The 121,896-nt window shown below is 40.5% G+C and overlaps 2 protein-coding genes, 1 long non-coding RNA gene and 1 pseudogene across 27 annotated transcripts; 2 read left to right on the top strand and 2 right to left on the bottom strand.

Annotated features, from left to right (window-relative positions):
• Window positions 1-15,404: 15,404 nt before the first annotated feature.
• Window positions 15,405-46,443, bottom strand: ARMC1 (armadillo repeat containing 1). Of its 2 annotated transcripts, XM_035276664.3 has the most exons (8): window positions 46,264-46,443; window positions 43,889-43,906; window positions 37,363-37,580; window positions 32,490-32,581; window positions 26,799-26,988; window positions 18,331-18,447; window positions 18,172-18,246; window positions 15,405-17,503 (listed from the first exon to the last, which is right to left on the bottom strand). In XM_035276664.3, the coding sequence occupies exons 3-8, from the start codon at window positions 37,543-37,545 to the stop codon at window positions 17,312-17,314; spliced, it is 849 nt and encodes a 282-aa protein (XP_035132555.1). In that variant the 5' UTR covers window positions 37,546-37,580; window positions 43,889-43,906; window positions 46,264-46,443; the 3' UTR covers window positions 15,405-17,311. The 2 variants fall into 2 exon arrangements, with proteins under 2 accessions (XP_035132555.1, XP_017820857.1); XM_017965368.4 differs by lacking the exon at window positions 43,889-43,906.
• Window positions 46,444-58,865: 12,422 nt separating this feature from the next.
• On the top strand, window positions 58,866-118,942 carry MTFR1 (mitochondrial fission regulator 1). Of its 24 annotated transcripts, none has more exons than XM_054246484.2 (10): window positions 58,866-58,925; window positions 72,890-72,983; window positions 73,619-73,685; window positions 75,655-75,800; window positions 88,678-88,776; window positions 100,670-100,785; window positions 113,408-113,643; window positions 115,410-115,653; window positions 116,233-116,401; window positions 117,351-118,942. In XM_054246484.2, the coding sequence occupies exons 4-10, from the start codon at window positions 75,735-75,737 to the stop codon at window positions 117,417-117,419; spliced, it is 999 nt and encodes a 332-aa protein (XP_054102459.2). In that variant the 5' UTR covers window positions 58,866-58,925; window positions 72,890-72,983; window positions 73,619-73,685; window positions 75,655-75,734; the 3' UTR covers window positions 117,420-118,942. The 24 variants fall into 24 exon arrangements, with proteins under 24 accessions (XP_054102459.2, XP_078208660.1, XP_054102460.2 ...); XM_078352534.1 differs by having other exon boundaries at window positions 58,866-58,916; XM_054246485.2 differs by lacking the exon at window positions 72,890-72,983.
• Window positions 82,997-83,574, bottom strand: LOC108588640 (putative ribosome biogenesis protein RLP24 pseudogene; annotated as a pseudogene).
• Window positions 93,956-99,891, top strand: LOC144579703 (uncharacterized). Its single transcript, XR_013527865.1, has 3 exons — window positions 93,956-94,090; window positions 96,177-96,210; window positions 99,806-99,891. It is a non-coding gene; the product is annotated as an uncharacterized LOC144579703 (long non-coding RNA).
• Window positions 118,943-121,896: the final 2,954 nt, after the last annotated feature.

A 121,896-nucleotide genomic window follows, 5' to 3' on the forward strand; every position in this document is an offset into this window, starting at 1 on the left:
TTGGTGAGCAAAGGTGAAGTGGTGAGTGGTGTTCCTACTGTCTCACACACAGCCACACTTACTTGTTTACATATTGTCTGTGACTGCTTTCTCAGTACCACTGCAGAACTGAGTAGTTGCAATAAACTTTACAGCCTGCAAAGCCGCCTTTTTTGGTCTTTACAGAAAAAGTGTGCTGATCCCTGCTCCAGAGCATTATCTTCTAGTCCACAGCCAGACCTGTCCACACAGCCTCCTGGAATGGACAATTACAGATGGTAACTCTATAAGACTGCTGAAATGACTAGGGCTTATTTTGTCAATTTTATAAATGACTTTGTATAAGTCATTTATAGTTGCACGTAATTTTTTAAATGTTTGCACAAAACCCTGCTTTATATTCAGATCACGATTTTAATTCTCTTAAATGAAAAGTTTTTTTTAAGAGGTATCCACACACCTTGGAAGAGAAAGAGCTTTCCTGATTGTCTATGTTAACTGGTAACAAAGGAAAACTGGAAGGATGCAGCATTTATTATAGTGGTTGCATCTCATAGAGTTGTACACACAAGAAAAAAATCTCTTGGAGTCCAAATTATGCTTGGAAATCTAAGTCACCTTTAAAATACAGTATACAACATTTACAGACTATGTTGGAGGCAGATTCTCAATATGTCCAACACAGCCAGTTTTTCTTTCAGTGTTCAAACAGATGGCTCATTCTTTGGGTGAGCACCAGATGAAGTAGTTGGCTTGCATTTGAGGCCATCTTGTATAAAAAATACTTATCTTTAAACACTAGAATCACACTCTGCACAGTGAGAAGCTCACACTGCAGAGCCACAAGAATTTATGACCAATTGAGGGAACAGCAGATTAATGTCTCCCTTTTAACACTTATGCTGGGGAATACTCTTGAGAGAGGCAGGCAGAAGTGACTACCCAGCTTAAAGTCTCAACCTTTACCTCTCTTTCTCTCTGGCCCAGCACATATCATTGTATTCCAAAAGCTCAAATGTACCTCACATGGGACTACACTATGATCATAAAGAAACTAATAACACAATAAAGATCTTAAAATAATTTCTTATATCCAATTCCTGGTACCAATTTCTGTAATTTACATGCTCAGCTTACAAATAAAAGATAAGCCCTAGCAAATTTACAATCAAAAATATTTATTTTTAAGATATGTCAGGACCAGAAGCAGTAGCTCATGCCTGTAATCCCAACACTTTGGGAGCCCAAGGTGGGCATATCACTGGAGCCCAGGAGTTCAAGATGAGCTTGAGTAATGTGGTGAAACTCTGTCACTAGAAAAAATACAAAAATTAACCAGCTACTTGAGAGGCGGAGGTAGGAGGATCACTTGAGCCTGGGAGGCACAGGTTGCAATGAGCCAAGATAGCAACACCGCAAGCCAGTCTAGGCAAACAGAGCCAGGCACCATCTCAAAAAAAAAAAAAAAAAAAAGAGATAAAATTTTAAAAGCAACTTTCAAATCTTTAGGTAAAATTGAAATCATTCCTTATAGAGCACACAGGCACAGAATCTTTGTTTTATATAAGCTTGTATTGAAAATAAACCGATATTCATTACACTTACGTATTTGATAGTTACAAATTATAATGCACATTATAGATACTTGCATCTATGTATGCACATAAACTGGCTATATTTTAATAATGAGATTGCCTCCGTAGAGTAAATGACACAATAAATGTTCAACTATTTTGAATGGTTGCTATTTCCATTTTATGGTCAGTAATATGTCTTCATTGTTTTGAAAATGTAGGCATCTGAAATTAAGTAGTCAACAGTATTCACGTGTAGTAAGTGCTAAGTATATTATACACGAACAAAACCACTTATAAAAGCATCTTACGCATTCCTTTGAAACAGGTGAAAAATAACAGACATAACTTGCTTTAAAAAGTCATAAACAGCTGCTTTTCTGCTGATAACAATTTTGCTTTTAGCATTTCAGATTAATATTTTTCATTTGGAGAATTTACAAATATACATTTAACCAATATTTATAGACTGACATAATTTTGTTTGCATAATAAGTTGTAATTTGTAAGATACCAAGTAACAATGCAAAGGTATTACAACTATCAATGGCTTCTTCACCCTAAAACATTTATATTTATGCCTTTTGATTAGTTTCTAGTTATAAACTTTTTATATTCATTTCGTTAAGTACTTGACTATTCAAACTTAAGCAGCTTGCCTTGAGAAAACTTTGAAATATATTCTTGCCTTTTTACTCTGATGACGGTTTAGGTTCTGGATATCTGGAGAATCTAACCTTTTTCGGATATATGTGTTGCTAAACCACCCATTTAAAAATAACACTAGTTGGGGCTAAAATAGTTCCAAGGTTAAGAAACTTCAAATCTATGGTCCAAGTGCAGTGGTGCTTACACCTCACAACCAGTTACAGATTTCTTTGTTCCTCCCTCACTCCTACTGCTTCACTTGATTAGACTTAAAAAAAAAAAAAAGATTGAAAGAAATTTCAAATCTAGGAAGAATATGTCATCAAATAGCTGATCAGCCATAAGCACAAGGGTAAAATGAGCACACTAAAAGCCACACAAAGCCCAGTAAATAATGAAATATATCCAACTACTAATCAAAGATTTTATACACAAGTTTTTGTTCTAATTCATGATTTGTGTAGTTTCTCTGAAGCCAACTAGCTGGAATGAGCTTCACTAAACTGAGCAAAAACTTAAGGTAACAGATCTCAGAAGATCTTTAAATCTTAGATGTGCACTGTAGGTTAACACAATGTTGAAAAGGATGCAAAAAAAAAATAAACAAAAAATAAAAATCTTAGATGTGCAAGAACTAAGTCATGCTTTTCAACCTGGGTTGCATATTAGCATAACCACAACATGGTTACAAAACACCCAAACCCTTGCCCCATCCTTAGAAACTCTGGTTCAACTGTCTGCAGTAGTAACACAAACCGCTGTGTTTATTAAAAACATGCTGGCCAGGTGTGTTGACTCATGCTTGTAATCCCAGCACTTCTGGAGGCCAAGGCAGAAGGATTGCTTGAGCCCAGGAGTTCAAGACTAGCCTGGGCAATATAGTAAGACCCTATCTCATTATATACTAACACAAAAGTTAGCCAGGCATGGCAGTTTGCACCTAGAGTTCCAGCCACTCAGGAGGCTGAGGCAAGAGGATTGCTTGAGCCCAGGAGGTTGGGGCTACAGTAAGCCATGATCGTGCCACTGCACTCTAGCCTAGGTGACAGAGACAGGCCCTGTTTCAAAACACACACACACACATAAAAATTAGGAAATTCTAATGTATCAGCAGGGCTGAGAGCCACTGAACTAAATGAAAGGAATAAATGAAAAGGTAAGAGTAAGGCCAGGCATGATGGCTCATGCCTGTAATCCCAGCACTTTGGGAGGCTGAGGTGGCGGATCACTTGAGGTCAGGAGTTCAAGGCCAGACTGGCCAATATGGTGAAACCCCATCTCTACTAAAAATGCAAAAATCAGCTGGGTGTGGTAGCATGCATCTGTAATCCCAGCTACTCAGGAGGCTAAGGTGGGAGAAACACTTGAACCCAGGAGGTGGAGGTTACAGTGAGCTGAGATCACACCACTGCACTCCAGCCTGGGCAGCAGAGCGAGATCCTGTCTCTAAAATAAAAAATAAAAAAATTAGCCAGGCATGGTGGCACATGCCTGTAATCCTAGCTATTCAGGAGGCTGAGGCAAGAGAATCACTTAAACCTGGGAGGCAGAGGTTGCAGTGAGCCGAGATTGCACCATGCACTCCAGCCTCAGTGACAGAAGGCGACTCTGTTTCAAAACAAAACAAAACAAAAAGGCTGAAGATCTGTCATGGAAATTACCTCATTCATGCTAATATAAAAAATTAATATTAGTGACTAAATTATTAAGAATGAGCACATTCTCACTGTGCATATTTTTTTTTTTTTTTTGAGATGGAGTTTTGCTCTTGTTGTCCAGGCTGGAGAGCAATGGCACAATCTAGGCTCACTGCAATCTCCGCCTCCCAGATTCAAGTGATTCTCCTGTCTCAGCCTCCCAAGAAGCTGGGATTGCAGGCGTGTGCCACCATGCCCAGCTAATTTTGTATTTTAAAAGACAGGGGTTTCACCATGCTGGTCTCAAACTCCTGACCGCAAGTGATCCACCCACCTCAGCCTCAAAGTGCTGGGATTACAGACATGAGCTACCACGTCCAACTTCATTGTGCTTAATTTTAAAGACCCGTAAGGTAAAACCAATTCAACATTCCTTCTTAATCTCCTAGGAATTTGAGAATAGTGATATAAGAAATTCATTAATTAACTGAAGAGCCCAAGAAGTTTCCTAACAGGTTGATCTAGAAAGCCTTCTTTCAGCTTTCGGGAGGGACCCAGAGGAGTTCATCTGTCAAAGGCCAGACCTTCTACCTATACTCTGGATTCCACTTGCTTCTGAACCTCATTCTACATTAATTAAGCATTTCTTTCTATACCTGATCTATCTCCTGGATCCATCCTACCAGCATTCAAATACTTGTCTCTCCCCCATCTTAAAACATGCATCCCTGGACACCCCTATTGGTATCTTTGCCCACAATCCTATCCTAACAGTGTCTCCTTGCTCAGTGCTCAACAAGACCTTCAGCGCAGCTACTGAGAATCCTGGGAGTCTTGCCTCAAAACAAATCATCACATTCTTCTGTGATACTGCCTTAAAATATAATCTCCCAAACATGTCACCTCTCTCCACGTCCACTGCTACTTACCCAAGTCCAACCAGCATTGCCCCTGTACTGTATGTGTTAGTAAAAGCCTTATAACTCTGTAGCCTCATACCACTTTTCTCCTCTCGAATCCACTCTCCACAGTGTAGCCTGATTAGTCTCATCTTAGGCGAGTACCGAACCATCCTCCATGTTTTCCACATGGGAAGTCCACTTTTTTTTCAAACAGAGCTCACAGGATTGTTGTGAAGATCAAATACTAGACAAAACCACTTAGCAACTGCAAAGCATAATACGTGGTAGCTCTTATTAGTTTAACATCCAAATATTTAATACCAATTGAACTACTGACATTAGAAGAAGAAATACTATAATATTCAGGGACTCAAATAGCCTGCAAAGTCTTGTTCAATCTGCCCTCCGCCAACATTTTAATACCATCTTAGATTTGATCCACCAGCCCCACTCGAAGCCGTCACAATGGGAGGCCCTTTGCCTGGAATACTCTCCCTGCTCCACTTGGCCAATTAATTCCTGCTCATCTTTCAAGTTCTAACCTAAACCATAATGTCTCCAGAAGTCTACCCTGACTCTCCCACTGCACAACCCCACAAACACTAGGTCTTTCAAACCTACTGTGCAACTTCCTGGAACAACACAATTGTGGTAACCTGTTCTAAGACCTTCCTTCCCGTGAGACTATGAGACCTTCCTTCCCGTGAGACTATGAATCCTGTGAAGATCCTGTCTGTAATTCCACCAAGTAGCACCATGAAAAGAACAATATAGGTTTTCAAATATTTGGTAACTGACTTTAATGACATAACTGAAAATAAACAACCACCCTTTAAGTGTTATACTCAAGAAGCCTGACTCCCTTTAGCATGAGTTGGTAATTGCTGGTGTTTCTCTTTTTCTGTGTCTTCCCTGAGTTTCACCAACCAGAAAGGCCATACAATATAGAGCAAAAAAGTACCTTCATTTTTTATTTCTAATAAAACTTTTGTGGAGGTGATAAGAGATCCCTTGGACTATTTTTTTTTTTTTTTTTTTTTTTTGAGACGCAGTTTAGCTCTTGTCACCCAGGCTGGACTGCAATGGCCTGATGGCTCACTGCCACCTCCATCTCCTGGGTTCAGTCGATTCTCCTGCCTCGGCCTCCCAAGTAGCTGGGATTATAGGCACCCACCATACAAATTAGGACACCGAGCTAATTTCTATATTTTTAGTAGAGACGCGGTTTTATCATGTTGGCCAGGCTGGTCTCAAATTCCTAAACTCAAGTGATCCACCTGCCTTGGCCACTCAAAGTGCTGGGATTATAGGCATGAGCCACCATGCCCAGCCCTTGGTCTATCTTATTATAACCTTAGGAAACTTTACAGTGAAGGAAAAATGTTGATTTGCTTTCCCATCTTAGATTATAACTAATACATCAGTACCTCAATTTTTCTTTAACTCATTATCTTACAGTTACTTGTACTTGTTATTTACTATTGAATCACAGGATGAGAAAAAATTCCTGTAGATTTCCATCTCCAAGAGTTTAACTATATATACTACTTCCATTAAAAGTTAAATAAAGGCCGGGCGCAGCGGCTCACGCCTATAATCCCAGCACTTTGGGAGGCCAAGGCGGGTGGATCACGAGGTCAAGAGATCGAGACCATCCTGGTCAACAAGGTGAAACCCCGTCTCTACTAAAAATACAAAAATTAGCTGCGCATGGTGGTGAGCGCCTGTAGTCCCAGCTACTCGGGAGGCTGAGGCAGGAGAATTGCTTGAACCCAGAAGGCGGAGGTTGCAGTGAGCAGAGATCATGCCATTGCACTCCAGTCTGGGTAACAACGGCAAAACTCCGTCTCAAAAAAAAAAAAGTTAAATAAAAGGGCTGGAAGCAGTGGCTCATACCTGTAATCCCAACACTTTGGGAGGCTGAGGCGGTTGGATCATCTGAGCTCAGGAGTTTGAGACCAGCGTGGCCAACATGGCAAAACTCTGTCTCTACTAAAAACATAAAAATTACCTGGGCGTGGTGGCGGGTGCCTGTAATCCCGCTACTTGGGAGGCTGAGGCAGGAGAATAGCTTGAACCTGGGGGGCAGAGGCTGCAGTGAGCCAATATCATGCCACTGCACTCCACCCTGAGTTACAAGAGCAAAACTCTATCTCAAAAAAAAAAAAAGGCTGGGCACAGTGGCTCATGTCTGTAATCCTAGAACTTTGGGAGGCTGAAACAGGTGGATCATCTGTGATCGGAATCGGAAGTTCCAGACCAGCCTGACCAACATGGAGAAACCCCTGTCTCTACTAAAAATACAAAATTAGCCAGGTGTGGTGGCGCATGCCTGTAATCCCAGCTACTCTGGAGGCTGAGGCAGCAGAATTGCTTGAAGCTGGGAGGCGGAGATTGCAGTGAACAGAGACTGCATGATTGCATTCCAGCCTGGGCAACACTCCATCTCAAAAAAATGTTAAATAAAAGATCAGTAGTCCTTATATCAAGCACTATATAAATACCTTCACCCAGAAGCATGTTTATACATTGTTTTCTACCCTTAAGCTAGTTTTCTACTGAATTTAATTAACTTAAACTAGCCTTCCCATCTCAATTGGCTCAGAAACGCTTGGTTTTCTTCCCACTAAGTATGTGTTACTTTCATTCTGGTAAGTGGCATGTGAATTTTTTAAAACAGACCTTAAATTGCCTGAAGGAACTTCACATATTAAGAAGTACAAAAGTAACAGAAAACCTAATGAAGAGTCAAATGACCAAATAAAGGTCTGTTTTCCTCATGTAACCACAAGTCTGGTGGTGGCAGATGACTGAAGCAATTATTCCCCGACATCATCTACACACTCTGTTCATCTTCAGCATAGGGCCATTTTGTCCTCAGATTTAGTGCTTGATAATTACAAGATGGCTGCTGTGCCTTTTAAAAAAAATTTAAGAAGTAAAATCAAAACTAAAAGTGTAAATACCCATAATACCCATATAATCCAAAGTTTATTGTATACATCTTTATTTTTACATACAAATTTTCTTAAAGCAGTATACTTTTTCTCTGAGCTTCTGCACTAAGAGGTGATGACTCATTTTTCCCTTAAAGTTTATTTCCAAAAACCAAGTCCTAGGCCTGGCTCAGTAGCTCACGCCTGTAATCCCAGCACTTTGGGAGGCTGAGGAGGGTGGATCACGAGCTCAGGAGTTCAAGACCAGCCTGATTAACATGGTGAAACCTGCCTCTACTAAAAATACAAAAATTAGCCAGGTGTGGTGGTATGCGCCTATAATCCCAGCTACTCAGGAGGAGAATCGCGTGAACCTGGGAGGCAGAGGTTGCAGTGAGCCACAACTGGACCACTGCACTCCAGCATCGGTGAAAGACCAAGGCTCTGTCTCAAAAAAAAAAAAAAACCAAAGCTAAGTCCTGGCTTCTGGCTCAGCCCTTTCTCAGTCTGCCTTAGGGTTTCATTCACACTTAACTGTCTTAAGGTAGGTAAAGCTGATTTTTCCACATATTTCATTTATTTTTCCATCTTCTTTTATTCCCTACTATCATCTTCAATTAATTCTATGTCATTTTCTTACCTATCAGTTTTCTAATTCATTTATAAAGTAAAATTTCTCCTTTTAACCAATCTTAAAATCTTAAAAAAGTGCATTTTCCATTGCCCAATTTTGCTCCTTCTGCATAATTGGAATATTTCTATTTGCTACAGATCACACACAGAGCATTAATGTTAATGTGTCTTAATGTACTCCATCTGAAATAACTAAACATGAGAAAAATAGTACTTATACAACTTATCAGAATAAACTCCTTACCAGAAGGGAATTGGTTAGAAAAGGACTCCAGACTCGGTAAGGGCCAGAAAGAACCTCAGGATGCAGGCTGGTCCTGAATCCACCAGCCAAGAGAGGCTTGGGGTTAGGCTTCAATTTGGCTTGATAAGGAAGGCGGCAGTGCAAAAGGGAAAGCACAAGCTTTGAAAGTGACCTCTGCTGTCAAAATCTACATCAGGAACCCATTAAGGAATGAAGACACAAATGGCACAAAACCCATGACTAAATATACAGCAGACTGCTTAAGTGCTGAAAAAGTTTGAACAATTTGAACAACTGGGAAATAGATCAGCAAGAACCAAAACAAACATGGACAACTTCATGAAATAGCCAGATTTTAAAGAACAGACGGAACATGAGTTGAGAAGAGAATGAGTAAATTTCCAAGCACACAATGCATTTACTTAAGTCTAAAGATGTCAAATGTCAACGTATATAAAAATAAGAGTGTCAGGTCAATTCATAGGAAAGGAAGGCAAGAATCCTGAAAACATAAGAATTTAGATTTAACTAATTAAATGCTTATGCGCAGAAAAGTAGAAAAAATCAAATAGCTGATGTTGAAAAATGCTGAACAATGTAGAAAAGAATACGAAAAATAATGAAAATCTTAAACGTACAAAAACTAAGTCATACTTCTCAACCTGGGCTCACTCTCATTCATAGCAATTATTTGGGCAACAGACTAAAAGGCCACTAAGGAGGACCTCTGAGATTTAAATACCAGCCCTGCCACTGATTAGTCTTTTAGCGTATTTAAGTCCAGTTACTTTACTTCAGATGAGATTGGGCACATTCCGGGTAATATGGCCATAGACCTAGTTATTTTATTTCTACGCTTTTGTTTACTCTGTAAAATTGAGGAGAAACCAGCTCACTGGACCACAGTGATAATTAAATGAGGTAACAAAAGCAAAGGTCCAATAGAGAGTGTGGGATATAATAAGTGTTCAAATAGTGTTAGAAGTTATTAAGGCTGGGCACAGTGGCTTATAACTATAATCCCGGCACTTTGAGAGTCCAAGGCGGATGGATCACCTGAGGTCAGGAATTTGAGACCAGCCTGGCCAACATGGCAAAACCCATCTCTACTAAAACTAGAAAAATTAGTCAGGTGTGGTGCCATGGGCCTATAAACTCAGGAGGCTAAGGCGAGAGAATCACTTGAAGTGGGGAGGCAGAGGTTGCAGTGAGCCGAGAACACACCACTGTACTCCAGCCTGGAAGACATAGCAAGACTCTGCCTCAAAAAAGGAAAAAAAAAAAGTTATTAAGGACAGGTATGATGGCTCACACCTGTAATGCCAACACTTTGGGAGGCCAAGGTGGGTGGATCACGAGGTCAGGAGTTCAAGACCAGCCTGGCCAACATGGTGAAACCCCGTCTCTACTAAAAATACAAAAATTAGCTGGGTGTGGTGGTGGGCACCTGTAATCACAGCTACTTGGGAGGCTGAGGTAGATAACTGCTTGAACCCGGGAGGCAGATGTTGCAGTGAGCTGAGATCACACCACTGCACTCCACCCTGGGGAACAGAGTAAGAAAGACTCTGTCTCAAAAAATAATAATTAAAAATTTAAAAATATCCAGGCATGGTGGTATGTGCCTGTAGTCTCAGCTACTTGGGAGGCTGAGGCAGAAGGATTGCTTGAGCCTGAGAGGCAGACATTGCTGTGACATATGAATGCACTACTGTACTCCAACCTTGGTGAAATAGCGGGACTCTACCTCAGGGGGAAAAAAAAAATTAAGACAGTGGCAATGATGCAGATGTGCAATTAAGGTTCAAATAAGAGCAGTAGACCATGACACCAAATATCTATCCCTTCAACATAGAAATACTACTGTAATTGTCAAAAGAAACACTTCTACCTCTTTCAGATCTCAGTAAGAAATATACTTAGGGAAAGTAAAGGACCATAACTACAGGTCCCAAACAAGAGTAAGTACCACAGCAGTTAAGAAGGAATCATGGGGTGAATGATCAGAGTTATGCATTTGTATAGGAAGCAGTAGGAAATACTGTTACATGATGTGCAAGTTGCAAATATTTGTATAAAAGAAATGAGAAAATCTCTGTAGTATGTTAAACAGCTTCTATAAATTGGTAAGAAAGACCTATCCCTCCTCACCCACCAAAATGAAAATAGTGTTCACAAGGAGACAAATATCCAAACAGCCAGAAATATATAATACATAAATATTATATATATACACATATATGTGTGTATATATGAGGACACACATGTATGTGTGTGTGTGTGTGTATATAAGCTCACTCTCATTTATAAGAGATATCCTTTGTTTTTTTTAAAGATGGCAAAGGGATTACCATGGGATAACACAGTGAGAAATTGAGGGCAACCACTCTCACATCTAAGAAGGCAAGAACTAGCAAAATTAAAAACACAGCCTTTGGCCCATTTCCACATCTAGGAATCCATCCTACAGCTATACTTACATAGCACTATTTATTTAAGAGCAAAAGATTACAAAGCACTAAATAAATAATGGAACATTGATAAAGTATAGCATAATACTGTGAAGCTGACAGAAGGAAGCTGCTTTGTACATGAATATACAGTAACTTCTAAGATACACTTTAAGTGAAAAAAGTAGGTGCAGGATACCACACTATCACTTTCATGAGGAAAAAATTTTTAAAAGTTAGTAAATTTGTAGACTATCTCTGATGGGCATATAAAATTAGTAAAAATGGCTGTCCTTGGTTAGAGGAACCAATAACTAAGGTTCAAAAGAACATTTCTGCTGAGTGCCTTTATTTATCTTTTTTTTTTTTTTTTTTTTTTGAGATAGAGTTTTGCTCTTGTTGCCCAGGTTAGAATGCAATGGTGCAACCTTGGCTCACCACAACCTTGAACCCCCATAAGTTCAAGCAATTCTCTTGCCTCAGCCTCCCGATAGCTGGCATTACTGGCATGTGCCACCATGCCTGGGTAATTTTGAACTTTTAGTAGAGACAGAGTTTTACCATGTTAGTCAGGCTGGTCTTGAACCTCAGGTAATTTGCCCACCTCAGTCTCCCAAAGTGCTGGAATTACAGGCGTGAGCCACCGCGCCCAGCCCTGGAGGCCTGTTTTTACAAGATGGAGTCTTGCTATGTTGCCCAGGTTGAACTTGAACTCCTGTATTTAAGCAATCCTTCTGCTTCAGCCTTCCAAGTAGCCAAGACTATAGGTACATGCCACCACACCCAGTTCTGAACGCCTATCTTGAAAATGTTACTGATACAAAAAAATTCTAAAAAGATAAACGAGAATAAAATGAAACAAGATGTTCACAGTTACCTAGACTATCTATGTTGTGGGATGACAGGTGGCTTGTGCATTTTTATCCATTTCTGTAATATATTGAGCTTATTTTCATAATAAAATATTTTAAAGAAGAGTATAAAGGAGGAAATTCCTGAAAAGAATACAAAAAAGATCTAGAGGGTAGGATGAATATGGAATATTTATGCTATAATAGGCAAGGCTAAATAAAGTAGACTGTTAGTTACTTACAATGAGATCTACAACCGTGCCTTCCAGTCTGAACTAATGCTTGCAGAACTGTGAAAGACTAGGCTGGCGACTAAACTTTCAGGGCATTTTGGATGCTGCACAAAACAGTCCAAACTTCAGTTCATAGACCTTTGACACTAGAGCTGAAAAGGATGAAAATACTATTAAGATTAAACTGATACATCAGAATGGGGCCATTCTAGGAAGAAGAGTAGCCTCCTTCTGGTCGACAGACATATCTTATGTGGCTCTGGTAGTGTCTGAAAGGTCTTGAAGAGCCACAAAGTCCAGAAGCTATGCATTTTCAAAGCCAACCACCCATATGAGGACAACATGGTTTCCTTCAGACAGGTACTTTCGGTGTGTTTTCCTGTGCTGTTGCCTGACTAGGCTTACTGCTTTCATGTACCTCACTTTTTTGGTCTCCAGACACTGAGTTTCTGACTGCTGAGAGTACCTGAATTAAGTCACCAGACCAGATACAAGCCAAAGTGTCTGTATCTGAGACCAGCCTGGGGAACACAGTGAAACCCTGTCTGTACAAAAAAAAACATTAGCCAGCTGTGGTGGCAAGTGCCTGTAGTCCCAGTCACTAGGAAGGCTGAGATGGGAGGACTGATTGAGCCTGGGAGATTGAGGCTACAGCGTGCCGAGCCTCACAATTTTGCAAGCATTAGTTCAGATTATGGAAGGTACGGTTGTAAATCTCATTGTTAGGACTAGAAGGGTGGTGATGGCAGATCTGAAAAGCCACATCAGGGGAACATATGATGCAGGGTACCTTCTAGCGGTATAGAGACTCAAGTACCAGAATGCCCAGATTTGAGTCCTGGCTTCCCCACTTACTAGGTCCATAACCTGGCACTAATGAGTTACTTAATCTCTGTCTCGTTTTTCCCCCATCTGTAAAACTGTGATTTAAGGGTACCCACCTCATAGTTGTTTAGGGTTCAGTGAATAAATATTTGTAAAGCATTAGCATAGTGCCTGGAAAAGAATTCATTTAAAATTTATTGCATGCCTACTATGAGCTCAGTTCTAATAAAAATTAAAATTCAGACTTTACATTTGATAGGTACTGACTGCAAAGGAAAAAAGAGCAATCAAAATTGAAAGTACAGTGGAGGTTTTGAAATTATCTACAGAAAGGTAATTAAAATCCTGACAATAGATAAATTATTCAAGGGAGAAAATTTAGATAAAAATCAAAGAGCAGATGACTAAGTCTCAAAAACAACAACAACAAAAAAAAAAAATCACCTCTCTGATTGGATGTGGGAAAACAGGAAGATGAGAAGTCAGATAAATCATGACTAGAACAGTGTATCACTTGAAGGCCAGGCGCAGAAGCACCTGTAATCCCAACACTTGGGGAGGCCAAGGAGGATGAATCACTTGAGGTCAGGAGTTTGAGCCCGGCCAACATGATGAAACCCTGTCTCTACTGAAAATACAAAAATTAGCTGGGTGTGGTGGCAGGTGCCTGTAATCCCAGCTACTGGGAACGCTAAGGAATGAGAGTTGCTTGAAACCTAGAGGCGGAAATTGCAGTGAGCCAAGATCAAACCACTGCACTTCAGCCTGGGCAATGAAGCAAGCCTGTCTTCAAAAAAAAAAAATAGTGGTATCACTTCAGAAACTTCCAGTAACAATAAATCCACTGCATACTGGTAAATTTTTAGGTTTCATTTTTGTTTTTGTTTTGTTTTGAGACCGAGTTTTGCTGTCACCCAGCCTGGAGTGCAGTGCCATGATCTCAGCTCACTACAACCTCCACCTCCCAGGCTCAAGCAATTCTCCTGTCTCAGCCTCCTGAGTAGCTGGGACTACAGGTACCTGCCACCACACCCAAGTAATTTTTGTATTTTTAGTAGAGACGGGGTTTCACTGTATTGGCCAGGCTGGTCTCGAACTCCCAACCTTGTGATCTGCCCGTCTCGGCCTCCCAAAGTGCTGAGATTACAGGCATAAGCCACTGTGCCTGGCTAATTTTTAGTTTTTAAACCACTCATCATGTCACTAGATCCAATAATGGCCCCATGAGGCAGAGAAATCATCTCCATTTTACAACTGAAAAAAGTTTAGATATTAAAATATTGCCTAAGATCACACAGCTCATAAGTTATAAAACAGAAAATCAAAACCACTATTTTATATATATCATATTCTCCTGTAAAAATTCTGTAAGAATCAGGATAATCCTAACTACATTCAATGGAGCAAGTATTATGCCCAATCCCATTTTTAAAAAACCAAAGGACAAAATAAAGACATCTTTTTTTGGCGGTGGTGGGGGACAGAGTCTTGCTGGACCAGGCTGGAGTGCAGTGGCACAATCTCAGCTCATTGCAGCTTCAATCAATCCTCCCACCTCAGCCTCCCTAGTAGCTGGAACTATAGGCACTTACCACTACACCTAGCTAATTCTTTTTTTTTTTTTTTTGTACAGACGGGGTTTCACCATGTTCCTCAGACTGGTCTCAAACTCCCTGGTTCAAGCAATCCTCCCACCTTGCCTCCCAATATGCTGGGAATATAGGTATGAGCCACTGTGCCTGGCCAAAATTTGTTAATCAGTAAGTCAGAAATAAGCATAACCAGAAAAAATACATGACATTTTCCCTTTTGCCCTACAAATATAGTTGTTTTACTGATTTTTTAAAAAATCTTTGCTCATTCCCCCTAAAAAATATCTGAGCATTTACTATGTTAGGTACAGCTACAATGTTAATGTGAAGACTCACATCATTATTGTACCTCATAAATGTGCAGAAATATTACGTGTCAATGAAAAACAAAACTTAAAAAAGAAAGATTCTCTTCTCAGAGAGCTTAGAAGAGAGATACAGGTAAACATGCAATTTTGATATGTGACAGATATTACAATGAGTATATGCACAGAAGCAGCGATCCAATCAGGGGAGAGGCAGGTGTTGTGCCAGGAAAAAGATGAATGGAAGATACAGGGGAATTAGTCAGGTAGCACAAATGCGGGGAACTGGGAAGTGTACCAGGCAATGTGTGTACAAACAGGCTTAAGAGTAATCAACATAGGGAAACATCACACAACTCGGCCTGTCCGGGGGATGAAGGGAAGGGGAGGGAGAGCATTATGACAAATACCTAATGCATGAGGGGCTTAAAACCTAGATGACGAGTTGATAGGTGCAGCCAACCACCATGGCACATGTATACCTATGTAACAAACCTGCACGTTCTGCACATGTATCCCAGAACTTAAAATAAAATTTAAAAATAAAAGGAGTAATTAGTGATGCTTATACCACATTTACATAATATCCAATCAATTTTAATTATGTTACCTTTTATTATTTTACAATGTATTTCAAAAAATGCTGTTACAGTTGCCTTAACTGCTCTATATGATCTGGAATAAAAGAACACACTTCAAACACACAAACATCAAGCAGTAATACCTACTTGTCCTGAACCATTACTACCAAAGGGATGTAGTTTTTAAATAAGCAGATGTGTGGCAAAGCAAAATAAAATACAAATTTGTTAGAACAGTAAACTTTGCTTTAATGGCTCTAGAAAGAAGGTGGTTTTATTTTCCTTTTTCAACACATCTGGTCTGGCAGCAAGTTCTATTATGCGTTTAGAGCAACAGGCGCCCTCAGAGTTTTGGTTTTTTGTTTTTGTTTTTCAGTTTGTGCATGTCACTTGAATCGGAAACCAGACACATGAAAAAAATCATCCTCAATACCCCCTATAACTCTCCCTCCAGAAGGTCACAATGTTAGTGAACTCAAGACTCTCACTGGTGATGGTATTTTACAATGAAAACACAAGAAAACCCTTTGGGGTCCAATTTTCACATTGCATTCTCCAAATAGTAAAATAGCAACTCTACATGTTGATGAAAAGGAATTCCAATTTCTTCCCATTTTCAGTCATATCAACATTAAAATGTATTTGGATTTAATTTCCAAAAAGAAAACTTTTGTTACTAAATATTTCAGAAATTTAATAAAGCATTACATATATGTAAATTAGCACTCATCTACCAAAAAAAATTGTATGTATATGTATTTATTTATCTTACCTTCACTGAAGTTCGTTTTTCTGGCTGGACATGAGAAACAGGATTAAGTGATCAATGCTGGTTTTATTTCTTCTTAAGCAATAATTTGGGTCTTTATCATTCAATGCAACTGCAGCATTTTCAAAATAAATTCACGAAAGGCAATACAAAGAAACACCTACTGAATAGGCTTCGGTCAAGCAATTCATGTCTTACAGTTAGACTCTACACCAAAGTGGCGTTATGTTATTATAGGCATTTGATTTTTTTTTTTTTTTTTCAGTTTGTCAGTTCTTTACTATCATTATTTTTTTCTATCAGGAGATAACGTGTAACACAAAGTAAGGCCTAGAGACCATTTACAGTTGTTTGCAATATCGTGGTTGGACTTAACTCTCAAGAGCTGATAGAAACCAAAGTGAAAAGAAGTCAACTAGAACCACATTTAGTCACATTCAAATAGTCTCCAAAAACACTTTACTAACATACATGTTTCCTTCTTCTTGACTGATCGTGTTAATTTTATTAAAATTATAATGAATAAGGCTGCAAAATCTCTGTAGAGTTGTTTTTCTAAGGGACTACCATGTTCAAATAAATGTTTTTAATTTTCAAAATGTCATTAGTAATGTCCTTTCTATAAACATGGTTGGCAAAATAAAAAGGCACAAAAGAGGGTAACAAGAAATGTTTTCAGCTTTCAGTGAGGAGTACCAAAGCATGTAACTTTCATGAAGAAAAGCAGAGTAAAATATTCAGTAATTCATGCACAACTTGAGCTACAAGAAAACTTTTCTTCAGGTAGGTCCTGAGGCTTGAGGAGAAAACGAGTTTTCCTAATCACGTGCTTCATGTAAAATAAAATGTAAAGCTGCACACACATGTTTGGTTTCAACAGTGGACCCATGGTTTTTAAAATATGAGGCAATTAAATGAAGGAAAACAAAACCAAAATACTTTCATAAACAAAGCAACTCCATCCATAGCCACTGTCCTTTTTACCACTCAGTGGGGTAAAATGTCCAATGAAATGTAAAATGCAGCATATGCAATCACGTAATCTAAAAACCTTCCATGATAACTTATTGCAAATTGCACTTGACAGTTCACCAAAACAATGGAAAACTGGCCCCTTGTTGGTTCACACAGTCCTTGAGCCCCAAACTGAAGTCACCAATAAAATGATCTGGATAAAAAGTTTGCAGCTGTGCTCAGCCAGCTAGCTCCACCCTCTGGGTGTGATCCCACCCGGGACACCGCTTTGTCCTGTTCCTTTGTGGGACTCTCATCCTCAGGCAGGTAGTCAGGTAGCTCTGTGTTCTGTTCTACTTCCACAGGAGTATCTTGGAATGGGACAAGCATCTGATACAGAAAATATATTAAGAGTCATTATAAAATCAACTTTACTCCCTAATTACCGTGGTTATTCTCAGGGTAAACTTTGCTGTTACATGACAGTAGGCCCAACTGCTAAGCACTGTGTAAGTACAGAAGGGAGTAAGCAGAGTACATGAGAACTCAGAAGTTAATCTGCTGAAATTCTAGGAGTAAATGAGCAACCTCTGTCTGGGTAATTGTGACTAAAGCAAGTGTCTAGCCACTGCAGGCCACTGGAGAGCCATGGAACTCCCAACTATGAGCTGGAAACTCAAATGAGCTCAAGGCATAGATTTGTTTCTCCCATCAAAAAGCTAGTGAAAAGAGTAGCAACAGACAAGGATTTTCATCCTATTTATTTGCCCAGTTGTTATACCTTTATTTTTTGGATTGTCAAGATTAGTTAAGGTTAGGAAGAAAGTATTTAAAGATAAATGCAAGAAAGCCATGTATCCTTTATTTCCATATAAAATCAGCAAGAGCAGACTCTGATATCCACAAAAGATCTACTTCTAAAACAATTAACTATTAACCAAGAAACAACACATCCTTACATACTCGGCACTATTTATTTAGAAATACTGGCAATCTGCTAGCCATAAAAAATAATTGAGAGCGAGTTCAATATAAAGAAAACTAAATATAACTTTTACCTCTTCTCCACTCTCGCTTTTCACAACTTGCTGAGCTTTCATAACCTTGGTTGATGCTATCGCTGATGCCAAAGCCTAAGCCAGGATAAAAAGGAAAAATTTTGAAATTTATTTGTTTACCTATAATCTCAAACATATTCAGCCATTTCAAATACTTACCTCAGCTTTCAAATCTGAACGGATTCGCACCACACATCTTTGAACAGCCATTTGAAAAGTAAAGCTAATAACACCTTTAATTTTTAACAAAGCCTCTTCACATAGATTTCTCCGAGACTGAAAAAATAAAAGCAAACTGTTATGAAAACAGGCATATAAAAGGTAATAAATTAGCTAAAACCACACTATATTTTGGGGAGGGGGTGAAGAGAGCAAACGAACTATTTCAGATTTTAACGTCTTACATCAGGGCATAGAGTGGGGGTGCTTAGTCAAAATTTTTTTTTTTTAATTTCACAAATCAACAGAATAGCAATTCCTGCTAAATTTTTAAAGCTTCAATACTAGTATGGAGTTTTAATAATTTTTATCAGAAAGAAGTTAGCCAATGTTAAATTATATCTTAAATAAAACAGAACACATTAGCTGGGCATAGTGGCACGCACTTGCAGTCCCAGCTACTCAGGAGGCTGAGGCAGGAGAATTGCTTGAACCTGGGAGGCAGAGGTTGCAGTGAGCCTAGATCGTGCCATTGCACTCCAATCTGGGCAACAAAGTGAGACTCTGTCTCAAAACAAAACAAATGGAACACAATGCAGGGGAAAAAAGGCCAAAAAGCAGAAAAGCGAGGTTTTTCTAACTCAAGGGAGGGGAAAACTATAGTCCACTAGCTGTTTTTGTAAATAAAGTTTTATTGGAACACAAGCACACCCATTTTGTTACATATTATCAGAGGCTAGTTTCATGCTAAGGCAGAGTTAGTAGTTATGACAGAGACCACTGTGGTCTGCAAAGCCAAAAATATTTACTTTCTGGTCCTATAAAGAAAAGGCTTATGACCCCTGCTCTAGCCTAAAAATCTCCAGGGATAAATTCTAATAGACTGAAGTTAGAATTAGTGAGCACTCAGTGTTTAAGTCACTATTCCTTAAATCACCCGGTATTATAAATATCACTGCATCATTCATTTACAGCACTCTCATGGTTACTACTGCATTCTCAAGGGTTAGACATACCCTCTGTGGGTATGTCATTTTCCTGATACTCTTCAAAACACAACATGTACCCTTTAATGTTTTCATGCTTCAATACAGGGTCTACATTATCCTAGTCTTCCACTTATCACACTGATTATTCCAGCTCTGTCTCACCTTAACTCCTAAGTCCAGTGCCTAAACTGACTTACTTTCTGCTTCACCCCTCAGGAGATTATTCTCTTCACTTTAGCCATCACAAATATCACTGACTCCAATATGACTTTCTTATTTGTATTTGTCGGCCAGATATATCCAGTTGACCATCAAGGGTCATCTCAATATAAGATCCAAAGTGAAAATGGAAAAAGTAATTGCATTTTCCCCTCATAGCTCCCTCCACCTTTGGCCCACACACCAAATCACGCTCTCTACATCTTCTATCTTGAGACCAGATTTTGATTTATATTTCTGAGGGCTCGATCTATAATTGACCCTTGGGTCAAGTCTCTAGATTATATCCAGTTTTCAAACTTAGTTCCACACTCTTCAAAACAACTGCTCACACCATTGCTCATCTCCCTACTTCTGCATTTCAACACTATTGAGGGAAAGACCTGGGATATGTTAGTCTGTGGCACAGCACAAGCCCATGGTGGCTCATCTAGGGCACTGTGTCTGGACTCTTCTCTGCAGGGGTCTGCATTTGGTGAAGCTCCCTTAGAGGACTGGTGCCAAATAGCTCCATGATTATCTCTTCCACCTATTCAACACCGGGTAACCTTCAAGTGAAGCAAAGTTCACAAAATAAATTTAAGAATTAGAATATTAATCTGATCCCTTATTTTAAATGTGGGGAAAGTGAAAAGTTGAAAAACTTGCCTAATTTGCCAGAGGTACAGTCTGGTACTAAATGCCAACCACATGTGACAGTGAGAAATGAGATTTGTGAGTCCAATTTAACTTTATTCCAACATAAATTAACACACTTTTTTAGCAGGCTTATTGTCTGCCTCCTCCAACTATGCTAGCTCCAAGAGCAAAAAGTTGTGCTTGATTCGGTCATCGCTGTATCCCTAGTATCTAAAATAATGCCTAACATTTGGTGCTCCTTTTTATTGTAAAAATTAGCACATTCTATAACATGTGAAATTTTAGATTGGGAAATAAAGTTCCAAAATCATCAGACTGATTGGTATTAAGTCTAAAAATTTAGGATGAACTAACATCCTTACAAACATTTCATTCCATTTATTCCAGTCTTCTTATAGCACCAAAGACCTTTAATTTTTTTATTAAGTCTTGTATTTTCTTATTAAGAAAACCCTTGCTAACAAAACTAAATTAATTAATTAAAAAAAAGAATACCCTTGCTACTATCACACTGGTCAGTAAGTTTAAAAAAAAACAAAAGACAGAAAATATCCCTGCACTCTTCCTAGTTTTTTGTTTTGTTTGGGAGAATACAACTACTTTTCCCCTTTCAAGAAGTGACTGATTTCCATATATTTAATAATGTCACTAGATTTTTAAAATATTTTTAAGAAATTTCAGATCATACTCCTGGGTTTTCCATATTGACAGCTGTATCAATAGCAAATTATCAAATTATTGACTTATTGATATTATGCTAAAATCTTTCATCATGTTAAATAATTTTTTTTTTTTTTTTTGAGACAGAGTTTCGCTCTTGTTACCCAGGCTGGAGTGCAATGGCGGGATCTTGGCTCACCGCAACCCCCGCCTCCTGGGTTCAGACAATTCTCCTGCCTCAGCCTCCTGAGTCACTGGGATTACAGGCACATGCCACCATGCCCAGCTAATTTTTTGTATTTTTAGTAGAGACAGGGTTTTCACCATGTTGACCAGGATGGTCTCCATCTCTTGACCTCGTGATCCACCCGCCTCGGCCTCCCAAAGTGCTGGGATTACAGGCTTGAGCCACCGCGCCCGGCTTGTTAAATGGTATTTACAGCTCCAGGATAAAACTAGATTTAGATTATTTCTATAATTTCTATAATTAGAAATTATAATATTGCGGTTAAAAGTTCAATTCTTGGCCGGACACAGTGGCTCACACTTGTAATCCCAGCACTTCGGGTGGCCCTGGAGAGTGGATCACCTGAGGTCAGGAGTTGGAGACCAGCCTGTCCAACATGGCAAAAACCTGTCTCTACTAAAAACACAAAAAATTAGCTGGGCATGGTGGCAGGTGCCTGTAATTCCAGCTACTTGAGAGGATGAGGCAGGAGAATCATTGAACGAGGGCAGAGAGGGAAGTGGGGTGCAGAGTTGCAATGAGCCGAGATCATGCCACTTCACTCTAGCCTGGGCAAAAGAACGAAACTCTATCTCAAAAAGAAACATACAAACAAAAGTTCAATTCAGGAGTCACACTACCTCGTCCAAATATTGACTAAGCTGAAGTTACATAAGTAGAGGAAACAGTTGAGTTATTTGACCATTCTAAACTCAACTTCCCTTTCTATTATAATCCTAACACTTTGAGAAGCTGAGGCAGGCGGATCGCTTGAGGTCAAGAGTACAAAATCAGACTGGCCACATGGTGAAACACCATCTCTACTAAAAATACAAAAAAAATTAGTCGGACATCGTGGTGGGTGCCTGTAATCCCAGCTACTGGGAGGCTGAGGCAGGAGAATTGCTCGAACCTGGGAGGCAGAGGTTGCAGTGAGCTGAGATTATGTCACTGCACTCCAGGCTGGGCAACAGAGTAAGACTCTGTCTCCAAAAAAAAAAAAATGATACACATCTCTCTGTGCTGTCAGAAATCAATGAGAGAATCGATGAAATAAACTCATCACTAGTGTCTATGTCACCAAAAAATGGTAACACGATAGTACATATAGTACTAGAGTTAACTTGCTAATATTTCATTTTGAACTTTGGCAATCATGTTTTTACTATATATTGGCCTATATATTTGTTTGGTTTCTGCTGTTCATTTTGAGAGTCTATGTTGACTACGCTAGTCTTAAACTCTTGGGCTCCAGCAGTCTTCCCAGCTCAGCCTCCCATACAGCTGAGATTACAGGCATGTGCCATCACACCTGGCTAGCCTATATTTCTGTGTGTGCTTTGCTGGGTTTTATTATTTGATTTGTGCTAGCTTTAAAAAGAAACTGTATTATTCTTATTCATTAAAATTAAACTCATGGAGATATTTTATATATCTTAAGATCTTCCATTGAATCAATTTACCTTTATCAGAACTTGCTTTCTAGAAACTGTCTTGTGACTCCACTTTCAATAAGATAGCTGTAAACTGATGTGGCTCTGTTAATATGCATATGGAAGGCTTTTTCTCAAGTTTATTTACTCCAAATCCTGAGCCTAAGCACCTAAACACAACTAGAAAAAGCTGTGAATAATCTAGTGTAACCTATCTGGCATAGCTAAAGAAGTAAGTGGTAATCTACCAACTGCTAAATATGTAAAGTTTACATATTTACCAACCCTAAATATGTAAAGTTACATAACGTATCTCTGCATAAGGTAACTTCAGGGGAACTTCCAATTGCAGTACAGATGAATTAACAGGGACAAGATTTATCCTCTAGAATTAAACAACTAAAGATAAAAACAAAATAAAATTTAAGGCTAGGCACAGTGGCTCACGCCGGTAATCCCAGCACTTTGAGTGGCCAAGATAGGTGGATTACCTGAGGTCAGGAGTTCGAGACCAGCCTGGCCCACATGGCAAAACCCTATCTCTTTTAAATACCAAAAAAAAAAAAAAAAAAAAAAAAAATGACTGGGCATGGTGGCAGGGACCTGTAATCCCAGTTACTTGGGAGGCTGAGGCAGAAGAATGGCTTGAACCCAGGAGGCAGAGGTAGCAGTGAGCCAAGACTGCACCATTGCACTCCAGCCTGGGCAACAAGAGCGAAACTCCATTTAAAAAAAAAAATTTAAGGCCAGGTGTGGTGGCTCAAGCCTGTAAGCCCAGCACTTTGAGAGGCTGACGCGGGCAAATCACGTGAGGTCAGGGGTTTGAGACCAACCTGACCAACAAGGGGAAACCCATCTCTACTAAAAATACAAAATCAGCTGGGCGTGGTGGTGGATGCCTGTAATCCCAGCTACTCAGTAGGCTTAGGCAGGAGAATCGCTTGAACCCAGAAGGTGAAAGTTGCAGTGAGTCAAGATCTCGCCCCACTGCACTTTGGCCCTGGCCACAAGAGCAAAACTGTCTCACAATAAAAAAATTAAAAACCAATGATTTCCAGACACTGGAAAACATGCTTCTATCTGGGCCCTAAGTTTTATTTATGGAACGATTTTTAGTTACAAATTCAATTTCTTTAGTAGATATAAAACTAGGCTGGGCACAGTCGCTCATGCCTGTAATCCCAGCACTTTGGGAGGCTGAGGCAGGTGGATCACCTGAGGTCGGGAGTTCGAAACCAGCCTGACCAACATGAAGAAACCCCATCTCTACTAAAAACATAAAAGTAGGCCGGGCATGGTGGCTCACGCCTATAATCCCAGCACTTTGGGAGGCCGAGGCGTGTGGATCACGAGGTCAAGAGATCAAGACCATCCTGGTCAACAGGGTGAAACCCCGTCTCTACTAAAAATATAAAAATTAGCTGGGCATGGTGGTGCACGCCTGTAGTCCCAGCTACCCGGGAAGCTGAGGCAGGAGAATTGCTTGAACCCAGAAGGCGGAGGTTGTGGTGAGCTGAGATCGTGCCATTGCACTCCAGTCTGGGTAACAACAGCGAAACTCCATCTCAAAAAAAAAAAAAAAAAAAAATACAAAAGTAACCAGGCGTAGTGGGGTATGCCTGTAATCCCAGCTACTTGGGAAGCTGAGGCAGGAAAATCCCTTGAACCGGGGAGGCGAAGGTTACACTGAGCCGAGATCATGCCATTGTGCTCCAGTCTGGACAAGAGTAAAACTTGGTCTCAAAAAAAAAAAAAAAAAAAAAAATCAGTTCATCTGTTTCTTCTTGAGTGAGCTTGGGTAATGTCTTTCAAGAAATTTTCCTGTTTCATCTACATTATCAAATTTATTGGTATAAAGGCATTTAAAATATTCACTTATCTTTTTTTTTGAGATGTAGTCTTGCTCTGTCGCCCAGGCTGGAGTGCAGTGGTGTGATCTCTTCTCACTGCACCTCCTGGGTTCAAGCAATTCTCCTGCCTCAGCCTCCCACACAGCTGAGATTATAGGCCCACGCCATCACACCTGGCTAATTTTTGTATTTTAGTAGAGACAGGGTTTCACCATGTTGGCCAGGCTGGTCTCAAACTCCTGACTTCAAGTGATCCACCCACCTCAGTCTCTCAAAGTGCTGGCATTACAGGCATGAGCCCCAGTGCCTGGCTTATCCTTTTAATATCTGTAGGATCTATAGCAGTATCCTCTTTCATTTCTGATATGGATAATTTATGACTTTTTTTTATTCTTGATCTATTTGATTAGAGACTTATCAATTTTAATAATCATGTCAAACACCAGCTTTTGATTTCACTGGGTTTTCTCTATTGTTTTTCAATTCTCTAATCTTTGTTTCTTCTCTTCTGCTTGTTGTGACTTTCATTTGCTCTTCTCTTCCTAGTTTTTTTTTTCTTTTTTTGAGACAGGGTTTTTGTTGCCTAGGCTGGAGAGTATAGTGGCACAATCACAGATCACCATAACCTTTTATTCTTGGGCTCCAGCAATCCCACTTCAGCTGCTTCTATTTTTCTTAAGGTAGAAGCTTCTGTCACTAACTTGATATCCTTTCTTTTTTGTAAATAAACAGTTAGGCATCTGATGCTAATGAATTTCCACTTTAAACAATGTTTACTTCCAACAAATTTGAGCTACACTTTCATTTATATTTCACTTTCATTTTTATTACACTTTCACTTTATTCAGTTCATTTTCATTTGTATTCAGTTCAAAACGCTAATTCTCTTTTATTTGTTGACTAATAGATTAGAGATGTGCTATTTAAAAAAAGAGATATGCTATTTATCGGGGTGCAGTGGTTCATGCCTGTAATCTCGGCACTTTGCAGGTTTGAGGCAGAGGACTGCTTGACGCCAGGTGTTCAAGACCTGGCAACATAGCGAGATTCCATCTCTGCAAAAAATTTAAAAATTAGCCAGGTATGGTGGCACATGTCTGTAGTCCCACCTCCTCAGGAGGCTGAGGCAGAAAGATTACTTGAGCCCAGGAGTTCACAGCTGCATAGACTATGACTGAGCCACAGAACAAGACCCTGTCCCCGAAAGAAGAAAAGGAAAAAAAAGAAAGAAATGTGTCACTTAGTTTTCCAAATTTGGAGGGAATTTTTCAGGTATCTTTCTGTTATTGATTTCTAATTTGCTTCACTGTGCTCAAAGAGCATGCTTTGGGCTGGGCAAGGTGGCTCAGGCCTGTAATCCCAGCACTTTGGGTGTCCAGAGTGGGTGTATCACTTGAGGTTAGGAGTTCAAGACCAGCCTGGTCTCTACTAAAAAATACAAAAAATTAGCTGGGTGTGGTAGCAGGAACCTGTAATCCCTGCAATTCACAAAGCTGAGGCAAGAGCATTGCTTGAACCCAGGAGATGGAAGTTTCAGTGAGCTGAGATCACACCACTGTGCTCCAGTTCAGGCCACAGAGCAAGACTCTGTCTCAAAAAAAAAAAGATAATACAACATGCTTTGTATTGTTTTAATCCTTTTAAATGTCATAAGACTTGTTTTATGTCCACGGTATTGTCTATCTTAGTAAATGTTCCATGTGCACATGAAAAGAATGATGATCCTGTTGTTGGGTAGAGTGTTCTATTAATATCAATTAGGGCCAGGCACAGTGGCTCATGCCTGTAATCAAGCACTTGTGGGAGGCCAGGGCAAGTCAGGAGTTGAGACCAGCCTGGCCAACATGGTGAAACCCCATCTTTACTAAAAACACAAAAATTAGCTGGGCGTTGTGGTGGTGCATGCTTGTAATCCCAGCTACTCAGGAGGCTGAGACAGGAGAGTTGCTTGAACCTAGGAGGTGAAGGTTGCAGTGAGCCAAGACTGTGGCACTGCACTCCAGCCCTGGGTGACAGAGTGAGACTCTATCTCAAAAAATACACACACACACACCCCACACACACATTTAATATATATATTTAATATGTATGATATATATATTTTATATATCATATATATTAGGTTAAATTGGTTCATAGTATCATTTAAGTCTTCTACATTCTGATTTTCTGTAAGCTTCCTGTATTGAGAGAGTTGTGTTAAAATCTGTAACTGTGGATTTGTCTATTTCTCCCCATTTCAGTCAGTTTTGCTTCATATATTTTGATGCTCTATTATTAGGGGCATATTTTAAATTCTTACATCCTATGTTTAACTGGCCTCGTTAGCACAAAATGACCCTTTATATCAGTAAAATACTGATATTAGGATTTATTCTTAAAGACTGTTAGCATGTGACACTGAAGAAACTTTAGTAAACATGATTTCTCTTTCCCATCTAACAAATCCTACCGTATCATCAAGGCCATCTATATGCAAAACCACTGTTTTGGCACGTTTGTTTGTAGTTCCCAGAAAAAACTGAGCTTTCCTTCGACGTGAATTCATTTCATTGAAACTATCACCATCTGCCATACTGGAGGACTGAAGAATGTCGTAGATTTCAGAGGCCAAAAGTTTTGTTTCTCCTGGAGTTGTAGTTCTTGAAAAGAAACACATACAAATTAGTCTACTGATTCTGTAATTTTATTTCTCAACTATAAGGAGCCTTGTTTCTTTCACTGTAATTCCTTGTTCAATTTAAAAGCAATAGCAGTGAATCCTAGAATAATCAATAATACAGAAAAAGAACTTGTCTATAACAATCTTCTAATTTCATTTTAAACTTGTGGCTCATTAAGATTCAATATCCATCACTATATTTTTTGTATTTTTAGTATAGACAGGGTTTCTCCATGTTACTCAGGCCGGTCTCGAACTCCTGACTTCAGATGATCCACCCACCTCAGCCTCCCCAAGTGCTAGGATTACAGGCATGAGCCATCATGCCCAGCTCTAACGGCTCTTAGTAGTGGAATGGAACAAAGAGTAAGTACATGTAACTTTAAGGAAAGAATCCTCATTTCACCTATCAATGGGCTCTAAGTCCAAACCTTTTAATGTACACTCAAGGCCTTAAAATTGGCTGACTCCATCAGTTCATTTTGTCCTTTGATTATTCTTTGGGTTGACTACGACACTTGGCCATCTCCTACAAAGACCATGCATTTTTATATGTTCTTTGCTCTAGAATGCTTTCTAACTCTTAAATTTTGTTCAGGCCTTTCCTTAGCTGGAAGAGTTTCACCCAGACCGAAGGCTTTCTAACTCTTATTTCAATGCTTAAAGGCTCAGCTTGACCAACACCTTCTATATGAAGCCTCTACCTAATAACCCAATTCTCCCTTTGCATTCAGAGTACTATGTTTGTAATTACACTACTAAATTTTCTATTTTTTTTATAAGCATATAAACTCTTTAAGAGGAGGAATGTATCCTTTTTGTAACTTCCATAGAACCTAACAAAAATGTTTGCAAGTTATTTACTGAATGAGCAGGAATACTTCAGTTTCTGATATTCAGATTGCATACATTCAAGTTATTTAGAGCTTTAATTCCAGGGGTGATAATCTGACAGTATTCCAGACACTCAATTACTGTATCACGTGCTTTTCTGGGCCACTGTTGACCACAGGGATCACTTACTTTGAGTGACTTTAGCTCTGTGTTATAGGAAGCTATCAAAAAGACTAATATGTGTTAGTTGTCTCAGCATTTTTCTTGATAGCTGTTTTAGAGTTTATTGAAAAGTGACTGCAGTTCTCAGATATTTTAAATATTAGCCAAGAACAAGTTATGAAGAGCATGAAGATACAATGATTAGAGAAATTTATGAATTTAAGGGGAAAAAAAAATAAACAGGGCCAGGCACAGTGACTCACTCCTATAATCCCAACACTGCATGAGGCTGATGCAGGTTGATCACCTCAGGTCAGGAGTTCGAGACCAGCCTTACCAACATGGTGAAACCCCATCTCTACTAAAAATACAAAAAATTAGCTGGGCATGGTGGTAGGTGCCTATAATCCCAGCTACTTATGCAGCTGAGGCAGAAGAACTGCTTGAACCCAGGAGGCAGAGGTTGCAGAGCTGAGAGCGTGCCATTGCACTTCACCCTGGGGGACAAAAGCAAGACTCTGTCTCAAAAAGAAGAAAGAAAGAAAGAAAACCGGTATTTTTGTTACTCTTTTTCATTGTCAATAGTTTTACATCAGCCAAAAATATGAATCATCATAACACATAATAAAACATGCAACTAGTAACTGTCATACATTTTTAAAAACATGGATTATTCCCAAGCTTTTTAATTATGTTTCTTAATAAAGCAATAATGACACATATTAAAATACTAAAATATGAAATTATTTTGTTTTGCATAACTGTAAAAGTAGTTCTTAGACAATTAAGGCTACTAATTAATCCCTTTAAGAACCTACTGTAGGCCGGGCGCAGTGGCTCACGCCTGTAATCCCAGCATTTTGGGAAGCCGAGGCGGGCGGATCACCTGAGGTCAGGAGTTCAAGACTAGCCTGGCCAGTATGGTGAAACCCTGTCTTAAAAAATAATAAAAAAAATTTTTAAAAGAATCTAATGTAAAGTATCTCACCAGAAAAATCCAAGTAAAAAGTTTTCTAAATCAGTTTCAGTGGAATTATGTCCCCACCCAAACCTTCCATTTTCTTTTTTTTTTTTTTTTTTGGCGGAGTTTCGCTCTTGTTACCCAGGCTGGAGTGCAATGGCGCAATCTCGGCTCACCGCAACCTCCGCCTCCTGGGTCCAGGCAGTTCTCCTGCCTCAGTCTCCTGAGTAGCTGGGATTATAGGCATGCGCCACCATGCTCAGCTAATTTTTTGTATTTTTAGTAGAGATGGGGTTTCACCATGTTGACCAGAATGGTCTCGATCTCTTGACCTTGTGATCCACCCACCTCCGCCTCCCAAAGTGCTGGGATTACAGGCATGAGCCACCGCACCCGGCTATACCTTCCATTTTCTATCAGTCTCAATACAGATGTTTAAGTTACTTTTAAAGCTGATTTTAAATTAAACTAGGTAGGAGAACTATGACATGAAGAAACCACTCCAATATTTGGAAAAATCTAATAAAAAGGCAACTGCTGGTAAAGGCATCATTGGTATCATCTGAAGAAAATTGATCTTTATATCTTTGACTCAGTAATTCGCCAATAAAATGTGTTAAGAAAATAGTCTATGAGACAAAAATAATCCAAAACACAAAAAAAGCCCTATATGCAGTTAAGCAAAGAAATCTCAAAGCAGGCTGGGGGCGATGACTCCTGCCTGTAGTCCCAGCTACTAGGGAGAATGAGACAGGAGAATCACTTGAACCTGGGAGGAAGAGGTTGCAGTGAGCTGAGCTCACACCCTTTGTACTTCAGCCTGGGCAACAGAGTGAGACTCCATCTCAAAAAAAAAAAAGAAAGAAACTGTAGAGCAGCTGAGCACAGTGGCTCACACCTGTAATCCCAGCATGTTGGGAGGCCAAGACAGGATGATCACTTGAGTCCAGGAGTTTGAAACCAGGCTAGGCAACATGTTGAGACTGCATCTCTACAAAAAAAGACAAAAATTAGGCCAGCACAGTGGTTCATGCCTGTAATCCCAGCACTTTGAGAGGCTGAGACAGGCAGATAATTTGAGGTCAGGAGTTTGAAACCAGCCTGGCCAACATGGTGAAATCCTGTCTCTACTAAGCACAAAAATTAGCTATGCGTGGTGGTGGGCACCTGTAATCCCAGCTACTCAGGAGGCTGAAGCAAGAGAATTGCTTGAGCACAGGAGGCAGAGGCTGCAGTAAGCCAAGATTGTGCCACTGCACTCCAGCCTGGGCAACAGAGTGATCTGTCTCAAAAAAATATAAAAAAATTAGCCAGGCATGATGGGCTGAGTCCTTGCTGCTCAGGAGGCTGAGGCAGGAGGACTGCTTGAGCCCGGGAGGCAGAGCTAACATTGCACCAGCCAACTCAACAGAGTGAGACCTGGTCTCAAAAAATAAAAAAATAAGAAAAATTTTAGAGCAGCACTCTACATCAGAACTTTCTGAGATGATGGAAATAGAGTCACTAGTCACATGACTAAACACTTGGAATATGGCTAATGTGACTGAGGAACTTTTAAATTTTAATTAATTAATTATTATTATCACTTTTTTTTTAGATAGAGTCTCATTCTGTTGGCCAACCTGGAGGGCAGTGGTGCGATCTTCACTCACTGCAACCTCTGCCTCCTGGGTTCAAGTGATTCTCCTGCCTCACCTCCTGAGTAGCTGGGATTACAAGCACACGCCACCACACCTGGTTAATTTTTGTATTTTTGGTAGAAATAGTGTTTCACCATGTTGGCCTGCCTGGCCTCAAACTCCTTACCTCAGGTGATCTACCTGCCTCCCAAAGTGCTGAGATTATAGGTGTGAGCCACCATGTCCAGCTGTTAATTTTAATTAATTTAAATTGCCACATGTTGCTATTGATTACCATATTAGACCTGTTTCAGAAAAAAAGGAAGATCCTTCCGTTGTCATCATCCGTAAACCAGCCCTCCTGTTCCTGATTCATCATTCCTTCTATCCCTCTGACTAACCACTTCTCTAGCACCCTTTCTGAACTAAGGTCCTGTAAAATAATTTAGTTCTATTAAAGAAAAAAAAACTATCTGGGAAGTGTGTGGTGGCTCATGTCTGTAATTCCAGCACTTTGGGAGGCTGAGGCAGAAGGAATGCTTGATGTCAGGAGAGCAGCCTAGGCAACATAGTGAGACCATGTCTCTACAAAATAATTTAAAAATTAGCCAGGTATAATGGCACATGCCTGTAGTCCCAGCTACTTGGGAGGATGAGACAGGAGAATAGCTGGAGCTTGGGAGGTTGAGGCTGCAGTGAGCCATGACCATACCACTGCACTCCAGCCTCGGCAACACAGTAAGACTGTCTCAAAAAACCAACCAATCAAACAAAAAAACCGAGTTATTTTCTCAATTACTCCAAGGACAGTATAGAGCTGCAACCATTCCAGATATATTGCACAGAAGATAATACAATATATCCAATGGATTCCTTAGGGCTTTAGGGCTTAATTCTCTTATAAATCAATTTTAGTGGCATCCACATTAGCAGCAACAGGGTGAGGGAGAAATAGCCAACTATTCGTATGAGCAACGTGCAAAGGGTAGGTATGCACGCTTATGACTACCAGTATAGCTACTGGGTCTATTCACACTATTTTAATTATAAACTTGAGAATTTACTACAAAATTCTATCTAGAGAGTCACACAGACTTCTACTTAGATACACAAAGCGGTTACAGATGAGAAACTAGCAATAATGGTCAAATGAAAATTTTTTTTGAGACACGGTCTCGCTCTGTTGCCTCAGCTAGAGCACAGTGGCAGGATCTCAACTCACTGCAATCTCTACCTCCTGGGTTCAAGTGATCCTCCTGCCCCAGCCTCCCAAGGAGCTGGGAAGACAGGTACGCAACACCACACCAGGCTAACTTTTGTATAGCTAGTAGAGACAGGATTTCGCCATGTTGGCCAGGCTGGTCTTGAACTCCTGAGCTCAAGTGATCTGCCTGCTTTGGCCTCGCAAATTGCTGGGATTACAGGTGTGAGCCACCATACCCAGCATGTATGAAATATGAAATGCCCCAGCCAGCACCCTCTTAACTTCCTTATTTTATAGTTCCATAGTTTTACCATTTTCCTATGGTAATAAATTGCTTCCTGAGTAACTTCTAATTTTTCTTGACCCAAATATAAATTATTTATTTATTTATTCATTCATTCATTCATTCATTCATTTATTTATTTATTTTACGAAGTCTTGCTCTGTTGACCAGGCTAGAGTGCAATGGCACGATATTGGTTCACTGCAACCTCTGCCTCCCAGATTCAAGTGATTCTCCTGCCTCAGCCAGTTAAACGATTAAAAATAATTAACTTCAGGACATTAAAACATAGTAATCCAATAAAAGTAATAATCATGCCTGTAATTCCAGCACTTTGGAAAGCCTGGGCAACATAGTGAGACCCTCTAAGCAAGTAAAATAAGTTATAAATAAATGAGACACTACCTATAGTACTTACTTCTGTATAACATTTTGTAGGCTCAACATCATACCCAGTTCTCCTTTCATCTTTTCTCTGTTTGCACGGCATTCTGCCAAGTATCGAAGAGCCTACAGCACAAACAGTAATAAGTTAATTCATCTGACGAGACTATTTAAAATTAAAACTACTACTAACTTATTGCAAGAAAAAAAAGAGAAAATAGGTTTCTGTTTTTAGAATAAAATCCTTTAAATGTGATAATTCAGAATTATTCCTTAGGGAAGAAATGATCCTTTGAGCTGTAGTAGCTAATCCACTCTCTGAAATGAAAGTTCGTGGCTGGGTGCAGCGGCTCATGTCTGTAATCCCAGCACTTTGGGAGGCTGAGGCAGGTGGATTACCTGAGGTCAGGAGTTCAAGACCAGCCTGACCAACATGCAGAAACCCTGTCTCTACTAAAAACACAAAAATAGCCAGGCATGATGGCACATGCCTGTAATCCCGGCTACTTGGGAGGCTGAGGCAGGAGAATCACTTGAACCTAGAAGTGGAGGCTGTAGTGAGCCAAGATCATGCCACTGCACTCCAGCCTGGGCAACAGGGCAAGACTGCATCTCAAAAAAAAAAAACAAAAGCAAAAACCACCATCCATATCAAACACATCAAAATCATTTGCTGAAAATCAGTAATAAGGTTTCAGAAGAAGCCAGAAAAAGGAATTATATAAAAGAAGAACAAAGATAAGAATTACAGCAGTTTTCTTACTAGAAATTATACATGTCAGAAGACAACAGAGCAAAATCCTTTTTGTTTTTGAGATGGAGTTTTTGCTCCTTTGCCAAGGTCGGAATGAAGCAGCACAATCTTGGCTCACTGCAACCTCTGCCCCCACCCCTCCCCCCAGGTTCAAGCGATTCTCCTGCCTCAGCCTCCCAAGTAGCTGGGATTGCAGGGGCCAGCCACCATGCCCAGCTAATTTTCGTATTTTTAGTAGAAATGGGTTTTTGTCATGTTGGCCAGGTTGGTCTCAAACTCCTGAGCTCAGGTGATCCACCTGCCTTGGCCTCCCGAAGTGCTAGGATTACAGGCGTGAGCCACAGAGCAAACTCTTTTAAAGTAATAGGGAAAAGAAGTCACTAGAAAATCTTCATTTCAAGAAATATTAAAGGAAGTTCTTGGGACAGGAAAAAAAAATGACACCAAAAGAAATGTGAATCTATACTGGGGAATGAGCGCAGTGGCTCACACCTATAATCCCAGCACTTTGGGAGGCTGCAGCAGGCAGGAGGCCAGGAGTTCAAGACCAGCCTGGTCAACATAACGAAACCCCATCTCTACAAAAAACCTAGCCAGGCACGGTCGTGTCAGCCTGTAGTCCTAGCTACTTGTGCAGCTAAGGCAGGAGGATGACCTGATCTTGATGGTTAAGGCTGCAGTGAGCCATGATTGCGTCACTGCACTCCAGCTTGGGCATCAGAGTGAGACCTTGTTTCTTTTGAGACAGAGTCTCACTCTGTTGCCCAGGCTGAGTGCAATGGCGCGATCCAGGCTCACTGCAACTCCGTCTCCTGGGTTCAAGCAATTCTCCTGCCTCAACCTCCTGAGTAGCTGGGATTATAGACACATACCACCATGCTCAGCTAATTTTTGTATTTTTAGTACAGATGGGGTTTCACCATGTTGGTCAGGCTGGTCTTGAACTCCTGACATTGTGATCCGCCAGCCTCGGCCTCCCAAAGTGCTGGGATTACAGGCATGAAACACCACGCCCAGCTGAGACCCTGTTTCAAAATAAAAACAAAACCCAAATAAGAAAAGTGAATCTATATTGGGGAATACAGAACATCAGAAACATAAAAATGAAGGTAAATATAGAAGATTTTTTTTTTTTTTTTGCTGGGCATGGTAGCTCAATGCCTGTAATCCCAGTACTTTGGGAGGCTGAGAAAGGCAGATCACCTGAGCTCAGGAGTTCAAGACCAGCCTGGCCAACATGACAAACCCCTGTCTCTACTAAAAATACAAAAATTAGCCAGGAATGATGGCAGATGCCTGTAATCCCAGTTGCTAGGAAGGCTGAGGCAGGAGAATCACTTGAACCCAGGAGGCAGAGGTTGCAGTGAGCCAAGATCATGCCACTGCACTGCAGCCTGGGCAACAGAGCAAGTCTCCATCTCAAAAAAAAAAAAAAAAAAAAAAAAAAAAAAAAAAAAAAGACGTTTTTAAATTTTTAATCTCTTTAAAGGATAATTGACGTTTAAAGCAAAAATATATCTACTGTAGGCTTTTAAACATATGTAGAAGTAAAATGTATGACAAAAAATAACACAAAACATGGGAGGAAGAAGGAAATACGCTCTTGTGTGATTCTTATACTATATGTTAAGGGTATGATCATTTAAAGGTAGGCTGTAATAAGTTAAAGATGTATATTACAAAACCTACAGCAACCACTAAACTAAAATAAAAACAAAAGGGTATACTAATAAGCTAACAATGACGATAAAAGGAAATCATAAAAACAACACACTTGATGGCCAGGCACGGTGGCTCACAACTGTAATCCCAGCACTTTGAGTGTCCAAGGCAGGCAGATAACCTGAGGTCATGAGTTCGAGACCAGCCTGGGCAACATGGTGAAACCCCGTTTCCACTAAAAATACAAAAATTTGCCAGGTATGATGGCACAGGCCTGTAATCCCAGCTACTCAGAACGCTAAGACGGAGAATCACTTGAACTCAGGAGGTGTAGGCTGCGTGAACCAAGATTGCACCACTGCATTCCAGCCTGGGTGGCATAAGTGAGACTACATCTCAAAAACAGAAGCAACAACAAAATCTGTTCTTCTGCCTCTTGGGAATTTTCACCCACTGATCCTTCTTAGCTCCGTCCCGCTGTAATTTTTTACTTTCCTTCCTATTCAGCCTAGCACCTATCATTTCAACTAATCCCGCCAAGATCCTAAACTCCCTTGCACAATTATTCTCCCCAACTTAACCTGGCCAAGTAAAAACTCTGGACAAATACAACTATCTGGCTCTCCAATCCTATAGCAGGCCTGAATTATATCAATTCAGTGTTACCAAAATTATGAGACCCTCAACGCTGCTGAACAACTTTACCATTCTCCTCAGTCAGCAAATCTTTCCTATTTTCTGCAAGTATGAAAGCCTTCCCCTCAAAATTCTCCCTTTCTAGTAGCTCTTGCCCTCTGAATTTAGACATGGCCTATTAAAAAAAAAATAAAAAAGACTTCCTTCTTTCAGCCCCAAGACCCTATCTATAAGCCAACACCCTCTTTCTTCTCATCCTTACTGCATTTCTTATTGAAATAGAATCCAGACTAGGAGCTGTGCCATTTTTCCCATTTGTTACTACTGTTCTCTTATACCAATGTGTCTTTTGGCTGCTAAACTTCATTCTGTGAATTCTGTGAAGGCAAAATAGAATTTTTTTCCCAAAAGAAAAAGCCTATACACCCTCTATACAAACCTGTGAAATTAGACTAAGTGGAGAATTTATCATGAGTCCTTAAGCAAAGGACAATAGATAAAATTTCCATAATGTTAATTTTTTTTAACAACTTTTTTTTGTGGGAGGTGGAATTTTCACTCTTGTTACTCAGGCTGGAGTGTAATGGCACAATTTTGGTTCACTGCAACCTCTGCTTCCCAGGTTCAAGCAATTCTCCTTCCTCAGCCTCCCAAATAGGTAGGATTTCAGGCAGCTGCCACCAGGCCCAGCTAATTTTTTGTTTTTTTAGTAGAGATGGGGTTTCACTATGTTGGCCAAGCTGGTGGTATCGAACTCCTGACTTCAGGTGATACACCCGCCTCAGCCTCCCAAAGTGCTAGGATTACAGGTGTTAGCGACCATTTCTGGTCCTATTTGTATATAATATATATAGGTATTTTTGCCAGAATAGGCAAATATAGACAAACAAAATGTAGATTAATAGTTGCCTAGGGATGGGGAGTGTGGGGGTCTGGAGAGCAATAGGTAAAAAGTTGTGGTGTGTCGGGCACAGTGGCTCACATCTGTAATCTAAGCACTTTGAGAGGCTGAGGTAGGAGAATCGGTTGAGGTCAGGAGTTTGAGACCAGCCTGGGCAACAGAGCTACATCCTATCTCTACTAAAAAAAAAAAAAAAAAATTAGCTATAAAAAATAAAAAGTTGTAGTGATGGTGGCTCAACTCTATGAATATACTAAAACCACTTAATTGTATACTTTAAATGAGTGAATTGGATGATGCTGTGTGCTTACATCTTAAACAGCTATTATAAAATAAAAACAAAATAAGTGCGTCTTTGAGTGTCTATGTGTATAATATGATCCAATCCTCAAGAGTGTTAAATGAAAAGGAAAGTGGTAGAACATTCCAAGCATGTAGTATGATACCATTCATGTTAAAGAATAAAAACAGGAACAGCCATGGTGACTCGCAGCTGTAATCCCAACACGCTGGGAGGCTGAGGTGGGAGGATCACTTGAGCTCAGGAGTTTGAGACCAGTCCGGCCAACATGGGGAAACCTCATCTCTACAAAATATCAAAAACTTGCCTGGCATGATGGGAGTGTGCCTATCATCCCAGCTACTCAGGAGGCTGAGGTCAAGGAGGATGGTTTGGGCCCAGGAGGTGGAGATTGCAGTGAACTAAGTTCCTGCCATACTGTACTCCAGCCTAGACCACAGAGGAGACTCTGTCTCAGAAATAAATAAATAAAAGGATAGAAACAATGTAGCATGTTACCATTTGTGTAAACAGACCAGACATATATGTTTCTACACATATAAATACAATTAACTGGTCTCTCAGTTTTTTACCATGTCATCTAACACTTTTTCCAAATTGTCTCCTTAATTGCAAAGATAAAACAGAGACTGAAATTACTAAAGGCAACTTACGAGTAAAGCTGAGTGGACGACTGGAGGGTTGGGATGGTCCATAAATAAAATAAGGCCAGGCAGACATCCTTGATCCTGGACGATGGCTCTTCTGTTTAATGGATCTGCTGCTAGATCCCGTAACTGGTTAACCACCGACAGAGCATCAGGCTCTTCACTCATGGTGGAGGTGGAAGAATTCATCTTCTATGCCATGCACATGAATAAAATCTTAAATTCTGTAGAAAAGGTTTGCAGAATTAGTTCTAGGCTGCTGAGGTATATTATGGCATTTGTGAAATAACCAGTATTATAACATGTTTAGAATGAAATAGGTAATGAAAACTAAATCCCACAAAAACTTAAAAATTGGCAACTCTACAGTTTAAGAACGGTAAAATGAACATAAGATGACTGAAAAAACTTGTGTGCACAATGTTTAAAGGATATCATCATCAATATTCCAATAAATTACCTTTTAGCATATATATATTTTAACAATTCAGTCACAAGAGATCTTTACAGCTCAAGCTTGTAACCTTCGCTATACTTCTCAAACTAACATTGCCAGTGTTTTTTTTTTTTTTCTCTAGACTATTTCTAGGCTTAAACAAGTGCCTGAGGGAAAAGTGGCCAGCTTACAGCTTTGCTATTCATCAGTGAACAAAAACCTAGCATACTCTGTCTATAAAGAATAAAATGCCCTAGGAAAAAGGGAGTAGAAGTCTGTAAATCAAGAAGCCAGGAAAGGTATTTAGCCTGCAGCCCAGGCCAGTCGAGTCTGAAAGATCATAGTGAATCCAGACTGAATTTAAACACATTCTGTCCATCTGAGTATGCCACATTCTACCACCTAACAGAAAAGCAAGAACAGGAAGAATGAAATAGAATTTGATGTAATTCATTTGCCAGATAAGGACACAGTCTTAGAGAAGTTCAATAATTTGCCCCCCATCACAAAAGCTAGTTAGCACAGAACTGGCCTAAAATCTTATTTACTATTTCTTAAACTCATTAGCTTTCCACTTTCCATACTTTTGTTTCTCCAGTTTTCTTTTTCCTCCAATATAGAGACTCACTCTGGTCACCCAGGCTGGAGTGTAATAGCGCTATCTCAGCTCACTGCAACCTCCGCCTCTGGGTTCAAGTGATTCTCTTGCCTCATTCTCCCAAGTACCTGGGATTACAGGCACATGACACCAGGCCCAGCTGATTTTTTATATCTTTAGTACCTGGGATTACAGGCACGTGACACCATACCCAGCTAATTGTTTTGTCACTTTAGGAGAGACAGGTTTTCACCATGTTGGCCAGGCTGGTCTCAAACTCCTGATCTCAAATGATCCACCTGCGCCCGGCTGATACACTGATTTTAAACCAAAAGTATAAGGCCGGGTGTGATGGCTCATGCCTATAATCCCAGCACTTTGGGAGGTCGAGGCGGGTGAATCACCTGAGGTCAGGAGTTTAAGTCAGGTTTCACCTGACTAACATGGTGAAACCCCATCTCCACTAAAAACAGAAAAATTAACTGGGCGTGGTGGCACATGCCTATAATCCCACCTATTTGGGAGGCAGGAGAACTGCTTGAACCCAGGAGTAGGAAGTTGCAGTGAACCAAGATCAGCCACTGCACTCCAGCCTAGGTAACAGAGTTGAAACTATGTATCACTTAAAACAAAAAAAAAAAAAACAGCCTGGCCAATATGGTGAAACCCCATCTCTATTAAAAATACAAAAAAATTAGTCAGGTGGCCGGGCACAGTGGCCCACGCCTATAATCCAAGCACTTTGGAGGCCAAGGCGGGCAGATCACCTGAGGTCGGGAGTTCAAGACCAGCCTGACCAACATGGTGAAACCCCATCTTTAAAAAAAAGAAAAAGAAATAAAAATTAGGCATGGTAGCAGGCACCTCTAATCCCAGCTACTCAGGAGGATGAGGCAGGAGAATCGCTTGAACCCCGGAGAAGGTTGCAGTAAGCCAAGATCATGCCATTGCATTTCAGCCTGGATGACAAGAGCAAAACTCCATCTCAAAAAAAAAAAAAAAAAAAAGAAAAGAAAAGGAAAAAAGAATAGAAAGAAAAAAATAGAATTTGACATAATTCATTTGCCAGATAAGGAGACAGTCACAGAGAAATTCAATAATTTGTCCCACATCACAAAACTAGTTAGCACAGAACTGACCTAAAATCTTACTTATTTCCTAAACTCATCAGCAGTTTTTCCAATTTCCATACTTTCATTTTAAAGTCAGTATATCACCCCGGGCGTGGTGGCTCACAACTATAATCCCAGCATTTTGGGAAGATTACAGGTACACACCACCACGCCTTGGTTAATTTTTGTATTTTTAGTACGGACAGGGTTTCACCATGTTGGCCAGGCTGGTCTTGAACTCCTAACCTCAGGTGATTCACCTGCCCTGGCCTCCCAAAGTGCTGGGATTACAGGCGTAAGCCATGGTGCCCAGCCACCCATAAGCTTTAAATGCTGTCACTAGCACAAATTCTATCCAAAATGGAACCTGCAGAACCAATCACTGGCTCAAAGACCCAAGAGGCAAGTCACAGCTAAAGAACCGGATACACAATCCAGCAATCCCACTTCTGGGTATTTGCCCAAAATATTTGAAATCAATTTGTCTAATAGATGTCTGCACTCCCATGTTTATTACAGCATCATTAACAGAAGCCAAGACATGGAATCAACATAAGTGTCCATCAGCAGATGAATGGGTAAAGAAAATGTGGTATATACAAACAATGGAATACTATTCAGCCTTAAAAAGAAGGAAATTCTTCATTTGTGACAACATGGACAAAACTGGAGAACATTATGCTAAATGAAATAAACTAGGCACAAAAAGAGAAATGCTGCATGTTGTTGCTTAACTGGTGAATCTGAATCAAGAGAACTCAGCAGCAGAGAACAGAATGGTGGTAATAGGCTGGGGGAAGGTAGGCGAAATGGGGAGATGATGATCAAAGGATACAAAGTTGTAGTATAAATAAGTGAGGGTTTTTTTTGGACATCTACTGTACAACATGGTGAATATAGTTAATAATAGTGTATTCCAGATTTCAAAATGGCTATGAGTTGCTGGGCGTGGTGACTTATGCCTGTGATCCCAGTGCTTTGGAAGGCCAAGACAGGTGGATCACCTGACAGGAGTTCGAAACCAGCCTAACCAATATGGTGAAACATGATCTCTACTAAAAATACAAAAATTAGCCAGGCATGGTGGCACAACCCTGGAATTCCAGCTACTCTGGAGGCTGAGACAGAAGAATTGCTTGAACCCAGGAGGTGGAAGTTGCAGTGAGCCAAAATATTGCCACTGCACTCCAGACTGGGTGACAGAGCTAGACAGTCTCAAAAAAAAAAAAAATTGCTGTAAATTTCAAGTAGTCTCACCACAAAAAATAAGTATGAGGTGACAGATATATTAACCAGCTTGATTTAATTGTTCCACCTTATATTTATGAATCATAACATCATTTTGTACTCATAAATATATGTAATTATAAATCACCAATTTATAATAAAAAAAATTTTTAATAAATCAGGGAAAAAAACAAATACTTTGGGTGGTGGCCTTTTGCATACAATGCTGGCCTTGAAACTAGAGCGTTCCATTCTAATTCAAGGAGCCATTAGATGACTATTCAGTAGGAACTATACTGAAATAAAGCTTTATAGTCTTCCCATTCCTTTGGATGAACAAAAATCAAAACAGCTAACACTTCCAATCTTCAAAGAGCACTGATAAGGAGTGGGCTCAAATCAGCATCCATCCACATAGGATCCATCAAAGATCTTAACTAATGCAGCTGGTGCTCTGTATCCACAGGTTTCAAATCCTGAGAATACTGGCTGGGCATGGTGGCTCACACTTGTAATCCCAAACTATGGGTGGCTGAGGCAGGCAGATCATAAGGTCAAGAGATGGAGGCCATCCTGGCCAACATGGTGAAACCCCGTCTCCACTAAAAACACAAAAATTAGCTGGGCATGGTGGCACACGGCTGTAATCCCAGCTACTCGGGACACTAGGGCAGGAGAATCGCTTGAACCCGGAAGGTAGAGGTTGCAGTGAGCCGAAATTGTGCCACTGCACTCCAGCCTCAGAGAGCGAGACTCAGTCTCAAAAAAAAAAAAAATCCTGAGAATATTGTACAATTGTACAATATTTTCAATTCAAGGTTGGTTGAATCAAACAATGCCATGGGTTTACTGTATAACAGAGGCAGAAGCTGTGGTCATGGCATTTCTTATGGCATTTAAAAGAAGGCAAGAAAAGCCTTGATTTGTCCCTCAAATTAGAAGGGTTTTATGTAAAACTTTAGGAGAGAATGTCTTACAGCTAAGATTCATTATCTTACTTTAATATCTTGATGATATCAAGTTACTCTGACATCTATTTCTAACTACCACATTGCTTGAAAATTTTTTTTTTTTTTTTTTTTGAGACAGGGTCTCACTCGTCACCCAGCCTTGAGTGCAGTGGCATGATTTTGGCTCACTGCAACCTCTGCCTCCTGGGTTCAAGTGATTCTCCTGCCTCAGCCTCCCAAGTAGCTGGGACTACAGGCGCCTGCCAACAAGCCCAACTGATTCTTTATTTTTAGTCCAGACAGGGTTTTGCCATGTTGGCCAGGCTGGTCTCAAACTCCTGACCTCAGGTGATCCACCCTCCTTGGCCTCCCAAAGTGCTGGGATTACAGGCATGAGCCACCGAGCCCAGCCACTGCTTGAATTCTGTTAAATGATCAATATCTTTGTGGAAAGCAGAGTTAACAAAGCAGATTTTATGAGACAGCAATAGAACAGTTAGGAAATTGAAAACAGATAAGCAAAAGTTACAACTGTAACACCAATTTGTGTATTAGATACATATATTGTTTTTGTGTTAATTTTATCAACTTCACACAAACACTGAAGCTGTTTGATAAAAATGTCTGCCTTGGCCAAGCGTGGTAGCTCATGCCAGTAATCCCACTTTGGAGGCCGAAGCAGGTGGATCACGAGGTCAGGAGTTCAAGATCAGCATGACCAACACGGTGAAACTCTGTCTCTATTAAAAATTTTTTTAAAAATTAGCCAGGCATGGTGGCGCGCATCTGTAATCCCAGCTACTCAGGAGGCTGAGGCAGGAGAATCACTTGAATCCAGGACACAGAGGTTGCGGTGAGCCAAAATTGCACCACTGCACTCCTGCCTAGGCAGCAGAGTGAGACTCCATCTCAAAAAAAAAAAAAAAAAATTCTATCTTTATAGGTTGGAAAAAATGTTTTTAAATAATACTTCAGGATTCAGTCTATCCTGCCCACTATAACCCCCATTTGGCAAAGTGAAAAATAATTTTCATTTTTTTATTTTTTGAGATAGGGTCTTGCTCTGTTGCCCAGGCTAGAGGTCAGTGGTACTATCATGGTTCACTGCAGCCTCACCCTCCCACGCTCAAGCTGTGGTTCAAGTGATTCTCCTGGGTAGAACCTTAGCCTCCTGAGTAGCTGGGACTATAGGCACATGCTACCATAACTAGTTAATTTTTGTATTTTCTGTAAAGACAGGGTTTCACTGTGTTGCCTAGGCTGGTCTCAAACTCCTGGGCTAAAGAATGTGTACATTTCAGGTTCCCAGTGGTGGGATTACAGGCATGAGCCACTGCATTGGCCAAAATTGGTTTGTTTTTTTTATTGAGACGGAGTCTTACTCTGTCACCCAGGCTGGAGTGCAATGGCATGATCTCAGCTCACTACAACCTCCACCGCCCATGTTTAAGCAACTCTCATGCCTCAGGCTCCCAAGTAGCTGGGATTATAGGCTCGTGCCACCATGCCCAGCTAATTTTGTTTTTTTTTTTTTTGAGATGGAGTTTTGTTCGTTTCCCAGGTTGGAGTTCAGCGGTGCGATCTTGGCTCACTGCAACCTCTGCCACCCAGGTTCAAGCAATTCTCGTGCCTCAGCCTCCCAACTAGCTGGGACTACAGGCATGCACCACCATACCCAGCTAATTTTTGTATTTTTTAGTAGAGATGGGGTTTCACCATGTTGGTCAGGCTGGTCTCAAACTCCTGACCTCAGGTGATCCGCCCACCTCAAACTCCCAAAGTGCTGGGATTACAAGCATGAGAAATGTTAAATAATCTAAAATATATGAATCTAAGCAATTTTTTTTTTTTTTTGAGACGGAGTTTCACTCTTGTTACCTAGGCTGGAGTGCAATGGCGCGATCTTGGCTCACCGCAACCTCCGCCTCCTGGGTTCAGGCAATTCTCATGCCTCAGCCTCCTGAGTAGCTGGGATTACAGGCACACGCCACCAGGCCCAGCTAATTTTTTTTATATATTTAGTAGAGACGGGGTTTCACCATGTTAACCTGGATGGTCTCGATCTCTTGACCTTGTGATCCACCCACCTCGGCCTCCCAAAGTGCTGAGATTACAGGCTTGAGCCACCGCGCCCAGCCGAATCTGAGCAATTTTTACAGTAATCAATAAACCATAATGTAAGTTTAAAAAAAAAAAAAAAACTTCCTACCTTCTTCTACAAGGAGTACTGCATGAAGTTCAAAAGAAAATAAGTTTTTCTCTCCCGTGTGCATGCTCAAAGAATATACAGAAAAAAATAAAAAGAAATAAGAAAAAAAAGTAAGTTTTTCCCTACTTGTGTTTTTATCTAAAATGCTAATGCCAAGAAGTGGGAACCTGAACAGAAAAAAATGAGATTGTTTAAAATGCAAAAACCTAGGCTCTATTCCCATCCTAAATAGGCATCTTTGGAGGTAGCACCCAAGACTTATTTTAATAAACATACCAGGTGATTTCTGCTGCCAAAACAAAAGAGCCACTAAAACTTTATGCTGGTGTACAAATACATGTCTTTTAAACATTACTATGAACATATGTATAAAATGCTAGGCTCTAAAACTGTAAAATGACCAGATGCCATGGCTCAGGCTGGTAATCCTAGCACTTTGGGAGGCCGATCACCTGAGGTCAGGAGTTTTGAGACCAGCCTGGCCAACATGGTGAAACCCCATTTCTTTTTTTTTCTTTTGGAGACAAGAGTCTTGCTCTGTCGCCCAGGCTGGAGTGCAATGGTACACACGCCACCAGACCCCGATTATTTTTGTATTTTTAGTAAAGACGGGGTTTCACCATGTTGGCCAGGTTGGTCTTCAACTCCTGACCTCAGGTGATCCACCCACCTTGGCCTCCCAAAGTGCTGGGATTACAGGAGTGAGCCAACACACTTGGCCCGTGAAACCCCATTCCTACTAGAAATACAAAACTTAGCCAAGTGCAGTGGCAGGCACCTGTAATCCCAGCTACTTGGGAGGCTGAGGCAAGAGAATCGTTTGAACCTGGGAGGCAGAGGTTGCTGGGAGCGGAGATCTCACCATTGCACTCCAGCATGGGAGACGAGCAGAATTCCAGATCAAAAAAACAAAACAAAACAAACTCTGTAAGAGACCTTCTTTAATTACTAAGCAACATGAAACTATGTGAACTTGGGCCTAGTTTCAGTTTTATTACTAGATAACCAAATAAACAAACTGGAAAAACCACCAGCAGTAGTAAATCAACCCCTTTATTCCAAAAGATTGGAAGCTCTTGCTTAATGGAACAAAATTGTGGGAGGAAATTAGAGTGCAGAATTAGCCTATGTGCAGACCGTATAAGGACAAACAAAAGGTTCTTGAAATTTTGTCAGTATTTAACATTTCTTTTGTCTCAGTCTGAGTTTTTACTATTATTTTTCCTTTCCTTTCACCCTGACCAAGACTTTTTACCTTCTTGTTTTTTAAATTTAAATTCAGTCTCCATAGAGACTGTCAAAAATTGTCAATGCCAACTGTATTTCATGTCATCACGGAGGGGCACTGGAAAAAGTTCTTAGTAGTAATTGACTCCATTTCAAAAAAAAAGAAAATACTGATTTCAGTTGGTAGGAGAGTCTGAGAGTCTCCAGTTCCAACAAGCTTCCAGGTGAGGCCTATGCTACCTGTCACACTTTGAGAAGCTAGCAGTTAGATGATACATGTGAGACACCTGTAATTAGGCTGCTATCTGAAAGATTTTTCCTTTTCTTACAGTCAGGATTCACCATTCAATTCAAAGATTTAATTCTCACATGTTAAGAGCTGCAGAGGGAAAACGTATAACCTAAATCCTTATTCAGTTAGGTGGCCTTTAATAAAAATAACATAGCATTGAGATTAAATCTGACTTCCCCCTTACCCGAAGAGTTAATTTGACTTTGAGAAGTTAACTCCTCGGAGCCACAGTTATCTCACGTAACAATCCTCAGCGGTTATCACATTAAAGAAAGAATGCGAAATGGTAAAATAGAACATCAGCAATTACCAAACCAGATTACTACTCGCTCATGTGGGTTGGACATCCGTTCCGCCAGGCGGTGAAGGAACCTTCTGCACTGCCGTGACACTTTAGTGCACTAAGTATCACGAAAGGAGTTGCTAAGTGCTGGAATCCCTCTCCCCACCCCCCAAAAACACAATTTTAAATATAAAAACGGGTATATTGGTCTCTCTTGAATTAAGCCTAACACCACTATGTCCTTCCACTCAGGAGACACGCAGGTGCACAAAACTAACAGAAAGTTACAAAAAATAATCTGGAGACATGAAAAGATGAGATAACACCCATTATAATGCTGGCGTTAGGAAAAGTCGGATGTGAGGTGGGACAAAGAAGTGAGCAAAGCTAACAAATCACGGGACACGTGGGGGTAGGGCGTCCTAAAGCGCCTCACTAGGACGCACTGCTGGATCTGACAAGAGGCAGGCGGGGCGCTCCCTCCGAGGCAGATTCGCTGCCTCAGTGTAGGGGCCGCTTCCCGCGGCCTTCCCGGCTCCACTGCTTTGTCTGCCGCCCGTGGACCCCACATACCGCTCCAAAGCTTTAGGAGTCCAGAGCCTGCCGCACCATTAGGGCCACACCTACGGATGAGATAGAGACCCAGGCGACGCGGAACGAGACCCTCGGTTCGCAGCCCCAGCTTCTGTAATCGCAAACAAGCGGACTAACTGAGGGAGTCAAAGAGCGAAGGCGCTGGCGGGGAAAGGCTCTGCAGACTCTTCCCAGGTGACCCGTCACCTTCGTCGCTTTTACCCTCCTATTGGCTGATAATGAGTCTAACGTAAGGACACAGTATCCAATCAGTGAAGGTCTTTTTAAAGTGGCGCGCTCATTGGTGGTTTAGGGAAATGCGCTAAGTGTTCAAGGGACAGATCCAATGAAGATTCAGGAGCACTATATTGGCCCTAACTACTCGCCGTCCACCAAGCACTAACCAAAGAAATTTGGTTCCGGGTGAGAAACTGTCGCACATTCGCGACCTCAATTCCTAGCGTTCGGAGGATGGTTGGACTTCGCTCCTGCGTTCGAAACTTCAAATTGAGGGTTTCTTCTTTAGCAACTCTTGCAATTCTAGACAGTACCTAATATTTTATTCGCTTCTGTTTTAATTCATTATTATTATTTTTTTTTTTAACTGTACGTTAGCACTGCATTAGGCGTTCCTTGGATTTCGTTTATTTCTTGTCTCCCTAGGAGCTTGAAAGATGCAAAGTACAGTTTTCGTTTGTTAAGGTAGTAATTTATTTTGGGGACGAATTTTTCTTTTTTTTGTAAGGAATCTATGATCAGAATCTTCTCAAATTCGTCATATTTTAAAATATCTTTTATGTAGTTTATCATAGTAAGGATTTAAGTTTTTGTTTTCTTTACGCATTGATTTTATTTTCAAAAACATTTCTCTAAATATAAACCTACTTTTAACGCACAGGCAGATCTTTGAGAATAATGTACCCATTGCAATCAATGAACAGATTCTGGATTCGCTCTGTAACAGTTTGATTCGGCCACGTAGCTCATATATTAAAGTCAGGAGGAATCTGAGAGGCCTCTAATAGGAAGAGTGTGGATGACAATAAATATTCCAGACTGTATTCTATGCTAATATCTCCTATACTTCGTAGGTGAATTTAGAAACCAAGCGGTTACTTCTTGAATTTCTTTGCGTTCCCTTGTTCTCGGTTATCCTATTCCTTCCAATAAACTCAAGAAAATTAGGAGCAAAGTAAGCTAAGTAGAAAACAAACGTGTCGGGCGCGGTGGCTCACGCCTGGATTCCCGGCACTTTCGGAGGCCGAGGTGGACGGATCATTTGAGGTCAGGATTTCAACACCAACCTGGCCAACATGGTGAAACTGTATCTACTAAAAATACAAAACAAAAACAAAAAACGAGCGTCGTTGCGGGCGCCTGAAATCCCAGCTACTTGGGAGGCTGAAGCAGGAGAATCGCTTGAACCTGGGAGGCGGAGATTGCCAGGATCACTCCACTGCTCTCCAGCATAGGCGACAGAGCGAGAGTGTCTCAAAAAAATCCAAAGGGCACAGCCAGGTTAAACATAATCTGTTTGGTGGACTGAATTAAATTTCGTTCAGTGTAGTTACTAAAAACAACTTAAAAAAAAAAAAACAAGAAATTAAACTTGCTATTTTTGTTAATGTTAATATATTAGAAAGTCGGACACGGTGGCTCACGCCTGTAATCCCAGCACTTTGGGAGACCGAGGCGGGCGGATCACCTGAGATCAGGAGTTCGTAACCAGCCTGACCAACATGGTGAAAACCCATCTCTACTAAAAATACAAAAATTAGCCGGGTGTGGTGGCGCGCGCCTGTAATCTCAGCTACTCATGAGTCCAAGACAGGAGAATCGCTTGAACACGGGAGGCAGGGGTTGCAGTGAGCTGAGATGGCGCTACTGCACTCCAACCTGGGTGACAGAGTGATACTGTCTCAAAAACAAAAAAAAATGTCGGGTTTGGTAGCTCATGCCTGTAATCCCAGCACTTTGGGAGGCCAAGACAGGCGGATCTCCTGAGGTCAGGAGTTCGAGACCAGCCTGACTAACATGGTGGAACCCTGTCTCTTATAAAAATAAATAAATAAATAAAAATTTTAAAATAAATACAAAAAATTAGCGGGGCATGGTGGCATGTAACTGTAATCCCAGGTACTCAGGAGGCTGAGGCAGGAGAATCGCTTGAACCCAAGAGGCAGAGGTTGCAGTGAGCCGAGATAGCTCCACTGCATTCCAGCCTGGGCAACAAGAGCGAAACTCTGTCTCAAAAAAAAAAAAAAAATTAGTTCAGTGTGGTGGGTGGCGGGCACCTGTAATCCCAGCTAATCAAGAGGCTGAGGTAGGAGTATCGCAGGAACCTGTGAGGCAGAGGTTGCAGTGAGCCAATCACAGCACTGCACTTCAGTCTGGGAAACAGAGCAAGACTCTGTCTCTAAATAAATAAATAAATAAATAATTAGATATAATCATGCTTCTGCCATTAAAGTTTTGAGAAGAGTAATTTTTCCTGCACACTGCCATTACAGAATAGATGACTGTTACTAAGAAGCAGGGGGTGGGCCAGGCACGGTGACTCATGCCTATAGTCCCAGCACTTTGGGAGGCCGAGGCGGACGGATCACGACGTTAGGAGATGGAGACCGTCCTGGCCAACACGGTGAAAACCCTTCTCTACTAAAAATACAAAAATTAGCTGGGTGTGGTGTCCTGGGCCTGTAATCCCAGCTACCCAGGAGGCTGAGTCAGGAGAATCACTTGAACCCAGAAGGTGGCAGTTGCAGTGAGTCAAGATTGCACCACTGCACTCCAGCCTGGGCACAAAAAGACTCAATCTCAAAAAATAAAATAATTGCCAGTAATAATTATCACACAAAAAAATTACCAGTTTCCTAAGCACCTATGGACTACAAGCCACAAGGAGGTATTTAAGATTTTAAGAATTTGTAGGTCGGGCAAGGTGGTTCACACCTGTGATCCCAGCACTTCTGGAGGCCGAGGCAGATGGATCACCTGAGGTTAGGAGTTGGAGACCAGCCTCACTAACATGGTGAAACCTCGTCTCTACTAAAAATACAAAAAGTAGCCAGGCTTGGTGGCAGGCACCTGTAATCCCAGATGATAGGGAGGCTGAGGCAGGAGAATCACTTGGATCTGGAGGGAGAGGTTGCAGTGAGCCAAGACTGCACCATTGCACTCCAGCGTGCGCGACAGAGGGAGACTCTGTCTCAAAGAAAAAGAATTTGTATTCCCATATTAAAATGTCTAAACCTGACACCAGCAAAGTTATACTACCTCCAGTTGTGAATCATTGCTTGTTCTTAGCCTCAGGTATCTTCCCACAGGACACTGGAATGTCAAGTTTCTCAGTAGCTGTGTTGCTTAAGACATGATTCAGATACTGGCGGTTTCATTCATTTAATTAACAACCGGTTTTTTAACGCATACAATGTGCCATAGACAATCTTAACTATGGATTCAAAGGTAAAGAAATAAAAATCCCTGCCCTCAAGAAGATCATGGTCTAAAGAGCTCAAGAAGCAGTGGATTTCAAAACTTTTTGATTAAGCAATCCTTTTGGCTTTATATGCATGTATTTAAATACATAGCTCTGATATATCTATATGTATTTATTCCTAAATTTTATACCTGTACTACCAAACTAATATGTAGTTTTGAAAATGTCAAAATAGAAATTTTTGTTTGTTTGTTTTGTTTTTGTTTTTGAGACGGAGTTTCGCTCTTGTTACCCAGGCTGGAGTGCAATGGCGCGATCTCGGCTCACCACAACCTCCGCCTCCTGGGTTCAGGCAATTCTCCTGCCTTAGCCTCCTGAGTAGCTGGGATTACAGGCACGCGCCACCATGCCCAGCTAATTTTTTGTATTTTTAGTAGAGACGGGGTTTCACCATGTTGACCAGGATGGTCTCGATCTCTTGACCTCGTGATCCACTTGCCTCGGCCTCCCAAAGTGCTGGGATTACAGGCTTGAGCCACCGCACCGGGCCCTAGAAATTTTTAAAAAAAGAGAAATAATTATAAAATGAAGCTCTAACTATCCATCCAGATGAAAATTAAGTTAGGTCCGTATATTACATCATTTACCAAAAAATTACATTCCACATACATTAAAAACTCAAACCTTGGAAACTACATATATGACCTAGAAGCAGGCAGAACCCTTGAACAAAACTGGAAACCCATTGGCCCGGCGCGGTGGCTCAAGCTTGTAATCCCTGCGCTTTGGGAGGCCGAGGCGGGTGAATCACGAGGTCAAGAGATCGAGAGCATCCTGGTCAACATGGTGAAACCCCGTCTCTACTAAAAATACAAAAAATTAGCTGGGCATGGTGGCGTGTGCTTGTAATGTTAGCTACTCAGGAGGCTGAGGCAGGAGAATTGCTTGAACCCAGGAGGCGGAGGTTGCAGTGAGCCTTTGAGATCGTGCCATTGCACTCCAGCCTGGGTAACAAACGCAAAACTCCGTCTCAAAAAAAAAAAAAAAAAACCGGAAACCCAAAAGTTAAACAAGAAAATGCACACATTTGACTTGTTTTAAAAAGCAGATGGCCAGGCATGGTGGCTCACACCTGTAATCTCAGCGCTTTGGAAAGCCAAGGTAGGCTGATCACTTGAGATCAGGATTTCGACACCAGCCTAGCTAACATGGTGAAACCCTGTCTCTACTAAAAATACAAAAATTAGCCAGGTGTGGTGGCAGGCTCCTGTAATCCCAGCTACTCAGGATGCTAAATCAGAAGAATCTCTTGAACCTGGGAGGCAGAGATTGCAGTGAGCTGGGATCCCACCACTGCACTCCAGCCTGGGCGACAGAGTGAGACTGTCTCAAAAAAAAGAAAAACAGCTCTATAGGTCAGGATCAATCCCAAGAGCTGGTTTATAGAAAGGAATGTCACAATCTCTGGAAGTTGGTGATTTTTTAACCTACTTGGATATGGGAATTTTTTTCTTTTCACTATGCACTGATCTAAGAAGAATAAAACTGTTTCAAGGCTTAGAACAACCAAATATACACCAAAATCTATGATGAATCAAAATGGTTCAACAGTTTGTCATTGGGCACCATGGTAAAAACATTCATTTAAATTGAGATGCACATGATTAACACAGATTAAGATGTAGTCCTTTCCCAACAATATGTGTTTTTGTTTGCTTGTTTTTGTGGTGAAGTTTTGCTCTGCCACCCAGGCTGGAGCACAATGGCATGATCTTTGGCTTACTGCAACCTCCATCTCCCAGGTTTAAGTGATTCTTCTGCCTCAGCCTCCAGAGTAGCCGGGATTACAGGCATGTGCCATGACACCCAGATAATTTTTGTATTTTTAGTAGACAAGGTTTTACCATGTTGGTCCGGCTGGTCTTGAACTCCTGACCTCAGATTATCTGCCCACCTTGGCCTCCCAAAATGCTGGGATTACAGGCATGAGTCACCATACCAGGCCTTTTCTTTTTTCTTTTTTTCTTTTTTTTTTTTTTTTTTTTTGAGAGGGAGTCTTGCTCTGTTGCCCAGGCTGGAGTGCAGTGGCACAATCTAGGCTCACTGCAACCTCTGCATTCTGGGTTCAAGTGATTCTCCTGCCTCAGAGTAGCTGAGATTACAAGCATGTGCCACCACACCCAGCTAATTTTTGTATTTTTAGTAGGGATGGGGTCTCACCATATTGGCCAGGCTGGTCTCAAACTCCTGACCTCAGGTGATCTGCCCACCTCAGCTTCCCAAAGTGCTAGGATTATAGGCGTGAGCCACCACCCCATCACCTTTCTTTTGCCTAACATGTCTAACAATGAATAAATCTATTTGCCTAAATAATGGCATTTATAATCCTTTAATTTCCTACTCAGAATTTGAAGGCACAAAATAGATAAGGGACTTTTTCAAGGCCATACAGTGAGTAAGAGAGCTCTGTTTCTTTCTCTTCTATTCAATAAAAACTTTAAATAGCAGATGAAATTTCAGTTATTCTAGATTCTGCCAAGAAAACTGAGCCCTTAATTTGGGTCAAGAACTCTAGGATCAAATACACTAAAAAGAAAGGTAGGCCAGGCACAGTGGCTCATGCCTGTCATCCCAGCACTTTAAAAGGCTGAGGCGGGTGGACTGGAGTTCACAACCAGCATGCGAAACACGGTGAAACCCCATCTCTACTAAAAATAATACAAAAAATTACCCAGGCGTGGTGGCATGGGCCTCTAGTCCCAGCTACTCAGGAGATTGAGGCAAAAGAATTGCTTGAACCCAGGAGGCAGAGGTTGCAGTGAGCTGAGATCACACCACTGTATCCAGCCTGGGCAACAGAATGAGACTCAGTATTAAAAAAAAAAAAAAAAAAAGAAAGAAAGAAAAGTTGTCTATTTTCTTCTCGCATCCCCAAATGGATTGCCCCATAACCTTCCACATTTATTTCCAAAGCTAGCTACACAGAACAATCATAGTTCTGCAGAATAGACCTGCAGAGGTAAAGGCCTGAGCATATATATTTTTAGACAGCTTCAATGTGAAATTTAAGAGTCACTGATCTTGTGGAGGAAACACAAATTGTATTAATTATCTAATGTGTCCTTTGTATTTAATTTTATTTATTTAACATAACTTAATTTAATTTAATTTCTGAGGCAGAGTCTCACTCTATCACCCAGGATGGAGTACAGTGGTGAGATCAGGGCTAATGGCAGCCTCAACCTCCCCAGGCTCAGGTGATCCTCTCACCTCAGCCTCCTGAGTAGCTGAGACTACATATATACACCACCACAGCTGGCTAACTTTTATATATTTTTTCTAGAGAAGAGGTTTTGCTATATTGCCCAGGATGGTCTTGTACTCCTGGGCTCAAGCAACCCTCCCGTCTTTGCCTCCAAAAGTTCTGGGAGCCACTGTGTGTGAGCCACAGTGTGAGCCACTGTGCCAGCCTATAGATTGCCTCCTAATACATTTCTACCAAAGTTGTCAACTTAGTACAATAATGATTTATTAGCTCATAGTTCCTGAGCATCAGGCATCCATGTGCAGCTTCGCTGGGTGCCTCTGGCTCAGATCTCTCAAAAGGCCAGCTGCGGCTTCAGGCATCTCAAAGGTTGAGTGAGAGAGGTTATTATTCCAAGTTCACCTCACATGGCCATTAGTAGGACTCAGTTTCTCATAGCTGATGGAAGGAGAACCTCAGTTCCTTGCTGAGTGTTGGCCAGAGGCTTCCCTCAGTTTCTTGCCACATGGGCTTCTCCTTAGGGCATCTCACATATGACACTGACTTCCCTCAGAGCAAATGAAGGAGAGCTAGAAGGAGCAAACAGGATGAAAGTCACAATCTTTTTGTTTGTTTGTTTGATTGAGACAGAATCTTGCTCTGTCGCCCAGACTGGAGTACAGTGGCATGATCTCGGCTTCAGGAGATTCTCCTGCCTCAGCCTCCTAAGTAGGTATGTACCACCATACCTGGCTAATTTTTTATATTTTTAGTAGAGCCAGGGTTTCACTGTGTTAGCCAGGATGGTCTTGATCTCCTGACCTCGTGATCTGCCTGCCTCAGCCTCCCAAAGTGCTGAGATTACAGGCGTGACCACCACGCCCGGCCAAAAGTGACAATCTTTTTGTAACCTAACCTAAGAAATGACATCCTTTCATTCTTGCTGTATTCTATTCATTAGAAGTGTAGACTCTCAAGGAGAGGGGATTACACAAGGGCATGAATACCTAGAGGCAGGGACCACTGGGGTTCACCTTAGAGGTTATCATGGAGATGTAAACAAAGAATTAAAAAACAAGGTGGTAATATATTTCCTAGCTCTATTTGGTAAGAGAAGCTAAATTCAACAATACCTTGGGCCTGGCATGGTGGCTCATGCCTGTAATTCCAACATTATGGGAGGCCAAGTCAGAAGGAACAGTTGAGGCCAGGAGTTTAAGGCTAGCCTGAGCAACACAGGAAGACCCCATCTCTATAAAATATAAAATAATATAATAAATTAAGTGATATCCCAGTAGCAATGAGATCACCCAGTACCTAAATCTTGGTTTCTAAATACCATTCCAGGACTCCTTGGAGAAATGGCTGATTTTAGGGCTGAGTAAGGAAAAATACAAGATGGCCGGGCATGGTGGCTCACATGCTGATACATCAAAGTGCTGTAATCCAAGCACTTTGGAGGCCAAGGCAAGTGGATCACCTGAGGGCGGGAGTTCAAGACCAGCCTGACCAACATGGTGAAACCCTGTCTTTAAAAAAAATAAAAATAAAAGGAAAAATACAAAATAAGTGCAGAGCATCTTAACAGTTCTAGAAAAAAGGAGATAATCAGAAAACAAAATGAACACATGTACCTAGTTAAAATAACTCCCAGTGGCCAAAGCTGAAACAATTTGAGTAAAAAAGTAAAAATCATAGTATACAAATCAAAGTGTAAAATAAATACACAAGAGTCTATATGCCTAAATAAATAAATGATTGAATATAAATCAATAAACGAGGAAAGGCAAATCTTCCTTACAGAATTCCAAATAAGGTTTATAGATTTTCCACTCCAGAAGTTGAAGCTTAATCACCTATTCCACTTGAGTGTGAGCAGGATTTAGTGACTTGTTTTCAAAGAAGGGAATTTGGAAAGGGAAAATGCAACTTTATAGTGGAGTAACTAACAAATATTACCATGTCAAGTGATCAAGGTTGACCTCACCAGTAATAAGGTGTGCTAGTATCATGTATCCTCTGACATAATGTGATGAGAAGGTCATCTTATCATGTGAATGTTTTCTCCAAACCCTATAACCACCGTCTAATCATGAGAAAAGCATCAGACAAACACAAATCGAGGGACATTCTACAAACTACCTGACCAGACGAAAAACTGTCACAGATCAGAGGAGACTAAGGAGACACGATGACTAAATGAACGTGGCATCTTAGATTAGATCCTGAAACAGAAAAACAACCTTCTAAAACCCAAATAAAGTCTGGAGTTTAATCAGTAGTAATGTACAAATATTGGCTCTTTAGTTTTATTTTATTGATTTATTATTAAAAAATAGAGATGGGGGTCTTGCTTTGTTGCCCAGGCTGGTCTGAACTCTTGGGCTCAAATGATCCTCCGAGTTTGGCCCCCCAAAGTGTTAGATTACAGGCATGAGCCACCACACCTGGCTGGCTTTTTAGTTTTACAAGCATATCATGGTAAGTAAGATGATAACATTAGGGAAACTGGGTGAGGAGTAGACAGGAACTTTCTGTACTCTAACGTTTCTGTAAATCTAAAGTAATTCTAAAATAATTAAAAACCAAAAGCAAAGCATCCTGCTTACAATTTGTTTTGTTTTGTTTTTTTGTTTTTTTGAGACGGAGTTTCGCTTGTTACCCAGGCTGGAGTGCAATGGCGGGATCTTGGCTCACCGCAACCTCCGCCTCCTGGGTTCAGGCAATTCTCCCACCTCAGCCTCCTAAGTAGCTGGGATTACAGGCACACACCACCATGCCCAGCTAATTTTTTGTATTTTTAGTAGAGACGGGGTTTCACCATGTTGACCAGGATGCTCTCGATCTCTTGACCTTCTGATCCACCCGCCTCGGCTTCCCAAAGTGCTGGGATTACAGGCTTGAGCCACCACATCTGGCCCTTCCTACTTACAATTTTAGAAGCATGATGACCAGAAGATCTTCTCTAGATTAGCTTCTGGCTCAGTACATTTCAAACTCTCTCTCTCTTTTTTTTTTTTTTTTTTTTTGAGACCGAGTTTTTTTGAGACGGAGTCTTGCTCTGTCACCCAAGCTGGAGTGTAGAGTCCAGTGGCAGTGATCTGAGCTCACTGCAACCTCTGCTTCCAGGTTCAAGCGATTCTCCTGCCTCAGCCTCCCGAGTAGCTGGGAGTAGGCACCCGCCACGACACCCAGCTAATTTTTGTTTGCTTGTTTTGTATTTATAGTAGAGATGGGGTTTCACCATGTTGGTCAGGGTGGTCTCGAACTTCTGACCTCAAATGATCCACCTGCTTTGTTTGGCCTCCCAAAGTGCTGACATTACAGGTGTGAGCAGGCACCAGGCCTTTTCTTTTAGGCGGAGCCTGGCTCTTGCCAGACTGTAGTGCAGTGGTGCGATCTCGGCTCACTGCAACCTCTGATTCCCTGGTTCAAGGGATTCTCCTGCCTCAGCCTCCTCCTGGGTGGCTGGGATTGCAAGCGTGTGCCATCACGCCCAGCTAATTTTTATATTTGTAGTAGAGATGAGATTTCACCATGTTGGCCAGGACGGTCTCGATCTCCTGACCTAGTAATCAGCCCGCCTCAGCCTCCCAAAGTGCTAGGATTACAGGTGTGAGCCACCATGCCTGGAGGGCTTTTTTTTTTTTGAGACAGAGTCTAGCTCTGTCACCCACAGTGGAGTGCAGTGGTGGTGGCACAATCTCTGCTCACTGCAGCCTCAACCTCCCGGGTTCATGTGATTCTTCTGCCTCAGCCTCCTGAGTAGCTGGGATTACAAACACGTGCTACCACATTCCGCTTTTTCATATTTTTGGTGAAGACTGGGTTTCACCATGTTAACCGGGCTGGTCTCAAACTCCTGGCCTCAAGTGATCCAACTGCCTCAGCCTCCCAGAGTGCTGGGATTACAGGCATGCACCATCATGCCAGGCCTCAAACTCTCTTCTCCACTAGCCACATACATCTAGGGCCAGGTACCAAGGGACACATCCCTGTATCATACCACTGAGTGATATGGTAGAACATGTCTTTCTCAAAGGGAATCCAGCACCAGGAGAGCCAGCAGTAAGTTATGAAGTGGCCCAAGTCCAATTCAACTCTTTCACCCACTCAGATCCCAAAAATGTCCAGGGCCACTCCAGCGTATCTAGCATGAAAGGGAGTATGAAGGAAGGGAAGTTGGAAAAGAAAAAAAAAAAAAAAAAAGACAGGTCTTAACCAATTTCTCTTTGAGGTATTGGCGCTTTTAATTAATAAGTAGAAAAGAACATATGATCACGTAAACTCAGTGCTAAAGTTCCAATATAGACTTTGGAAAGGGCTGGTGAAAGTCCGCGTGCCTAAAACACAAGCTTCATTAGTTTAGCAGTAAATACCCTCTAAAAAGATCTCAGAGGAAGAAAGGAGTGCCCTTGGAGAGAAAAGCCATCATCCGTTGATCCCACCCTTTCAGCTCCAAAGCTCCTGCTCTTTAATCCAGCGTCAGGCAAGCACTTGCTTCTCAGTTAGTATTAACTGAGATAGGACTGGCACGGTGGCTAACGCCTGTAATCCCAGCACTTTGGGAGGCTGAGGCGGGTGGATCATGAGGTCAGGAGATCGAGACCATTCTGGCTAACACGGTGAAACCCTCCTCTCTACTAAAAATATAAAGAAAATTAGCTGGGCTTGGTGGCGTGCGCCTGTAGTCTCAGCTACTAGGGAGGCTGAGGCAGGAGAATTGCTTGAACCTGGGAGGCAGAGGTTACGGTGAGCTGAGATCATACCGCTGCACTCCAGCCTGGGTGAAAGAGTGAGACTCCGTCTCAAAAAAAAAAAAAAAAAAGTATTCTCTAAGACATTCTGGAGGCGCCTAGGCCCCCACCTTGATTCCGTAATATTTGATCACGTACATTAAGTTTGTGTTATCTCCTGGTTAACCTGTAGGCTCACTTAGGGCGTGGCTCAAGGCTTTTAACAGTCCTTATACTGTCAGAGTAGGCCCCCAACAAGCCCTTGTTGAGTAAGTGAGTTAATGCTCTGGGTGAAGGAGGAAAGCCCTCACTAGGAAGATGTGTGCCACCCAGGGCCAAGAACATCAGAGTTCCAGTGCCAGCCCAGCGACCGCCGGGATCAATTGTCATGGAAGGGTAAGAGAGATGGCCAATCAGCAACAGCCTCTTCAAAGCCATGCAGAAATACGGACAGGCTTCCTTCCCACCCTACACAGGAATCTTTCATCACGCCTACGCACATTACTATACCGCATAAGTTGGCTATAAGTGTAATGATTATCTCACGACAATTTTTTAAAATCCAGAGTCCCCTAGAGTATTCAAATCTTTGGAAAGCACGTGCCCCAAATGAATCGGACTGAACAGACGCTGGAACTGAACACAATAAAGTTAAATACTTTTCCTTGAGGCACTTTGTTATCCCTGCACTCCTGCTCCGCCTAAAGAGAAACACCCCGGATGTGAGGTCCGCACAGGCATTAGATCTGCCGGATGGACACAAGTCCCTACAGCATGGGGTGAAATGGGGTCCACATGTTAGGTTAACAAAGGCTTTTTTTCCCAAAAAAAAAAAAAAAAAGGCTTACGACTCGCAGTCTCTTTCAAGATAATATACACCTGCTGCTACATTCAGAATGTGGGTCTTCCTAAAACCCTAGAGCATGAAGCTGACAAAAGCACTTCCCAGGGAAGGGCTGTGAAGGCACAAAGCAAGGTCCGAGCGAAAGCACACGCCCCTCGCACAGCCCCGCGCGTGCGCACACTGACTGTGAAGTCCCGCAGCTGGCTAGCTGGGCGGTTGCGGCACCTTCCGCCGTACCCCTTGTGCCCGCCTCCAAGCCTGAGGAAATAGCTGATTGGTCAGCCTGGCTCAGGCTCGGGGCGGGGATTGGCTGATTGGGAGCAACGCCACGGGACAGCCAAGCTGGAACCCACAGGAGCGAGAGAAGGTGCTGGCTGCCGCGCGGCGGAGGTGATTGAGGTTTGACTCGGAAAAGCGGTTGGCGAGGGGCTAGTGAAGTCAGCTCCAGGCCTGACGGGGATGGGATGCCCTGGAAGCAGGACAGGAGCTGAAGGAGCCCGGTTCGGGAACGCTGGGAGGCCGGCGGTATACTGGGCGGGTTGGGTGTTTGCCCCGCGGCCGGGAGGCGGAGACGCCTCGGCTGTGGGCGCGTGGGTTCGGAGCTCTAGAGGAGCGGAGAGAAGTCGGCCGACTTACCCTGACGGCTGAGACTCGCCCACCCGCCTATCAGCCCCTACGTCTCCTGCCCCCCCCCCGCCCCCCCACCAGCCCTTCGGTCTATCTTTCGGACCCCGGGTTTTCTCGCCGGCCGCCAGGCGGCGGTCCTGGGAAGACCGCCCTTCGTGGCGGCTCCCTTGGGTGCAGCGAGCGCCCTTCCCGGGCTCGGGAGGCCCGACTGCGCGGGTGCATCTCCAGCCGGCACTTCCCGGTGCACCCGGGAGGAGCAGTGCGCTCGTTGTCTGCCGAGAGGTTTAACCAGCTTCGCGTGGTTGCTGTGTCACTTTTGGCCTCTTAGAACTTCCCTGTGTAGCTTCGGACCATGACCAGAGATTGCAGGAAACACCAAAGGCAGGGCTTCCTAATTAACAACAGTAGCGTTTTGTTAGGAAATCATCAAACTGGAGAAATTGAACGAATGATATAAAGAATTCACTGTACTCATTACCCAGTCTCAATAATTATCAATACGTGGACAGACTTGCTCCCCTAACCCGGGTTATTTTGCGTTTTTGAGACAGGGTCTCTGTCACCCTGGCTGGAGTGTAGTGGCACAATCTCGGCCCACTCCCGGGCCCAAGCGATCCTCACGCTTCAGCCTCCGGAGTAGCTGGGACTACAGGCAGGTGTCACCACACCCGGCTAACTTTTGTTATTGCTGTTGTTTTCGTTTGTGAAGATAGTGTCTCCTTATGTTGCTCAGGCTATCTTTGAACTCCTGGGCTTAAGTGATCCTCCCTTCTTGGCTCCCAAAGTGTTGGGATTACAAGCAGAAGTCACTTAACCTGGCTATCCTGGGTTATTTTGAAGCAAATCCCAGACATGATATCATTTCAATTCTTTTACATATTTCCATCCCTCTGTCATGATTAATAATCATACATATAATAATTTGCTTTCTAGAGGGGTCAAGTAAAATAAAGGACATATTGAAGTGTAGACAGTACTTGTTTAGTTTCTACTACTAGAATTTAAGTAACTGCTACAGTGCAGTTTCATTATCTTGTGCTCAGGTTTTCAAAATCAGAGGTACCAGGTAATCTAGACAGTAGTGCTATTGCTTTTGAATAGTAATAATTGTATTGACAATTTCTATTTGCAGAGTTCTTTGTTTGAAGGACTGTGAAGTTGTTTGCACCTATTCATTTAATTTTTACAATAATCTTATGAAGTAGGTATTATCATCCCACGTTACAGTTAGGGGAAAGAAATTTGGGAGATCACAGTTTGCCTAAGGTCACACTGCTGAAAGGATGGGGGTTGGGAGTAGAATTCAGGATGCTAACCTTGGCCTTTGTCATTGCAAAGTTATTGCTCTTTTAGCATAACTGAATGTCCTAAGAGTTGTGGAATAGATGGAACTGCTGTGGAAAATTAGTTCTGTTAAGCCAAAATCCGTAATGGAAAAATAAAAAGTCTGAAAAGTTACACAAATACAAACAATAGTGAGAGAGGTATGTTTGTTCTTTGAAACATTAAAGATTATTACAACTGAATTTAATGTCCCGAGAAAACCTGGTTCGACAAATGCAAGTGATAAAAATGTTATTCCTGGCCAGATGCATGGCTCAGCCCAGCACTTTGCAAAGGCCGAAGCAGGAGGACCCCTTAGTCCAGGAGTTCGAGACCAGCCTGGGCGATATAGTGAGACATTGTATTAAAAAAATAATAATAATAATTTTATTTTTTAATATGTGACCAATTAAAAGGAAAAGGAAAATAGACGTCAATGAATAGTCTCTACCACTCCTTTAGCACATAGCATATAGTGGATATTTATACTAAATATTTAATCTATATCCTTCATCCTCCTAATCTTAAGTTACTAAGATAGCATCTTCATCCAAATAGTGTTAGATGAATAAGGAACTAGATAGAAACAGCTGGGCCTCCTCTACTTATTCAAAGAACAGTAGAGAAGGCCTGTTAACCTGGAGTTTAGGAATCCTATTGGATACGAGTAATTCAGAAGTCCAGAAGTCAGGCCAGACTCCTTTGTGAAGGAACTAGAATGCCACATTTATTTATTTATTTTTAAAGACAGGGTTTCACCATGTTGGTCAGGCTGGTCTTGAACTCCCAACCTCAGGTGATCCACCCGCCTTGGCCTCCGAAGTGCTTGGATTACAGGCGTGAGCCACCACACCCGGCCTTAGGATGCCACATTTAAAGAGATTAAACTTAATGAGCAAAGAAGTGACATGATCATTGTCATCTTAAAGGAAAGTCGATACAGGAAGGTAGCTGGTACTGTCAATGATGACTTTACCAGCCATGTCCAAGGATTAGCAGTGAATTGACCTGATAAGTATAAAGGAAATAGATGTGGGGAGCTGGCAAATGTATGGATATAAGGAAAGGACTGGACAAAGAAAACACCCTGAAACAGAGAAAAGACTATGGTATGTAGTAGGGTTTTTTTGTTTGTTTGTTTGTTTGTTTCTGAGACAGTTTCACTCCGGTTGCCCAGGCTGGAGCGCAATAGCATGATCTCGGCTCACTGCAACCTCTGCCTCCTGGGTTTAAGCCATTTTCTTGCCTCAGCTTCCCAAGTACCTGGGATTACAGGTGTATGCTACCACGCCCAGCTAATTTTGTAGTTTTAGTAGAGATGGAGTTTCACCATGTTGGCTAGGCTGGAGTCGAACTCCTGACCTCAGTTGAGCCACCTGCCTCAGCCTCCCAAAGAGCTGGGATTACAGGTGTGAGCCACCGCGCCGGCCTATAGTAAGTTTTGAAGTGATGATACACTTCAGTGTCCATGCGTTTGTTTTCTTGGGCCATCCTGGTAAAGAGTTGGTGATGAGTTTTTACTACATCACTGTTCTTTGAAGTGGTAATTACTACCCAGCTACTAAACTATTCTTTTATGTATTTGTTAGATACTGTTGATAGAAATTACACAATTTAGATAAGCAGCAAGAAAAATGACACTATAATCCCACCCTTTAAAGATAACCGCTGATGATGGGGGGAAAAGTGATAACAGTTTTAGTTAATGTTTATTTGATTATTGGACATTTTCATGTTTTATTTTCGATTTGTATTTCTACTTGTAAAATGCCTATTCATGTACTCTGCTTATTTTTCCATTGGACTTTTGATTATTTGCTTATTTGCAAGCACTTTATATTCATTAGGGATATAATTTGTTATATTAGGTTGCAGATAGGGTTCTCAGTTACATAGCTCTTCTCAAAATCTTCAGAGTGGCTAGTAAAATGAAAAATATGTCAGCTGGGAGAGCACTCAGGGCTGTTGTTTTAGGAACCAGAATATGCCACCTCTGAAACAATTTCTTCATTTATGACACTAAAGTTATTGTCAACCAGTCAGTATGCAGGTTATTTTTACCAAATAGTTTTGTGTAAATATTTTATATCAATAAAAAAAATTTTTTCTGCTCTCACTCCACTGGGTGATATCATTTAACAGATAATTGGTACAACTGGAGTTGACTAGTGTGCGTTGGTTTCAGTTAAAATGTAAACAGACAAGTTAAACAGGAAAGTTAAATTAAGTCTCCATGATTGAAAAAACATACATTGTAATGTACATATTAATATATATAAAGCAGTATAACTAAGATCTTTTTAAACCTTTGGTTTTTTTAGAGACAGAATCTTTCTCACTTTGTTGCCAGGTTGGAGTGCAGTGATGCTCTCATAGCTCTAAGATATTTTATTAATTTTTTTTCACCTCCCATTCTTAGTTACTTTTTGGAATGGATTTCTTATATACTAGTAAATACTGATTTGATATATAGTCGGCCTTTTGGAGTCATAGGTTCAGATAGAAAACATTTGAAAAAACAATGATAAAGTAACTATGACAAGAAACAGTACAAATAATACAATAGACAACTGTTTGTATTAGGTATTATAAGTAATCTAGAGATGACTTCAGGTATATGGAAGGATGTGTATAGGTTATATATAAATGCTATGCCATTTTATCTTTTTTGTTTTTTGAGATGAGTTTTGCTCTTGTTTCCCAGGCTGGAGAACAGTGGCAAGATCTTGGCTCACTGCAACCTCCACCTCCCAGGTTCAAGCAATTCTCCTGCCTCAGCCTTCTGAGTAGCTATGATTACAGCCCCTGCCACCACACGCAGCAATTTTTTTGTATTTTTAGGAGGAATGGGGTTTCACCATGTTGGCCAGGCTGGTCTTGAATTCCTAACCTCAGGTGATCTGTCCACCTCAGCCTCCCAAGGTGCTAGGATTACAGGTGTGAGCCACTGCGCCTGGCCTAATTTTTGTATTTTTAGTAGAGACAGGGTTTCGCCATGTTGGCCAGGCTGCTGGTAACCATCCTTATACTCTTACATGTGTGAGTTAAGTTGTTTTACTTTTTAGGTCCCATAAAAAGTGAGAATTTATGTAGAGTTTGTCTTTTTCTGCCTGACTTATTTAACTCCAGTTCTATTCATGTTATTTTCAAATGACAGGATCCTATTCTTTTTTATGGCTGAATAGCACTGCATCATGTATATGTATCACATTTTCTTTATCCATTTGTCTGTTGATAAGACATTTAGTTGCTTCCAAATCCTGGCTATTGTGAATAGCACTGCAACAAACATGGCAGTGTAGATATCACTTCAATATACTGATTTCCTTGAGATTGATGAGTGAGTGGTAGCTGTATTTTTAGTTTTTTGAGGAACCTCCAAACTATTCTTTATAGTGGTTGTGCAAATTTATAGTCCCACCCAAAACGTGTGAGGATCCCTTTTTTCCACCTCCTCACCAGCATTCATTATTGCCTGTCTTTTGTATTTTTCAGCCCTTTTAACTGGGATGAGATGGTTTTATAGTTTTGATTTGCATTTCTCTGATAATCAGAGCACTTTTTTATATACCTGTTTGCCATTTGTAAGTTTTCTTTTGAGAAATGTCTATTCAGATCTTTTGCCCATTTTTGATTTGGATTATTCGATTTCTTTTTCTGTTTAATTGTTTCAGCTACTTATGTATTCTGGTTATTAATCCCTTATCAGATGGATAGTTTTCAAATATATTTTTTTCCATTCTGTGGGTTGCCTCTTCTCTTTATTGATTGTTTCCTTTGCTATACAGAAGGTTTTTGACTTGATGTGATCTCATTTTCCTTTTTTTTTTTTTTTTCTGAGATGGAGTTTCGCTCTTGTTACCCAGGCTGGAGTGCAATGGCGCGATCTTGGCTCACCGCAACCTCTGCCTCCTGGGTTTAGGCAATTCTCCTGCCTCAGCCTCCTGAGTAGCTGGGCAAAGTTTAATTTTCAAAAAGTAGCATAGGAGCCAGGTGCAGTGGCTGGCTGTAAGCCCAGTACTTTGGGAGGCCAAGGTGGGCAGATCACCTGAGGTCAGGAGTGCAAGACCAGCCTGGCCAACATTGTGAAACCCTGTCTCTACTAAAAATATAAAATTAACTGGGCATGGTTGTATGTGCCTGTAAGCTGAGCTACTTGGGAAGCTGAAGCAGGAGAATCACTTGAACCCCAGGAGGCAGAAGTTGCAGCAAGCTGAGATTACACCACTGCACTCCAGCCTGGGGGACAGAGCAAGACTCTGTCTAACAAAAAGGGGAAAAAAGGTAGGATGGGGGTTGCTGTAGGGCTGACAGCTAAACATTGTGACAAATAAGGACATTTAAAAGAAATCATTGACAGGCATGATGGCGCATTCCTGTAATCCCAGCTGCTCAGGAGGCTGAGGCAGGAGAACAGCTTGAACCCAGGAGGTGGAGGTTGCAGTGAACCGAGATCGTGCCATTGCTCTCCAGCCTGGGCAACAAGAGTGAAACTCTGTCTCAAAAAAACAAAACAATATAAAAACAAACAACATTCATCTGCTGTCCCTATATCGTAAAAGTAACATTGACACCATAAGTGTAGGAAGGGCATAGTCTCAGAATAAAGGATGATAACTTTATTCTTTAATTTGTATTTTATTTATTTTTTTTGTTAGCACCAGGGTGTTGCTCTTTCAGGCTGGAGTACAATGGCGCAATCATAGTTTACTGTAATCTCAAACTCCTGGGTTCAAGAGATCTTCCTGCCTCAGCCTCCTGAGTAGGTAGGGCTACAGGCATGTACCACCATGCCTGGCTAATTTTTTTTTTTTTTTTGAGATGGGGTCTTGCTCTGTTGCCAAGGCTGGAGTGCAATGGCATGATCTCGGCTGACTGCAACCTCCGCCTCCCAAGTTCAAGGGATTCTCCTGCCTTAGCCTTCTAAGTAGCTGGAATTACAGGTACCCACCATCATACCTGGCTACTTTTTTGTGTTTTTGTAGAGACAGGGTTTCATCATGTTGGCCAGGCTGGTCTCAAACTCCTGACCTTGGGTGATCTGCCCAGCTTAGCCCCCCAAAGTGCTCTGATTACAGATGTGAGCCACTGTGCCTGGCTGCCTGGCTAATTTTTAAATTTTTGTAAGAAGGGGTTTCAGTATATTGCCCAGGCCGGTCTTGAACTGCAGGCCTCAAGTGATTCTCCTGCCTCAGCCTCCCAAAGTGCTGAGATTATAGGTATGAGCCACCACAGTTGGCAGGACAGTAACTTTCAATTGAGTGTTTTTTATTTTCTTTTTTTAAGTTCATAATCCTTATTTATTTATTTAGAGACTGAATTTCACTCTTGTTGCCCAGGGCAGAGTGCAATGGCAGGATCTCGGCTCACCACAACCTGGCAACCTCTACCTCCAGGTTTCAAACCATTCTCCTGCCTCAGCCTCCTGAGTAACTGGGATTACTGCTTCAGCCTTCTGAATAACTGGGATTACAGGCATGTGCCTGTACACCCGGCTAATTTTGTATTTTTAGTAGAGACGGGGATTCTCCATGTTGGTCAGGCTGGTCTTGAACTCCTGACCTCAGGTGATCCGCCTATCTCAGCCTCCCAAAGTGCTGGGATTATAGGCAGGAGCCACTGTGCCTGGCATATTTACTTATTTTAAACCAGATTTTATTTTTAGAGAAGTTTTTGTTTTTGTTGTTTTGGTGGGGACAAACCATATTTAAATTATGGCAGGGTTAAACTAAATCGCTTATATGGTCTGAGTGCATTGGCTCATGCCTGTAATCCTAAGACTTTGGGAGCCTGATGCAGGAGGATCACTTGAGCTCAGGAGTTTGAGGCTAGCATGGGCAACATAGTAAGAGCCTGTCTCTAAAAATAATAATAAAAAATAGCCAGCCATGGTAGTGCGTATCTGTAGTCCCAGATACTCAGGTGGCTAAGGCTGGAGGATTGCTTGAGCCTAGGAGTCTGAGGCTGTAGTGAGCCATGATCATGCCACTGCACTCTAGCCAGGGTGACAGAAGAGTGAGACTCTATCTCCAAAAAAAGCACTAGGCCGGGTGCAGTGGCTCACACCTGTAATCCCAGCACTTTGGGAGGCCAAGTTGGGAGGATCACAAGGTCAGGAGTTCAAGACCAACCTGGCTAATATGGTGTAACCCCATCTCTACTAAAAATACCAAAATTAGCCGGGCTTGCTGGCACATGCCTGTTGTCCCAGCTACTCAGAGGCTGAGGCAGAAGAGTCGCTTGCACCTGGGAAGCAGAGGTTGCAGTGAGCCGAGATCACGCCCCTGCCCTCCAGCCTGGGCGACAGAGCAAAACTCCACCTCAAAAAACAAAAAGCACTAATTGGGTAATGATTATCTTCCTCTGAGTGGTAGAGGGAACAAGAATTTCACATTCCTTTTTAAATTTAATTAACACATAATAATTGTGCATATGTATGGATACATCATGATGTTTCTATACATATAATGTGTGGTACTTAGATCAGGGTAGTTAGCATATCCATCATCTCAAATATTTATCATTTCTTTGTGTTGGCAGCATTTAGTATCATAGTCCTTATTTTTATTTTCTATCATTTGGCCTTAAAATGTGGATTGTTATCTGAGTTGCACTGATATAGTTTGCCTTATCTCTTAGTATTCTGAGAATAGTAAACGTCATTCCAATGATGATTTAGCCAACCAAATAATTAAGAATATTCTATTAAACTTCTTAGATAGTTTCTTTCTTTCTTTTAATTATCACATTAAAGAAGATTTTAGTGCTAGGATATTTTCACCAACTATAAAATGGGTCATGCTTATCTCTCATAATGAAAATATAATTAAATGGCCATTTCCTTGAATAGTTCTCAAAGACCTTATAAAAATAAGCCACAGTTAAAAAAAATAAGTTGGAAAATTAAAGATTAAAATAAATAAATAAATAAATAATAAAGAAAGTAAGCCCCACCATACTTTTGTAACTTTGTAAATTTTTAGCATCCTAAATGTAGTGACGACATTGTCCTTATTGCTAACAGTTATTATGAAACTATTTACTGCTGATAACTTTTTATTATAACTGTCTCAAAGACATTATGTTAGGTGAAGACTGTATTATTTTGTATTATGTTCAGTTTGACTGCTATAAATTTTAGTCAAGCTACATACTATTACATGTTTTCACAGTGTTGGTTGAAGAAAAAGAACGTCTATTTCCAATATTTATCTATTTCTCATTTACTCCTGGTTTCTCTTCTACTGACTGCCAACCAAAAATTAATTTGCTATTTCTTATACTCTATGCTAGAGTAGAGTAGATAGACTAGAATATGAGCCTATACCATCTTCATAACATTTCTAGAAGTTGAATACACACACACACACACACTCACAAACTCTCTCTCTCTCTTCTTTGATTCATAAGGAACCTAGAAAACAAAATGCAGCCTGATTCTTAGCAGTCTTTTTTAAAACCTTTATTTTGAAGTGTAACACAGAAAAAAGTACAGATATAAATACAGCTCAATAAATTGCCACAAAGCAAACATCCATGTAATGACCACCCAGGTTAAGAAATAGAATGTTGTCTGTACTCCAGGGTAGTTTTGCCTTTGAACCAGAGTTTTTAAAATAGTTGACACGAAACAGCACTGATGAAGAGAATAAGCGAGTGGAAACCCTTTGAGAAGACTGTAGCTGTAAGAGAAGCAGTGTTGTAAAGGGAAGCCAAGTTTCAGTCAAGGGAGGAAAGTAAGCCAGGGGAGCCCAGTAGTGAGTCAATCTGTTGAAGATAAGATGTGGAGTTGGGGGATGTTTATGGACAAACAAGTTCCAGAGAGCACAGTGGAGAAGTCTGGAGGAAGGAGTAGCAGCAGGAGTCCACCATCTATGTCACCTCCCTTGTGTGTTTAACAAGGATCATCATCTTTCTCAAAATTTTTCTTTTTTTTTTTTTCTTTTTTTGGTGATAATACCACTCTTATTTTTCTACTACTACTCTGATCTTTTTTTGGTTAGTGTCTTTTATTTTTTTCTGTTTGTTCTGCAAGTATTAATACTTCCTGAGCTTTCTGTCCAGTCTTCCTTTCTTACCCTGTATGAGTTTACTCATTTCATCTATTTTTTCTAGCCAGTGCTCCGTAGTCTTTAGCCTAGACTTTTAAGAAATGTCTTTTCCTGGCAAATAAGGATAATTTTTCAAATAATAATTTTAAAAACCATATGTGGTGGTTAATTTATATATCAACTAGACTGGTCTGAGGGATGCCCAGATAGCTGGTAAAATGTTACTACTGCCTGTGTTTGTGAGGGTGTGTCTGGAAGAGATTAGCATTTGAATTTGTAGACTGAATAAAGGCATCACCAAAACCTTGAGGGCCTGAATAGATGAAATACACTTTCAGTATTGCACATTCTATAGGTTTTGACAAATGAATAATACAGAATGAAATGAATAATCATTTTATTGTCTCCATAGAACCAAGAGAATATAGATACATAGAAATGTATTTATTATGAGGGACTGGCTCATGCAATTATGGAGGCTAGAAAGTCCCACAATCTGCCACTTGCAAGTTGAAGGCCAACAGAGCTAACAGTATTAAATCTCAGTCTGAGTGAGAAGGCCTGAGGGATATCCCAGCTCAGAGTACAGATTTGCCCTCTCACTCATTACTAGGTGAAAGAAGCCGATCTGAACAGGCTATATACTATATGATTCCAACTAGAAATGATTCCATCTAGACATTCTAGAAAAGGTAAAACTATGGAGACAATAAAATGATCAGGGATTACCAGGGGTTGGGAAGGCGGGTAAATTAATAGGCAGAACACAGGATTTTTAGGGAGTGAGACTATTCTGTATGATATAATAATGGTGGATACATATCATTATTCATTTGTCGAAACCTATAGAATGTGCAATACTGAAAGTGTATTCTTATATAAACTGTGATGATGATGTGTCAGTGTAGGTTCATCCATTGGAATAAATGCACCACTCTTGTGTGGGATGTTGATAGTGGGAAGATTGCCCACGTCAGAAATCTCTGTACTTTCTACCCAATTTTGCTGTAAATTTAAACTGCTATGAAAAATAAACTGTTTTAGCCTGTAATACCAGCACCTTGGGAGGCTGAGGCGGTGTATCACTTAAGGCCAGGAATTCCTGACCAGCCTGGCCAACATGGTGAAACCTTGTCTCTACTGAAAATACAAAAATTAGCTGGGCATCATGGTGCACGCCTGTAATCCCAGCAACTCAGGAGGCACAAGAATCGCTTGAACCTGGTTTCAGTGGGCCAAGATCCTGCCACTACACTCCAGCCTGGGTGACAGCAAGACCTTGTCTCAAAAAAAAAATAAACTGAACAAAAGGCCAGGTGTGGTGGCTCATACTTTTTTCTTTTTTTTTTTTTGAGACGGAGTTTCGCTCTTGTTACCCAGGCTGGAGTGGAATGGCATTCGATCTCGGCTCACCGCAGCCTCCGCCTCCTGGGTTCAAACAATTCTCCTGCCTCAGCCTCCCGAGTAGCTGGGACTACAGGCGTGTGCCACCATGCCCAGCTAATTTTTGTATTTTTAGTAGAGATGGGGTTTCACCATGTTGACCAGGATGGTCTCGAACTCCTGACCTCAAGTGATCCACCCACCTCAGCTTTCCAAAGTGCCAGGATAACAGGTGTGAGTTACTGTACCTGGCCATGTTAGGCAGTTTCTGTTAAAACTATATATTTATCCTGTGATCTAGCAATTTTGTACCTGGGTACTCAAGAGAATACTCAAGAGAAATGATCATTTATGTGTACCTTGCTATCTTTGTGTAAGAGTTATCTTAGCACCCTTATTTGTAATAGCTAAAAACTGGAAACAATCCACATGTTCACAAACAGATGAGTATATAAATTGTGTTACAGCAATATCACTTTTTTAAAGCTATAAAAAAGAACTGTAATTCATAAACAACATAAATGAATCTCACAGTTGAATGATAGAAGACACAACTAATATATGGTTGCAAATGTTAAAATAGTGGTTAGACAAGGCATGGATATTGACTCAGTCCTGGAACTATTTTCTATCTACATCTAGGTGGTGGTTACAAGGTATATACATATATAAAAATTTGCTGGATACTTAATATGTGTACAGTTTTCTGTGTAGACTCTATCTCAATTTAAACAAAAATGATAGATTTTCCAACTCCACATAAAACCATTCTTTCTCCTTGCCTATTTTTTTGCCAGTAATTTCCAGCTTTGACATCATGTTTGGTTCTTTGTTCTTTTTATTCACCATTGGCTCTTAGAGGATTCATTCATACAACTGATAATAGATCTTGATAACATTAATATATATCTGCCTGATCAAAGATGTAGTCACAGACCTTTTATAGTAATCAATATGTATTCCTGCCAGTGCTTAGCACTCTACTACATAATTTCATCTAGATACACTTCTGTCATCTTAGACTCATCTTCATTAAAGAGCTTTACTCTCCAGCATTCCCTTATCTGACAGCCATAATTTCTGTCATCTCCAATTAAAACCTTGGAGTCATTTGATTTTCCTCTTGTTCCTTGTTGCTCTAGCCAGCCACTTTACTTTTGTTGTTGTTGTTTTAAAAAGAGATAGGGTCTCACTTTGTTGACCAGGCTGGACTCCCAACTCCTGAGCTCAGGTGACCATCCTCCCTCCGCTTCCTGAGTAGTTGGGACTTCAGGCATGCAGCATGACACCCAGCTTTAGCCAGCTACTTTACCAAGTCTGGTTATTTCTTACTTTTATTGGTATCCTGAATCCATCTCTTCTTTTCCATTTCTGTTAGTATTAACCTACTTTTTTAGTATTTTTACTAAAATGGCTTATGCATGATCTCTATTAATTCCTACAACTCTGTGAGTAGTGTTTTTATCTGGAGATGGCTTATTAATACTCACCATTTAGTAGGCAGCACAGCAAAGGTATAAACTCAAGTTGAGAGCCTTCATACTTTAATATTTTATGTCATTAGCTTGAGAATATAAACATGTTGAAAGTTAAGTGCAATCACAATATGAATAAATTAAAATAGAAAACACCCAGCTGGCCACAGTGCCTCACACCTGTAATCTCAGCATTTTGGGAGGCCAATGTAGGTGGATCACCTGAGGTCAGGAGTTGGAGACCAGCCTGGCCAACATGGCGAAAACCTGTCTCTACTAAAAATACAAAAGTTAGCTGGGTGTGGTGGCACATGCCTGTAATCCCAGCTACTCGGGAGGCTGAAGCATGAGAAACACTTGAACTTGGGGGATGGAGGTTGCAATGAGCCAAGATAGCACCAGTGCAGTCTAGCCTGGGCGATGGAGTGAGACTCTGTCTCAAAAAAAAAAAAAAAAAAAACTCAAAATTTCGAATAGGTTTTTTAAACTACTCTTTTTGTTTAGTCACATAGTATAGTGGATAAAAGCACAGAATTATAGAAACATCTAGTTTGAGTCCTAATTTTGCCACTTATAAACATGGGACCCTTACTCAAACTATGCTTTAGTTTGCCCCTTTACAAATAGAAGGTAATTTGATATTAACCTTAATAAGGTGGTTTGTGATAATTGAGACTTTATATGTAATGACTTAATAAGCATAAAAATATTCCTGATAATCCCTGGTATATAACAATTATTCAGTGAAGTTAGCTCGTTATTACTATAGTTTAGTGGTGTTTGGACATTTTAGCTAAGGGCTCTTGTTTGGAACACCTGTAAATGAAGGGGACTAAAAGCATTATTTCACTAATTTAAATATATATCAAAAGTTATTTTACACTCCCTGGCACCATAATCCCTCCTATTCACTCTCTTCCCCACTTCCCATACCCAAATATACATCCTGTATGTCTGATAGAATTATAAAGGTGACTGAGAAACATATTAGAAAGTTAGAACTTTCCAGCCAGGTTCAGTGGCTCATACCTGTAATCCCAGCACTTTGGGAGGCCAAAGCAGGTGGATCTCCTTACTCAGGAGATTAAGGCCAGCCTGACCAACATGGTGAAACCTCATCCCTACTAAAAATACAAATTAGCCAGGCATGTCTGTAATCCCAACCGCTTGGGAGGCTGAGGCAGGAGAATTTCTTGATCTCGGGAGGCAGAGGTTGCAGTGAGCTGAGACTGCCATTGCACTCCAGCCTGGACAACAAGAACAAAACTCCATCTCAAAATAAAAAAAAAAAAGGAAAGGAAAGTTAGAACTTTCCATTATGTTAAAATTTTGTATAGAGCAAAATGTGTATACTTTTTTTTTTTTGCAGTTTTTCAAAGGATAAAAAATAATAGCTAATTTAAACTTTGGTGAAGTCAGCAAACTTTCTTTTTTCTTTTCTTTTATTTTCTGAGACGGAGTTTCATTTTTGTCACCCAGGCTATCCTCCATTCTTCTCTTCCAGGCTAGAGCTCAGTGGCACAATCTCAGCTCACTGCAACCTCTGCATTCCGTGTGCAGTTTTCCTGCCTCAGCCTCCCAAGTAGTTGGGATTACAGGTATACGCCACCATGCCCAGCTAATTTTTGTGTTTTTAGTAGAGACGGGGTTTCACCTGTTGGCAAGGCTGGTCTCGAACTCCTGACCTCAGGCAATCTTCCTTCCTCAGCTTCCCAGAGTGCTGAGATTACAGGCATGAGCCACCACACCTGGCCAAATTGAGCAATTGTTCTAAAGTAACTATTCTATATTGAGTTAAACTCTTCTACCTAGTTTCAAGGTTTGTGTAATTGGATTCCTATTTCTTTTTCCCTTTTTCTCAATATAAACTTTTAGCTCAGATTCTCATATAAACTTACACCCTATTATGCTCCATCCTGTCTTCCTGTCTTCCACAACTGCTGTTCAGTTTTACCCATGATGCTTATCCTCCATTCTTCTCTTCCGTCATAAGCACCCAGCTCTCTTCAGTTTATTTTCACCCAGCACCTGGCATATTTGTGGCACCTTTACTTTTTCTTCCTATTCTCTGTCATTATCTATAAAGTTTTTCTCAAAGTGTAGACCACAAACTGTTTCTGGTCATAATGAGATAAAGGGCTTACTTCACTACGTAAGTCAACTATTGCATAAAGCATACTGTTTTGTTTAGCGGATTTTTTAAGCAAGGTTTTCCTTTCTTTTTTTTTTTGAGACGGACCTCTGCCTCCTGGGTTCAAGCAATTCTCCGGCCTTAGCCTCCTGAGTAGCTGGGATTACAGGTATCTGCTACCACACTTGACTAATTTTTTAATTTTTAATAGAGGTGGGGTTTTACCATGTTAATCAGGCTAGTCTCGAACTCCTGACCTTGTGATCCACCCACCACCCTTGGCCTCCCAAAGTGCTGGGATTACAGGCAGGAGACCTTGTGATGCACCCACCGCCCTTGGCCTCCCAAAGTGCTGGGATTACAGGCAGGAGATACTTTTTTTTTGAGATGGAGTCTTGCTCTGTCACCCAGGCTGGAGCGATTTCAGCTCATTTCAACCTCCCCTTCCTGGGATCAGGTGATTCTGCCTCAGTCTCCTCAGTAGCTGGGATTACAGTCATATACCACCACACCCAGCTAATTTCTTTTAGTGCTTTTAGTAGCGATGGGATTTTACTATGTTGGCCAAGCTGGTCTCAAACTCCTGACCTCAAGTGATCCGCCTGCCACAGCCTCCCAAAGTGCTGGGATTACAGGCATGAGCCACCACAGCAAGCCTTTAAGCAATGTTTTCTTGAAACAAATTCCTTCTCATAGAAAAGAAAAAAGATTTTCTTGGAGTCTAAAGCTGGGTGTGGTGGCTCAAACCTGTAATCTCAGCACTTTGGGAGGCCAAGGGTGGTGGGTGGATCACAAGGTCAGGAGTATAAGACCAGCCTGATCAACATGGTGAAACCCCGTCTCTACTAAAAATACCAAAATTAGCTGGGCATGGTGGCACGTACCTGTTATCCCAGGTACTCAGGAGGCTGAGGCAGGAGAATCACTTGAACCCAGGAGGCGGAGGTTGCAGTGAGCTGAGATCGAGCCACTGTGCTCCACCCTGGGTAAGAGAGTGAGACTCCATGTCAAAAAAAAAAAAAGTCTCTCCGTTGCCCAAGCTGGAATGCAGTGGTGCCAAATTGGCTCACTACAACCTCCGCCTCCTGGATTCAAGTAATTCTCCTGCTTCAGCTTCCAGAGGAGCTGAAGGCTGCCGTAACACCCAGCTAATTTTCGTGTTTTATTTTTTTTTAATAGAGTTGTGGTTTCACCATGGTGGCCATGCTGGTCTTGAACTCCTAACCTTAAGTGATCCGCCTGCCTCACCTCCCAAAGTGCTGGGATTACAGGTGTGAACCAGCACACCTGGCCTGAAGCAAGATTTTATTGATGAGATAGCTGTGTATTGGTTCATATTCTGGTGCAAACTCCCTTATCTTGTTGGAGACCAACACTTCCAGTAAACTCGTCTATACCATAGAAGTTAACATTTTAATCCTGTCAGATATACAGTATATTGATGGAGAGTCAGGCAGAGAATAAATGGCAGGGGTTATGGTGGTAGGGAGTATTAAAGGACTTTATTCATTGGTTTTGGTCTTTCAGCATCTGAATTTCTGTTCTGTATTTTGAATTCCTTCCTTTATGATTTTTGGTGGGAAGCTTAACCTGCTTGTTCCTATAGCCAGGTACTTGCTTTGCCTGCCTCCCTTTTGCTGTATAACATGTGAGCTGTGGACTTGGTCTAGCAAATGCGTCAGTACAGACAGCATCTTCGGAGCTGGGGACATGGAAAAGGAGGAACTTCATGAACGCTGTCAGTGGTGATAGTAACAAATGCAGTGGTGTTTTCCTAGGTCCAAGTCTGCTGCAGTTTTGAACTTCCTTGGTTGTGTAGCCTATAAATTGGGTTCTCTGAAGATTGTTATCCACCAGATATCTTTTCATAAATGTATATTTTACTTAAATTAGCCAAACTAGGTTTTTTGTTGCTTCCAGCTAAGAACACCGACTGGAAAAAAATACTAACAAAACAAAACAAAACACCTTATACGGTTACAGTTACTTTAAGCAAGCTGATCACAAGCAAATCTTGTTTTCTCTTAAATTACACATGAAGTTTTAAAATGTTTTAGGCTTGCTCTGTGAGACGTGTAGACAGTACAAATTCTAAATAATAATGATTTCATTTCAGTATTTGCATTTTAAATTTTCAGTGTGTTTTACGGACCATGTGCTGCTATGTATGCCTGAAGAAGTACTTGAAATGCAAATTTGGGGAGACTTTGCCATATAAATGCTTGGCTGGATTAAGCGCCTAATTAGGATGGTTTTTCAACAAGTTGGAGTAAGCATGCAATCGGTGAGTGCTCAAAATTCATTTTTAAGATCTCGACATTTAGATATTTTAAGAATTTTCTGTGAGAAAATGAAATAAATCTATATATGACCAACATTTTGAATTCAATATGTTTATGCACTGTTTAATTTGCTTTCTATTTAAATCATAGAAGTGAATCTTTTCCTAGCATCCGAAATAAGGAAGTAACTTTCTGGGTTACACTGAAAACTTACCAATATTCATGTGACCATTAAGAGCAATACATTTGTTATTAGTGAGGAAAAGGCTTAAATAAGCAGAGAAATCATTGCATAAAATATGCTTGGCTAACACTTGACAGTGCTTTTAATGTTGTAGAATTATTAACACTGAATGCTGTTATAATATGGTTTATCACATAATTGTTTAAAAGGCAAGTTACGTCTCTTACAAATAACAACTGATAAGAAAAAAAGATGCTATATTATAATGATTGTCCTATGCTAGAGATGTTAGTTTTCATCTTGACTTTATATTTTCTACCAATATAAAAATTTTGTTCAGACCTATAAGTTATTAGAGCAATTATTGTGCCAAGCACATTTTGTAGAATACTTTGTTTTACATTTTCAAATTCATTTTTTTCATGACTATGACATGTAATTAAATTTTATTTATTGAAGAACAGGTTATATAATTTGAATATATATATATATATTTTTTTTTTTGAGAGGGAGTCTTGCTCTGTTGTCCAGGCTGGAATGCTGTGGAGCAATCTCAGCTCACTGCAACCTCTGCCTCCCAGGTTCAAGCGATCCTCCTGCCTCAGCTGCCTGAGTAGCTGGGATTACAGGCGCGCACCACCATGGCCGGCTTATTTTTGTATTTTAGTAGAGATAGGGTTTCACCATGTTGGCCAGGCTGGTCTTGAACTCCTGACTGCCCGCCTCGACCTCCCAGAGTGCTGGGATTATGGGCATAAACCACTGTGCCTGGCAGAATATGGGTATACTTTTTAGCACACTTTTCCTTTTTTGTTTTTGTGCCTGAACTTTGAATCTCCCCAGCTTTCAAGGTTACATCTGTTTTCTTTGGAGATAAAAAGTAGAGAACCAAATAAAATTATCTTTGTTACAGCTGCATAATTTTGAGATCTTTACCTTGAGGATAAGCAATAGGAAAATGACTTGTAAATTTATTGGTATTTTTATCTCTTTCATATATATGTTCCTGTGTTTTAAATTTTACTTAGTGGCCAGGCGTAGTTCTCAAGCCTGTTATCCCGGCTCTTTGGGAGACAGGAGAATGGCTGGAGCCTAGAAATTCAAGACCAGCCTGGGCAATGTAGTGAGACCTTGTCTCTACAAAAAATTTAAAAAATTTAGCTGGGAATGGTGGCACATACCTCTAGTCCCAGCTAGTTGGGAGGCTATGGTGGGAGGATCACTTGAGCCTGAGAGGCAGAGGTTGCAGTGAGCTGAGATCGCACCACTGTACTCCAGCCTGAGTGACAGAGCAAGACCCTATCTTTAGGAGAAGAAAAAAAAAAACTTAGCTGAGTTTCTTCATGGTATGGATTGGCATTTTAGTAATGACAGCAAAAGTTTATTTTTCTCTTGCTTGCAGAAAGAAGGGAACTTTTTGTTATTTATGATTTCCAAAAACCAAAGCTTTATAATTTCTATTTGTTGTAATTTTAGTAAGAAGTATAGTTTATTGGTAAGATTGTGGGTCCTGGATTTAAAAACACTTGGGTCTGAATTTTGTCTCTGCCAGTTATTCTCTTCACCTGCAAAGTAGGAATAAGAATTGCAGGCTGGGCACGGTGGCTCAAGCCTGTAATCCTAGCACTTTGGGAGACCGAGGCGGGTGGATCATGAGGTCGAGATCGAGACCGTCCTGGTCAACATGGTGAAACCCCGTCTCTACTAAAAATACAAAAAATTAGCTGGGCATGGAGGCACGTGCCTGTAATCCCAGCTACTCAGGAGGCTGAGTCAGGAGAATTGCCTGAACCCAGGAGGCGGAGGTTGCGGTGAGCCGAGATCACACCATTGCACTCCAGCCTGGGTAACAAGAGTGAAACTCTGTCTCAAAAAAAAAAAGAAGAATTGCTACTGCTGAGTTACCTGTGGATGAAATGACAGTGTATGTAAAGCATCTAGCACAGTGGCTTGTATAGTGTAGGTACATTCAATAATGGTTAGTTTATTATATATTTGCTCTGTTACTAGCCTCCTACCCCAACAGGTCAGTGTGAGTAGTGCTACCTGAAGCCAAAGTGCAGAATTCTGTTTCAGACACAGATAGCATGCTTCATTTAGCTTGTTGGCTTTAAGCTGGAAAATGGGTGCCTTTCATCAACGAATGGACCAGCTAAGGGAGGATTAACTTGCTCAAAATATTGTAATTGCAGCTGAGAGTCCTTCCTAGTAATTGCAAATTAGCAAAATCTACTTTTTTTTTTTTTTTTTTTTTGAGATGGAGTCTCACACTGTTACCCGGGCTGGAGTGCAGTGGCGCAGTTGACTCACTGCAACCTCCACCTTCCGTGTTCAAGTGATTCTCCTGCCTCAGTCTCCCAAGTAGCTGGGATTATAGGTGCCTGTCACCACACCCAGCTAGTGTTTTGTATTTTTAGTAGAGATGGGATTTTACCATGTTGGTCAGGCTGGTCTTGAACTCCTGACCTCAAGTGATCCACCTGCCTCAGCCTCCCAAAGTGCTGGGATTACAGGTGTGAGCCACCATGCCTGGCCTGCAAAATCTATTTTTGACTTACTGAAGCTAGCATGTAATCATCAACTTTAATCAGTTAGCTGAAAATTCATATAAAAATAAATTTTCTTTCAACATAAAACAATGTAATCTTTTAGGGTTAACTAATTTCCAATTTTTTTAAGCTTGTTGCCTAAGAATAAAAATATAGAGGAATCTTTCAAGATTTTATACTTGGGCACCTGAAAATAAAAGAAGCTTTCTTAGCTCTATCTTTCAGTGATTAACATGTATTTTCCCACTGATCTGACATATACAGGCATACCATGAAGATACTGTGAGTTTGATTTCAGATCACCACTATAAAGTGATAACGAAATAGAGCTAATCACTTTTTTTTGTTTTGAGATAGTCTCACTCTATTGCCCAGCCTGTAGTACAGTGGTGTGCTATTGGCTCACTGCAGCCTGCACCTCCCAGGTTCAAGTGATTGTCCTGCCTTAGCTTCTTGAGTAGCTGAGATTACAGGCATGTGCCACCACGCCACGCTAAGTTTTTTGTATTTTTAGTAGAGACAGGGTTTCACCACGTTCTTCATCTTGCACTTTTATGTTATGGAAATGGCTTTTTTTTCTCATGTCTCATTAACCAACCTCTGCTAGCTTCAACTTTTCTTTTGTAGCTTCCTTGCTTCTCTCAGCCTTCACAGAAGTGAAGAGAGTTAGAACCTTGCTCTGGATTAGGCTTTGGCTTAAGGGAATGTTGCGGCTTGTTTGATATTTTATCCAGGATACAATTTTCTTTATATCAGAAATAAGGCCTTCTTGCTTTCTTATCATTCATGTGTTCACTGTAGTAGCACTTTAAATTTCCTTGAAGAACTTTTCCTTTACATTCACAACTTGGCTAACTATTTGGTGCTAGAGACCTAGTTTTCGGCCTCTCCGTTCAACATGCCTTCCTCACTAAGTTTAATACTTTCTATCTAGCTTTTGATTTAAAGTGAGAGACACACAATGAGACACTTCTTTTCACTTGAACACTTGGAGATCATTGTAGGATTAAACTGGCCCAATTTTAGTCTTGTTTTGTCTCAGAATAGAGAGGTCGGAGATTGGGGAATAGCTGGTGGGTGGAACAATCAAAACACACATAATATTTATCAATTGAGTTCATGTCTTATGTGTGCTTGTGGCACCCCAAAACAAAGTAGTAACAAATAACATCAAAGATCACTGATCATAGATCACCATAATAGATAGAATAATAAGGCGCAAATTGGGGCCTGTGGCAGGAGCAGGTGGGGAGAAGGGGAGGGAGAGCATTAGGACAAATATATAATGCATACGAGGCTTAAAACCTGGGTGATGGGTTGATGGGTGCAGCAAACCACCATGCACATGTATACCTATGTAACAAACCTGCATATTCTGCACAAATTTCCCAGAATTTAAAGCAAAATTAAAAAAAAAAAAATGGCTGGGCATGGTGGCTTACGCCTGTAATCGCAGCACTTTCAGAGGTGGAGGGAGGTGGATCATCTGAGGTCGGGAGTTCGAGACCAGCTTGATCAACATGGAGAAACCCCATCTCTATTAAAAATACAAAATTAGCTGGGCATAGTGGCACGTGCCTGTAATCCCAGTTACTCAGGAGGCTGAGGCAGGAGAATCACTTGAACCCGGGAGGAAGAGGTTGTAGTGAGCCAAGATTGTGCCATTACACTCCAGCCTGGGAAACTAGCAAAACTGTGTCTCCAAAAAAAAAAAAAAAAAGCATAAGTTTGAAATACTGTGTGAATCAGCAAAACATGACAGATGTGAAATGAGCACATGCTGTTGGTGAAATAGCGCCAGTAGACTTGGCTTGACACAAGGTTGCCATAAACCTTAAATTTGTTTTTAAAAAAAAAAAACAATGTATCTGATTGCAGTAAAGTGAAGGGTGATAAAACAAGATGTGCCTTTAAATGAGTTTTTTTGTTTGTTTGTTTTTGAGAGGGAGTCTTGCTCTGTTGCCCAGGCTGGAGTGCAATGGCGTGATTCAGGCTCATTGCAACCTCTGCTTCTTGGGTTGAAGTGAGTTTCCTGCCTCAGCTCTCTGAGGCTGGGATTACAGGCATCTGCCACCATGCCCAGCTAATTTTGTGTTTTTAGTAGGGATGGGATTTCACCATGTTGGCCAGGCTGGTCTCAAATTCCAGACCTAAGGTGATCCACCTGCCACGGCTTCCCAAAGTGCTGGAAATACAGGTGTGAGCCACCATGCCCAGCCTTTTAAATGAATTTGATACTGTGCTTGAAAGCATTCCAAGAGTGAAAACTGCCTTCATCCTTTATTTAATCTGTTTTGTTGTTTTTTTTTTTTTTTTTTAAAGAAAAAAAGGCTTGCATGCCTGTAATCCCAGGACTTTAGGAGGCTGAGGTGGGAGGATCACTTGATTCTAAGAGTTAGAGGCTAGCCTGGGCAATATAGTGAGAGAGCATCTCTACAAAAATTAGCTGGGCATGGTGGCATGTGCCTATAGTCCCAGCTACTTGGTAGACTGAGGTGGGATGATCACTTGACCCTGGGAGGCGGAGGATGCAGTCAACTGAGATCATACCACTGCACTCCAGCCTAGGATATAAGAGTGAGACCCTGCTTTCAAAAAAATAAAAAGAAATTACAAGGTTTTAGACCAGACTTTGTTTTATTTTTCCCATTGGAACAGCCAGTGGTGATTGGCTCATTGTCTTTGACTCTGAACACTAACACTACTGTAATAGCTATTCTGCTTGGCTTACTATGCCAGTGCTTACTGTACACAGTGCTTTTACATAAATTGCCTGTGTTCAGTAGAACAATGCACTTTACAGATGAGAAACCTGAGGTTCAGGGTATTTAACTGTCTTGACCAAAGTTACCTAAGTAGTACAACTGTAACATGAACCCAATTCTGATTCCAAAATCCTTTCTCTTTTCAGTGTACTTTGCTACTTCTTACAAGGGAAAGATGACTGTTGATGTTTATTGAAAACATCATAAATGGCCTCGTGCAGTGGCTCACACCTGCAATCCCAGAACTTTGGGAGGCTGAGGCAGGCAGATCACCTCAGGTCAGAAGTTTGAGACCAGCCTGGCCAACACAGTAAAATCCTGTCTCTACTGAAAATACAAAAATTAGTCGGGCATGGTGGCACATGCCCATAGTCCCAGCTACTTGGGGGGCTGAGGTAGGGGAACCGGCTTGAACTTAGGAGGCAGAGATTGCAGTAAGCAGCCATCATGCCACTGCATTGTAACCTCGGCAACAGAGCAAGACTGTCTCAAAAGCAAAACAAAACTAAAACCGCTATAGTAATACCTTAACTCATTTTTTTTGTTACTTTTTTTATTCTTTTTTTTTTTTCTAATAATACCTTAACTCATTTAATGCTTGTAGGCTCATGAAGTAGACAATGTCTCCATTTTATAGGTGAGAAACAGAAGCATAGAGGGATGAATAATTTGGCCAGCTTTGCACAGGCAGTAAGTTGGTAGAGGCTAATTTTAAAGCCATGCCTATATGCTACAATGGAGTGTTTTCTCTTTATTGCCTTTTATTTTCCTTCAACATTTGTTTGAATTTAAAACTATGTGCTCACGTATCTCTAACTTTTTATGTCCCCAGGCAAAAATGTCTTTAAACTGCAGGAAGTGAGAATAGTGTGAAGCTAATGTGATTCTGATTAATTTCAGTATTTTATTATTATTTTTACTTTTTAAATGGTTTTATTTTATGTGCAAATAATGAACAGATGTTGTACCCATAAATTCTACTTTCCAAAAACAGGAGCTTTTTAAAAGAAAACCAAGTTACTTTTAAAAGGCATTGGGATTCCTCTGCTTCTAGATCATTGGTAGGCTAGAAGAATAAAGTTTGTTCTACCAGGAATCACAAGTTGAAACTGAGTATTCTCCAAAGTGGAAATTGTAGAGTGTAGTGTCACTCCAGGCAAAGATTACTCAGTTCTCCTCCCCAACATCCAAAACTACCTATCAGAAGGGTTAAACCAGGTCAGAACAGTCCAGCACAATTAGGCTTCATCAAACAATATCATTATGCTCTTCTGAGATACAAATAAACCAAAACAGGAAATACTGAAATCAAATAGTATTTGACACTGTCATACAAATTGTTACTTCCTTGTCATATCCCCCCCTTCTATAACATTAATAAAGGGAATATTTTACTGCAAAGGATATTTTATTTTATACATCACTAACCATGAATTTTTGCCTTACTTATTATACAAAGGCTGCCCTGTGCCATTGTCCAAATGGAATAAGCATTTTACATCCACAATTCACTTCTGTAGTTATAAGCAGAATTTTCATGATTTACGTAAGTACATCTGTCAGTGAAGATTTAACACTGAGATGGCAATGTAACATCAGTAATATCTGATGTTTTATAGATGGCAGTGCAGAAAAGGTATATTTTAATCATTTTTCATTTAAGTGACCTTATGTAAAAAATACACTAATAATTTAGCAGTTCCAAGTTTCCAAAGGGCATTTTCAAATGCACATAAAAGAAATGGTTACAGAGATTTTAAAGAAGCGTCTTCCATATCCACATCCTCTTGCAACTGCTGTACCATTTTCTCTTCCAAATGCTTCCCTTTGCCTGCAAGAGGGGCTCAGATAAGTTGGATGTTTTGCTTGACTTCTTCGATATCCTGAACTTTCTGTAGCTCTTTATTTTTCTTCAGTCTGTTCATTATAAATTTAGTTTGGCGTTTCTGTTTGATCTCTTCAACTCTCTTCATTGCATCGATAGATAGTTTATTCCATAGCTCTCACTGGTATTTGGTAGGTTCATTTCTACGCTTTTCAAATTCAAATGAATTATCCACTGTAAGCTCTTTACCAGCTGCTTTCCGGAATGCTTTGGTCCACCTAACTTTGCAAGGATTGCGCTTCTTTTTAAAGTTTGTATGACATGCAGATTTACAAAATCTGAACACCTTGCAATCGTTGCGTACAAACATCATGCCCTGGCCAGGGTAGATGGGCCCGGAACAGAAATAACCCTTCTCGATACGCATGTTGAACCCGCGTGGGTCCCCACTGACCAAACATTAAGCTTCAAAGCAATTTCAGTATTTTATGTTGGAAGTAAAGTTACTATAGCAAGTATCTGTAATAATTTGTATTAGCAATATAGTAATACATAAGAACTGTACTCTGGTTTTCCTTTTGTGCTTTGGAGGAGGAACCTGAGTAAGGAAGAGAACTGAGGAAAGTGTTAATCTTTTGTTAAGGATTTAAAAATTGTTACAGATTGTATCTTCCCATTTCTATTCCTTCCTGCTTACCAACACACACTTTTAATTTTCCCTTAGTTCCCTGAGAATTAAGAATTTACATTTCGTTCTGTCCTGACTTTTTAAAATTTGATTAACAATGTGGGCCTTCTTCCCAGGAAAATGACATGTACACAATTTTGTGTGTAATTTTGGGGATACACGAACCTCTGCATTAATGCATTAATATCACATAGTTTGTCTTGAAAACCATATTTTCTTTTTTTTTGTTTGTTTATTGAGATGAAATCTTGCCCTATTGCCCACGCTGGAGTGCAGTGGTACACTCTAGCCTCCGTTTCCTGGGTTCAAGCAATTTTCCTGCCTCAGCCTCCCGAGTAGTTGGGATTACAAGTGGCTGCCGTCACAGCCTGGCTAATTTTTGTATTTTTAGTAAAGATAGACTTTCACTAGGTTGGCCAGGCTGGTCTCAAACTCCTGACCTCAGGTGATCCACCCTCTGCGGCCTCCCAGAGTGCTAGGATTACAGGTGTGAACCACTGCACCTGTCCAGAAAACGTATTTTCTTGGAATTAAATTTATAGTTTTTCCTGCTAAAAGTTGCCCTCAAATAATAAAATATGTTAAACTAGTCCTTAGTAAATGAATTACCACATAAAGCTTGAGTGCAGTCATCATGGATGAGACAGATGACAGCTTCAGATTTCAGCCTCACACGTCAACACTTTCTACAATAGCATTTCACAATGTTAAAAAAGAACAAACTACTTTCCTGTTGTCATCCTCCTCCTTGCTGTCATCACTTTCAAACACTGTTGCTAAATGTTATGGACTGTCATTACTAGACACAGACATGCATGCTCACACACGTGCGCGCATCCGCGCACGCGCACACACACACACACACACAGATTCACTGTTAGATTATTTAAAAGCAGTTTTCATAGATACAGCATGGTTTTTCTGTTTAGCTATTTCTTAATGACATTGGATCGTCTTTTTTTTTAAATGAAATTGGATTATCTTATAATGACCATTTTCTCCCTGCCTTCTCTCTTATATCTAAAGAAATATTAATGACAGTTTATCTTCAGAGAAAATCTTTCCTTCTCTAAACTAGCATATTGACAAGACATAGTTCAGCCACAAGTTATGGTAGGAGATGCACTTGGGTCATACAGCCTCCCAATGCACAGATGGCGACTTTTCAGTACCATCTGTTCACTGTTTCTGCACAGCCATTTACCATTTCTCCCCCTCTATGACGGATGAATAGAAAAAAATCAAAAAGTAGTCAGACCTAGTTTTAGAGTTCCTAGAAATTAGTTATTCTTTCCCCTCACTTTTTCCTACCATTCAGTAAAGGTTACGGCTCCTCATTCTAAATATTCTAGTCATTAGTTTACACAGACCCTTATTTGATATTTATTGGTGCTAAGTACTATGCAATTTACAAGTAACAGAAGAACACATTGTCAGTCTACTGTGTATGCTTGAAAAAATAATCACATAAAGCAATCTGTTCTTTTCCTTCCTTTAACTTTGTAGAGGATACATAAATAATCTACTTATTCCTTATAATTAAGAGCTGAATCAGCCAGGCACGGGGTCTCATGGTGGGAATCCCAGCACTTTGGGAGGCCGAGGCAGTTGGATCATCCGAGGTCAGGAGTTGAAGACCAGCCTGGCCAATGTGGTGTAACCCCATCTCTACTAAAAATACAAAAATTGGCTGGGGGTGGTGAAGCCTGCCTGTAATTCCAGCTACTTGGGAGGCAGAGACAGAATTGCTTGAACCTGGGAGGCAGAGGTTGCAGTGAGCCAAGATTGTGCCACTGCACTCCAGCCTGGGCAACAGAGCAAGACTCCATCTTAAAAAAAAAGCTGAATCATTGGTCACTTCTCTTGTCGAAAGCACTTGGTATTCTTCTGATATTAAACAGATGGAAACATAACAGGTTATATTTCGCCCTGCAGCATGCATAGTGAGGAATACTAAAAGCTGGCAGAAATATTAGTTCCTGACCTTGGCAAATCCTTTCTAAATTTTTCTTTGTGAGCTTTTTGTCCTTTTCATCTCCAGGCAAGACCTTTGCTTTCTGGAGAGGAGAAAGATTTCACTTTAGACTGTCTAATTGTCACATTATGATGCACAAATAGCATTCCACTTGTACTATATAGGAGAGTTTTGACTTGTGACTAAATAGAAGACTCAACAAGAGGAGTGACTGAATGGTGTACTTACTTTTGCCTTATGGATTTATTGGTAAAAGATCATGATCTATTAAAATGTATAAGGTAGGGCCGGGCACGGTGGCTCACACATGTAATCCTAGTACTTTGGGAGGCTTAGGAGGGCAGATCGCCTGTAATTATTTTAAATACCAAAAAATTAGCCAGGCATGGTGGCACGCCCCTGTATTCCCAGCTTCTCAGGAGGCTGAGGTAAGAGAATCAATTGAACCTGGGTGTTGGAGGTTGCAGTGAGCTGAGATCATGCCGTTTCACTCTAGCCTGGGTGAAAGACAAAACTCTGTCTCAAAAAAAAAAAAAAAAAAATGTATAAGGTAAAGATTTTGCTTAAATACTCTCTTAGAATTACTTGCTCATGTTTGTTCTTTTTTTGGTGGGTGGTCTGATGTTGACATTGTAGAACTTCAAGGCTTGCCATTTTTCCCTAGTAAGAGGTTTTCTGTTTCCGTAGTCCTCACATGTTATTAAGACTACTTGTGTCATAATCCTGTATGATTATTGATAGGAATGATATTTTGTCCTAAGCTTCAGAGTAACTTTGCCTCTTAATTCTTTGGATACTATTCATATTTTAATATTGTTATCTTCCTTTCTACTTACCAGTTTTCTAGTCTTTGCCATCCTTCTTATATACATTTCCAAAGCAAGAGCTATCTTTTTTATTGGTTATTGGAGTCAGTATATGTTATAAGTACTTTTTGGAACTCTTCTAGATAAGTTTCAGTGAAACCTTGGAGTATATCTGATAAAAATTATATGAAAGCTGTGGCAGATGCCAGGGGTATTATATATCCTTCTGTGATTACTACTTTGTTGGTTTTTTTTGTAGGGGGGCATGGTCTCACTCGGTTGCTTGGGCTGGAGTACAGTAGCGTAGTCATAATTCACTGCAGCCTCAAACTCCTGGGCTCAAGGAAACTTCCTGCTTCAGACTCTCCTGTAGCTAGGACGACAGGCATGCACCACCACAGCTGGCTAATTTTCTAATTTTTCATAGAGATGGGGGTCTCAGAAAAAGATCCCAGGCTGGTCTCAAACTTCTGGCCTCACATGATCCTCCTGCCTCAGTTTCTCATAGCAGTGAGATTACGGACGTGAGCTACTGTGCCCCGCCCTGAACTCCACACTGATTTTTGTTATCCCTGAATTAGACTTGATTGCTAAAATTTAAGAAACCAGATAGTTTCTGTGCTCATTTTATAAGTTGTATATGATGTTATCTAAGGGTCTAGTTTGAGTTAGGTTTTGGAGCCTCCACTCTTCACAGTGAGCAGTTGTTTGGTTATGCTGTTTATATTGGGGTGATTCCGTTCTTTAAAGTAGAATGATCATGGAGTGACTTTAAAAAAGGGATAGTATCAATTTCTCCAGAATTCATACTTGGCTGATTTGGTTCTGTTTAGTCTTTAGGATATAATTGTTTTTTGTTTTCTTTTGTTCTGTTTTTGAGACAAACTCACTTCGTGGCCCCAGCTGGAGTGCAGTGGTGTGATCTTGGCTCACTGCAGCCTCTGCCTCCAGGGTTCAAGCAGTTCTCATGCCTCAGCCTCCCAAGTAGCTGAGATTACAGGCGTGTACCACCATGCCTGGCTAATTTTTGTATTTTTAGTAGAGATGGGGCTTTGCCATGTTGGCCAGGCTGGTCTTAAACTCCTGGCGGATCCAGGTGATCCACCTGTCTCAGTCTTCCAGAGTGCTGGGATTACAAGTGGAAGCCACTGCACCCGGCCTTAAGGATATAATTGAATGTTAAAATTTGATGATTTAAGTATAACAGTCATGTTATTCTTATTATTTTCTTTTAAAATTGCTTTTAATAGCATACTACCTTTCTTTACCTCTTCTGTCCAGGCTTTCAAGTGTAGCACTCAAAACGGATAATTTTTCTCTTTAAAGAAAGATTATACACTTGGGGAGGAGTTTGAAGGTACAATTTGTAATAATTTAACTAACATTCAACATGTGTGCTTTTGGATTTTTTAGCTTTGAGGGTTCATTTTTGTCTTTAAGCATAGCATAATGTCCTTTGTTTGTTATGATTTCATCTGAGAAATACTACTCAGATGAAATCTCTTACCTTTCCACCGGGGAGTAGGCCTCCCAAGAGCAGTATGCCTGGATTTTCAGCCTTTGCTCACCCTTGGCCATGCATTCTTGTGCAGTAAACAGCATGAAGCACCCTGCGTGGTAGTCTTTCAGATTCTGAACTTTGCATTAGTTTGGGATTGTTTTGAAAAGTCTGTTATAGCAAAAGTAACATATATTGAAGAAAAATTATGTCTATCAAAATTCTAAAACTAAAAATATAGCAGAAGAGATACAATAGTGTTTCTGTTGCAGAATAGTATGAAAACCTGATGAAAGTAAAAATTTTAACTCTAAGTATAGTACTTAAAAATTACTATTCTATAGTTTTATATAATACCTTACATTAAATTTTATTGCATTAATAATATATATATATATATAAAATTATTCTTTATTTTTGGATTGAGAAACATTAGCTTGTTTGCCATAACATTTAGAGCATTCTGATCCTGTAATTAATGTGTTATATGTCATACAAATAATTGTCTAATGCTTTGTTTTAACAGTTCTGTACGTCTGTTGGAATTCACATCTTGTAATTGAGCTTTTGGTTTTTCCTACTTCCTCAGGTACTTTGGTCTAGGAAGCCATATGGTTCATCTCGAAGTATCGTAAGGAAAATTGGTACTAATTTGTCTTTGATTCAGTGTCCAAGAGTTCAGTTTCAGGTACTATATTTTACATATTTTAAGTATTGTATTAATATGTACATTAGAAATATAAATAGGCAGGATGGTTTTAAAAGTATTGTTTTTGAGACTTTTCATTTTTTGATGCCACTACTAATACAATAAAAGAGGATTAAAAACCACGGTGAAGTCTTTCTAATTTTAGTTTCTCTGTGAAGTGATTGAGATCTTTAAGACGTTTATCCTTCTTAAGGATGCATATGTGAAGATTTAGAAGCATATAATAAGCTAAACAGTTGTTAATTCCTAGTTGACCTCAAACACAGGCCTTATATTATTTCTGGTGCTTCATGTCCCACCATTATTTTTCTTCTGTCGTTATACCTTCCTCTTTGGACATCCGCTCTGTTACCCTGCTTTATTTTTAGATGTCTCTGTGGATGCCATATAAGTTGTTTTCCCTTTCATTGGTCTCAAGCTCAGCATTAATTATAGAATCCATGGCCTTAGCAATGACAGTGTCAAGACAAAAAGGTAATTGTGGTTCTCTCAGTGAGGTGATAGTCAAACCGTGAATTATGAGAACTTTTGAAGGCTTTAGTTTTAGTACAGTATTCTCTTTTAGCACCAAATCTGGAGCAGCTCTACTCTTTGCTTGGAGATACTGCTATTTTCCTTTTCCTTGATTTTTGCTTTTTTTTTTTTTTGAGGCAGAGTCTTGCTCTGTCACAAGGCTGTAGTGTAGTGGCACAATCTCGGCTCATTGCAGTCTACACCTCCTGGGTTCAAGCCATTCTCCTGCCTCAACCTCCTGAGTAGCTGGGATTACAGGCGCACACCACCATGCCCAGCTCATATATATTTAGTAGAGACAGGGTTTCACCATGTTGGCCAGGATGGTCTTGATCTCTTGAGCTCATGATCCGCCCACCGTGGCCCCCCAAAGTACTGGGATTACAAGTGAGAGCCACTGCGCCTGGCCTTTGACATTGATCACATAGACATTGATCACATAGCTCTGTTCTTTTTCATTTTAGTAATTCTTTACAACCATAATATAACAACATTTCAGTTCAACATTCAATAATATAAAATTCAACAGATACCGCTGCCACTTTTAAATAATAGATTAACATGTGGAGATATGGAAGATGTATTTAACTCATCATTCAGAAGTTCAGAAGTGCCCACGTGTACCCGTTTGATAATATGTCATGTTCATAAATCACTCCTGCTAAATGGAGATGAAAATCTGTTTCTTTGTTTTCTTTTTTTGTGACAGAGTCTCACTCTGTCACCCAGGCTGGAGTGCAGTGGTGTGATCTCGGCTCGCTGCAACCTCCACCTCCCAGGCTCAAGCGATTTCTCCTGCCTCAGCCTCCTGGAAAATCCGTTTCTAAATAAGTGGTAGAAATTAGCATTTATTCAGGTTGACTGACAAGGTTGTTCATTGCTGTGTATAATCCTGCTCACAGATTGACTGGCTAAACCTTTGTGCATCAATCTAGAAATTGACAGATTGGAACTTTCCAAGAAGTAATTTTTTATTAAACTCTAGGCTTTTTTTTAAACTCATGAAGTCAAACAATGCAAAGCCTTTTTTTTTTTTAAATAATCAAAATGAAGAAATCTGTGGTAGTAAGTCTCTCAAGTACAGTTTACAAGAATTTTGTTTGTTTATACATGAATTGCTGCTTATTTTATTTGCCAGTTTCCTTCAAATAGCTATTATGTTAACAAAGGCTCATAAACTTTTTTCTGATTGTTCAGTTCCATCAATTTCATTCTAGTTAATTATCTTACCATTCTCCTAGTTGCAGGAAAACTTGCTTCAGCAGTTGTGTTCTGGAGATATCTAGCATTTTCTGATTGTAACCCAAGTCTGCCTTGGCAGTCTACGGGCTGAAGTACTAGATTCAAGTACATTTACTCGGGAGAATTCTCTTTCCCAATGTTATCAGTCTCTTTAAAAGGGTAGAAGCAGAAAAAGAGTATTAGATTCAACTAATTTAATCTGCATTTGAAAAGAAATGGATTAATATAAGGAGAAGAATAAGGTAAGAGAAACACTGATGACCTACTTAAGAATGTAGTGAGAGACGGAAGCCGTTTGTTTATAGTGAGATTTTTATTTCCAGGCATACTGAGTCTTTTTTTTTTTTCTTTGAGACGGAGTTTTGCTTGTCACCCAGGCTGGAGTACAATGGTGCAATCTCAGTTCACTGCAACCTCCGCCTCCCAGGTTCAAGCGATTCTCCTGCCTCAGCCTCCCGAGTAGCTGAGATTACAGGCATGTGCCACCACGCCCAGCTAATTTTGTATTTTTAGTAGAGATGGGGTTTTTCCATGTTGGTCAGACTGGTCTCAAACTCCCAACCTCAGGTGATCCGCCCACCTTGGCCTCCCAAAGTACTGGGATTACAGGCATGAGCCACCATGCCTGGCCCTGTTATTGCCACTTCATAGTTGCGGAACAAATTATTTTATTTGGTTTTCTAATTTAACTCCTTTGGGAGGGGGACAAGGGATAAAAGACAACATATATGGTGCAGTGTGTACTGCTCGGGTGATGGGTGCACCAGGATCTCACAAATTACCACTAAAGAACTTATTCATGTAACCAAATACTGCATGTACCCCAATAATTTATGGAAAAATAATAATTTTAACTTCCTTGTGTTACAGATTGGATTATGTATATTTTATAGGGTCACAAATTAGAACACATGCCAACACATTTAGTTACACCTTCATCCAATTAATGGGCACAGTGAATATTGTGCTGGCAATAAAATGAGGTGATAGATGTAAAAAGCCCTATGAAAGATACCCAATACATGTTTCTTTGCTGTGTTATTGAAGACCTGCCTAGAAGCTCATAGGAGTTAACACTTCTGCTGTACTTCAGTTAGCTCTAGGAACAAATTGACTAATTTATACTCAAAACAGGATTTCTAGACCCTTCACATTTACTATGGTTGAAGAAAGCTAACTTTCCCTGGCCCTTTTCTACCTTTCACATATGTACATTTCAGCACACCTACACACTTGTGGTCTAAGCATTTTGTGTATTTGGATATTGTTTTCCTTTTGGAAGTAGGAACTAGATTAAACACACTAAGAGAATAGGCCTTACTTTGTCTCCTAGTTCTCTTCTAGATTCATGACATCAAAAGAAAATTCAGTTCATGGAGCAGCTTGCAAAAGCAGTAAACTTGGGGGGATAAGGAGGAGCCGGATGCAGAGGTTTTAATTTGCAGTGGTTCTTTTTTTTTTTTTAATTATTTTTTTGAGACAGAGTCTTGCTCTGTCACCCAGACTGGAGTGCAGTGACTTGATCTTGGCTCACTGCAACCTCCACCTCCTGGGTTCAAGAGATTCTCTCCTGTCTCAGCCTCCCACGTAGCTGGGATTACAGGCGTGCATCACCACGCCGAGCTAATTTTTGTATGTTTAGTAGAGAGGGGGTTTCACCACATTGGCCAGGCTGGTCTTAAACTCCTGACCCCAGGTGATCACCTGCCTTGGCCTGCCAAAGTGCTGGGATTATAGGTGTGAGCTACTGCACCTGGACTGCAATGGTTCTTTTTTTGTTTTCCTTTCCCACCTATTCCAGGAAAACTGCAATGGTTCTTAACACTGGGTGCATATAAATCATCAGGAGTGTTTAAAAAAAAAACAACCCTTGCTTAGGCCTCATTCTCCAGTGTGGCTCTATATGCTTCCCTGCCTCTGTACTAAAACTCTTATAGAGCTTTTAAAGAAATATAAGACCTGTTTTATAGCTTACTGAATCTGAATTTCATGCATTTGTTATTTAAAAACCTCTTCAGGATCCTATGCAGCTAAAGTTGAGGACCTTAGGCATAGTTTTGTTCAGCGTTTTACTACAGAAAGTTTGTGTTTACCAACACATTTAAACAGTGACATTAACTTTAAAAAACAGTGACATTATCTATTGGCAATTGTTAAATATTCACAAAAGCACTTTTGGGGTACATTTTAATGCACTTTAATTTCTATAAGTTAAAGAAAAACATAGAATGTAAGTGTAGTGTATTGGGGTATTACTACATTAAAAAAAAATCTTAAGGCAAAATACCCCCAAAAATGTGATCCTGGGTATTACCAAGAGAGGCGCTTCAGAATAACCTGGATTGAGAAGTTGGCTTTGTGGTTATAGTAGTTTGAATCCCAACTCTGTTGGGTAATTTCACCCTTTTGTCTCTGGTAATTTTAACCCAAGCTATTTTCTTGAAATACAAGGAGTGGTTGTTGGAATTGATGGTGGAAAGGACTGTTCAGTAATGAATGAGATTCCTACTAAAGCTTACACACAGCGATTAAATCTGGAAGTAAAATGGCCATTTGTTATGGCAAACTTTTACATAGCAAGTAAACTTGAAGTCCATGCATTATGCTAGGTGTTGGTGTTGAGTAGTGAATGAAACAGACACGTATGTCTGCCCTTGTTGGTTATATGATTCAGTGGGGAAGATATTTTAAAAGTAAATATGCCAATAAAGGTATAACTATAATTTGTAATAAATGCCATATAGGAAAATGTAGTATAGCTTGGGGGGAGAATATCAGGAGTGCTCAGGGAAGGCCTCTCTAAAGGAATGACAATTCAGGATTACAAAGAGCCTGCTCTGCAGGGTTAAGGAGACATGTAGAGGTTGAGGGAGTCATTGTGTGCAGAGAGAATAGCATGTGCAGAGATCGTAAGGCCAGACAGAAGTTGTTTGAGGGATCAAGAGAAGGTTCCAGTCGATCAGGAACTACTAAAGTGGGAGACTTGGTAGTATGGTATAGTGATCTTTGAACATCTGAGCTGTCTGAAGATGCATACCTGGATTCATATAAAATAACTGTTAAATTTAGCCCTGTGTTTCGGTAACTACTAGATAATTTGGAATATGCTAGCATGTGATGTCATACTGTGTATGATGTTTATTTTTTGGTATTTTTAGTTATAATTTTATAGCCAGTTGTTCCTTAAAGATTATTGAATCCATCTACAAATAGCATGTTTTATAAATTTGGCAATGTGGGGCTGGATTCAGTGGCTCACATCTGTAATCCCAGCACTCTGGGAGGCTGAGGCAGATGGATCACCTGAGATCAGGAGTTTAAGACCAGCTTGGCCAACGTGGTGAAATCCCATCTCTACTAAAAATACAAAAATTAGCCAGGCATGGTGGCAGGTGCCTGTCATCCCAGCTGCCTGGGAGGCTGAGGCAGGGAGAATTCCTTGAACCTGGGAGGTGGAGGTTGTAGTGAGTCAAGATCACACCACTGCACTCCAGCCTGGATGACAGAACAAGACTCCATCTCAAGAAAAAAAGAAAGAGTTGAGTAACAAGGGTTTGTGGCCATTTTATTTCACCTCAAGTAATTGATATCTTAAAGACTTGTATTTCTACAAGGATACTGCTGCTTACACACTTAAAGATTATTTTCAGAAATACACATATTTTCTTCCCTCTGGTGGCTCTGATCTCTTGCCTTCTACTATTCTTAGTGTGTTATATATGGAAACTTTATTTGTTTATATTTATTTTTTTTAAAGATGGGGTTTCACCATGATGGCCAAGCTGGTCTTGAACTCCTGACCTCAGGTGATCCACCCACCTCGGCCTCCCAAAGTGCTAGGATTACAGGCGTGAGCTACAGTGCCCAGCCTTTATGGAAACTTTTAATAAATTGTTCACTTAAAATAGTGACTGTGCAAGAGATTCATTTACAACATGGTGACTATAGTTAACAGCAATGTATTGTATATTGAAAAGCACTAAGAGAGTAGATTTTAAGTGTTTTCACCAGAAAAAATAAGTATGTGGGGTAATGCAATTCAGTTGAATCATTGCATGTATTTCAAAGCAACAGGGTGTACATAATAAATATATGTAATAAAAAACCTTTGTCATTTTAAAGAATACATTTTTAAAAAGTAATCACATCATTCAGAAATAATAGTGACTGAGTCTGTGCTGTTGAATTTAATGTATATCTTTCAGACTGGTGTTCTTTACACAGGTGTATCACCTGGCAAGTTGATGGTTATCACTGTTGTCACTATACTGTATTAAAATACAGAAAATCTGCAGGGCGTGGTGGCTCACACCTGTAATCCTAGCACTTGGCGAGGCCAAGTTGGGTGAATCACCTGAGGTCAGGAGTTCAAGACTAGCCTGGCCAACATGGTGTGAAACCCTGTCTCTACTAAAAGTATAAAAATTAGCTGGACGTGATGGCACATGCCTGTAATCCTAGCTATTCGGAGGGCTGAGGCAGGAGAATTGCTTGAGCCTGGGAGACAGAGCTGAGTCCACTGCACCCTAGCCTGGGCGATGGAGGAAGACTGTGTCTCTCAAAAAAAAAAAAAGAAAGAAAGAAAAAAAAGGCTGGGTGTAGTGGCTCACCCCTGTAATCTCAGCGCTTTGGGAAGCCAAGGTGGGCAGATCACTTGAGGTCAGGAGTTTGAGACTAGCCTGCCCAACATGGTGAAACCCTGTCTCTACTAAAAATACAAAAATTAGCTGGGTGTGGTGGTACATGCCTGTAGTTCCAGCTACTTGGGAGGCTGAGGCAGGAGAATCATTTGAACCCAGGAGGCAGAGGTTGTGGTAAGCCGAGATCATACCACTGCACTCCAGCCTGGGTGGCTGAGCGAGACTCCATTAAAAACAAAAACAAAAAACAAATTCTGCTTTTAGTTTTTCTTAGCACAGAAGCAACTTGTAGAAAAAAGATGAATAATTAAATCTATGTAGGTAAAAAGCTAGAGATAACCATTTTACTTTGTTGCTACTAAGAATATGTATATGTCGGCCAGCCTTAGTGGTTCATGCCTGCAATCCCAATACTTTGGGAGGCTGAGGCAGATGGACCAGTTGAGGTCAGGAGTTCGAGACTGGTGAACATGGTGAAACCCAGTCTCTACTAAAAATATAACAATTAGCCAGGTGCGGTGGTGGGCGCCTGTAATCCCAGCTACTCAGGAGGCAGGAGAATTGCTTGACCCTGGGAGCTGGAGGTTACAGTGAGCCAAGATTGCACCACTACACTCTGACCTGGGTGACAAAACAAGACTTGGTCTCAAAAACAAACCAAGAAACAGAAAGAATCCGTATATGTTATGCATTTGGCTATAAAGAAGTGGTCGTAAAATAGAATGAGTGTGTTTACTATCATGCCCTTTGCAGAGAATCCTAGTTCCCAGTACTGTTGTGTTTATTTTATGAAGTCATAAGAGGACAAAATTAGTGCTTCTAACATTTTTATTCTAAGCTTTTCTACCTTTGTACATTTGTATTTTAGTAACATGTACTTTATTAAATACAGTTTTATTATTGAATTTTGCCCTGAATGAAATGTGATTCTGAAAAAAAAATTTCTCTCTTCACTTTTTTTTTTTCTTTTTCCACTAACAATAGCTGTAGTAGGACAGGACCTTGCTGGGATTCTTCAGTAAGTTGTCCTTTTCTTTTTCAAACTTCCCATCTGTCGTCTATGCATGTCCTGGTGTCTAAATTGCATTTCCAAGAATTTCTTACTGTCAGTCCTTGCCAGGGCTGATTTCACCTCGACTTGTACTTTACTATAAGTGCATTGTCTTGGAAATTGTCCTTTGCATTCCGTGCCTGTGTCACTCAATGAATGCTTTCCTCACCAACATCTGAAATGGCCTTTTATAAAGAATATTTTTTGCCAGATTTATTTTGTCTTTTGAATGAGTTTGACTTAAATGCCAAAACTATTTTGTTTTGTGGGAGAGGATGTCAAGTAGAAATCACATACATCTTACCAGTTTTGGAATTGGTTCCTGACAATATCATTAAGATTTTCATCTCATTGAGCACATATTATTGACATGGTAACATTTGCATAATTAATGCTTGAGTAAGATCCAAACTAAGTCCATGGAATAGTTTGTTATATCTAGTTATTTTTTTTTTAAAGTTTGTGCAAAAGCTACCATTTTATGTTTAACAGATTATTTTATGGAGGCATTATTTTATAGATGTAAAATTGAGAAATGTGTTTAATCCTTAGTTGTATTTAAGATATCCTTAAAATGAGTTAACTTATATTTCTTTGAATATGTATTCTTAGAAAAGTAGTATGGCCAGGCATGGTGGCGCATGCCTGTAATCCCAGCAATTTGGGAGGCTGAGGCGGGTGGATCTCATGAGCCCTGGAATTTGAGACCAGCCTGGGCAACATGGCAAAACCCCTCATCTCTACCAAAAATACAAAAGAATGAGCCGGGTTTGGTGGCACATGCCAGTAATCCCTGCTACTCTGGAGGCTGATGCAGGCAAATGGCTTGAACTTGGGAGGTGGGAGGTCACAGTGAGCCGAGATGGCGCCACTGCACTCCAACCTGGGTGACACAGAGTGAAACCTGGTCCCAACAACAACAAAAAGAAAAGTAGTACTTCATTTTTTTTGTTTTGTTTTGTTTTTTTTCCTTCCCTACTCCCCACACTTTGTTTCCTTTTATAAATGTTTTAGAAGAAAACAGCTATTTTTGTAACTTCTGTGGGAAAGTAAGAAGTCTTTGTCTTAAATATAGCTAACTTTCTACCAACTAGTCATTATATTGGAACATAATTTTTATTTTCAAAACAGAGTCATGATCAGATTGATCATCTCATGAATTAGCACCTTAGGAAGGTACCATTCAGATTTTAGTCTTAGGATTTCTCTAACACTTGTACAAAACAGCCCATTAAATACCATCTCTCTGCTGGGAGCCTCACAGGGCTTGGGAACATTTCTGCTGTAGGAATGCCACATAACCCAGTAGAATCTCCTAATATCCTTATGGGAATATCAGGATACCATTCTGTTTTCAGTAATGGGTAGGAACAGAACATTATCTGATTTCTCAACTCTGGAGATCAGATATGATGCCCAGTTACATTATTTAAGTTGTATGAGATACCCATTTGCTGAATATCTGTTTGGATAAGTTTCTGAACCACATAGGGAAAGGTAGAAAAATTTTCCTTTTGATCTCATACTTTGAGAATTTACTTACTGAAGTTTATACCTTTTCCCTCTTCTGACTACAAATTACTTCCACTATATGCATATTAGCATTTGAAAGCTTTTTATAATCATAATTTCATTATTAGGTTTGTTTGTGTTGGGGGCAAGATTTTATTTTTTTGTTTTTCTTCTTAGGATTTTTTTTTTCAAGACTTAAAAATCTCTACTGTTTTTTTTTTTTAGATAAAATCTCACTCTGTTGGCCAGGCTGGAGTGCGGTGGTGCGATCATGGTTCACTACAGCCTCTGCCTCCTGAGTTCAAATGATTCTACCACCTCAGCTTCCCAAGTAGCTGTGACTACAGGCACACACCACCACACCTGGCTAATTATTTTGTATTTTTTGTAGAGACAGGGGTTTCACCATATCGCCCAGGTTGATCTCAAACTCCTGGCCTCAAGGCATCTGCCATCTCGTCCTCCCAAAGTGCTGGGGTTACAGGCATGAGCCACCACATCTGGCTGAATTTAAAGTGCTTTAGATACTCGATATTGTCAGTACTTTATTGTTGCTTTTTTTGAGACAGAGTCTCACTCTTTTCACCAGGCTGGAGTGCAGGGGTGTGATCCTGGCACACTGCAACTTCTGTTTTCCGGTTTCAAGCAATTCTCCTGCCTCAGCCTCCCGAGTAGGGGGGACTACAGGCACGCACCACCACGCGCGGCTAATTTTTTGTACTTTTAGTAGAGACAAGGTTTCACCATGTTGGCCAGGATGGTCTCTATCTCTTGACCTTGTGATCTACCCGCCTTAGCCTCCTAAGTGCTGGGATTACAGGCGTGAGAATGTAATCTCACCATGCCCGGCCAATACTTTATTGTTAACATGTCATTTTTTTTTGGTTTGTGTTTTGTTTTTTTTGCAACTGAGTCTCGATTTAATGCCCAGGATGAAGTGCATTAGCACAGTCTCAGCTCACTGCAACCTCTGCCTCCCAGGTTCAAGCAATTCTCGTGCCTCAATCTCCCTAGTAGCTGGAATTACAGGTGCCTGCCACCATGCCTGGCTAATTTTTGTATTTTTAGTAGAGGTTGGGTTTCCCCATGTTGGCCAGGCTGATCTTGAACTCCTGACCTCAAGTAATCTGCCCACCTCAGCCTCCCAAAGTGCTGGGATTACAGGCGTGAGCCACCCTGCATGGCCCTTAAAATGTTATTTTTAATGCTAGTTTATTAAGTTGATTAGATAATCATGATACCAGAATGAGTACAAATACCAACAGCTGATATGTTTAAAGTTTTATTCATTATATTACTTTAAAGATATTTTACACTGTCAACAATGTTAGTATTACATATCTGCCTGGTATATTTGTGTTTAAGGAAGAGGCATTGCTTAAGTGTATCTTCCAAAAGTTTGACTTGGCATTGATGACACTGAGGAGGTTTGAGCAGTGTCTGAGTCCCAAGGGTAACCTTTTTGATAAACATATTAATCACCAAATCTCTTTGGTCTTTTCATTTTTTCCTTTATGAAAAAGTGTAGGCCGGGAGTGGTGACTCATGCCTGTAAGTAATCCCAACACTCTGGGAGGCCAATGGGGGCAGATCACGAGGTGAATAGATTGAGACCAGCCTGGCCAACATAGTGAAACCCCATCTCTACTAAAAATACAAAAATGAGCTGGGCGTGGTAGAGTGTGCCTGTAATCCCAGCTACTCAGGAGGCTAAGGCAGGAGAATCACTTGAACCTGGGAGGCAGAGGTTGCCGTGAGCTGAGATGGCTCCATTGCACTCCAGCCTGCCGATAGAGTGAGACTGTGTCAAAAAAAAAAAATGTATGGATCGATTGTTTTTCTTTTTTATTTAAACCTCACTCGTACTTTTAGGAAATATCATATTAATCTGATAACTTTATTTAAAAATTATTTATTGGCTTTTTGACTCAGTCATTATTATATGTGTAACAAAATCTAAATTTAACTCAGTTATCATCCTTTTCAAGATAAATTTCAATATATCCTGCTTGTCTTTTCTCTGTTTTTTCTCTTTTTCTTTTTGAGACAGTCTCACTCTGTCACTCAGGCTGGAGTGCAGTGGTTTGATCTCAGCTCACTGCAACTTCCGCCTCCCCGGTTCAAGCAATCCTCCCACCTCAGCCTCCTGAGTAGCTAAGATTACAGGTGTGTGCCACCATGCCTGGCTAAGATTTTTGTATTTTTAGTAGAAATGGGGTTTTAACATGTTGGCCAGGCTGGTGTGGAACTCCTGACTTCAAGTGATCCACCTCCTTCAGCCTCCCAAAGTACTGAGATTATAGGCGGAAACCACCGCACCTAGCGGTCTTCTTTTTTGTATTTATTTCAAAATATTCTTTGTTTGCATCCATCTGTTTAAGTTTAGGTAGAGAATTCTGTTCTGTTGTTTGTTCTTTTGTTTTTTAATACTTAGATTAGGAGATTTAAGGCATTTTTAAAAAACATTTTCAACATAATATATACATATATAAAACATTATAACAAAACAGCTATATAATAGCCATTTAAAATATTTCTGGATTTAGCCCACATTCGTCTTTTGCTTTTTCTTATACCCCCCTGCTTACACATGCCTTTTGAAATCTCTTTAGAAAATGTTTTTTCATGCTTAGATTCTAAAATTTTTCTTAATTTTCTAGGATGAATAGTTTTTTAAAAAAATCAACTTATAAAATGAAAACTGAATAAAGTTAAATTATAGTTCTGAGATTGTCATATACTATCAGGCAACCATGTGATTATGACTAACAATCAGGGACCTTCAGTGGAAGAGTTAGAAACCACTCATGTGTTTTTAACACCAGAGCTGACAATTTTCCTTTAGGTGAGTAAAAAAAATTTGCTCTAACATTTTGGTGCCAGGTGAAGAACTTTCCCTATTTATAACTTATAGCTTACCAGCCATGCAACAGAATGGAGTCCCAGCCACCCAGGAGAGGATGCAGTGGCGTCTTTTGCTGATGTTGGATGGGTAGCCAAGGAAGAAGGAGAGTGTTCCACAAGACTAAGGTCAGTTTGAAAGGCTATCAGAACTGAGATGCAATATCTATTATTTTAAAGAATGGTGGTATTTGTAGTACTTTTAATAGCTTAGTTTATCTCTAGTAACTAATTCACTTCTTTTCCTTGAACAGTCTTCTGTTTATTTTCCTTTTTTTTTGGAGATAGGGTCTCTTTCTGTTTTTCAGGCTGGCGTGCAGTAGTGTGATTTTGCCTCACTGAAGGCTTGACCTCCCAGGCTCATGAATTTCTCCCACCTCAGCCTCCCTAGTAGCTGGGATCACAGGCATGCACCACCAACCCTGGCTAATTTTCTTTTTTTACTTGCTCTGTTACCCAGGCTGCAGTGTAGTGGTGTGATCTCGCCTCACTGGAACCTCTGCCTCACAGGTCCAAGCGATTCTCCTGCCTCAGCTTCCTGAGTAGCTGGGACTATAGGTGTGTGCCACCATGCCCAGCCAACTTTTGTATTTTTAGTAGAGACAGGGTTTTGCCATGTTAGCCAGGCTGGTCTCGAACTCCTGATCTCAGGTGATCCACCTACCTCGGCCTCCCAAAGTGCTGGGATTACAGACATAAGCCATCACGCCCAGCCTATTTTTTTTTTTTTTTTTTTTTTTTGTAGAGATGAGTTTTCACCATGTTGTCTAGGCTGGTCTGTTCATTTTGAAGACTCAGCTAGTATTTATAAAGTTTTTAGAGACATGTTATCATGTCCTAAGTTCTCATGGACAGAATTCCTTGCCTTCCAGCAGTTTACATTCTAATATAAGAGACTAGAAAGAATGATCATAAATGGTTTGGATAAGTACAGTAATTATAATGGTCTCACTGGGACAGAGGGATCAATCTGGATCATAGTAGGGAATTTGTGTAATTGGAGAATGTTTCCTAAAAGTTTTGAGTTAAAAGGAGATTAAGAAGGAAATCAATTGATACTGTAAAGTCTGCAAAGTAATTATAGATGGTCACTGCAGAATGAGAGGTGTTCAGCCAGACTTCTCTGGAGGATGTGCTGGAGCTCCATCATGAGGGCTGAGTGGGAGCCATGCAAATGGAAGGCTGTATTCCTGGAAGAGTAAAGAACTTGTTGAAAGGTAAAACCAGGAGACAGTGTGGCACATTAGGGAACTGCCAGATGGCTCAGTGAGACTAGAGAGCAGAAGAGAAGGGTAAGCTGTAGGAGATGAGGATGAGAAGTAGGTAGAGGTTTAAAGGTCTTCTGTGTCACACTAAGAAACATATAGAACCTGAAAGCAGTGTGGAACCATGGAAGAAATTTGGGCACTAGTAAAATCAACTTATAAACAGTATGAAGAATGGAAAAGAGCCAGACCAAGAGATAGATCAACTGGGAGATGATCAGAATTTAACTGAGTTAAGAAACTGGCAGAAGACCTTCAAAGCCACGTGAGATTCAGAAGAATTGAAATGGCATAGAAACTTATTAGATACGGAGGTTAAGGAAGGAAAAGCCTACACAGTTGAGTCTAGTTATCCTAAATTCTCAGATTTCCATCTTAGGAAAATTATAAGGTTGGTAGAACATTTCTTTTTTTTTTTGAGACGGAGTCTCACTCTGTCACCCAGGCTTCAGTGCAATGGCACAAACTTGGCTAACTGCAACCTCCGCCTCCTGGGTTCAAGTGATTCTCCTGCCTCAGCCTCCCAAGTAGCTGGGATTACAGGTGCCCGCCATGATGCCCAGCTGATTTCTGTATTTTTAGTAGAGACGTGGTTTCACCACATTGGCCAGGCTGGTCTCGAACTTTTGACCCCAGGTGATCCACCAGCCTTGGCCTCTCAAGAGTGCTGGGATTACAGGCATGACCCACTGTGCCTGGCTGTAATTTATAGGAATGTAGGAAAACAGATTTTTTTTGGCTGGGGGGAATAAGAGAGGGTAGTCTAGAATATATTATGTCTGAATTTTCTGTGAGATACTCACCTTGATCTAGAAACAGTTTATATGAATAGATATTGGTAAGGAAGGTCTATATTCTGTATCATTTAGATAGAATGGCTGAATATGAGAGAGCCCAAGAAATATGTATAGAATGTGAAGAACATTTGTACCCTGAGTAAAGCCAGCATTTGGATGTTAAAAAGAAAGAAAAAGCCTCCTTCCCCATCACCCTCCCAGCCTCCACCCAAGTAGCAGCTAAGAGGCAGGAAAAGACTTGGTAGAGGGTATTCTTATGGAAGCAGAGGAGGCAGAGTTTTTAATAGAAGAGGAGTAGCCATCAGTGTCAAATATTTAGAGGCTGAGTACATTAAAAAAACTAGCAAGTTTCACTTTTGTTTTTCAATTGGAAGATTATCATTGATTCTAGCAAGAGTAATTTCACTTGAAATTACTCTGGATTATCTGGATAAAATAAGAATCAAAAATCCAAGAGCAAAGAAGGAATTTGATTTGAATGGCAAGTAGAAATAAGGACATAGCAGTAGGTGAATAGACCAGCGATGTCAGGATTAGCAGGTAAAGTCTTTTTTAAGATGTTTATTTTATTTAAACTTTTTATTTTGAGATAATTGTAGATTCTTCACATGTATCTTTATAAGAAACAATACAGAAAAATTCCCTATATTTTTCACTCAGTCTCCTTCAATGATAACATCCTGCAAAACTATAGTACAGTATCACAGCAGGGTATTGATGTTAAGTCAAGATACAGGACATTTCTATACTACAAAGATCCTTCAGTTGCCATGTTATGGCTACACATACTTCCCTTCCATCCCCAACCCAACTCCTTCAAATGACTAGCAACTACTAATCTGTTTATTTTCACTATTTTGTCATTTAAAGAATGTTACATAAATTGAATCATGTAATATGTAAACTTTTTTTTTTTTTGAGACACAGTCTCACTCTGTTGCCCAGGCTGGAGTGCAGTGACGCGATCTTGGCTCACTGCAACCTCCGCCTCCTGGGTTCAAGCGATTCTCCTGCCTCAGCCTCCCAAGTAGCTGAGGTTACAGATGTGTACCACCATACTCGGCTAACTTTTGTATTTTTAGTGGAGACAAGATGTCACATGTTGGCCATGCTGGTCTTGAACTCCTGACCTCAAGTGATCCACCCACCTTGACTTCCCAAAGTGTTGGGATTACAGACTTATGCCACCATGCCCAGCCAATATGTAACCTTTTGAGACTGGCTTTTTTTTTTTTTTTTGAAACAGAGACTTGCTCTGTCACCCAGGCTGGAGTGCAGTGGCATGATCTGGGCTTACTGCAACCTCTGCATCCCAGGTTCAAGCAGTTCTCCTGCCTCAGCCTACCAAGTAGCTGGGGTTACAGGCACCTGTCACCACATCCAGCTAATTTTTGTATTTTTAGTAGAGATGAGGTTTCACCATGTTGGCCAGGCTTGTCTCGAACTCCTGATGTCAGGTGATACGGCCACCTCAGCCTCCGTAAGTGCTAGGATTACAGGCATGAACCACAGCACCTGGCTAAACAAAGGTGCCTCTCCTTTGAGCCAGAATTGAACCAGCAACCTAAAGATGGCCACAGGTGTGCACCTACCAGCTGAGCTATCCAAGGGGGAGGGACTGGCTTTGTAAAGTCAGCATTATTCTCTGGCTATACATCTAGATTGTTGTGTGTATTGAGTTTGATCCTTTTAAACTTCTCAATAGTAGTCATTGGTATGGATGTTACAGTTCGTTTAATCGTACAGTAATTGATGGATATCTGGGTTGATTCCAGTTTTTGGCTGTTAAGAAAAGTTAGTATAGGCCGGGCGCGGTGGCTCAAGCCTGTAATCCCAGCACTTTGGGAGGCCAAGGCGGGTGGATCACGAGGTCAAGAGAGATCGAGACCATCCTGGTCAACATGCTGAAACCCCATCTCTACTAAAAATACAAAAAATTCTGGGTGTGGTGGCTCGTGCCTGTAATCCCAGCCACTCAGGAGGCTGAGGCAGGAGAATTGCTTGAACCCAGGAGGCGGAGGTTGCGGTGAGCGAGATCACGCCATTGCACTCCAGCCTGGGTAACAAGAGCGAAACTCTGTCTCAAAAAAAAAAGAAAGAAGAGTTAGTATGTAAACAATTCTGTGTAGGTTTTTGAGTGACTATAAGTTTTTGTTTTTCTGGGATAAATATCCATGAGTGCAGTTGCTGGGTCAAATGTTATTTAGTTTTTCTTTCCTTTTTTTCTTTTTAACTTTTTTTTTAGTTATTTAGTTTTTCAAGAAACTGACAAACTTTTTTTTTCTCTATTTTTATATAAATAAATAAATAAATAAATAAATAAATAAATAAATATATGGTTTTTTTTTTAAGCCAGCCCTGCTGCCAACAAACTGTTTTCTAGAGTTTATTTTACATTTCTCTGGCAGTATATGGCTGATTCAGTTTCTCTACATTATTTTCTTAATAGCTAATGATGTTAAACATCTTTTTATGTCATCCGTATAGTCCTTCAGGTAAAACATATCATGTCTTTTGCTCATTTTCTAACTGGATATTTTTGAGATTTCTTTATGTATTGTAGATATGAATCTTTGTCACATATATGGTTTATAAACATTTTCTCCTTCATACATTAAACCAGCTCTTTCACGGAGCAAACGTTTTTTATTTTGATGAAATCTTAATTTGTTTTTTCTTTTTATTGATCATGCTTTTGGTGTCAAATCTAAGATCTCTTTACCTAGCCCTAGATCCTGAGACTCCTTTTGCCCTGGGAGGTTTATAGTTTTATATTTTACATTTAAGTCCATTTTTTTGTTTGTTTTTTGTTTTGTGTGTTTTTTTTTTTTTTTTTTTTTTTTTTGAGAAGGATCTGGCTCTGTCGCCCAGGCTGGAGTACAGTGGCATGATCATAGCTCACTGTAGCCTTTGTCTCCTGGTCTCAAGTGATCCTCTCACCTCTACCTCCTGAGTAGATGAGGCTACAGGTGTGTGCCACCATGCCTGGCTGTTTTTTGTAGAGATGGGTTTTTACCATTTTTCCCAGGCTGGTCCCAGACTCTGGAGCTCAAGTGATCCGCCCACTTCATCCTCCCAAAGTGATGGGATTACAGGTGTGAGCCACTGTGCCCAGCCTTAAATTCATGATTCTTTTCAAGTTAATTTTTTCATACAGGTTGAGCAGCCCTAATTTGAAAATCCAAAATTGGAAGTGTTCCAAACTCAATTTTTTAAAAAAATATAATTTTAAAGACCTTTTATTTTAGGTTCAGGTGTACATGTGTAGGTTTGTTATACGGGTAAATTGCATGTTATGGGGGTTTGGTGTACAGATTATTTCATCACCCAAGTAATAAGCATAGGACTCAATAGGTAGTTTTTTGATCCTCACCCTCCACTCTCAAGTAGACCCTGGTGTGTTATTCCTTTCTTTTTCTCTATGTGTACTCAATGTTTAGCTCCCACTTATAATTGAGAATATTTGGTTTTCTGTTCCTATGTTAGTTTGCTTAGGATAATGGCCTCCAGCTCCATCCACGTTGCTGCAAAGGACATGATCTTGTTTTTTGTGACTATGTAGTATTCTGTGGTGTCTATCTACCACATTTTCTTTATCCAGTCTACCATTGATGGACATTTAGATTTATTCTGTGTCCATGCTGTTGTGAATAGTGCTGTGATGAACATGTGTGCTTGTGTCCTTTTGGTAGAATGATTTATGTTCTTTTGGGTATATACCCAATAGTGGGATTGCGGGGTCGAATAATAGTTCTCTTTTAAGTTATTTGAGAAATCTTCCCTTTCTTTTCCACAGTGGCTGAACGAATTTACATTCCCACCAGCAGATTGTTTATAAGTATTCCCCTTCTCTGCAACTGCACCAGCATCTCAGGCAGTGGGCAGGGCTCCCAGGCAATTATGTCCTTTGTCTTTGGAGTTCCTCAGCTTTTCCATGGAGCCTGTAGCTGCAATCTACCTCCTTCAAAGTGTCTGTTGGTTCTTTGGCTTTCCTGGTATGTTCCTGCAGTAGTTCTTGGAGCAGAAGTTCACCATGTGGGTCTCTGCATGCTGCTCTGACCAAGTAGGGGCTGCAAGTTAGTCCTGGATAAGTTAGTCCTTATCACCCATTTTCTCCCAATGAGACACCTTTCCGTGTTTATAACTTACTGTTTAAGTCCCTATAGAAACAAATTCTGTTTAAGACTCTTCATATGTTGCAGTTTGTTTTACTGACTCTCATATTTATATTTGTATGAAAGCTGAAGCTTCTCAATATATTTCTTATTTCTCCCTTGAAATTTATGTTGATGACATTTCTATAACAGTTATTTATAATGTAGGATACATATGAGTCTTTCATAATTGGTTATTATACAAATGATTTTTTTCAAATACACTGAACTTCAGTGTTTCATTTATTTTCTTTTTTTTTGAGACGGAGTTTCACTCCTGTTACCCAGGCTGGAGTGCAATGGCGCGATCTCGGCTCACCGCAACCTCCGCCTCCTGGGTTCAGGCAATTCTCCTGCCTCAGCCTCCTGAGTAGCTGGGATTACAGGCATGCGCCACCATGCCCAGCTAATTTTTTTGTATTTTAAGTAGAGACGGAGTTTCACCATGTTGACCCGGATGGTCTTGATCTCTTGACCTCGTGATCCACCCGCCTCGGCCTCCCAAAGTGCTGGGATTACAAGTATTTCATTTACAAACTAGAAGTACAGGCTGGGCACAGTGGCTCATGCTTATAATCCCAGCACTTTTGGAGGTCGAGGTGGGTGGATGGCTTGACTCCAAGAGTTCAAGACCAGCCTGGGCAACATGGCAAAACCCCATTTGTACAGAAAATACAAAGATTAGCTGGGTGTGGTGGTACACACCAGGTTGTCCTAGCTACCTGAGAGGGTGAGGTAAGAGAATTGCTTGAGCCTGGGAAGTCAAGGTTGTAGTGAACCATGATTGCACCATTGCACTCTAGCCTCAATGATGGAGCAAGACCTGTCTGTATAATTAAAAAATAAAAATAAAAAAGGGCTGGGCATGGCGGCTCATGCCTGTAATCCTAGCACTTTGGGAGGCCAAGGTGGGTGGATCACGTAAGGTCAGGAGTTCAAGACCAGCCTGGCCATCATGGTGAAACCCCATCTTTAAAAAAAAAAAAAAAAAGGAAAACAAAAAACGAGCGCAGCATATTTCTACAAATAGAAGTATTCTCCTTTGAGAAGAGAATTTAAAATAACATGAGAAAACTATTAGCACAGTGGCATGCACACAGTAAGGCCTCATTGTTTTTTCTCTTTTCTGTACACCTTTTTATTTCCTTTTTAATTAATAGAAACATTGACAACCTCTGATTATCAGTTATCAATATAACTGTTAAATAACTGCAATCTCATCGTAGATAATGCGTTCTCTTTCATAGTAATATTCTGAGGAGAATGTATAGTTTGTGAAAGGAAAATAAATCTTGGGACCCCCAAATCACTAAACCAAAGGGAAAAGTCAAGCTGGGAACTGCATCAGGCAAACCTGCCTCCCATTTTATTCCTAAATAAGATAGCTACAACGATTAAAGAGCTACATACCTTCCTAACAATTTGCCTACTAGGACATTCCCTGTGGGCCCCAAGATCGTTATCCTAAAACCTTTCTGCTAAATTTGACTCTGACTATGTAAATTGATAGCTTATCTTCACAGGTACTGGAAAAGGGCAGAACGCAAACGTTATCCCTCTGCTCACCTGAGACAAATACGTATCTGATTGCTTCCTCTGCCTTGTGTTTATTTTATGTAAAAAACGCAGATTCACTGAGCTAGAGAAATGCATAAGTGACTATTCCTCTACTGCCCTCTCACATGTGAACATCTGATCAGAGACTTAAATTGAATCCAACCTTTTGTCTCTTACCTACCCTCACCTTTTAAAAATTTCTTCCTCTTTCTCTAATATTCAACCTTTTCCCTTTAAATATTGAAGCCCTTAAAATCATCTTTGGAGAAAGGCACCGACCTCTCTCCCAGGTGAACGTCTTTAGCTTTGATAAAATAAACTTCTAAATTGTTTGAGACCTGTCTCAGATAATTTTTGGTTTACAAGTGTTTGGATAAATATATAGTATAACATTTGTACTGTATGATGAAATTAAAGACTTTAATCTCTGAGGCCTTTAGTCGACATCATAGACATTGTGATCACCCATTTGATTGCTTCTGAAGTAGTAGGGCTAAGGAGTTTTGAAATATAAATTTAATTTGTTCACTCTATATTATTATATTAATTTCTAATTGTTTCTAGTTTTTCTGTAGAGTGTCACATACAGTATCAAACTTGTTTACTAAATAAACATTTATAGTTTCATAGGGCTTAAAAATGTTTTGAGTAGGTCAGGCGTGCAGTGGCGTGATTTTGGCTCACTGTAGCCTCTGCATCCTGGATTCAAGTAATTCTCCTGCCTCAGCCTCCCAAGTAGCTGGGACTACAGGCGTGCGCCACCATGCCCAGCTAATTTTTGTAGTTTTAGTAGAGACAGGGTTTCACCCTGTTTGGCCAGGGTGGTCTCGATCTCTTGACCTCGTGATCCACCTGCCTTGGCCTCCCAAAGTGCTGGGATTATAGGTGTGAGCCACCACGCCCGGACTACTACTTCATTTCTACATGTATTTGAGAATGCTACATTTTGCCTAGATCTGGTTTTAGAATTTTATCACTTCCACTATCTTACCTACCTGCATTTCCTTTGGTTCTTTCAAGATGCACATGTACTCTAGAACTTAAAGTATAATAATAAAAAAAAAAAGTAGTTTTAAAAAGAATTATTATTATTTAGTTTTATTAAACCCAAAACGTTACCAAGAATATATATGATGATGCATATTAAGAATATATTATGAGGCTGGGCACAGTGGCTCACACCTGCAATCCCAGCACTTTGGGAGGCCAAGGCAGGTGGATCACAGTATATATATATATATATACTGTTCTTCATGGGAGAAGAACAGTGCTACCTTTGCTTAATCTTCCTGTACTGCCTTTTCCCCCCTCCTTTTGTTTTTTGAGATGAGGTCTTGCTCTGTTGCCCAGGCTGGAGTGCAGTAGCATAAACACAGCACACTGTAGCCTCAACCTCCTGGGCTTAATCAAGTCCTCTTGCCTCAGCCACCTGAGTAGCTGAGACAACAGATGCATGCCACCACACCTGGCTAGTTTTTAAATTTTTTGCAGAGATCAGGTCTTACCTTGCTACCCGGTCTGATCTTGAACTCTTGGGCTCAAGCAATCCTTCCACCTCAGCCTCCCAAAGTGCTAGAATTACAGATGTAAGCCACTGTACCCAGCCTAATCTTCCTGTACTTAAAAAAAAATTAATCAACTGTTTTGTTCTAATTGTTGGGGCTAAGAAAGGAAACAGTAATTGAAGCCTTGTGAGCCAAACATTTCCCTATTCCACAAATATTCCAGATTTTAAAAGTTGATATTATAGTTGCTAGTTAAGAGCAAGAACATTTTCTATGGTATTGTTCTGAGGTAGGGTCTCGCTCTGTTGCCCAAGCTGGAGTGCAGTGGTGCAATCACAGTTCACTGCAGCCTTAACCTCCCAGGCTCAATCAGTCCTCCCATCACAGTCTACCTAATAGCTGGGACTATAGGCTCGAGCCTCCATGCCTGGCTAATTTTTGTATTTCTTTGTAGAGAGGGGATTTTGCCATGTCACCCAGGCTGGTGTCAGACTCCTGGGCTCAAGTGATCCTCCTGCTTCAGCATTCCAAAATGCTAGCTTTACAGGCATGAGCCACTGCGCCAAGCCTAGAACAAGGATATCTATACTATAAATCTTTTTAACAAAAATGTGTCAGGCAAAAAGCAGTTTACAGGCTTCTTCTATGTATGGTGATTTAATTAGTGTGGCATAAAAAATTAAATATGAAGAAAAATACCTGAATTCAGTGCATAATACCAAAACCTGATCATCCCAGGATTCCCCTATTCAAAACTCAAGGCTCTGTGTGACTCAGTCATCACCTTGCACTCATTTTATGAGAAGTGTGTCTGATCAATTACTTGGAAAAATCAGATTTTCAAAGGAATCTGTGACTACAAAACCATTTGAGCACAATGTGTTAATCTTGATTGAGAGTGAGGAGAAGGAACTCAGTTGTGGGCTCCTTTCTCATCTTTAAAACAGCAAAGTCAAGGCATTCCTTCATTCTTTTCCCATGCTGTCTTGAGTATGCCGAAGAGAGCAGTCCTGGTGATCCTGGTGCACTGGAATTTTCACAGCTGTCAAGCAAAAATAAAACACCAATATCAATTTAAAGGAAAACTAAAGTAGAATTTAATGTTGTTGAATGTCCTAACAGTTACACTTATGTTAGAAGCTGAAAGAGAAGCCCAAAAGAATGGTGTCTTAAACACAGTGGAAGTTTATCTTTTTCTCTCAAGTTAGTTTATTTCTCTCTCAAATCAGCAACATCCAAGGCTAGATGGACTAGAGCTTATAGTGGCCCTGCAGCATCATCGGGACCCAGCCAGGCTCTGCCATCAGTAACATTGGCTTCCATATCCAGGTTAGCTTCTGGCCCTGTGTGACTCTAAAACATCACCTTGCACTCAAGACTCTCAGCATGAGGAAAGGGAACTGGGGTTCAAATGGAAAGGACTTTTCCATGGAGTCACCTCCCTTCAAGTGGCCTCCTAGATGCCTCATCAATATTCTGCCTACAGTCTTGTTAGCCACACAAAATCCCATGGCCACATAAAACTGCAAGGGAAACTGGGAAATGTCATCCTTTAGCTGGGCACATTACTGCCCTGAAATAAGGATTTCTTTCTTTCTACTACCTTTTTGGTGGTAATGTTTACAAAAGAGAAAAGAAATGTGCTTGTTGGAGTAAGCAACTGGCAATTTCTGTCCTAATGCATGCCGTGCACTGGAGCAAGCCTTAATTAGCACCTGGTGCATGCCCTGGGTGAGGGTTACTTAGATTTTGGCTTTAGCTTGCCTTTTTAGTGTAGGCCTTTAGCAGGACCAATCAGAGATTCTTCACCTTAGGGCCATGATTCCTGAATCTGTATGAGCCGAATTTTGTGAGAAGTGTGCCTGATCAATTAACTGGAAAAATCACATTTTCAAAGGAATCTGTGACTACAAAACCATTTGAGCATGATGTGTTAATGTTGATTGAGAGTGAGGAGCAGGAAGTCAGTTGTGGGCTCTTTTCTCATCTTTAAAACACCAAAGTCAAGGCATTCCCTCATTCTTTTCTGATGTGGTCTTGAGTATGCCAAAGAGGGCGATCCTGATGAAATCATTCACTATTCTCAGTATTGTAAAGTAGTAATAAACTAATGTCTTTGACTAGAAATGAGCAGATTTCTTCCTTATAGTGTGTCCATACCCAGGTTATGGATATTTTGAAAAATATTAAGTTTTTGAATTAGTGTTAAATCACACTAATATATTTTTCATAGAAAAATGGTAACATTAATAGCATGAAAATACTTGGTAAATCTGTTTCAGTATTGAGTCTTCCACACACTAGCTACATGATACTGAGCCTGTATCCTCAGCAATAAAATAATAGTGTCTGCCCCATGGTGTTTAGATAGAATGTGGTGACAGAGGAAAGCCCCCAGCCTCATATCTGAAAACAGAGGTTACATTTAATGTCAGTTCCCCATCTCTTTCAGTAACTTTCAAACAGAAGAGGCTTTTCCCAAATGATGCAGCACGAGGGCCCTGGGTTTACTGATCCTAAGATAGTTTTGTCTAGATCTGAGAACTGTAGATGTAATTACTTTCTGTCCTTGTGTGGAGAGTTCTTTTGGTATTATGGGGTTCTAAACGACTATTATCAAGACAGTATGCAGGAGTTTTTTGAGGCCTCAGATTTTTGAAGGGCGCAGATATAAGGAAAAATTGAGACTAGGATTGTTTTCTGGAGGGAAAGAATTTAAGATAGAAAAGGGCTTAACGGGGAATGCAAGCTGGGAAAACTTCACTGTAGAAAATAAGAGGAAATGGATAGTATATAAATTGACAATTGAAAAGAAATACAAATTTGGTTCTCAACCCTCAACTTCATTTGGAGCTGCCTCAGGCACTACACATAAATTTTTTTTATACCTAAATAATAATGAGACCATCTGTATAGCTGCTGCATAGGTTCAGTGATAATGATTCCTTTTTCTCCTTTTAGTTTTCGATGCTGTATTTTGTCCACATTGTTATCATATGTCTTGCAATTTGATGTTTTCTATCATACACGGAAAACACTGACATTGATACGTAGATGCCAGGACCCTGGGGAAGGGCTGATGGATCACTGATTTGATTTTGTTGTCAGATACAACCAGTAATTAGCTTACCACTTTGAAGAGCGTAAATAGTTTCTTCTTAGTTTAAATCAAAAGAAAATGTAAATTAGCAAAAAGTTTACTAAAATCTGTGATGCCTCTTGATGGAATTGGTTTGTGCATATTATGTAGAGATTGACTAAGAAAAATGATGGCAGCAAGAACCCCAGCTGTGCTATGTAGCTACATAAGGTTGACAAATGCTTTGCTGTTTTTGTCCTTACGGGAAGGGCCTTATGTAAGATCAGCCTGAAAAGTGGTTCTTGGGTGTTATGCAGATACACTGTCAGGTGAAGATGGTGTTTCATATTCTCTTACAAAGCCTGTGACAGCCAACCTTATGTCTGCCTTGCAGGACAGAGGTCAGATCAAGGCCACCCCTTCAGGATGACCTTCCATTCTTTGAGAAGGCCCCAAGCAGACAGATTTCCTTACCAGACTTGTCTCAAGAAGGGCCTCAGCTGAAGACGCCAGCACTGGCAAACGAGGAAGCACTGCAGAAGATTTGCGCTCTCGAAAATGAACTTGCTGCCCTCAGAGCTCAGATCGCCAAAATTGTGACCCAGCAGGAGCAGCAACATCTCAGTGCAGGTTTGTAAGTCCTACATTTGTTAGTTTTAACTTGCAAACTAGAAGTTAGGAGAATGTCACTTTTAAATTAATTAGTAAGTGACAGCAGTTGGGGTTGTTAGAAAACCAGGTGTCAGTCCCCTTTGTATTGTCCAACACAGAACCCAGTCAAGTTTAGACTGCTTGCTTTGAACAGTCTTGGTGCTGTCAGAGAAGATGACTAGGAAGTATCTTTTGGAAAACACTGAAATTCATGCAGTTGAATTGCTACATCATGGATGTTTTCTTTTCTAATGGGAAACTTAGTTGTGTAGGATAATGGAACCAACCATAGCAGACATGAGGCCGTGCCATGGGTTGCCGTCTGCTTAGTGAAAGGAGCCTGGGTTTCTGTGCAGCATGTGTTGGATTGAGTGGCGTTTTCTACCTCCCTGTCTTGAGGCAAGCCCTTGACATCTTACCTCCCTTTCCTGCTCTAAAATAGGGATAATAGTACCTATGTTACTGAGTTATTGTGAGAATGAATGTGGAAAGTATATAAAATGCCTTTAACACATGGCAACTATTTAATAGTCATTCCTCTTCCTTTTGCACAGAGTAGAACCTGAATTCAAGTCTTCTGGTCTGACACCATTGTGTTTGTTAGTGTGACATTCTCACATTGGGGAGGAAACTGTAGCCTTGAAAACCTAGCCCACTAACCTATTGGCAAGTAGTGGTTATTTTCCTATTGTTCCCAAGGCCTAGAAAGACTCAGTAGTAACCAGCTCTGTCGGATAAAGACAATTACTCTGCCTCTGAGTCACTTGGCTTACACTTCTGGAGTTTAACGTAATCCAGCATGGAAACCTTATATGACCTGAGCACAGCAGAGGTGGGCGGGGTTGAAGGCACTCTGGGTGTTGATGCTGGACTGTGCTTATGCATGCTACTTGCTAAAATCCTCCTGTCCTTTTTCTTGTCTTTAATTGATTTTTCCTTTTGCTTTACCTCCCTCTTCTGGCCAACTGAGAAAGTGCTACCATAAATTTATTTTGAAGTTCTATTTGTAAGCTGAAACTTTTGAGTAAAAATCTTTTACATCAGCACCTCCCCAAAAAATAGTTCAACCAATAGACAACTTTCTAACCTTCAGTTATGCAGAAAGAGGATTTTTAGGTATTTAACTTTATTTTCATGACTCTTAGTTACTTCTTGGCTTAGAGAAAGGGTTTCACTATGTTGCTCAGGCTGGTCTTGAACTCCTGAGCTCAAACAATCTGCCTGCCTTGGCCTTCCAAAGTGCTGGGATTACAGGTGTGAGCCACTGAGCCCGGACCAGTGGAGGCTTTTAATGCTTAATAAGTCTTACATGAAAATATACTTAAAATGAGTCACAGATTTCTCAGAGTTTTCTCCTATCGTTACAATAGTACTGAATGGTCAAACTGTATGTATTGAAGATAAGAGATGTTTTTGCAGTACTTTTTTACATTTTGTTTTATATTTCTGTTACAAGTGATTACAGACCGTGCTACAGTCAAACTTGAAAATTTGATGTCACGAAAACACCTCTGTCAAGTTAAATAGAAATTTTCCACCTGGATAGTTTTGGATTAAATGATACAGTGGCTGAGATTCAGGCATTTCTCATGAAGTAACTGAAACTGTCTTTCTTACATAACTGAGACTTTTAAGGATATTGTTTTTAGGGGTACAAAAATCCTAACATAATTTTGCTTTTAAGAACCGATATTTTCTTTGCTTAATAGCAGTAGGATTAAGTTTGTTTTCCTTTGTTTCCATAGGTGACTTAGATTCTACCACATCTGGTACCATACCACCACCCCCTCCGCCCCCACCACCCCCGCCTCCCCCTCCACTGGGGCTCCACCAAAGCATATCTGCTATTGATCTTATTAAAGAACGAAGAGAGAAAAGAGCCAATGCTGGAAATACTTTGATTAAGAACAATCCAAAGAAACCTGAAATGCCAAATATGCTAGAGATCCTTAAAGATATGAACAGTGTAAAACTTCGGTCAGTCAAGAGGTGAGGATACCTTTACCTTTTTTCTTTCTTCCCCATTTGTTTGTCTAGTAAAACCAAAGTACCAGGCTTCTTGAGAAATTTTGTTTATGACTACCATAATTAAATTTTTAGTTTAAAAAAAACAAGATGATCCCCAGTGGCTTCTATACTCAGTAGCAAAGAGATTAGCAAAATAAGTTCCCAGGTAATAGTTTTAGTTTTCCCATTTCATTTAAATATCAGCCTTTTCATGTAAAGTCTTCACTGCGGTTGCGCATGGGCATTTACTAATTCAGCAGAGGCATGCTGTGTACCACTAAGGCAGTCACTAGACATGCATGGAAGAGGGAATCCTAATTGCCCTGAAGAAGGGCAGAGTCCGTGTTCTGCAGATACATTACGTGGCCCTTTTGGACTCCTGTGTGCTTTTGTTGATCATTAGATCTAGGCTTCCTTCTCTCTGCTAGCAGTATTTATCAGGTCTCTATGGAGTAGCTATGATGCTGGAGAGGTGCTGTCAGGCAAAAGGTTGACAAAGTACTTCCCTGAGCGTGGCCAGTGTATTGACCTGTCCCTTTGGTTTGTGTTCACTTCTCTAAGGTCAGAGCAAGATGTGAAGCCCAAGCCAGTGGATGCTACTGACCCTGCTGCTCTCATAGCAGAGGCCCTGAAAAAGAAATTTGCTTATCGGTATCGAAGTGATAGTCAAGATGAAGTTGAAAAAGGAGTTCCAAAGTCTGAATCAGAGGCCACCTCAGAGAGAGTGTTGGTGAGTTATGTGCCCAGATTTCTTTCCTGTTATGCAGAGATCTACCCCATTGCTAAGCACTTGCATTTTGCAAGTCATTCACCTGTGTCCTCTGTAAGATCCAGATCCAAAGGGAGGTGATAAAAGATTTGGTCCCTGCCTTACAAGTAGATCACAGCTGGCTGGGAAAAGGATGATATCTTTGCTTAGCATTTACACTTTTATTTTTCTAACTATGAAAACAATAGTTGTTCATTTGGAAATTTGAAACTTGTAGAAGAGCATAAATAAGAAAGCAAAAGTTAACCCCTGAGCTCACTACTAAGTAATCTCCAATGTTACATTTTTCTATGCAGGGTTTTTAATTTAAGCATAGTGAAGTGAAATTCAGTTGATTAACAGTTGTATCTTAGGACAGTGTATATTTTGCGATCTAGAAATTCAAAGTAAAGTGATTTTCTTTCAGGGCACCCTGTGAAAGTCTTCTGAATAGGGTGAGATTTGATGTGGGCTTGGATGGATGTGTACCGTGTCAAAGGTGGAAACTGAGTACATTTCATGGAAGCTCTCACATAATAATTAGTACATTTCCTTTATTAACATTACTGTCTTGGGGGGGGGTGTGCTTATCTATTCCAGAGAGGCAGGTATCTCAGAAATTCTAGCACCTTTGAAACTTTTATTCATTGGAAAGGAAACTTTGTACTTTCTCCCTTTATTCAGAGAAGTAAAATTTAACAAGGAGGGTATTGCTAAGATTATTGTAATTTTCATTCATAGGAAGCAGTTTGGCTATTTCTTTACCTTTCATTCTGTTGATACGTTCTGTGTTTATAACAACCTGTCAATTGGTAAAGATTTTACTATTTTTCATACCCAGCCCTTTGGTCCATGCTTGGGAGTGGAGGGGGGGCGCATATTGTTACTGTTTCTCCTTACCAATATCTTTATTTATATTTTTTGTTTCTAGTTTGGGCCACACATGTTGAAGTCAACAGGAAAAATGAAGGCTTTAATTGAAAATGTATCAGACTCCTAATAGTCAATGAGCTGCAAAAGAGTATCCTGGTTCCCTGTTGGTTTGTGAGGGCTAAGTTTGCTAGTAGAAGTCGACACTATTTAGTAAATACCTGACTTTGGTATTCGGTAGTCTCCTTTTCAGGCTAATTAGAGGCTTAAGCAATAATGAAAGCACTATATGTTTGGTTTTGCTTTAGTGAGATGGTCAGCTTTGGTGCTCTCCACAGCATATGTGTGTTTTGACATGTTTCTAATGTATGGCCAGGGTGTTCAGATTTCTAGTTTTGAAAACAATTGTATAGATTTCACCACACAAAAAGGACATTTGTGGATGTTACTGCACATTTTAAATTCTTAACACTAATTTATCTGTATAAATGTTGTATATGCATATTTTTGGACATAAACAGTTTATGTAAAATTAGTAATGAATGATGGCAATGAGGGCACTGTTATCTTCGTTTGTTTTCAATGATCATTTAGCATTTAATGATGGAACAGCTGGTATAACATAAGTTGTTGGCATGAAATATTTGAGATTGGAAACTTCTTGCCTTGAAGAGAACTTATATTTTAGATTCTCTCTCACATTTTCTTGGAGTTGGGGTTCGAATAGGAACCAGATGATGTTCACTGCTGAAATTCCATAATGCTTCCCATTGAAGGGAAGTAGAGAACCAGGAAAGCTGCTTTCACCTCACTGCCATCCAGTACTGAGGAAGAAAGCTGTAATTTTCCAGTAGTGATGAATCAAATTATTGAATTAAATTTCTCAAGTAAAAATTCAGAATGTACCATCTTGTTTTCTTTCAGTTTACTAAATAGCATCATAAAGATGACTTTGCTAAGTTAGTACCTCTGGAAATGTCAGAATAGAGTTTAAAATTTTTTTTAATATTGGCCAAAACATTAATAGAAAATTGACTTGGCAAATGAATTTTGTATAAATTATCACCAGTCAGAATGCTGTTTTAATTATATTATGCAATATAAACCATGGGTGTTATTAGAAGTAGAGAATTGCCTTTTCCATCTAGGGCTTTTAAGGACTTGCTATACATGATCATTTTTTAAATGTCTTATAAATCTTCATGATTTTTCTATTTCTGATACACTCAGCTATAGTTAATACCAGAGTATCCTACCAGGAGTAAATATTTGGATTATTTAAATCTAGTAATAGAAGAAAGTTATAATTCCTGGGAGTATTAGGAGATAGAAGTAGAGATTCACTTCTAAGTTCTTGAAAATATGTGCATTCTCCTAAATATTAACAAAAATGATTTGGGGTAAGGACATGGCTTGCTTATTCGTTTAAATCTGTACTATGGCTTATGTTACACATGTTGATGTTCACCTCTCATTCACCTGTTTGTTTTATATGGTTTAAAATTCTCTTTAACAGAATTCAGAAAATTCACCTGACACATTTTGACTTTCTAAGAAACAAACATATTTTTGTATCAGTATTGAATATTGCACAGTGTCCCTATATAAGGAAGTTACTGTTTTAAAATAAAGCAAACTTTTATTTTCCTTGGACCATAGTGCCTTCATTTTTTCTTTTTTCGCAATAGGTAAGATTCTTTTGCACATAAAGCTCCTTTAATAATTTTCTGTGTTTTTCAAGTGGAATTATATTCCTTAAAATAAGCTCTTAACCTCTCATTCACTTTTTCTCATAAAGGGATCTCAGCATTAAAACAGTCATGAGTTACCTGAGTGGTCTCCGGGTTCTCAAACCCATCATCTACTTCTGGGACTGGTGAACTGTGAGCTTCTCCCACACCCACCTCATTCAGTTTCCTGCTTTGACCTAATACACACCTGAAGTAAAAGATCTTAAAAACAGTTATACTTCAGCTAGGTATGAGAAAGAAAGATAACTAACTTTCCTATGTTTTGTCTCAGTTCTGATTGAGAGACTCTTTTTCCCCAGTCCCAGGCCCTTCTGCCTAAGACTTGCGTCTACCTTCTGTATTAGGAATGCCTGTGTGTCTTTGTCTCTGGTGAAGAGGACTACTACATGTGGTAATAATAACTAGCAGAAACAAATACTTTGGAAAAACTGTAGTTCTGATAACTTCTCCATAAATAGAAGTTCTCTCCGTGGGATAGAATCTGGCAGACAGAAGTTGAAATTTTCAGTTCGCCCAACAAAGTCACCACTGGGATTGCCAGACAGAATGAGACACTTGCTTTCAATTGTAGTAGGTACCATTTCTGTGTCCTCTTTCTGCTTCTCATCCTAGAGATTTAGCATTCTTCTGTGCTACCCTATTGATCCTATTTGTTAGGATTCTTCTTAGACCTGCCCTGTAAACCAGCTGCCCTGTAATAAAAATAGCATAACCAAGTAAGGATCTACAGCTTTTGCACATTTCCCTCCAAGACCATTATCCTTAGTCCACTTCATATGGTCTAGAAGCCTTAATGTTCCTAAAGCTGGAACTTCTCTGATACATTCTCCAGCCCTTTGTTAAGGTCACAGAGGACTCCTTCAATAAGGGTAGAGTAGAACACAAATGTCCTTTAGACATTTTCAGGATGGTAAATGTTAAGACAGCTCAAACAGTGCCTCCTGTTCATACCAAATGGTTATCCCAGAGCAGTCCTTCATAACACAACTGGAAAAGCCTTAATTTGGGGAGAAGGACCAGCCTCTTCGTAACAAGATTTTAACCAAATGTCTTAAAACATTCTGTTGCTACTTGCGGAAGAGAGTTTGGGGGAGATCCAAGATGGCCGAATAGGAACAGCTCTGGAGTGCAGTTCCCAGTGAGAAGAGTGCAGAGGGTGAGTGCTCACCACATTTCCAAACAAGTTTTCGCTGCCCACAGACCAGGAGATTCCCGGGCTGAAAGTTTTCAGCATGGCGATTTTACCTGGTGCCACGTCAGCACACAGAAACTCACAAGAGTCTGGGCGGCTGTTTGAACTGGTGCCTGGAACGCCTGGGAGACAGAGCTGCCCATTCAACTGACAGGGAGGGATGCTGAGACAGGGAGCCAGGCAATGTGGCTCTGCGGGTACCATCTCCACAAAACAAGCAATCTGAAACGCTCTGGATTGAGAGTTGCACAGCAAGTGCAGTGGACCCAGGACCCAAGCTCAGTCAGGGAAGGGCATCCCCCACTACAGAGGCAGTCCGCCACTACCCAGGCACTTCACACAGCAGCTGGGCAGAGCCTGGGGCAGCTCAGCAACACCTCTGCTGGCAGACTGTGATAAGACTACTCTGTGCAGGGCAAGGCATCTGTGAAAAAAGGCAGCAACACAACAGGAACTTACAAATAAAGCCGACCTTCCTAGGACAGAGCACCTGGGAAAAGAGGCGGAAAAGAATTCAGCCACAGCAGACTTAAAGGTACCTGCCCAGCAACTCTGCATGTAACAGTGGAGCTCCCAGCACAACACGAGCTCCTATAAGGGACAGACTGTCTCCTCAGGCAACTCCCTGACCCCTGTATACCCAAAGAGACACCTCATAAAGGAGAGCTCAGGCTGACATCTGGTGGGTACCCTTCTGGGACGAGGATAGCAGAGGAAGAAACCTGCAGCAACCCTTGCTGTTCTGCAGCTTCCCACAGGCGATCCCCAGGCGAGTAGGTTTTGGAGTGGACTTTCAGTGGTTCAACATTAACGAAAAGCACGTCCACTCAGAGATCCCATCCGAAAATCACCAACTACAAAGACCACAGATAGATAAAACCACTAAGATCGGAAGAAACCAGTGCAAAAAGGATGAAAACACCAAAAGCCAGAATGCCTCTCCTCCTCCAAGAGATCACAACTCCTTACCAGCTAGGGATCAAAGATGGATGGAGAATGAATCTGATGAATTGAGAGAAACAGGCTTCAGAATATGGGTAATAACAAACTTCTCAGAGCTAAAAGAACATGTGTTAACCCAATGCAAAGAAACTAAGAACCTAGAAAAAAGGTTAGATGAAATCCTAACTAGAATAAACAGCTTAGAGAAGAATATAAACGACTTGATGGAGCTGAAAAACAGCATGAGAACTTTGCGAAACACAAGTTTCAATAGCCAAATCAACCAAGCAGAAGAAAGGATATCAGAAACTGACGATCAACTCAATGAAATAAAATGAGAATAGAGAAAAAGGAGTAAAAAGAAATGAACAAAGCCTCCAAGAAATATGAGATTATGTGAAAAGACCTAATCTATGTTTGATAGGTGTACCTGAATGTGACAGAGAGAATGAATCTGAGCTGGAAAACACTCTTCAGGATATTATCCAGGAGAAGTTCCCCAACTAAGCAAGGCAGGCCAACATTCAAGTCCAGGAAATACAGAGACCACCACAAAGATACTCCTCAAGAAGAGCATTTCCAAGGCACATAATCATCAGATTCACCAGGATTGAAATGAAGGAAAAATGCTAAGGGCAGCGAGAAAGGTTGAGTTACCCACAAAGGGAAGCCCATCAGACTCACAGCGGATCTCTCAGCAGAAACCCTTACAAGCCAGAAGA

Source organism: Callithrix jacchus, chromosome 16 (assembly GCF_049354715.1).
Source record: "Callithrix jacchus isolate 240 chromosome 16, calJac240_pri, whole genome shotgun sequence".
Taxonomy (NCBI): Eukaryota; Metazoa; Chordata; class Mammalia; order Primates; family Cebidae; genus Callithrix; species Callithrix jacchus.

What these genes read in the sequence shown, in the direction of transcription:
- MTFR1 (XM_017965369.4), top strand. Translation starts at nt 75,735, where the DNA reads ATGCTTGGCTGGATTAAGCGCCTAATTAGGATGGTTTTTCAACAAGTT. An exon ending in TTGGAGTAAGCATGCAATCG is followed by an intron (nt 75,801 to 88,677) that starts GTGAGTGCTCAA and finishes CTACTTCCTCAG; the next exon opens with GTACTTTGGTCTAGGAAGCC. An exon ending in GAGTGTTCCACAAGACTAAG is followed by an intron (nt 100,786 to 113,407) that starts GTCAGTTTGAAA and finishes TCTGCCTTGCAG; the next exon opens with GACAGAGGTCAGATCAAGGC.
- ARMC1 (XM_017965368.4), bottom strand. Translation starts at nt 37,545, where the DNA reads ATGAATTCTTCCACCTCCACCATGAGTGAAGAGCCTGATGCTCTGTCG. An exon ending in TCGTCCACTCAGCTTTACTC is followed by an intron (nt 32,582 to 37,362) that starts GTAAGTTGCCTT and finishes TTTGTGCTGTAG; the next exon opens with GCTCTTCGATACTTGGCAGA. An exon ending in GTTCAGATTTGAAAGCTGAG is followed by an intron (nt 18,247 to 18,330) that starts GTAAGTATTTGA and finishes ATCCTGGCTTAG; the next exon opens with GCTTTGGCATCAGCGATAGC.